Raw genomic sequence first — 144,179 nt, 5'->3', positions numbered from 1 at the left:
GTCTGGAGTTATTCTAATGGGAAAGACAGATGCATATAATTCTAATAAAATTAAGAGTAATAATAAAAAGGATTGCATAGAAGGAGTCAGTATAAGCAAATGTCCACATGTCACCACTATTCAGTCAATAGCACAGTAGCTCTCCCCTTCCATCCCTGAATACTAAGTTTAAACTACACTCATTTCTGCCTGCCACCTCATTTCCTGAGTGGCCTCTGGTCACCTCCTTGGAGAGGGCCTTAATGGCCTGCCATGCCCTGCAGAGTGCCCGTCTTTCAAAGCCCCAGGAGGAGAGTGTTTGGCCCCTTGCGCCAGACAAGGAGATGACCCTCATTAGTCCCAATGGCTGCAGACAGGGGCTTCCGGAACTCACAGCATCACAAATAACAAGACCACTTTGTCTGCGTGCCCTGCCTGGGGCCTCATTTATCAACCATGTGTACATTTCATACAAAATTCCAGTGGTGTAAAGTACTTCAGTAAAAATACTTTAAAGTACTACTTAAGTCATTTTGGGGGGGGGGGGGTAACTGTACTTTACTATTTATATCTTTGACTACTTTTACTTCACTATGTTCCTTAAGAAAATATTGTACTTTTTACTCCATACATTTCCCTTGACACCCATTAGTATTTTGAATGCTAAGCAGGACAGGAAAGTAGTCCAATTCATGCACTCATCAACTGAACATCCCTGGTCATCCATACTTCCTCTGATCTGGCGGACTAACTAAACACACTTGCTTTGTTTGTAAATTATGTCTGAATGGTGGAGTGTGCCCCTGGCTTTCTGTAAATAAAAAAAACAAGAAAAGGATGCTCTCTAGTTTTCTTAATATAAGGAATTAGAAATGATTTATAATTGTACTTTTGATACTTAAGTATGTTTTAAACCAAATACGCTTAGACTTTTACTCAATTATAGTTTCACTGGGTGACTAACTTTTACTTGAGTCATTTTCTATTAACCTCTCTGGAATATTCGGGCCGGTAGCGTCCCACCTCAACAACAGCCAGTGAAAGTGCAGGGCACCAAATTCAAAACAACAGAAATCCCATAATTGAAATTTCTCAAACATACAAGTATTTCACACCATTTTAAAGATAAACTGGTTGTAAATCCAGCCACAGTGTCCGATTTCAAAAAGGCTTTATGACGAAAGCACACCAAACGATTATGTTAGGTCAGTACCTAGTCACTGAAAAACACAGCCATTTCCAGCCAGAGAGGAGTCACAAAAAGCAGAAATAGAGATAAAATGAATCACTAACCTTTGATGATCTTCATCAGATGACAGTCATGGGATCTCATTTTACACAATACATGTATGTTTTGTTTGATAAAGTTCATATTTATATCCAAAAATCTCAGTTTACATTGGCACGTTACGTTCAGTAGTTCCAAAACATCCGGTGATTTTGCAGAGAGCCACATCAATTTACAGAAATACTCATAATAAACTAAAATATACAAGTGTTATGCATGGAATTTTAGATCCAATTCTCCTTAATGCAACTGCTGTGTCAGATTTCAAAAACGTTTTACCGAAAAAGCGCACCATGCAATAATCTGAGTACAGCGCTCAGACAACAAAACAAACCATACAGATATCTGTCATGTTGTGGAGTCAACAGAAGTCAGAAATAGCATTATAAATATTCACTTACCTTTGATGATCTTCATCAGAATGCACTCCCAGGAATCCCAGTTCCACAATAAATGTTTGATTTGTTCGATAAAGTTAATCATTTATCTCCAAATACCTCCTTTTGTTTGCGCGTTTAGTACACAATCCAAACTCACGACGCGCAGGAAAGTCCAGGTGAAAGTTCAAAAGAAAAGTCATATTACAGTTCATAGAAACATGTCAAACGAAGTATAGAATCAATCTTTAGGATATTTTTATCAAAAATCTTCAATAATGTTCCAACCGGAGAATTCCTTTGTCTGTAGAAATGCAATGGAACAGAGCTAACTCTCACGTCAGCTCATGCCACTCTGGCAGACCTCTGACTCATTCAGCTCCCATTCCCCCCTCCTTCACAGGTAGAAGCATCAAACAAAGTTCTAAAGACTGTTGACATCTAGTGGAAGCCTTAGGAAGTGCCATTTGACCCCATAAACACTGTATATTCGATAGGCAATGACTTGAAAAACTAACCTCAGATTTCCCACTTCCTGGTCGGATTTTTTTCTCAGGTTTTTGAGTTCTGTTATACTCACAGACATCATACAAACAGTTTTAGAAACTTCAGTGTTTTCTATCCAAATCTACTAATAATATGCATATATTAGCAACTCAGCCTAAGTAGCAGGCAGTTGACTCTGGGAACCTTATTCATCCAAGCTACTAGATACTGCCCCGCAGTCCCAAAGAAGTTAAGGTATCTTTACTTTCCCTCAAGTATGATAGTTAGGTACTTTTTCCACCACTGCTAAATTCCGGCACAAACTACGCAAATATTTGCTTGAGCAAAGAAATCTTGGGATTTGTCCCTAGCCACGTCCTCAGAGCATGCGCAGACCAGCTGACTGGAGTGTTCATGGATAAATACAATCTCTCCTTATCCCAGTCTGCTGTCCCCACATGCTTCAAGATGTCCACCATTGTTCCTGTACTCAAGAAAGCAAAAGTTATTTAACTAAATTAATATCGCCCCATAGCACTCACTTCTGTCATCATGAAGTGCTTTGAGAGGCTAGTTAAGGATCATATCACTTCTATCTTACCTGACACCCTAGACACACTTCAGTTTGCTTACCACCCCAATAGATCCACAGACGATGCAATTGTCATCGCACTGAACACTGCCCTATCCCATCTGGACAAGAGGAATACCTACGTCTGAATACTGTTCATTGACCATGAATGAGTGATGGTACAGAGTGGCATAGGCTAGATACAGTAGATGGTATCAAGTACAGTATATACATATGAGATGAGTATGTAAACAAAGTGGCATAGTTAAAGTGGCTAGTGATACATGTATTATATAAAGATGCAGTAGATGATATAGAGTACAGTATATACGTATACATATGAGATGAATAATGTCGGGTATGTAAACATTATATTAGGTAGCATTGTTTAAAATGGCTAGTGATATATTTTACATCATTCCCATCAATTCCCATTATTAAAGTGGCTGGAGTTGAGTCAGTGTGTTGGTAGCAGCCACTCAATGTTAGTGGTGGCTGTTTAACAGTCTGATGGCCTTGAGATAGAAGCTGTTTTTCAGTCTCTCGGTCCCAGCTTTGATGCACCTGTACTGACTTCGCCTTCTGGATGATTGCGGGGTGAACAGGCAGTGGCTCGGGTGGTTGTTGTCCTTGATGATCTTTATGGCCTTCCTGTAACATTGGGTGGTGTAGGTGTCCTGGAGGGCAGGTAGTTTGCCCCCAGTGATGCGTTGTGCAGACCTCACTACCCTCTGGAGAGGTGGTGATACAGCCTGCCAGGATGCTCTCGATTGTGCATCTGTAGAAGTTTGTGAGTGCTTTTGGTGACAAGCCAAATTTCTTCAGCCTCCTGAGGTTGAAGAGGCGCTGCTGCGCCTTCTTCACGATGCTGTCCGTGTGGGTGGACCAATTCAGTTTGTCTGTGATGTGTATGCCGAGGAACTTAAAACTTGCTACCCTCTCCACTACTGTTCCATCGATGTGGATAGGGGGGTGTTCCCTCTGCTGTTTCCTGAAGTCCTCAATCATCTCCTTAGTTTTGTTGACATTGAGTGTGAGGTTATTTTCCTGACACCACACTCCGAGGGCCCTCACCTCCTCACTGTAGGCCGTCTCGTCGTTGTTGGTAATCAAGCCTACCACTGTTGTGTCGTCCGCAAACTTGATGATTGAGTTGGAGGCGTGCATGGCCACGCAGTCGTGGGTGAACAGGGAGTACAGGAGAGGGCTCAGAACGCACCCTTGTGGGGCCCCAGTGTTGAGGATCAGCGGGGTGGAGATGTTGTTGCCTACCCTCACCACCTGGGGGCGGCCCGTCAGGAAGTCCAGTACCCAGTTGCACAGGGCGGGGTCGAGACCCAGGGTCTTGAGCTTAATGACGAGTTTGGAGGGTACTATGGTGTTAAATGCCGAGCTGTTGTCTATGAACAGCATTCTCACATAGGTATTCCCCTTGTCCAGGTGGGTTAAGGGAAGTGTGCAGTGTGGTTGAGATTGCGGTAAGCAAATTGGAGTGGGTCTAGGGTGTCAGGTAGTGTGGAGGTGATATGGTCCTTGACTAGTCTCTCAAAGCACTTCATGATGATGGAAGTGAGTGCTACGGGGCGGTAGTCGTTTAGCTCAGTTACCTTAGCTTCCTTGGGAACAGGAACAATGGTGGCCCTCTTGAAGTATGTGGGAACAGCAGACTGGGATAGGGATTGATTGAATATGTCCGTAAACACACCAGCCAGCTGGTCTGTGCATGCTCTGAGGGCGCGGCTGGGGATGCCGTCTGGGCCTGCAGCCTTGCGAGGGTTAACACGTTTAAATGTTTTACTCACCTCGGCTGCAGTGAAGGAGAGGCCGCATGTTTTGGTTGCAGGCCGTGTCAGTGGCACTGTATTGTCCTCAAAGCGGGCAAAAAAGTTATTTAGTCTGCCTGGGAGCAAGACATCCGGGTCCGTGACGGGGCTGGTTTTCTTTTTGTAATCCGTGATTGACTGTAGACCCTGCCACATACCTCTTGTGTCTGAGCCGTTGAATTGAGATTCTACTTTGTCTCTATACTGACGCTTAGCTTGTTTGATTGCCTTGCGGAGGGAATAGCTACACTGTTTTTATTCAGTCATATTTCCGGTCACCTTGCCCTGATTAAAAGCAGTGGTTCGCGCTTTCAGTTTCACGCGAATGCTGCCATCAATCCACGGTTTCTGGTTTGGGAATGTTTTAATCGTTGCTATGGGAACGACATCTTCAACGCACGTTCTAATGAACTCGCACACCGAATCAGCGTATTCGTCAATGTTGTTGTCTGATGCAATATGAAACATATCCCAGTCCACGTGATGGAAGCAGTCTTGGAGTGTGGAACCAGATTGGTCGGACCAGCGTTGAACAGACCTCAGCGTGGGAGCTTCTTGTTTTAGTTTCTGTCTGTAGGCAGGGATCAACAAAATGGAGTCGTGGTCAGCTTTTCCGAAAGGAGTGCAGGGCAGGGCCTTATATGCGTCGCGGAAGTTAGAATAGCAGTGATCCAAGATTTTGCCAGCCCTGGTTGCGCAATCGATATGCTGATACAATTTAGGGAGTCTTGTTTTCAGATTAGCCTTGTTAAAATCCCCAGCTTCAATGAATGCAGCCTCAGGATGTATGGATTCCAGTTTGCAAAGAGTCAAATAAAGTTCGTTCAGAGCCATCGATGTGTCTGCTTGGGGGGGAATATATACGGCTGTGATTATAATCGAAGAGAATTCCCTTGGTAGATAATGCGGTCGACATTTGATAGTGAGGAATGAATTCTAAATCAGGTGAACAGAAGGACTTGAGTTCCTGTATGCTTTTGTGACCACACCACGTCTCGTTAGCCATAAGGCATACACCCCCGCTCCTCTTCTTACCAGAAAGATGTTTGTTTCTGTCGGCGCGATGCGTGGAGAAACCAGCTGGCTGCATCGACTCCGATAGCGTCTCTCCAGTGAGCCATGTTTTCTGTGAAGCAAAGAACGTTACAGTCTCTGATGTCCCTCTGGAATGCTACCCTTGCTCGGATTTCATCAACCTTGTTGTCAAGAGACTGGACATTGGCGAGAAGTATACTGGGGAGTGGTGCACGATGAGCCCGTCTCCGGAGTCTGATCAGAAGACCGCTACGTTTCTCTCTTTTACGAAGTCATTTTTTTGGGTCGCCGGCTGGGATACATTCCACTGTCCTGGGTGTAAGGCAGAACACAGGATCCGCTTCGGGAAAGTCATATTCTTGGTCGTACTGAAGGTGAGTTGACGCTGCTCTTATATTCAGTAGTTCTTCTCGACTGTATGTAATGAAACCTAAGATGACCTGGGGTACTAATGTAAGAAATAACATGTAAAAAAACAAAAAAACTGCATAGTTTCCTAGGAACGCGAAGCGAGGCGGCCATCTCTGTCGGCACCGGAAGTACAAAGGAGCTGACTGTGGACTTCAGGAAACAGCAGAGGGAGCACGCCCCATCCACATCAACGGGACTGCAGTGGAGAAGGTTGATAGCTTCAAGTTCCTCGTTATACACATCACTGACAATCTGATTTGGTCCATCCACACAGACAGTGTGGTGAAGGAGGCACAATAGCGCCTCTTCAACCTCAGGAGTCTGAAGAAATTCAGATTGGCCCCTAAGACCCTCAGAAACTTTTACAGATGCAAAACTGAGAGCATCCTGTCGGGCTGTATCACTGCCTGGTACGACAACTGCACCGCCCGCAACCGCAGGGCTCTCCAGAGGATGGTACGGTCTGCCCAACACATCACAAGGGGGCATACTGCCTGCCCTCCAGGACACCTATGGCTGCTTTTGCTACACTCTGCGGTCCAACTCATCCCTATACATCTCAATTGGGTTGAGGTCAGGTGATTGTGGAGGTCAGGTAATCTGGTGCATCACTCCATCACTCTCCTTCTTGGTCAAATAGCCCTTACACAACCTGGAGGTGTGTTTGGTTATTGTACTGTTGAAAAACAAATGACAGTCCCACTAAGCGCACACCAGATGGGAAAGCGTATTGCTGCAGAATCCTGTGATAGTCATGCTGGTACCTTAAATTCTAAATAAACCACCAACAGTGTCACCAGCAAAGCACCCCCACACCATCACACCTCCTCCTCCATGCTTCACGGTGGGAACCACACTTGCGGAGATCATCCGTTATTCTACTCTGCGTCTCACAAAGACAAAGCAGTTGGAACTAAAAATCTCAAATTTGGACTCATCAGACCAAAGGAAAGATTTATACCTGTCTATTGTCCATTGTTCATCTTTCTTGGCCCAAGCAAGTCTCTTCTTATTATTGGTGTCCTTTAGTAGTGGTTTCTTTGGAGCATGAAGGTCTGATTCACACAGTCTCCTCTGAACAGTTGATGTTGAGATGTGTCTGTTAATTGCACTCTATTAAGCATTTATTTGGTCTGCAATTTCTGAGGCTGGTAACTAATGAACTCATCCTCTGCAGTAGAGGTATCTCTGGGTCTGCCTTTCCTGCGGCGGTCCTCATGAGATCCAGTTGCATCATAGCGCCTGATTGTTTTGCAACTGCAAACGTTAAAAGTTCTTGAAGATTTCCGGATTTGTCACACCCTGATCTGATTCACCTGTCTTTGTGATTGTCTCCACCCCCCTCCAGGTGTCGCCCATCTTCCACATTATCCCTTGTGTATTTATACCTGTGTTCTCTGTTTGTATCTTGCCAGTTCATCTTGTTCGTTCAAGTCAAAAGGCGTTTTGTGTCTCAGCTCCTGCTTTTTCCAGTCTTTCTTTCCACCACTCCTGGTTTTGACCCTTGCCTGTCCGGACCCCTGACCCTGAGCCTACCTGCCGACCTGTACCTTTGATCCCCTCTGGATTACCGACCTCTGCCTTACCCTGACCCTGAACCTACCTGCCGCCCGGTATCGTTGCTCCCCCTCTGGGTTACTGACTCCTGCCTGCCTTAACCTGTCTATTGCCAGCCCCTGTTGGAATATTAAACTATTGTTTATTTGATGTGGTCTGCATCTGGGTCTTACCTTCATACCTGATAGTACAAACTGTCCATGACTGACCCAGCAGACCCGGACCATCTGCGCAACGCCATCTCCTACCAAGGAGCCTCCATTGGTAGGCATTTGGAAATGCTTCGTTGGCTGATGGAGGGGGTCCAAACGTTGGCTGAGCGCCATGACCGGGTGTTGGACAATTCCGCGAGTCGTCTGGTTGGCAGCCTGCCACGGTGGTAACCCCACCGCCCGTCAGCAACTCTGCAGTTAGCAGCGGTGACCAGTGAGATATACCTGCTGGAGCGTGTGCTACGGGTGGGTGCTGCTATGGTGACCAGTGAGCTGAGATAAGGTGGGGCTTTACCTAGCGGAGACTTGTATATGACCTGGAGCCAGTGGGTTTGGCGATGAGATTGAAGCGAGGGCCAGCCAACGAGATCATACAGCTCGCAGTGGTGGGTAGGATATGGGGCTATGGTGACAAAATGGATGGCACTGTGATAGACTGCATCCATTTTGTTGAGAAGAGTTGTTGGAGGCTATTTTGTAAATGGCATCGCATAAGTCGAGGAGTGGTAGGATAGTCAGTTTTACGAGGGTATGTTTGGCAGCATGAGTGAACGATGCTTTGTGTCACGCCCTGGTCAAAGTATTTTGTGTTTATCTTCATGTATTGGGTCAGGCCAGGGTGTGGCATGGGGTTTTTGTATTGTGGTGTGTTTTGTCTTGGGGTTTTGGTGTTGGTATTGGGATTGTAGCTTAGTGGGGTATCTAGCAAAGTCTATGGCTGTCTGGAGTGGTTCTCAATCAGAGGCAGGTGTTTATCGTTGTCTCTTGTTGGGAACCATATTTAGGCGGCCATATTCTTTGAGTTTGTCGTGGGTGATTGTCCTTAGTGTCCTTGTTCCTGTCTACAAGTATAGGCTGTTTCGGTTTTCGTTACGTTTATTGTTTTTGTAGTGTTTGTATTTAGATTTGTGTTACGTTTGTTTATTAAATTATGGATCGCAATTTACACACTGCATTTTGGTCCGACTCTCCTTCACACCTAGAAAACCGTTACACTTTGTTGCAAAATAGGAAGCCAATTCAAGATTTAATTTTGGATTGGAGATGTTTGATGTAAGTCTGGAAGGAGAGTTTACAGTCTAACCAGACACCTAGGTATTTGTAGTAGTCCACATATTCTAAGTCAGAACCGTCCAGAGTAGTGATGCTGGACGGGCGGGTAGGTGCGGGCAGCGATCGGTTGAAGAGCATGCATTTAGTTTTACTTGCATTTAAGAGCAGTTGGAGGCCATGGAAGGAGAGTTGTATGGCATTGAAGCTCATCTGGAGGTTAGTTAACACAGTGTCCAACGAAGGGCCAGAGGTATACAGAATGGTGTCGTTTGCATCGAGGTGGATCAAAGAATCACCAGCAGAGAGAGCGACATCATTGATGTATACAGAGAAGAGAGTCGGCCCGAGAATTGAACCCTGTGGGACCCCCATAGAGACTGCCAGAGGTCTGGACAACAGGCCCTCCGATTTGACATACTGAACTCTATCAGAGAAGTAGTTGGTGAACCAAGTGAGGCATTCATTTGAGAAACCAAGGCTGTTGAGTCTGCCAATAAGAATGTTTTGATTGACCGAGTCGAAAGCCTTAGCCAGGGCGATGAATACGGCTGCATAGTAATGTCTCTTATCAATGGCAGTTATGATATCGTTTAGGACCTTGAGCGTGGCTCAGGTGCACCCATGACCAGCTCTGAAACCAGATTGCATAGCGGAGAAGGTACGGTGAGATTCGAAATGGTCGGTAATCTGTTTGTTAACTTGGCTTTCAAAGACCTGAGAAAGACACGGTAGGATAGATATAGGTGTGTAGCCGTTTGGGTCTAGAGTGTCTCCCCCTTTGAAGAGGGGGATGACCGCGGCAGCTTTCCAATCTATGGGAATCTCAGACGATACGAAAGAGAGTTTGAACAGGCTAGTAATAGGGGTTGCAATAATTTTGGCAGATAATTTTAATAAGAGAGGGTCCAGATTGTCTAACCCGGCTGATTTGTAGGGGTCCAGAATTTGCAGCTCTTTCAGAACATCAGATATCTGGATTTGGGTGAAGGAGAAGTGGGGGAGGTTTGGGCGAGTTGCTGTAGGGAGCGCAGGGCTGTTGACCGGGGTAGGGGTAGCCAGGTGGAAAGCATGCCCAGCCGTAGAAAAATGCTTTTTGAAATTCTCATTTATCGGTGGTGACAGTGTCTCCTAGCCTCAGTGCAGTGGCCAGCTGGGAGGGGGTGCTCTTTTTCTCCATGGACTTTACAGTGTTCCAGAACTTTTTTGAGTTTGTGCTACAGGATGCAAATTTCTGTTTGAAAAAGCTAGCCTTAGTTTTCCTAACTGCCTGTATATTGCTTCCTAACTTCCCTAAAAAGTTGCATATCACAGGGGCTATTCGATGCTAATGCAGAAACACCACAGGATGTTTCTGTGCTGGTCAAGAGCAGACAGGTCTGGAGTGAACCAAGGGCTATATCTATTCCTAGTGCTAAATTTGTTGAATGGAGCTTGTTTATTTAAGATGGTGAGGAAGGCACTTTTAAAGAATAACCAGGCATCCTCTACTGACGGATGAGGTCAATGTCATTCCAGGATACCCCGGCCAGGTCAATTAGAAAGGCCTGTTCGCAGAAGTGTTTTAGGGAGCGTTTGAAATTGATGAGGGGTAGTCGTTTGACCGCAGACCCATTATGGATGCAGGCAATGAGGCAGTGATCGCTGAGTTGTATTTGGAGAGCGAGTTAGTTAGGATGATATCTATGAGGGTGCCTGTGTTTATGGATTGGGGTTGTACCTGGTAGGTTCATTGATCATTTGTGTGAGATTGAGGGCATCAAGCTTAGATTGTAGGATGGCCGGGGTGTTAAGCATGTCCCAGTTTAGGTCAACTAGCAGCACGAGCTCAGAAGATAGATGGGGGGCAATCAATTCACATATGGTGTCCAGGGCACAGCTGGGGGCAGAGGGTGGTCTATAGCAAGAGGCAACGGTGAGAGACTTGTTTCTAGAAAGGTGCATTTTTAGAAGTAGAAGCTCGAATTGTTTTGGTACAGACCTGGATAGTTAAATAGAACTCTGCAGGCTATCTCTGCAGTAGATTGCAACACCGCCCCCTTTGGCAGTTCTATCTTGGCGGAAAATTATATATTTAGGGATGGAAATTTCAGGGTTTTTGGTGGTTTTCCTAAGCCAGGATTCAGACACGGCTAAGATATCCGGGTTGGCAGAATGTGCTGAAGCAGTGAATAACTTAGGGAGTAGGCTTCTAATGTTAACATGCATGAAACCAAGGCTTTTATTGTTACAGATGTCAACAAATGAGAGCACCTGGGGAGTGGGAGTGGAGCTAGGCACTGCAGGTCCTGGATTAACCTCTACATCACCACAGGAACAGAGGATAAGTACGATAAGGGTACGGCTAAAGGCTATAAGAACTGTCCGTCTAGCACGTTCAGAACAGAGAGTAAAGGAAGCAGGTTTCTGGGCACGATAGCATAGATTCAAGGCATAATGTCTAATGCCACGTCTGCCCTCACCTCTACCAAGGTTCCATTCACATGGTCCACAGCCGTGGACCTGGTGTTCCAGGACCTTCAACACCGCTTCACCATGGTTCCAATCCTGGTTCATCTGGACCCTTCCCGTCAGTTCATGGTGGAAGCCAATGCTTCGGATGTGGGGGCAGTTCTGCCTCAAAGTTCTGCCCTGGACCATAAGCTGCATCCCTGCGCCTTCTTCTCCGATCGCCTCACCGCCACGGAGAGGAATTATGATGTGGGGAATCGGGAGTTTCTTGCGGTGAAGAGGGCATTGGAGGAATGGAGGCACTGGCTTGAAGGGGTGGAACATCAGTTCTTTGTGTGGATGGAACAAAACCCCTCGAAAAGCGCCGGCTGGCCTCCTCCAACCTCTGCCTGTCCCTCATCGTCCCTGGTCTCACATCTCCCTGGACTTTGTCATGGGTCTCCACCCGTCTGATGGCAACATCGCCATCCTGACCATGGTGGATTGCTTTTCCAAGGCTGCCCACTTCATTCCTCTAACCCAAGTTACTCTCTGCCAAGAACACGGCCCAGCTCATGGTGCAACACGTCTTTCAGATCCATGGACTGTCCATGGACATGGTCTCCGACTACGGCCCTCAGTTCTCATCCCGGTTCTGGAAGGCGTTCTGCACCCTCATTGGGTGATCGGCCACCCTGTCCTCCGGGTTCCACCCCAAGTCTAACAGCCAGTCAGAGCGAGCCAACCAGGGCCTCGAGACCACCCTGCAATGCCTGGTTTTCGCCAACTCCACCACCTGGAGCCAGCAGCTGGTGTGGGTGGAATACACCCGCAACACCCTTCCCTGCTCTGCCACGGGCCTATCACCGTTTGAGTGTTCCCTGGGGTATCAGTCACCGCTCTTCCCTGAGCAGGAAGAGGTTTATTGTCCCATTCCCTATCTCCAAGTTTATTAGCCCCTCTGCTCTACTTTTGCCCCGTATCTTTCGTATACATCCCACCTTTCATGAGTCCAGAGTCAAACCCATGTCTCACAGCCCTTTGTCTCCCGTGTCTGTTGCCAGTTCATCTTGTTCGTTCAAGTCAACCACCGTTTTGTGTCTCAGCTCCTGCTTTTTCCAGTCTCTTTTTTCTCATCCTCCTGGTTTTGACCCTTGCCTGGCCTGGCTCAGAGCGCCCTGCTTGACCACTCTGCCTGCCCTTGACCCTGAGCCTGCCTGCCAGCCTGTACCTTTGCCCCCCTCTGGATTCCCGACCTCTGTCTTACCCTGACCCTGCCTGCCGCACCGGTACCGTCAGGGCGTGACACGTGGTCTGCATCTGGGTCTTACCTTCATACCTGATAGAATTGACTGACCTTCATGTCTTAAAGTAATGATGGACTGTAATTTCTCTTTAATTATTTGAGCTGTTCTTGCCATAATATGGACTTGGTCTTTTACCAAATAGGGCTGTCTTCTGTATACCACACCTACCTTGTCACAACACAACTGATTGGCTCAAATGCATTAAGGTGGAAAGATAATCCACAAATTAACATTTAACAAGGCACACGTGTTAATTTAAATGCATTATAGGTGACTACCTCATGAAGATGGTTGAGAGAATGCCAAGAGTGTGTCATCAAGGCGAAGGGTGGCTAAAGATGTCATCAAGGCGAAGGGTGGCTACTTTGAAGAATCTCAAATGTGAAATTGATTTGTTGAATACTTTTTTGGTTAACACATGATTCCATATGTGTTATTTCATAGTTTTAATGTCGTCACTACTATTTTACAATGTAGAAAACAGTAAAAAATAAAGAAAAACCCTTGAATGAGTAGGTGTGTCCAAACCTTTGACTGGTACTGTATATATAGATGTATTTATTTATTTGTGCCCATCTCAGTGAACTAATCCATTGTGGAGGCCTACACTAAAAGCCAATTTATGCTTGATTCAAAAGTGTGGTCGTAGGCTCCATATGGAGGGTGTGATGTAATTGCAGAGCCTCCAGAGGCATGCAGAGTCCAACTCGAGTTCTGTACCTCATCACCATGCGCCTCCCAAATCTTGTAACCATGCAGAAGGCACTGTATAGCATTGACATGATTGGTTGACTGTAGGTGGGGGTAGTACATCCTGTATAAACACAAACTCACTTCCTTGACAGCAACTCTGCACTGTTCCTAGAAGCACAAGAAGTATGAATGTCCTGACTTCTGCTGAGGCCTTTCTTGCCCTGAGGTCATTTTACCATAAATGCTGCATGGCCAATGCAGACTTCGGATTGATCCCAGATGCACATTGCACATCTCCCTCCAGAATGCGCTCTCTCCCACCAATTTGTGCGCATTCATTGTTTCATAACTTCATTGTGTGAATTGTTTGAGTTTGATTGTTAGTGTACATCAATTCTCCATTGCATGTCACCAGTAATAGATTTACTGTTAATTCCTATCATTTCTGATCTACACTGTTTGTTACTTTGGTTACGGTTATTTCTTTTAATGCATTCAATATTATTATTCCAATCTTCCTGTTCTCATTGTCAGAGTGGACACATTGTTTGCAGAGTGCCCAGCCTATGCTACACCTGTGAGAAACAAGTTTCGGTTTATTTAATTCAATTTACGAGCTCTGTCAATTTAGTCATTGTCTTTTGTTTGGAGCGATCCTGTAACTGTTGAATAAGGACTCTAGTGCATACAAGTAGGTATATAGGCTACCTGGTCTGCATGCAAATGTAGGCATAGAAATGTACCCATTTGGGGATCTGATAGTATATCTGATTGGCTTAACGCACCACCACTAATGACCTGTGGAGTAATGTTTTCTTCATCTCAAATAGCAAGCAAACAAAGTATGTTTTTACATCCAATGAGAATTACAATAGTTCCCCAATGTATTTGAAAAATCTTTCCATCTGTCTCCCTTTTGATAACCACTTAGCATTAAAGTGAAAAATGTCATGCTCTGATCCAGTGGAAACAGGATAAAATAGGCTTCTTATCAGTGCTTGATTTGGACTGAAATAGGTTCCGGTACTCATTTTGGGTGCTGGTACTGTTTATATTTAGGTGCAGGAGCTCTACAATACTTTTGAGCTAATTCTATATGACGAACAGGAGTTCAAGCAGCACAACGTTTGAGGTGCTGGTACTCGGCTCCGGTGAGCTCTTGCCCAAGAGCTGCACAGGCACTGCTTCTTATCCCTTGCACAAATAGTCTACTGCTGTGTCTGTCCCGAGCTCACCTGCATGGGAAACTCTGAGAGCCCAGAATATTTTAGACAACTTTGAAAGTTTGCTAGCGCAAGCTTCAGGCCAGCCCCAAGTTAATAGTTGGTCAATGTTTCAAGTTCGTTGCAGACAGGCCAATATGATTTATAGGATATTTATTTTCTACCTGCAATGTTTTTATTTGTTGGCTTTATGTAGGCATATTTTTTTACATAGATGGCAATAGAAGTAATGTTTTACATTTGTACCATTTTCATTGAGATTTGGATTTAAATTTGATTAAATGAGATGTTATACATTATGGCACCCTCGAGGCATCAAACCCCACGCTTAAAGCATCAGACAAGCTCAATGAATATAGTTGATTTTATTAAAACACAGGGTGTGGCTATATATACAGTTAAAGACGGGAGTTTACATACGCCTTAACAAAATACATTTAAACTCAATTTTTCACAATTCCTGACATTTAATCCTAGTAAAAATTCATTGTCTTAGGGCAGTTAGGATCACCACTTTCAGAAGTTTACATACACTCAATTAGTATTTGGTAGCATTGTCTTTAAATTGTTTTGGGTAGCCTTCCACAAGCTTCCGACAATAAGTTGGGTGAATTTTGGCCCATTCCTCCTGACAGAGCTGGTGTAACTGAATCAGGTTTGTAGGCCTCCTTGCTCGCACATGCTTTTTCACTTCTGCCCACAAATCTTCTATTGCGATGGACACTCCAATACTTTGACTTTGTTGTCCTTTAAGCTATTTTGCCACAACTTTGGAAGTATGATTGGGGTCGTTGTCCATTTGGAAGACCCTTTTGCGAGCAAGCTTTAACTTCCTGTCTGATGCCTCGAGATGTTGCTTTAATATATTCACATAATTTTCCTGCCTCATGATGCCATCTATTTTGTGAAGTGCACCAGTCCCTACTGCAGCAAAGCACCCCCACAACATGATGCTGCCACCCCCATGCTTCATGAATAGGATGGCGTTCTTCGACTTGCAAGCCTCCCCCTTTTTCCTCCAAACATAATGATGGTCATTATGGCCAAACTGTTCCACTTTTGTTTCATCAGACCAGAGGACATTTCTCCAAAAAGTACGATCTTTGTCCCCATGTGCAGTTGCAAACCGTAGTCTGGCTTATTTATGGCGGTTTTGGAACAGTGGCTTCTTCCTTGCTGAGCGGCTTTTCAGGTTAAATCGATATAGGACTTGTTTTACTGTGGATATAGATACTTTTGTACCTGTTTCCTCCAGCATCTTCACAAGGTCCTTGCTGTTGTTCTGGGATTGATTTGCACTTTTCGCACCAAAGTACATTAATCTCTAGGAGACAGAACGAGTTTCTTTCCTGAGCGGTATGAAGGCTGCGTGGTCCCATGGTGTTTATACTTGCGTACTATTGTTTGTACAGATGAATGTGGTACCTTCAAGGCGTTTGGAAATTACTCCCAAAGATGAACCAGACTTGTGGAGGTCTGCAATTTCTTTTCTGAGGTCTTTCTTGACTGATTTCTTTAGATTTTCCCAGGAAGAAAAACACTCACTTATTTTACCATGAGGAAAATGGTGATTGTAAAAAAAAAATGTAATGCTGAGATAGATAACTGAGGATGGATCAACAACATTGTAGTTACTCCACAATACTAACATAAATGACAGTAAAATGATACAAGCCTGTACAGGATAAAAAAATACTCGTAAACATGCATCCTGTTTGCAATAATTCACTAAAGTAATACTGCAAAAAAATGTGGCAAAGAAATAAACCTTTTGTCCTGAATACAAAGGATTGTGTTTGGGCCAAATCCAACACAACACATCAATGAGTATTTTCAAGCATGGTGGTGGCTGCATCATGTTATGGGTATCGACTCGGAATATGGAGTTTTTTTTAGGATACAAATAAACGGAATAGAGCAAAGCACAAGCAAAATCCTAGATGACAACTTGGTTCAGTTTGCTTTCCAACAGACACTGGGAGACAAATTCACCTTTCATCAGGACAATTGTCTAAAACACAAGGCCAAACATGCATGGGAGTGGCATACCAAAGCGACATTGAATGACCTGAGTGGCCTAGTTACAGTTTAGACTTAAATCATCTTGAAAATTGAAGAGCTTGAAGAATTTTTTAAAGAATAATAGGCAAATATTGTGCAATCCAGGTGTGCAAAGAAAGACTCACAGCTGTAATCACTTCCAAAGGTGATTATAACATGTATTGATTCAGGGGGTTGAATACTTATCCAATCATATATATACATATTGTGTAGATCGTTGACAAAAAAATGACTATGAAATTAATTTGAATCCCACATTGTAACAAAACAAAATGTGGAAAAAAGTAAAGGGGTGTGAATACTTTCTGAAGGCACTGTAACTTGTTTGAGTTACACAATACATTTTGAGATACTTTAGGATGATTTGGACAGGTAGGGCAAAAATAAAAAGAGGGGCTATACATGAACACCTCATCATACTGAGCATATTAATAGTGCGATATACAATGTAATGTTGTTCCACTATTTTATTTATTTATTTAAAATAAGATACCTAGACCTAGGCGTTTAAGAATCAATTACTCAAAAATGCCCAAATAAAATGTATACAATTAATTTGAACACACCAATCACTAATTTGGGGGGGGGGGCGTTTTTCCCCAATAGTGGGGGAAACTGCCCCTTTCTAAAGTTTCTGTTTTTATTGAATAACAAAAAATTGAATTACTTCCATTCAAAATGTGTTGGCCTAATGATAGCCAGTATGCATATATCTAAATCTTACCAAACTTTGTGTTTTCAGGTAACATTTTCTCCCCAAGTTACCCATTTCCTGCTTGCAATGCAATACTTCAACCACCAGGAATTGTGCACACGCATGGTCTAAAATTTGCGGGTAGTTTAAGCACATTCTAACATCAAGTAAAAATTTTATAAATGCCAGATTTTGCGTGAAAACTGGTGCACGCACGCTTTGGGGTATATTTTGTACGTACCTAAATCTGTCACAGATGATGGTGAGAGGAATGATTGATGGTCTCTCTTTGTCCCTGTACAAGGTTATGTTCAGTATGTGGAAAAAGTTTAGAAATGGGATAGTACTTCCTGAACTTGCATAACACTTGCATAACATATTGTCCTGGTCCTACAGAACAATATTTTTTCACAGCTGCAGAGAGAAGAGACAAAATATTTGTATATTGTCTTCCCTTGCCTTGAGAATGTCTTCAGATTGTGTTATACTGCAGCTCAGTCATTCTCAACACATATCAAATCTGTGATGTTGCACAAAAGAAACAAGACGAAAAAAATGAAAACTTGAGCATGCATCACTATTCAGGTTTCCCTCAAGAATTTCACTCTATTTAGCGCCATTCATCATTCCTTCAATTCTGTCCAGTTTCCCAGTCCCTGCCGATGAAAATGATCGGGATGGTGTTCTCGGGGCGATGAGAGGTGTTAGGTTTGCACCAGACATAGCGTTTTCCTTGATGGACAAAAAGCTACATTTTAGTCTCCTCTGACCAGAGTACCTTCTTCCATACGTTTGGGGAGTCTCCCACATGCCTTTTGGCGAACACCAAACGTGTTTGCTTATTTTTTTCTTTAAGCAATGGCTTTTTCTCTGGCCACTCTTCCATAAAGCCCAGCTCTGTGGAGTGTACGGCTTAAAGTGGTCCTATGGACAGATACTCCAATCTCCGCTGTGGAGCTTTGCAGCTCCTTTAGGGTTATCTTTGGTCTCTTTGTTGCCTCTCTGATTAATGCCCTCCTTGCCTGGTCTGTGAGTTTTGGTGGGCGGCCATCTCTTGGCAGATTTGTTGTGGTGCCATTTTCTTTCAATTTTTTTTATAATGGATTTAATGGTGCTCCGTGGGATGTTCAAAGTTTCTGATATTTTTTCATAACCCAACCCTGATCTGTACTTCTCCACAACTTTGTCCCTGATCTGTTTGGAGAGCTCCTTGGTCTTCGTGGTGCCGCTTGCTTGGTGAACCACCCGAGCTACTGCCGGTCCCCCCCGCTACCATCAAGAAGGTGAGGTCAATACAGGTGTATCAAAGCTGGGACCGAGAGACTGAAAAATGTCTTCTATCTCAAGACCATCATATTAAACAGCCATCACTAACACAGAGGCTTCTGCCTACATACAGACTTGAAATCATTGGCTACTCTAACAAATGGATCACTAGTCACTTTATGAATGCCACTTTATTAATGATGTTTACATATCTTGCATTACTCATCCCATATGTATATTCTGTATTTTACACCATCTATTGCATCTTGTCTATCCTGCTCGGTCATTGCTCATCCAGATATTTATATGTACATGTGTACATATTCTTATTCCATCCCTTTAAATATGTGTGTATAAGGTAGTTGTTGGCGAATTGTTAGATATGACTGCACTGTTGGAACTATTTGTTTGTATTAGGTAGTTGTTGTGCAATTGTTTGATTACATGTTAGATATTGCTGCACTGTCAGGAACTACAAGCACAAGCATTGCGCTACACTCACAATAACGTCTGATAACCATGTGTGTGACCAATACAATTTGATTTGATGAGCACCATGAACCTGAATTGCCTTGAATTTATCAGTCCATGTTTACTGATTATATAGCATTTGCTTCCTTTGGCATAGGCTACACCAAATTCATTAATAGACTTACCTGCAACAGGCATGGTCATCCCATCTCACATTAATACTAATAAAAATACATTTCCATCAATTGACAAGCAAGTTACATAACCTACATAGTGTGTTGCTGCCATCACCACAACCCTCCAGCCTGCTGAAAGCCCAGGATCCAGGACCGCCTACTGAGGGCACAGTGTTGGCATTTCCCTGCAGGTAGGTTAGAGCTAATTTAGATGCCAAGGGGCATGCCACGTCATGACTACACTTTGAGCAGCTAAATGTTTTATTTAGTTAGGGCTGAATGCCGTTGTCACCTGCTGGCTAATCCCATAGCAGTGTACCACGACAACCCTATAGACTGAAACAACACTGGTTGAGACAAAACAATCACTAACTGAAAGTAACTGATCAAGAGGAACTGTGTTAGTTGAGGGTATGATTTCTCTAGCCTATTGTTATCTTGTTGTATATATTTGTATTTTTTAACAAGTTATTGTATTCATATTATTGCTTTAGTTAAGTTTCTATGATGTAATATTGGTGTACAATTCAGTCTATTACTTCGAGAAACCAATAAAATATAGCCTACTACTGGAGAAATATTAATCTGTTCAATATACTTTCATCTGGATATGTCATGGACAGGTGAGAACGACTGCCCCATCTCATTAAAGCAACGGAAGTTGCAGGCATTGTTAGCAGAAAACAGGATCCCTCATTATAGTGAATGGAAAAATGTTGATCTTCGTAATCAATCTTCGTGGTAATAAAAAAAAAATCGAAGACAGTCATGGTACAAATAATTGCTGCTAATACAGCAGATGTATGTTCTTGAACTGAATCATTTTAAATCGCACACAGAAGAAGTTAAATTATTTAGTTGCTGACGGCAGCCAGCCTGCAGTACCCCGGGCAGCCTTTGACTTCAGCTACACAATGAGAGGTGTCAGCACTGATCTAGCCTGCAACGTCACCTCATGGAGTAGCTCAAACTGCACATGTTATGTCTCCATGAGATGCCATCTTGACCAACTTAATTTGGCTTCAATTCGTTATTGAGTCTTCACATAAGAATGAATGGTGTCACGTGTTCAAAGGCTTTGTCATTGGTCATGGTCTGACAACACTGGTGGAGGCAAAACAACCAACAGATGATTGGCATAAAATAAGGTCCTGTTTTAAGAGTGAATGAAGAAAACAGAACAAAACTAAAAGGCCTCTGGCAGGTAAAATGAAGGTGACCTGCATGCATTTTGATTTTCTATGGCAACACTTGCCTCCACATACGTGTATATAAGGGCATTTTTACTTTTCTTAGACAGCTCAAGGTCACCTTACATTTAATGTTTGTCAGCCTCTCCACATACAGCAACCTACTGAAAAAAAAAAACTCCCTGACTTCTTAGCCTCCTGCCCAAAAGTCTTTGTTTCCCAGACAAACATGTGACCTTCATGACCTCTGGTACAACAGTAAAAGCCTAACTGTGTGATTTGAATTCAGACCTGATGCTCCATGTTTTGCACATCCTCCAGCAGTAAAGAGCAACATGTGCCTACCAACTGGGCAAAAACTGGTTGGATCAATGTTGTTTCCATGACATTTCAACCCAAGAATTCAATGTGATGACATTGAAACAACCAACTTTGAACTTAAATCCAATAACATGGTGAAATGTTTTGTTGATTTCATGTTGAAATCATGTTAGTTGACAAGTCAACCAAATGTAAATCAAAACTAGATGTTGAACTGAAGTTTGTGCCCAGTGGGTAAGCAGTGATCAAGGCAGCTACCATTAAGTCTGGAGTGTGTGCATGTGTCACTATGTATCCGTTTGTCACCCCCACCCCACCCCATCGGTCTGTCTGTCTGCCTGCTATATGAGGGATCCCAGGTCTCCTGCCTAATATTAGGAAGTCAACAAGAGGAAGGTGCATTTCACTGTTGGGGGAATACTTTAAGCAACGGAGTTTAAGCTTTTCTCTACTCTTTAACAGTATAGCAGTAGTTTGGCAAAATTGTATAGTTATATTCACATCTTGCCCATGGCTGTTTCTTTCCTTAGATGTTTTGAGTGTCCTGCTCATTAGTACAGATAAGGCACTCACCTTGGCTTTGAACTAGTTGCCTTGGAAACATGTACATTTACATCCTCTAAAAAAAATTCAAATGTACTATTAAAATATATAATTTAACTTGACAGATCATACAGCATTCACTCATATGATATTGGTTTTAAATCAATGCAATACATTGTGTATCTCTCCATAATACGTTTTGGGATATTTAATTAACAAAACTATGAGGACTAAGATTCAATAACTACTGTGAAAACACATTTAGTGGATTTCAGAATGATATCTCTATCGATCTTCCTCCCTCGCTCTCTCCCTAGCCCTCTCTCCCTAGCCCTCTCTCCCTAGCCCTCTCTCCCTAACCCTCTCTCCCTAGCCCTCTCTCCCTAACCCTCTCTCCCTAGCCCTCTCTCCCTAGCCCTCTCTCCCTAGCCCTCTCTCCCTAACCCTCTCTCCCTAGCCCTCTCTCCCTAGCCCTCTCTCCCTAACCCTCTCTCCCTAGCCCTCTCTCCCTAGCCCTCTCTCCCTAACCCTCTCTCCCTAACCCTCTCTCCCTATCCCTCTCTCCCTAACCCTCTCTCCCTAGCCTTCTCTCCCTAGCCCTCTCTCCCTAACCCTCTCTCCCTAGCCCTCTCTCCCTAACCCTCTCTCCCTAGCCCTCTCTCCCTAACCCTCTCTCCCTAGCCCTCTCTCCCTAGCCCTCTCTCCCTAGCCCTCTCTCCCTAGCCCTCTCTTCCTAACCCTCTCTCCCTAACCCTCTCTCCCTAGCCTTCTCTCCCTAGCCCTCTCTCCCTAACCCTCTCTCCCTAGCCCTCTCTCCCTAACCCTCTCTCCCTAGCCCTCTCTCCCTAACCCTCTCTCCCTAGCCCTCTCTCCCTAGCCCTCTCTCCCTAACCCTCTCTCCTTAGCCCTCTCTCCCTAGCCCTCTCTCCCTAGCCTTCTCTCCCTAGCCCTCTCTCCCTAACCCTCTCTCCCTAGCCCTCTCTCCCTAGCCCTCTCTCCCTAACCCTCTCTCCCTAGCCCTCTCTCCCTAGCCCTCTCTCCCTAACCCGCTCTCCCTAACCCTCTCTCCCTAACCCTCTCTCCCTAGCCCTCTCTCCCTAACCCTCTCTCCCTAGCCCTCTCTCCCTAGCCCTCTCTCCCTAACCCTCTCTCCCTAGCCCTCTCTCCCTAGCCCTCTCTCCCTAAAAGGTCCCTTTGGAGGATTTTATCTGCAGGTTCCGTATGCAGCAGTGGCCTCTCTCTGGCTCCATTATCTTGTAATTTGAGGACGATTATGTTCCAGAGCACACACGGCCCAGACTGACGCTAAATAACTATTACAGCTTACAATAATTACAAATCTAATTAAAGTGAACGAGTTCAGTATCATTCCCCCTATTCTCCCTGACCATTCCTGGTTTGATGAATATGGTTTGATTAATGCATGCGGTGGAGTGGCGTGTTTTTGGTGCCTACCCTTTCTCTGAATCAAGTTCAAAGCCATCATCATGCCTATTAATGACACTTCAAGTTTATTTGTCTGTCGTGATTATAATGCAGGCGTCTCCAACCTTTTCTAGCATGAGAGCTACTTTAACAAGATGAAACGTGGCGAGCTACAAAAAAATTTCTGCCGTTCAAATAGGCACATTCTTCTCTTCACCCTTGAAACTCTTTCCCAGGTCCTTAGTGTACAAGATAAAGATAACATTTATCTGTCAATATAGCTTGTAAAATAAAGATTAATAAAAAAAACTCTAAGGGACCATGTCTTGCCAAATAATGTCCCCCTGCATCACAATGGGATTCGAGAGTCCTTTGCTAGGGCCGTTGATAGAACATGCCAAATTCTCCCCGGGCTACATAATGAAATACATACATCTCTTTATTTATCTAGCTAGCCGGTGTCTTGCCAGAATAACCCCAGAAGTAGAGCAATGCTAATTCATATTAATATTACCCATGCACCCCAATTCAGTTGCAATATACTATATCAAAGTACAAACAGCTGTGACTGTCACACCCTGCTCTGTTTCACCCCCTCCAGGTGTTGCCCATCTTCCCCATTATCCCCTGTGTATTTATAACTGTGTTCTCTGTTTGTCTGTTGCCAGTTCATCTTGTTTGTGAAGTTAACCAGTGTAAGGGATTTCTTCCATTGACGGAGAGGTGGACCAAAGCGCAGCGTGGTTATTTTGATTCATGTTTTAATAAATCACTTCACATGAACAAACTAACAAAAACAAGAAATGTGAAAACCCAAAACAGCCCTATCTGGTGCAAAACACAGAGACAGGAACAATCACCCACAAACACACAGTGACACCCAGGCTACCTAAGTATGATTCTCAATCAGAGACAACTAATGACACCTGCCTCTGATTGAGAACCATACTAGGCCGAAACATAGAAATACCCAAATCATAGAAAAACAAACATAGACTGCCCACCACAACTCACGCCCTGACCATACTAAATAATGACAAAACAAAGGAAATAAAGGTTAGAACGTGACAACCAGTGTTTTTGTATTCAGCTCGGTCGGCAGCGAAAACCCTGCCAGATGTATGCTATCCATGTTGACGTTCAGCCACAAATTGGTGAAATATAAGATAATACCGTTTTTAATGTCCCATTGGTAGGATATTCGTAGCTCGTTCATTTTGTTATCCAATGATTGTACGTTGGCTAATGCGACTGATGGTAGAGGCAGATTACCCACTCGCCGTCGGATCCTTACAAGGCACTCTGACCTACGTCCCCGAAATCTCCGTCTTTTCTTTATGTGAATGACTGGGATTTGGGCCTTGCTGGGTGTCTGAAGTAAATCCTTCACGTCCAACTCGTTACAACAAAAAAAAACGTTGTCCAGTACGAGGTGAGTAGTCACTGTCCTGATGTCCAGAATCTATTTTCGGTCATAAGAGACGGTGGCAGAAACATTACGTACAAAATATGTTACAAATAACGCGAAAACACAGACAATAGCACAATTGTTTAGGAGCCCGTAAAACGGCAGCCATCTTCTCCCTGGCACCATCATTCACTCCTTTTAAGATTAATGTATAAATTGTGACATTTTGCCTATCTTTCCCATGCAGTAGCCCTGAAAGGGAACTTACTGAGAACTATGCCTTTCAGGGCAAGCCGTTCGAATGCCTGCTTCCCATTGGCCCCTCGCCAGTTCATATTCATGGCCAGGGCATTTGTCAGGAGTTTTGTTCATATTCTCCACACAGTCTCGTTCCTTGGTGGTCATTCCTCCAGCCAGTCCAAAAGATGTGATCTGAAAGACAACAAACTGGTATGTCATGAAGATAATACTGATTAGAGTACAGCTTCAGAACAGGGTTATTCATCAGAAGGGGTAAAGTACCAAAGTAATGGTAAACCCAGGCCTTGAAATTGAGGTGGAACTGCGTTCGGGGTCAGATTGAACAGGGTTTGGTTCGGGTGAATAGCTTTTCAACACTATATTATTATTATTTTTAAATAAATGTAACCTTTTTTTAACTAGGCAAGTCAGTTAAATACAAATTATTATTTACAATTACGGTCTACCCTGGCCAAATCCAGACGATGCTGGACCAATTGTGCGCCACCCTATAGGACTCCCAATCACGGCCAGATGTGATACAGCCTGGATTTGAACCAGACACTGAGATGCAGTGCCTTAGACCGCTGCTCCATTTCCCAAGACAGGTTTTACTTGAGGTCTGGTTGCCCAGCAATCATTCCCTAGACTCTCTTCCAGTATTCCAGCGAGGGCCCCAGAAACCCAAGGTAGGTCAAGTCCGGAACCTCTGATGGTGTTGAACCACTCAACTGCAGGCTTTGCAGTTGCAGCAAAATCAGCTGTTGTTGATGCTTAAGTCTCTCTAATGATGTTAAAATCTCAGAACTGCTGCAAAAAATGAAGAATGCACATTTAACCCCAAGTTATAATATCTCCTAATTCCCCAAATGTCCAACCAGTTGTGGTTTATCCCTCACATGTCTAGTATAAAGCATGAGCCGACGCAACCACAAAAATCTTGGTAGAGGGGCTGACTAACAGAAAGTAAACTCTATAAAAGTACATTCAAAAAGTTGCACACTAAATATGCTCCTAACAATTTTGGTTGTACACATTCAATTGTTGGAAGAATATTTTGTGTGAAACTTGTATTTATTTTGACCCCTTACATGTAACACATTTACTATCACACATTGGCTGCTGCGGCAAAAGGCTGCTGTTGAATACTCTGGCTATCTAGTGGCTCAATCCTCTGGTAAAACTGGTATCTCTCTGCTACACTGTTGAGGTCTACTGACTGGTGCAGGAGGTCAACTCTGCCTCTATGTGGTCTTGGACTAGGCATTGCTTGGTGGTTTCTCAATTGGCTAACTTTCATCCTCACTGGTTATTTGCATATTAGTGCCTCTGATGTTGAAAACACATGAGGCTTATTACACTCATAAGAAATTGTAGTCAGGCAGTTGGCAAACATATCTAGCAACTAATGCAGAGAGATATTTAAGCCATAATGTTGTTTTAAGAAGGAGGAAGGAACTCCAAATTATATTTGACAATTGGTAGTTATACCTTTCTTTTCTTTTAATGTATGCTCTGTCTGAAAATCAGAATGGACCACAGCCATAGGCTACTTACTCCTTGCATCATTATATGTTTCTGTAAGAAAACATTTCATTTACACTACGGGACAAAAGTTCTTTACCACCGACTCATTCAAGTTTTCTTTTTTATTTTATTTACTATTTTCGACATTGTAGAATAATAGTGAATACATCAAAACAATGAAATAACACATATGGAATCATGTAGTAACCAAAAGAAGTGTTAAACAAATGTCACACTCTGACCATAGAGAGCCCTTGGGAGAGATGTTGGTTAGGTGTATTCTGCAGCGCATTCACCACACTCGCCCTGATGAGCGTGTTATCAGTCCTGTGCCACCTGTGCCGGCTCCACGCACCAGGCCTCCAGTGCGCCTCCCAAGCCCAGTACATCCTGTGCCGGCTCCCCGCACTCGCCCTGATGAGCGTGTTATCAGTCTGGTGCCACCTGCGCCGGCTCCACGCACCAGGCTTTCAGTGCGCCTCCCCAGCCCGGTACGTCCTGTGCCTGCTCCCCTCACTCGCCCTGAAGAGCGTGTTATCTGTCCGGTGCCACCTGTGCCGGCTCAACGCACCATGCCTCCAGTGCGCCTCCCCAGCCCAGTACATCCTGTGCCGGTTCCCCGAATTCGCCCTGAAGAGTGTGTCATCAGTCTGGTGCCACCTGTGCCTGTTCCACGCACCAGGCCTCCAGTGCACCTCCCCAGCCCGGTACGTCCTGTGCCGGCTCCCCACACTCGCCCTGAAGAGCGTCATCAGTCCAGTGCCACCTGTGCCGGCTCCAAGCACTCGCCCTGCAGAGCGTGTCATCAGTCTAGTGCCACCTGTGCCAGCTCCACGCACCAGGCCTCCAGTGCGCCTCCCTAGCCCTGGACGTCCTGTGCCGGCTCCCCGCACTCGTCCACCAGTGCGTGTACACAGTCCGGAGTCACCAGCGACGGTCTACAGCCCGGAACCTCCATGACGGTTCACGGTCCGGAGCCTCCAGCGACGGTCCACTGCCCGGAGCCTCCATAAATATGTGGAACTCTACTCACGCTGCACCTTGGTCCGCTCATAATGTATACGACGAACGTGACAACAAATCAAAATATTTTTTGGGGTGCAAGTTCTCCCACTTAAAAAGATAAGAGAGGCCTGTAAATTTCATCATAGGTACACTTCAACTATGACAGACAAAATGAGAAAAAAATATCAAAAATCACATTGTAGGATTTTTAATGAATTTATTTGCAAATTATGGTGGAAAATAAGTATTTGGTCAATAACAAAAGTTTATCTCAATACTTTGTTATATACCCTTTGTTGGCAATGACAGAGGTCAAACGTTTTCTGTAAGTCTTCACAAGGTTTTCACACACTGTTGCTGGTATTTTGGCCCATTCCTCCATGCAGATCACCGCTAGAGCAGTGATGTTTTGGGGCTGTTGCTGGGCAACAGGGACTTTCAACTCCCTCCAAAGATTTTCTATGGGGTTGAGATCTGGAGACTGGCTAGGCCACTCCAGGACCTTGAAATGCTTCTTACAAAGCCACTCCTTCGTTGCCCGGGCGGTGTGTTTGGGATCATTGTCATGCTGAAAGAACCGGCCACATTTCATCTTCAATGCCCTTGCTGATGGAAGGAGGTTTTCACTCAAAATCTCACGATACATGGCCCCTGATGTTATTTCAAAGATACTAATTCAACATATTTTTTATACAAATGTTTATCTATGTTGAAATGGGTTACAATAATCACACAATCCAGTGGTTGAATTTACACACTCAAAACAAAACAGTTTATTACTTTTATCAAATCCAATGTATTTTCCACAAAGATTCCATGTCACAATATGTTGACACATCACATTTGAACAATGATGATTCTAACCAATTTGTGCCCAAATAGTCACTTCCACAATCAGGAAATTATACAGATGATCCTTCTGTTCCAGAACACAAAATCAATCAATAATTTCCAGCCATCAACAAATCAACAATTTGGACCCTTTTTGCTCAGACATGGATAAATAAATGGGGACAGTCTTCCACACATGATAATGTGTAATTGTCAGATTTAGAGCAGACAGATAATGTAGTTCCACATTATTTCTGTAGTGTAAGCCTATTAGACTCTGTTATACAGCACACACAATGAATCATGACAATTCACACATGCAGGCAATGTATTTATGATGAGGACCATGGCCTTGAATCGCCTTGAATTCATCAGTCCATGTTTACTGATTATACAGCTTTTGCTTCCTTTGAGCATAAACCCTTGCAAAACCCATTAGACATAGGCTACAGCACATGAATTAAATAGACATGCATTTGGCCTCTCTACATTTCCATCAATTGGTAAATAACTTACCCAGTGAGTAGCTGCAATCACCACAACCCTCCAGCCAGCCCAGGATCCAGGACCGCCTACTGAGGGCACAGTGTTGGTATTTCCCTGCAGGTAGGTTAGAGCTAATTTAGATGCCAAAGGGCATGCCACATGACTACACTTTGAGCAGTTAAATGTTTTATTTAGTTAGGGCTGAATACCAGTGTTGCCTGCTGGCTAATCCCATAGCAGTGTAGCAGCACACCCTTAAAGACTGACAACACTCTTTGAGACAAAAATAAAAATCACAAACCAAAAGTAACTGATCAAGAGTTAGTTGAGGATATGATTTCTCTAGCCTATTGTTCGGGCGGTGCTGAATAAAAACATTTGTCCAAGCTACAGAGGGCTATATTGGTCCACTAATACAAGACTAGTAAAGGCCCAGTGCGCTACTTTTGTGAGAATTTGTATTTAATTTTTAATACAGTATATGTATATATATATATATATATATTTGTTGATTCTTCAGGGGGTGCTGCAGCACCCTGAGCACCTCTACTTCCCGCGGCTATGCAGAAGAAGTTAGAAGGATCACGAGGAACTTGTTCTCAACTGGCCTACCTGGTTAAATAAAGGTGAAATACAAAAAAAACATTTAGTTGCTCATGGCAGCCTGGAGTACCCCAGTCGGCCTTCAACTTGAGCTACTCAATGAGAGGGGGCAGAACAGAACTAGCTTGCAATGTCACTTCAAGGAGTACTCACTTGGCAGATGATGTTGCACTTCACAACTGCTCACTCAATAACCTTAATTGCTTAGATTGAGAACCATTTGCATTGGCTTAAACGTGCCATCAAAATCCATTGGTACAAGTGACGAGGCGACTGCCTGACTCAAGCCAAGTGAAACATACTGTACTGCCAAACACACCCAACCATACATCAAAAATAACATGCCATCTTAATCAAATTAATTTGGCTTCAAAGCGCTATTGAGTCTTCACATAGGAATGAATGGTGTCATGTGATCAATGAACAAAACTAAATGGCCTCTGGCAGGTCATATGAAGGTGACCTGCATGCATTGTGATTTTCTATGGCAACACTTGACTCCATGTACATAAGGGCATTGTTACTTTTCTTCGACAGCTCATGGTCACCTTACTGCTTACATTTAATGTTTGTCAACCTCTCCACATACAGCAGTCTACAGAAAAACAAACTCCCGGACTTAGCTTCCTGCAAAAAAAAATCTGTTTCCCAGACAACAATGTGACCTTCAAAACCTCTGGTACAACAGCAAAAGCGTAACTTTGTTATTCCAATTCAGACCTGATGTTTTGCACATCCAGCAGTAAGGAGAAACACGTGTCTACCCACTGGGCAAAAACTGTTTGAATCAACTTTTTTTCCACATAATTTTAACCTAAATTTTTTTATGAGATTTCAAGTCAATGTGGAAAACTGATTGAATTTAAAAAAGGAATCAACGTAATGGAATTTTGTATTTTTTCATCCAGCTTTTAATCTAATTCCAATGACATGGTGTAATATTTTGATGACTTTGAATTCACGTAGTTGACAACTCAACCAAAGGAACATCCAAACTAGACATTGAACTGACATCTGTGCCCAGTGGGTATGCAGCACGCTGTGATCAAGCCAGGTCCCAGTAATGTGTTCACACTGAGTCAGGTGTGTGTGTGTGTGTGTGTGTGTGTGTGTGTGTGTGTGTCTGTCTTTCCATCACTCTCTGTATGGGTTTGTCACCCCACCACATCCATATGGTCTGTTTGTCTGCTATATGAGGTTTTACAGGTCTTGTCGATCACATCAGGAAGTAAACAATAGAAATTAAACAAGAGGAAGGTGCATTTTTTTGAATAATCAAAATACATTAAGCAACTGTGTAGAAGATTTTTTCTACTCTATAACAGTATAGCAGTAACAGTAGTTTGGCAAAATGGTATACAGTAGTTGTTTGCACATCTTGCCCATGGCTGTATCTTTCCTTAGATGTTTGAGTGTCCTGCTTATTAGTACAGACATTTCACAACCCTAGGCTTTGAACTAGTTGCCTTGGGAACACAAATATTTTTTTAAAGTGACAAAGTCGGGGACTTATTCCCATTGTGGTCCCTATTTTGTACATAAATATACAATTACATAGACATATTACAGAGATAAAGACCAAAAAATGCCCAACCTCCAGATGAGTATGACCTCCAGATGAATATGAGGGGGGAGTTTAAGTCCAATTCTTACAAGCTTGTTTGGCAGGTAGCTTATTCTTTAGATGTTTGGGGCTGCTGGTAAACCATGATGTGCAGGCATAATCAAAGTGACACTGGACCAGCGCACTTGCCAGTGTCTTTAGTGTGTCTATAGCTAGGTTTCCATCCAATTAGCGACAGATTTTCCTGCAAATATTCTAAATTTTCATAAAAACAATATGCCATTTCAGAGTTTCCTTTAGGAAAACTGGTACGCTGGTAGGCTTGACGAAGCAAAACAAACTGGCAACAGACAAACAGAGAACACAGGTATAAATACACTCGGGATAAAGGGAAATATGGGCGACACCTGGAGGGGGGTGGAGACAAGCACAGAGACTTGTGAAACAGATCAGGGATAGACAGTACTAGTCAAAAGTTTGAACACACCAACTCATTCAAGCGTTTTTCTTTATTGTTACTATTTTTTACATTAAACAATACATATGGAATCATGCAGTAAACAAAAAGTCTTAAATTGAAAAATATTTTATATTTGAGATTCTTCAAAGTAACCACCCTTTACCTTGATGACAGCTTTATACACTGGCATTCTCTCAACCAGCTTCATGAGGAATGCTTTTCCAACAGTTTTGAAGGAGTTCCCACATACAGTTGAAGTCAGAAGTTTACATACACCTTTGCCAAATACATTTAAACTCAGTTTTTCACAATTCCTGACATTTAATCCTAGTAAACATTCCCTGTTTTAGGTCAGTTAGGATCACCACTTTATTTCAAGAATGTGAAATGTCAGAATTATAGTAGAGAGAATGATTTATTTCAGCTTTTATTTCTTTCATCACATTCCCAGTGGGTCAGAAGTTTACATACACTCAATTAGTATTTGGTAGCATTGCCTTTAAATTGAGTGTATGTATACTTCTGACCCACTGGGAATGTGATGAAAGAAATAAAAGCTGAAATAAATCATTCTCTCTACTATAATTCTGACATTTCACATTCTTGAAATAAAGTGGTGATCCTAACTGGGTCAAATGTTTCAGGTTGCCTTCCACAAGCTCCCCACAATAAGTTGGGTGAATGTTGGTCCAATCCTCCTGACAGAGCTGGTGTAACTAAGTCATGTTTATAGGCCTCCGTGCTCGCACACACTTTTTTAGTTCTACCCACCAATTTTCTATGGGATTGAGGTCACGGCTTTGTGATGGCCACTCCACTACCTTGACTTTGTTGTCCTTAAGCCATTTTGCCACAACTTTGGAAGTATGCTTGGGGTCATTGTCCATTTGGAAGACCCATTTGCGACCAAGCTTTAAATTCCTGACTGATGTTTTGAGATGTTGCTTCAATATATCCACATAATTTTCCTGGCTCATGACGCCATCTATTTTGTGAAGTGCACCAGTCCCTCCTGCAGCAAAACACACCCACAACATGATGCTGCCACCTCCATGCTTCATGGTTGGGATGGTGTTCTTCGGCTTGCAAGCCTCCCCCTTTTCCTCTAAACATAACGATGGTCATTATGGCCAAACAGTTCCACTTTTGTTTCATCAGACAAGAAGACATTTCTCCAAAAAGTATGATCTTTGTCCCCATGTGCAGTTGCAAACCGTAGTCTGGCTTTTCTATGGTGGTTTTGGAGCAATGACTTCTTCCTTGCTGAGCGGCCTTTCAGGGTATGTCGAAATAGGATGCATTTTACTGTGGATATAGATACTTTTGTACCGGTATCCTCCAGCATCTTCACAAGGTCCTTTGCTGTTGTTCTGGGATTGATTTGCACTTTTCGCATCAAAGTACGTTCATCTCTAGGAGAGAACGCGTCTCCTTCCTGAGCGGAATGACGGTTGCGTGATCCCATGGTGTTTATTCTTGCATACTATTGTTTGTACAGATGAACGTGGTACCTTCAGGCATTTGGAAATTGCTCCCAAGGATGAACCAGACTTGTGGAGGTCTATCATTTTTTTTCTGCGGTCTTGGCTGATTTCTTTTGACTTTCCCATGATGTCAAGACAAGAGGCACTGAATTTGAAGGTAGGTAGCCTATCAGAAGCTTCTAAAGCCATGACATCATTTTCTGGAATTTTCCAAGCTGTTTAAAGGCACAGTCAACTTAGTGTATGTACACTTCTGATCCACTGGAATTGTGATACAGTGAATTACAAGTGAAATAATCTGTCCGTAAACAATTGTTGGAAAAATTACTTGTGTCATGCAAAGTAGATGTCCTAACCGACTTGTCAAAACTAGTTTGTTAACAAGAAATTTGTGGAGTGGTTGAAAAATGACTTTTAATGACTCCAACCTAAGTGTATGTCAACTTCCGACTTCAACTGTATGCTGAGTGCTTTTCCTTCACTCTGCTGTCTGACTCATCTCAAGCCATCTCAATTGGGTTGAGGTTGGGTGATTGTGGAAGCCAGGTCATCTGATGCAGCACTCCCATCACTCTTCTTCTTGGTCAAATAGCCCTTTACACAGTCTGGAGGTGTGTTTAGGGTCAATGTCCTGTTGAAAAACAAATGATAGTCCCACTAAGCCCAAACCAGATGGGACGTCGTATCGCTGCAGAATGCTGTGGTAGCCATGCTGGTTAAGTGTGCCTTGAATTCTAAATAAATCACTGACAGTGTCACCAGCAAAGCACCCCACACCATCACACCTCCATGCTTCACGGTGGGAAGCACACATGCAGAGATCATCTGTTCACCTACTCTGCGTCTCAAAAAGAGATCTCAAATTTGGACAAATTTCCACCGGTGTAATGTCCATTGCTCGTGTTTCTTGTCCCAAGCAAGTCTCTTCTTATTAGTGTCCTTTTAGTAGTGGTTTCTTTGAAGGTCTCGTTAGTGTCCTAAGTTTTCATAACTGTGACCTTAATTGCCTACCGTCTGTAAGCTGTTAGTGTCTTAACGACCATTCCACAGGTGCATGTTCATTAATTGTTTATGGTTCATTGAACAAGCATAGGAAACCCTTTACAATGAATATGTGTGAAGTTACTTGGCTTTTTACAAATTATCTTTAAAAGACAGGGTCCTGAAAAAGGGACGTTTCTTTTTTTGCTGAGAAAGGTGTGTGTGTGTAAATATATATATATATTCATATACACACAAATAAAGGAAGAGTAACATAGGCCTAACCCCAGAGAGATATGCCGGTGGCATGCTATGACACCAATATGTAGTTCTTTATGTTATACGGCTACTGCATCTACTATACAGATATAGGATGTACAGAAGGAGGCTAATTCGTTAGCTTTCAATCAGAATATTCTTTATAAAGACGAGCATTATTTTGTTAGATTATAGGAGTAACTGTGGTAGACCTGAAACTCACTTCCTCACCTCAAGTTCGCCTGTCAGAGTAAGTTGGAGCCCCGGGGCGCACTGCCTTCATGTCATGGAAGGACGGTACCGTGCAGTACCGTAGAGCCCTTACTGCTGCTCGATCATCCTATTTTTCTAACTTAATTGAGGAAAATAAGAACAATCCGAAATTCCTTTTTAATACTGTCGCAAAGCTAACTAAAAAGCAGCATTCCCCAAGAGAGGATGACTTTCACTTTAGCAGTGATAAATTCATGAACTTCTTTGAGGAAAAGATTATGATTATTAGAAAGCAAATTACGGACTCCTCTTTAAACCTGCGTATTCCTCCAAACCTCAGTTGTCCTGAGTCTGCACAACTCTGCCAGGACCTAGGATCAAGAGAGACGCTCAAGTGTTTTAGTACTATATCTCTTGACACAATGATGAAAATAATCATGGCCTCTAAACCTTCAAGCTGCATACTGGACCCTATTTCAACTAAACTACTGAAAGAGCTGCTTCCTGTGCTTGGCCCTCCTATGTTGAACATAATAAACGGCTCTCGATCCACTGGATGTGTACCAAACTCACTAAAAGTGGCAGTAATAAAGCCTCTCTTGAAAAAGCCAAACCTTGACCCAGAAAATATAAAAAACTATCGGCCTATATCGAATCTTCCATTCCTCTCAAAAATGTTAGAGAAGGCTGTTGCGCAGCAACTCACTGCCTTCCTGAAGACAAACAATGTATACGAAATGCTTCAGTCTGGTTTTAGACCCCATCATAGCACTGAGACGACACTTGTGAAGGGGGAAAATGACATTTTAATGGCATCGGACCGAGGCTCTGCATCTGTCCTCGTGCTCCTAGACCTTAGTGCTGCTTTTGATACCATCGATCACCACATTCTTTTGGAGAGATTGGAAACCCAAATTGGTCTACACGGACATGTTCTGGCCTGGTTTAGATCTTATCTGTCGGAAAGATATCAGTTTGTCTCTGTGAATGGTTTGTCCTCTGACAAATCAACTGTAAATTTTGGTGTTCCTCAAGGTTCCGTTTTAGGACCACTATTGTTTTCACTATATATTTTACCTCTTGGGGATGTTATTCGAAAACATAATGTAAACTTTCACTGCTATGCGGATGACACACAGCTGTACATTTCAATGAAACATGGTGAAGCCCCAAAATTGCCCTCGCTAGAAGCATGTGTTTCAGACATAAGGAAGTGGATGGCTGCAAACTTTCTACTATTAAACTCGGACAAAACAGAGATGCTTGTTCTAGGTCCCAAGAAACAAAGAGATCTTCTGTTGAATCTGACAATTAATCTTAATGGTTGTACAGTCGTCTCAAATAAAACTGTGAAGGACCTCGGCGTTATTCTGGACCCTGATCTCTCTTTTGAAGAACATATCAAGACCATTTCGAGGACAGCTTTTGTCCATCTACGTAACATTGCAAAAATCAGAAACTTTCTGTCCAAAAATGATGCAGAAAAATTAATCCATGCTTTTGTCACTTCTAGGTTAGACTACTGCAATGCTCTATTTTCCGGCTACCCGGATAAAGCACTAAATAAACTTCAGTTAGTGCTAAATACGGCTGCTAGAATCCTGACTAGAACCAAAAAATTTGATCATATTACTCCAGTGCTAGCCTCTCTACACTGGCTTCCTGTCAAAGCAAGGGCTGATTTCAAGGTTTTACTGCTAACCTACAAAGCATTACATGGGCTTGCTCCTACCTATCTCTCTGATTTGGTCCTGCCGTACATACCTACATGTACGCTACGGTCACAAGACGCAGGCCTCCTAATTGTCCCTAGAATTTCTAAGCAAACAGCTGGAGGCAGGGCTTTCTCCTATAGAGCTCCATTTTTATGGAACGGTCTGCCTACCCATGTCAGAGACGCAAACTCGGTCTCAACCTTTAAGTCTTTACTGAAGACTCATCTCTTCAGTGGGTCATATGATTGAGTGTAGTCTGGCCCAGGGGTGGGAAGGTGAACGGAAAGGCTCTGGAGCAACGAACCGCCCTTGCTGTCTCTGCCTGGCCGGTTCCCCTCTTTCCACTGGGATTCTCTGCCTCTAACCCTATTACAGGGGCTGAGTCACTGGCTTGCTGGGGCTCTCTCATGCCGTCCCTGGAGGGGGTGCGTCACCTGAGTGGGTTGATTCACTGTTGTGGTCATCCTGTCTGGGTTGGCGCCCCCCCCTTGGGTTGTGCCGTGGCGGAGATCTTTGTGGGCTATACTCAGTCTCAGGATGGTAAGTTGGTGGTTGAAGATATCCCTCTAGTGGTGTGGGGGCTGTGCTTTGGCAAAGTGGGTGGGGTTATATCCTTCCTGTTTGGCCCTGTCCGGGGGTGTCCTCGGATGGGGCCACAGTGTCTCCTGACCCCTCCTGTCTCAGCCTCCAGTATTTATGCTGCAGTAGTTTGTGTCGGGGGGCTGGGGTCAGTTTGTTATATCTGGAGTACTTCTCCTGTCCTATTCGGTGTCCTGTGTGAATCTAAGTGTGCATTCTCTAATTCTCTCCTTCTCTCTTTCTTTCTCTCTCTCGGAGGACCTGAGCCCTAGGACCATGCCCCAGGACTACCTAACATGATGACTCCTTGCTGTCCCCAGTCCACCTGGCCATGCTGCTGTTCCAGTTTCAACTGACCTGAGCCCTAGGACCATGCCCCAGGACTACCTGACATGATGACTCCTTGCTGTCCCCAGTCCACCTGGCCATGCTGCTGCTCCAGTTTCAACTTCTACCTGACTGTGCTGCTGCTCCAGTTTCAACTGTTCTGCCTTATTATTATTCGACCATGCTGGTCATTTATGAACATTTGAACATCTTGGCCATGTTCTGTTATAATCTCCACCCGGCACTGCCAGAAGAGGACTTGCCACCCCACATAGCCTGGTTCCTCTCTAGGTTTCTTCCTAGGTATTGGCCTTTCTAGAGAGTTTTTCCTAGCCACCGTGCTTCTACACCTGCATTGCTTGCTGTTTGGGGTTTTAGGCTGGGTTTCTGTACAGCACTTTGAGATATCAGCTGATGTACGAAGGGCTATATAAATAAATTTGATTTGATGTCATAGGCCTGCAGTAGCTAAAGCTCAAAAATAGCCACACCATACCAAACCTTCACAAACATTTCAAAACATTATTAGGGTAATATCAAAACTAAGTCAAGCCATTGTTTATAGAGAAAATGTGAGCAGAAGTGTGTGTGTGTGGGGGGGGGACCTCCCCAAAGAAAAAAAGTTTGCCAACCCTCCACTATTCTTGACCCCCCCAACAAATTTAAATCTGTCCCTAAATTAAATATATAATTTAACTTTACATATACAGCATTCACTTGTATATTATATTGGTTTTTAAATCAGTGCGATACATTGTGTATCTCTCTATAATAATAGACACGTTTTGGAATATTTAATTTAAACAAAACTATGAGGACTGAGGTACAGTAACTACTGTTAAAACACATTTAGCGGATTTCAGAATAATATCCATCTCCATCTTTCTCCCTAAAAGGTCCCTGTAGAGGATTCTATCTGCTGGTTCCTTAAGAAATGGTGGCCTCTTTCTGGCTCCATTATCTTATCATTTAAGGAGGATTATGTTCTAGAGCACACTCGGTCCAGACTGATGTTGAAGAACTATTACAGCTTACAATAATTGCAAATCTAATTAGAGGGAAAAAAACTCAGCATCATTCTCTTTGACCAGGTCTGGTTTCATGAATATGGTTTAATTAATGCATGCGGTGGAGTGGTGTGTTTTTGATACCTTCTCTTTCTCAGAATCAAGTTCAAAGCCATCATCATGGTCTATTAATGACACTTCTAGAATACACTGAGTTTATTTGTCCGGAGTGATTCTAAATGGGGAAAACTGGCATAGAATTCAAATAAACTAAAAAAATGAACTAATGAAAAGGATTGCATAGGGAGAATGAGTATAAGCAAATGTCCACATAGGTCACCATTATTCAGTCAAAAGCAAAGAAGCTCTCTACCTTCCTCCCTCCCTGAATACTGCCTGTCACGTCATTTCCTAAGTGGCCTCTGGTCACCCCCTTGGAGCGGCCCTTAATGGTGTGCCATGCCCTGCAGTGTGCCCAACTTTCAAAGCCCCAGGAGAGAGTGTGTGGCCCCATGCGCCAGACAGGAAAATGACCCTCATTAGTTTCAATGGCTGCAGACGGGCTTCCGGGACTCACAGCATCACTACTAACGAGACTGCTCTCTGTCTGTCTGCCTTCCAGGGTCCTCATTTATCAACCTTGCATACATTTCTTACTAAATTCTGATATACATGTGGAGATTGTAGTATTTTCTTGCCAAACAAATGTATCAAACTGTTTCACGCAACATATACACATTTTCATTGATAAAATCAGAGCCACACTATATTTATGCTCTCGTGGACGAGCACTACATCCCCGGCTGGAAAACGCCCTCCATTCACCTTTTATCATAACAAAAACGCCCTAATTTGTTGTATGATTTTGAGATGTTGGAACCGGATCATGATAGAGTCTAAAAGAAAGCGCAATGGCATTTTGATCACATTTATTTCAGATGTTTTCGGAATGTGGGCAGTGCTGTCCTAGCTTCAGGAGGAAGCAGGTTACAACATTGGCGTGCCAGGATGGAGAAGAGAATTTACTGGGCTGAGCGGGAGCTGTCCTTCCGTAGGTGTGGGAGGGCAGAAAGACCAGAGGTGACAGAAGAGAGTGCTACGGTTGGAGTGTAGGGTTTGAGCATAGCCTGAAGGTAGGGAGGGGCAGTTCCTCTTGCTGCTCCATAGGCAATTACCATGGTCTTGTAGTGGATGCGAGCTTCGACTGCAAGCCATTAAAGTGTACGATCTTGGGAAGGTTGAACACTAGGAGGCCGGGCTGCAGCATCGGGGTGAGGAAGGGGTGTGAGAGGGGGATCTTTGGGATTATTCAAGATACTCTTGAACAAGTTAGGTTTCAGATGTTTTCAGATGTTTTCAGAAGATGGGGAGGGACTCTGCTGTCCTAGCTTCAGGAGGAAGCATAACCTGAAGGTTTGGAGGGGCAGTTCCAATTGCTGCTTCAAGTACCATGGTCTTGTAGTGGATGCGAGCTTCAACTGGAAGCCAGTTGAGTGTGCGGAGGAGTGGGGTGATGTGGGAGAAGTTGGGAAGACTGAACACCAGGTGGGCTGTAGCATTCTTTATGAGTTGCAGGGGTTTGATGGCACAAGCGGCGAGCCAAACCAACAGCAAGTTACAGTAGTCCAGATGAGAGAAGACAAGTGCCTGGATTAGGACATGTGCCACTTCCTGTTTGAGGTAGGGTCATACTCTATGGATGTTGTAGAGCATGAACATGCTGGAGTGAGTCACTGCCTTGATGTTTGCAGAGAATGGATGTTTGCAGAGAACCACAGGGTGTTGTCCAGGGTCACGCCAATGTTCTTTGCGTTCTGGGAGGGGGACACAGTGATGGAGAGGTCCTGGAGTGGGAAGCCTTCCACAGGAGGAAGAGCAGCGCCGTCTTGTTTCGAGGTTGAGCTTGAGGTGGTGGGCAGACATGCAAGCTGAGATATCTGCCAGGTACGCAGAGATGTGTGTCACCACCTTGGTGTCAGAAAGGGGGGGGGGAGGAGAGAAAAATAGTTGAGTGCCATCCACATAGCAATGATAGGAGAGACCATGTGAGGATATGAACAAGCCTAGTGACTTAGTGTATAGAGAGAAGATTAAAGGGCCTAGAACCGAGTCCTGGGGGACACCAGTAGTGAGAGTAAGGGGTGCAGACACAGATCCTCTCCATGTCCCCTGGTAGGAGCGGCCTGCCAGGTAGGATGCAATCCAAGACAAAGCCTGAGACACCCAGCCCTGAGAGGGTGGAGAGGAGGATCTGATGGTTCACAGTGTGAGCTTTGGAGGGGGGGGGGGGGTTAAGGGGGGGAAGAGAAGGTGGAAAAGAGTTTCCTAGGATTAGAGGCAGAAGCTTCAAATCTTGAGTGAAAGAAAGTGGCTTTAGCAGCAGATACAGAGGAAGAGAAGGTCGAGAGGAGGGACAAAGGATGTTAGGTCCTCCGGAAGTTTAATTGGAACTCAATTGTTGCTCAGCTGCCTGCAGTCCTGTTCTGTAAACTCGCAATGAGTCACTCAGTGACAGAGCAGGAGGGGAGGGCCGAGGCAGCCGGGAGGAAAGGGGACAGTGCGAGTCAATGGAAGCAGAAAGGGAAGAGAGTAGGGTCGAAGAGGCAGAATCAGGAGACCGGATGGAGAAGGATTTAGCAGAAGGGAGAGATGATAGAATAGAAGAGGAAAGAGTAGTGAGAGAGAGAGAGAGAGAGAAGATTGGGATGGCGCATGGCCATCTGGATAGGGTGCTGAGCGGGTAGGGTTAGAGGAGAGAGACAGAAAATAAAAAGTAGTGATCAGAGACCTGAAGGGGGGTTGCAGTGAGATTAATAGCCTAACAGCCTCTAGTAAAGATGGGGTCAAGAGTATTGCCGGTCTTGTGTGTGGGAGGGAACTGGAAAAGGGTGAGGTCAAACAGGCAAGGGAAAGAGTGCAAGAGAAAGAATTTAATCAAAGGCAGATGTCGGGAGGTTGAAGTTGCCAAGAAGAGCGGTGAGCCATCATCAGGAAATTAGCTTATCAAGGTGTCAAACTCATTGAAGAACTCTCTAAAAGGCACCTGGTGGGAAACCTACCACCTGGTGGGCGATGTAACTTTTTGGGCAACCGACCAAATTCACATAGAAATGTGAGTTATAGATCTGTCATTCTCATTGAAAGCTAATATAAGAAGCGGTAGCTCTGCTCTGTGTGCTCTATTTCTATGCTAATGTCTGTGTTTCATGTAGGCTTACCCTGGCGTGACATTTTGATAACCATGTAAATCTCTATCGGACAAGGCGACTTATCAATATATTTGGCTGTATTTACTCTCAGATTCGAAAATTCTAATTAGCATCAAAGTAGACATCATGCAAAACTACAAATCCCTGAAAGCTCCTGCACATCATCTCTAGCTGACACCTTTGCTATCAGTTATTGTGTCAATTTAAAACTTGCACAATACAGTTCACAGAATTGTCCATTTAAAGAAATGTTGCCAATTTATTCATTAGTACATTTAGCTAACAGATAGTTAATCCAGAGGGTCTTACCTCAGCAGGCTTGTCCAGCTCGTCATGGCATTTGTAAGTCCTTATGATAACCACATTACCAGCTAATTAGCATTTAATTTGTGTGTGGGGGGTGTAAATACAGATGAATATATTGATCAAATGTCCCATTGTCCTAGAGATTTACACAGTTATAAAAACATCATGACAAGGTAAGCATACATGCAACACAGACCTAATTTTAAGTGTTTCTAATATACTCTATGGGGAAAATGAATGGTGGCAAAACGATTGGAACCATTTCCCTGTTTGATGGCTAGGTTTTATGGGTATTATGACTCTGTGGTATTATATTATAAAACACAAAATGGGGGAGTGCCATGTCTGGCTTCCTATTCGGTCTTTGTAAATGCCAACCTTTTCGGGAAATCTTATTGGTGCACACAAGCTTTAGAGAATTGTATGTGCGTAGGCACCTTTGATAAATGAGGCCCCAGAAAAAGTGGGCAAGAGTTGGCATTGCTTTACTTTTTTTTCCTTCCAGGCAGGCTTGTGTTTTAGTGTGGAGGTAAAAATGATAGAATGACCTCACACAAATAATAACTTCCAATAATTGTTTACCTTAAAACAATCTAGGAAGCTTGGGGTTGATCTTTCATTGACGAAGTGTACATTTTGTCTAAAGCCTAATGGCCTGAACAATGAAACCACACAGGGTGGGGTTCATTGCAATAGTTCCATCTAGCGTACTATTGGAGAACAACACTTGCTCAAATGCGTGAGAGCATGTTCTATTAAATCGCTTTTCTTAATTCTCTGTGATTTTGACATTTAGATCATCTTTGTTAAAAACAAATTTGAGAAATAAACGTTTCTTACAATGACGATGAAACGCTTTAAATTGATCACGTGTGTCCACAAGTTCCAGTCCTTGTCAGCTGAGATCCAATTTCACGATATGCGCTGTCAATTGTCAACGCAACCTTTTCTATAGTGGGTGTTCTTTACTGCGAAACGAATGTAAGTTAGAATTAGAATATATGTCCTGCTCACTATTGAAATTAAGTTGATAACGAACGTTTAGAAGCAAAACAGTCTAGCGTAGCCGACCACACACTCCTCTAAAACGTGACTTTTCTGTGGGCGACTGTTGCAACCACCAAATATTGATTTCAAGCCCCGGAATATAGGCAAATTTCCCGGATATCAAAGCTGATTGATGAATGTTTTTTTAATCACCTGTTGCGCATGGAATCTAACAATAACACTTTGCCCAGGTGAGGTGAGTCGATATGAACCCAGAAGTGTATTTATTTTCATGACGTATGCTAATTAAGTCACAGCACAAATTGTAACGTTGTTGCAGATTTAGTAAGTGTCAGTCTGTAATGTCAGATAGGCTACATCAATTATTGTGCAATTTGTTGTTGTCAGGTTGGATCTGGCCTGCTACTTTGGACACAAAGATGTTGTGGAGGAGCTACTCAAGGTGAGAATACAGACTTACTTATCAATTGTTAATGTATTACACATAATTTTACTTATATAGTACTTAGTTGTATTCAAATGAACGTTTAAGCCTTGTGTATGTGTGTTAGGATGGTGCTGATGTGAAGTTGCAGAATAACTTGGGAATAAACATTTCATCATTTCATGTGCTTTTTCCAGTACTTTCACGTGTGTACAATATAATGTGTGTTCAGGTGTGCGGTATGCACAGCTACTTAGTATTGCATTTCTATGGAGAATGTAATCCTGTTTCTTTTACAGGAAGTAGTTATTTTTCTGTTACGATACCTGTGCCACTATCATCTACGGGACAGCCCAGGTCCCTAAATCTGTCTACGAGGATAATGAGACCATCGCCATGCACGAGGGTAAGTTGTGTGATTTGATGGTCTCGCTTCGTCCCTGCACTAGGTTGTGTTCAGTAGATGAAAATGTTTGAAATGGCATGGTATTTTCTGAACTTGTCCAATAAGAACACACATTTTCAGTGGGTGGAGTGAGATTTTAAACAGAATGAGATGGGGAGGTACTTCGTGAACTTGTCCAATAAGTACACATATTTTCCTTTCCGTTGCATAACATTTTACTACTGTTTGCCCTACTGAACACAACCCTGGTTTACAAACCCTATATCAATTGTGCACAGCTGCAGAGATCAGAGAGGAGAAGAGGAAGGAAGCGAAGCTTCTGGGGGTGGACAGAGAGGGAGACATCTTCAGCCTGTCTCAGCTGGTCAGCATCTGAACATCCCTGGCCCTCCACTGAACCTCTCCACCTCAAGGTGGAGTAGAGTAGAGGCCTGGCTTTCGGCTGACTGCCCAAATGGTCTTCTTGATGATTAACACTGTATATCATGTTACATTTCATCTTACATTGTCATCAGCTTGGTTACTGACTTTGCAATTGAAGAGGTCAACCTTGTCCTTCAGGATAGGATGCTACAAAAACTTGTTTGGTTTTATACAAATTTAGTTTGCACATTTATCAATTGCTTACATGCAGAGTTAACTTACATGTGTCATGCATGTTAAGTGAATGTATAGACACCATGTGCTTAATTCATTCATTCACTTTTGATGTCTTACCTTTCTCAGCTCTGCAAGATGCAGCCTCCAGACATCCACTGTAGAGACCTGCCTACAGGGGGCAGAAGCAGTGTGTGAGAAAGATGCTTAAGTCTGGAGCCAGCCCCAGCATCAAGAATGAGCAGTATGTAGCAACTGATATGTCCACTGAAGAAATTAAACACATTATTTTTTATAACTATGGTATACCTTTTTAATAAATATTAAATAGGCTTGTGACTTACATGTTTGCATGGATATTACTTTACGAAGAGCCTGGATGCAGTTTCAAATCACTTGCATTTCATAATGTATAGAACAGTCATATAGATTTTGCCTAACATTTACAAAGCAAAATCTACTTAGTTGGTGTCTATGGTTGAGTCCCAAATGACACCCTATTCCCTACATAGTGCACTGCCTTTTACCAGAGCCCTATTCTCCCTGTTAAAAAGTAGTGCACTAGAATAAGGTTCCATTTGGGACGCATATGTGTTCTATTCACTGCCTCCCTCCCTGTCAGCTAGCAGGATGTCATTGATAAATTACTGATAAATGGCTATGTTCTGTTGCAGACCAAACCGTTTTTGACCTGGCCTGCAGTGAGGAGATTAAGCAGATTCTGGTGGGCAGTCATGACAAGGTGAGATGCGAGAGGAACATTGGAGCAAAAAGCTGCTGATTCTGTGAATCTACTGAAACAAAACAAAAAATTCTTCCCCTAGAGGATACGACTTGTGTTGTGCCGAACTTTGAAGGCCTATGGAAAGTATTTGTGTGTCTTTTGTATTTATTCTAAGCAAATATTAATATATTTTGAAATATACTGTACAATCTTGAACAGAATGGAATTATTTTATAACTACTATAGAATTACTATATTTGGGAACTGATGTTTAGTGTTTCTGAAACTTTTGAAAACTGATTGTAATGTAGTGATGCTGCGTTTGACCCTTAGAGTGCCAGTTTTCTGGGATGGCATTCCTATTGGGTGGTCATTCAAACGGAGTTATATTCTGGTATCCAAGACAGTGAGTCTTTAAGCTACTTCCACCCTTACTTCCCTATCCCTCCCTCCCTATTGGATACACAGCAACCTGCTCCTCTTTTCCCCTGAAGAGCCTGAGGCAGTGCAGGGATATCTTTGTGTGTTTGTTTCCAGAATGGATACAGTGGTTGGCGTCTGGCAAGGCTCTAAGGCTCTGATAAAAGCTCACTGCAGAGTAGGTAGGCACCAGGGCACTGTGTTCTTCATGCTCTACCACACATTAAGATGTGGACGGCACAACAGACAGTTAGTTAACCTTTCACTGTTATGTACATGCCTACCCTCCTCCATTCTTGCAATGCATATCTGTCACATTATGTTGACATTAGAAAAACCTACTGTCATATCTTTTAATGTCTATTGTTTTTATGTCTGTCACTCATTTAGATTGTATGTCATTCATGTTCCTCTCCAGGTTAAAGCATGGGACTAGTGCCTCTTCAGCCGCCAGTGCTTTGATCTTTGGTCTCCATCACTTTAAGGTGTCATCCAAGATGGATCCAGAGGCTATAAGAAAAGTGACGTTCTCCTAGTATCGATTATGTGGTTTGGGACAACGTACTTCATAGTTTACAACACATAGGCCTAGTTTAGTGGAGTGTTTTTATTTGTGCTTGTATGTACATGTGTACAGAGATGCTTGGATGCCCTGGAGGAGCATGTGGCCAACAGCAGCTGTCACTACCCAGGAGCAGACAGATGAGGAGGGGGATGAAGATCGATCTTGGCGACCTCACAGACTCCCTCCAGGTCAGATGAAGTCAACACCAGCGGATCCCAAATATTTCCGTTCTGGAGACCACCAAATCACTATCAAAAGCTCTTGATCTAAAATAAATAAACACTAAAACATTTTGCAGACCATCTGCACAGCGGACCACAGGTTGAAACCACTAGTCTACACGCACACACCCAGACCGGAACTCAAACCAACACAGATTCCAACTTTTTCAGGGCTAGCCAATCACAGAGTTCCATTGTTACCTTATTTTTAATATTCTACTCCAGAAAAGTGACAGTTGGTTTCAGTTAGCCCTGCTTGTGTGAACACAAGCTAAGCTAGCCCAGGCCCATTCAGTCGTATTGATGCTTACACAATTGTTTACAAGTGGGCTGAATTCTTATTGGCTCATGCATTCATGGTGAATGGGTTATAGAAGCCCCTCCCCCTGCTGTGACTGGCCAGTAGCTGTGTGACAAGGGAGGGGTAGTAAACTGAGGGGCTGATGGCTGTGTATGTGTAGAAGGGAGGGTTTGTTTGTGTGTGTGCGCACCTGTCCTCGCGGCCGTGCCCTTGGGACATCAGTAGAACAGAGTGGTAATCACTAGCGAGCCTGTAGCAAGGACACAGCCGAGCAAGATCCGCTTTTATGCTGAGCTCTGCACTCTGCTTGCAGATCAGTGCAGGCACACACACTCACACACGCTCTTGCTTAAGGGAAACGCTAGGCATTTGGAGACGGAACTGTTGCACGTGCATATTAACACTCAAGCAGAGACACATGCTTTCACACTCGCACGCACGTACGTACGTTCACAGAGGCAGGCACAATTCTACCACCCAGCAGAGCATCCCGAGGACAGGAGGAGGAAAAGTGACAGCAGCACCCTCTATCCACTCAGGTACAGACAATTATCCTCCCTTTGTTTTTCATTGTCTTCTGAACTACTATGGGTCTATTTGTGTTAGGCTGCTCTTTATAAACTGTGCTTGTTTCATTCTGAGGCTAAGTACTTGAAGGTTGTTCAAGTGAGTGTTTCTTAAATGTATTTATTTGACCTTTTATTTAACCATTTAGACCAGGGTAGGGTCTCTTTTGAAATGTACATAGATCATTAAAAACAGGCATTTTAAATTCAGAACAAGTCATCTTGACTGCTCTGATGGTGAAGTGTGCCATTGAGTGTGCATGAAGAGGGTTTTGCATAGTGTTCAGTGCATTTACAACTCTGATCTGGTAATATGCATTTTATGACATTGGGTTTTATTGCAGTGTACTCTGTCATATTGTTAGAGCATTATAAGAGGTACCTGACGAAGAGCTGAAACTTTGTTTTGATTAAAAAATGAAGAGTTGTGAATTTGTAGAGGATTTAGCAATACATTTGACATACAGTAAGGCCATGCTGTGCTCACAGTGCTGCTGTGTTTAGTGAACTTGGACTTCAACATCTGGTGCTATGACATTTCCAGAGGGAAGGTTGTATGACAATAGAGTCCCTCTGCAATACAGAAAGAGCAAGGCTGAAGTCCTGGTTTGAATGTAGTAAGTCACTGATGATATGACTGCAATAATCAGCCAGTATTTCAGCAGCTTCATGGTAAGAAACATACACTACATGCCACCTTTCCAACAAGTCCATGTTTCACATTAGTGCCCTGCTAGAGCATCCCTGGTCAACTGTAAGTGCTGTTATTGTGAAGTGGAAACATCTAGGAGCAAAAATGGCTCAGCCGCGAAGTTGTAGGCCATACAACCTCACAGGATTGGACCGCCAAGTGCTGAAGCGCATAGTGCGTCTCCTCGGTTGCAACACTCGCTACCGAGTTCCAAACTGCCTCTGGAAGCAACGTCAGCACAAGACCTATTCGTTGAGAGCTTCATGAAATGGGTTTCCATAGCAGACCTGCCACACACAAGCCTAAGATCACCATGCGCAATGCCAAGTGTCGGCTGGAGTGGTGTAAAACTCTGCCATTGGACTCTGGAGCAGTGGAAACATGCTCTCTAGCGTGATGAATCACGCGTCAGCATCTGGCAGTCCGACGGACGAATCTGGGTTTGGCGGATGCCAGGGGAACGCTACCTGCCCCAATGCATATTGCCAACTGTAAAGTTTGGTGGATGAGGAATAATGGTCTCTGCTGTTTTTTTATGGTTTGGGCTAAGTCCCTTAGTCCCAGTGAAGGGAAATCTTAGCACTACAGCATACAATAACATTCTAGATTATTCTGTGCTTCCAAGTTTGGGGAAGGCCCTTTCCTGTTTCAGCATGCCAATGCCCCCATGCACAAAGCAAGGTCCATACAGAAATGGTTTGTCAAGATCAGTGTGGTTGACTTTGACTGGCCTGCACAGAGCCCTGATCTCAACCCCCTCGAACACCTTTGGGATGAATAGGAAATCTGGCTGCATACATGTCTAATTGGCCAACATCAGTGCCCGACCTCACTAATTGTCTTGTGGCTGAATGGAAGCAAGTACCCGCAGCAATGTTCCAACAGCTAGTGGAAAGCCATCCCAGAAGAGTGGAGGCTGTTATAGCAGCAATGTTCCAACAGCTAGTGGAAAGCCATCCCAGAAGAGTGGAGGCTGTTATAGCAGCAATGTTCCAACAGCTAGTGGAAAGCCATCCCAGAAGAGTGGAGGCTGTTATAGCAGCAATGTTCCAACAGCTAGTGGAAAGCCATCCTAGAAGAGTGGAGGCGGTGGTATAGTAGCGAAGGGGGGACCAACTCCATATAAATGCCCATGATTTTGGAATGAGCTGTTCGACAAGCATTTGGCCATGTAGTGTATGTCTGGAAAAAGTTTATTTCCTTCTCACCTTTTCTGATTTAAAAATGACCGTTTTGAGCTGGCGTTCAAATGACCCCACAGTGGTCGGATACATTGCCTTCTGCTTGCTGGTCCTGAGCTAGTGCTGTCTGATAGCGCTCAGAATATCTAGCAGCGTTCTAGAAGATTCCATCCATAGTAAGCGATGCAAAGTGAGTGTCATAAACGAGGCTCACTGGCCAGACAGTCGAAACGGGATTGGTTGCTTGGACAACGGATCACTGAGATATCTGAACAAGCACAACGATGTGTGTCGGCTCCATCTCTGAGTTGGAGGTGTGAGATCAGACTAATGGGATTAAGACACCTAGCAGAGTGTCCAGAAGGGAGAGATGGACCGTATTAACACTAATCCATTTATCTCCATCCCTCTGTTCCTACCACGGCACAGCTCTCACTACTACTGTTTCTACTGTTGCAGCTGCCGCCTAAATAGCCATTCTTTGCCTGTTGATGATGATAATAATTTGATTGGAGCTTATATTTGTCCTATTTCACACATCTACAAGTGTGTATTATATGCATGTCTGAATTGGAAATGAGACCCTCAGAGGGTGATTAATAGTGCCCTAAGTGTTTCCTGACTATATCTGACCAAGGAAAACTCAGGGCCACAGTCATGCAATACTGGTGGAGCCAGGGGGGGGGGGGGGTTCCGGACTGCTTAACTGATCAGGAAAAACTCCTGACCCCATGTCATGTTGAAATGGTATGGCCAGAAGATTTTCCTGACAAAGGAAACATTATGATCAAGATCCAAAGTTAACATTGAGCCACATGTTATTGGGTTTGTTGTGATTGTTGTTGTGTTATGGGCAGCTTTTAGTTCTCACAGATGTGTGATATGAAGATGATGTGAGTCATTTGGTGGTTTAGATGCAGTTCCATTCCCCTCTCCAGTGGGTGAATATTCCCTGACCCAGATCATTCATTATATCCAGATTTGGACTATTATCAAATAAGTCCAAATTATTTATCTCAGGCAGGGAGCGAGAGCGTGTGATTGGTCTTTGAATTGTGGATGTCTCGTTTGTCTTTGTTTTTCCTGCTTTGTTTTCCAACATAGACTTGATATCACCGTAGTGACTGTATTGTATGTAGGCGGTGCAGAAACTCCTTAAAGTGGAGTCTGATGCTCACACACACACACGTCTGTGCAACTGTCTCAGCAACATCTTTGACACCGATCTCTGCCTCACACCTAAGTCACAACAAAAACACTGGCTTCATGTTATATATATATATATATATATATATATTTTTTTTTTAATCTGTAGGAACAAGTATCAGTGGTTTTGTGTGAGACTTTTAAAGTCATTCACGTACAGTATGTCCACAAAACAGAATGACAGCCGCCTCCAACCCCTCAGGGAACAGCATCACAGACAGATGCCAGGCAGCCATAACCCCTCGTCTCCTCAATGAGTCACCCTGTCTTTCATCTCTCACCAGGGGAGATGGTGACCTGAGCCCAGGTCTGCACCCTGCTCTCCGCACTGACCTCTCTCAGCGGGCCAGCTCACTGCATGGGACCTGAAGATGAACCTAAACACTTCCTGTCATGTTTCTTTTACAGTCTGAATTTCGTCGCTGTGATCACAGCATGTAGAACCAGGCTGTATTCGGAGGTCAAATGTTCAGATATGTTGAAAATACAGTTGAAGTCGAAAGTTTACATACACTTAGGTTGGAGTCATTAAAAGTTGTTTTTCAACCACTCCACAAATTTCTTGTTAACAAACTATAGTTTGGTTATGACATCTACTTTTTGCATGACACAAGTATTTTTTCCAACAATTGTTTACAGACAGATTATTTCACTTATAATTCACTGTATCACATTTCCAGGGAGTCAGAAGGTTTACATACACTAAGTTGACTGTGCCTTTAAACAGCTTGGAAAATTCCAGAAAATGATGTCATGGCTTTAGAAGCTTCTGATAGGCTAATTGACATCATTTGAGTCAATTGGAGGTGTACCTGTGGATGTATTTCAAGGCCTACCTTCAAATTAAAAGGTGCCTCTTTGCTTGACATTATGGGAAAATCAAAAGAAATCAGCCAAGACCTCAGAAAATAAATGTAAAACTCCACAAGTCTGGTTCATCCTTGGGAGCAATTTCCAAATGTCTTAAGGTACCACGTTCATCTGTACAAACAATAGTACGCAAGTATAAACACTGGGACCACGCAACCATCATACTGCTCAGGAAGGAGACGCGTTCTGTCATCTAGAGATGAACGTACTTTTGTCCAAAAAGTGCAAATCAATCCCAGAACAACAGCAAAGGACCTTGAAGATGCTGGAGGTAACAGGTACAAAAGTATCTTTATCCACAGTAAAAGAAGTCCTATATCGACATAACCTGAAAGGTCGCTCAACAAGGAAGAAGCCACTGCTCCAAAAACACCATAGAATAGCCAGACTATGCAACTGCACATGCGGACCAAGATTGTACTTTTTGGAGAAATGTCCTCTGGAGTGATGAAACAAAAATAGAACTGTTTGGCCATAATGACCATCATTATGTTTGGAGGAAAAGGTGGACGGTGGCAAGACGAAGGACACCATCCCAACCGTGAAGCACGGGGGTGGCAGCGTCATGTTTTGGGGGTTGCTTTGCTGCAGGAGGGACTGGTGCACTTCACAAAAAAGGTGGCATTATGAGGCAGGAAATGTACGTGGATATATTGAAGCAACATCTCAAAACATCAGTCAGGAAGTTAAAGCTTGGTCGCAAATGGTTCTTCCAACTGGACAATGACCCCAAGCATACTTCCAAAGTTGTGGCGAAATGGCTTAAGGACAACAAAGTCAAGGTAGTGGAGTGGACATCACAAAGCCCTGATCTCAATCCCATAGAAAATTTGTGGGCAGAACTGAAAAAGTGTGCGAGCAAGGAGGCCTACAAACCTGACTCCGTTACATCAGCTCTGTCAGGAGGAATGGGCCAAAATTCACCCAACTTATTGTGGGAAGCTTGTGGAAGGCTACCCGAAACGTTTGACCCACGTTCAACCATTTTGAAGGCAATGCTACCAAATACTAATTGAGTGTATGTAAACATCTGACCGACTGGGAATGTGATGAAAGAAATAAAAGCTGAAATAAATCATTCTCTCTACTATTATTCTGACATTTCACATTCTTAAAATAAAGTGGTGATCCTAACTGACCTAAGACAGGGAATTTTTACTAGGATTAAATGTCAGGAATTGTGAAACTGAGTTTAAATGTATTTGGCTAAGGTGTATGTAAACTTCCGACTTCAACTGTATAATAAATAGAGATGACTTGATTAGAATGTTCAGTAACATTGCACTCTACTAAACAGGCCCCAGGACCTTTCGTTGTTGTTTCCATGTTTGGTTAATTCTACTCCATTATGTAAATATGTTTAGTTAAATGCACAATTGGGAGGGTAGTGAAGAGACAAAACCGCTTAGTGCCAAAGAACCCCATTTAGATGTCAACACTGTACAGTAGTGTATCTAGTATTCAATAGGACCCGTTTGCCCCAGAATCTCTTTCCTCTCTAGCGTGAAAACAAAGTTAAAGCTTGCAGCTTCAGGGTCCCGTGCGGCGAGACTGGGAGCTGTGATTCTCTGAGGCTTTCGAAAGAGTACAATACAGCCACAGAGCCTCAGCGGAGCTTAAAATAGCGCTGTGTGTGCTGAGGCGAGAGGCTGGAGGGATGGGATAGGGGGAGGAGAGGAGGGTAAGAGAGAAAGAAAGCACTGGGGCACGTTACACAACAAAGTATTCCCGGATGGTTCTCCAGAGCCAAGCTACTGCTTCAGATGGTCTTGTGAGCCTTGGCTCGGGCTCCTGCTGCAACGTGAGCTCAATTAGTTTCTGTAGCTACCTAGATGAGCAAGACTACCTTGTTCTGAGTAGAGTGAATTTAGTGTTTACAAGTGCTTATTTCACAGGCAGAGTGAGAATATACTATTTGTAAGGATGTTTCATCTGGTGGATATAAAAGGCAGCATATGTTATGCTAATCACAATGGCAGTTTCTCATAATTTATGTCCTAGATTTAAATCTAGAATGTTCTTCTGTTGATATTCCTTGATCTAAGTTGAAAATGGAGAGGGGTAGATGTGGGGGATAAAGCATCTTTCAGCATTAAACAACTGGCCATGGTCAATAGAGAGGCTCATTCCTAATTGAAATGTCCTTGTATCTGATATTTTCCATTATTTATGGTATATCTAAGCAAATCCCCTTCCAGAGCATACAGACTGGAACTAACCCTGACCTATTTAAGACAGCATCTGGTTTTGTTCTCCTTCTCGCTACAGTACCAACTCTCCCTAACCTCCATTGAGATCTCTAGAGGATGTCTTTTTAGCTGATGTGAATGTGTTGACAGGCCTACTGCACTGTAACTTGCATGGGAGGGGGGGGGGGGGGGAGAAGACGAAATGGACTGTTTCTGACACTATGGTGCCAGACAGCAGAATGTCAAAGGCATCTATTTATAGGATGGATATAATTCACCCGTATTTCTTAAAAGAAATTGATGTTCCACCCTTCAGAAAGTGAGTCCCAATTCTCCACCCCCAAAGTGTGGACTTACCCACTCCCAATTGGGAGAAGGATGAAAAATCAGGACTCAGCCATTCTACATTCAAACTAGACTTTTTATAAGTCTTACACAAGGAATGGGTTTGAGAAAAATGAATCCTGTTGTATTGAATTCAGGATTCAATTTTGATGTGGTTTCAGGTATTGTATATAAAACATGTTTACCTGGCCTTTTACCTTGTTTGATGTGTTGTTCCATCAAAGGATGGATGGAAAGTAATGTCACCTTTTTTGCATCCCACCTGCCAATCTGATCATGTATTGATCACAAATAGAGCCCTTTTTGAAGCAGCTCAGCACAACCTGTATTAGCATATTGATTTACAGGAGTCTTCCTCATCTCTCTGACCTCAGCCGCAGCACTGGAGCAGGCTGGGGTAATTAACATTGGGCTAGACTCCAATTAGAGCTATAGAGAACAGACAGATAATTATAATATACAGACAGTATATTATGATAATTGTCTGATCTATTGTCTGTGTTAGAAGGGATGGATAATGTTTTTGTATGAATCAGCACCTATTATTGTGAACTTACAAGGCAACTACTTTGAGTTTTCAATTTACCATCTACCTATGTAAGTGTCCTGACATTTTCAGAAACAATCTGAGGACTTCATCATTCTATCAGAGTCACTGCACTCTCCAGTGACTCTTCTGGTACTGAAGGGTTTTTGTTTATCGTCCTCTGTATTCTCTCTTGGAATTGCTATCTGGCCTCTGGGTTTAAAGTGGTTATTTTACCTCCTGGTTATGTTCAAGAGCCATGATATATAATATTCACTAATCCTTTTACGTCATCATATAGAATAGATAACAAGTACCCTCTCACTGTTTGTCCCCCTACCTCTCAGGTAGCTATGACCTAGTGGTTATTAAACACCACTGATTACAGTATGAGTTTTACGTTAGTGTTTGGCCGAGGTTGTGGTATTGTTTGTCCACATGCCCTTTTGACTGTGATGACAACAAGCTCAACAATGTGTGCATTGTACCAGAATAAGTCATACAGTAACGCACCAAGGTGAATGTCAGACAGCCACAATAGGTTGTAATAAAGGAAACAACACCTATTTTAGAAACTGCCTCTCGGTGTGTGTGTGTGTGTGTGTGTGTGTGTGTGTGTGTGTGTGTGTGTGTGTGTGTACATGATTGTGTATAGGCTACGTGGGCAGTGTAATGTGAAACAGTCCTTCAGGCAGGATAATTGAAGTTGGTTTTTTTTCTTTAGTTTTTTTTCTCATAACTTTAATTGAAGATGGTGGCCGCTATCTCAGATTTACAGCCTGGTTTACTGGCTCCAGTTTCTGATGGAGACAGCTGAGGCTGAGGCTGTTTGCTGAGGCTGTTTGCCTGTCATCCTTTCCCATGGTGACTTTGGCATCTTTTCACTCTGTGGGGACTTGACTCACTTTGTTTTTGTCTTCAGTTACTGTGCTTTTTTTACTCATGGAATTCAATCAACTTCTCCCCTCAGTAGATCAGTAGGGAAAGTATTTTAGATCAAGTATTTATTTATTTACCATAGTACTTATTTTCTCTGGAAACGCATCAAAGGAGAAACTGTAACTCGAAGTAGGTTGACTTTCTTTCCAGCGGTCTCTTGAGTGGTCAAAGCCCAGGTTCTGACTTATGATGATGCTTGGTAAGAGTTTTGTTTTGTCATAGTGCCTTTTACTGCTGTCTTCCTGTTAGTGGAGGATCCATAACAGCAGCATCAGACAAGGGGGAATGGCCAGCAACCGAGCTCAGGTTGCCCAGGAAAGACACTTGATCCTGGCCCACATTGCTCTCTGAGATGGGGGTGTTTGGTTCCGAGTGGAGGAAACTGGATCTGTAGGACGGGGTTTAGAACAATGACCTGCCTACCTGTCAGGAGCAGCTTCAACTACAAACTCTACAGAGGGAGTATCAATACCACACAAACACATCTCACTGTTTATCAGATCTATTAAAACAAATGTCAAATTAATGTTGTGTGGGATAGTGTTTGTTATGGCATTCTATGCCATGTCTTGTCTAAAGTGTGTGTGTGTGTGAAGTTGGAACAGGAAGTAGAGAAGAACAAGCTACTGTCAGAGGCTCTCCAGACGTTAGCTACAGAGCACCAGGAAGTAGAGAAGAACAAGCTACTGTCAGAGGCTCTCCAGACGTTAGCTACAGAGCACCAGGAAGTAGAGAAGAACAAGCTACTGTCAGAGGCTCTCCAGACGTTAGCTACAGAGCACCAGGAAGTAGACCAGCAGTCCCTCTGTAAAGCCACACTATACACACTCACAGAGGATGACTGCTATGATGCCCTGTCAGGTCAGTCAAATCCAACGGGTCTTCATTAAACACTTGATGCATCCCAAACGGCGTCCTATTCCCTATATAGTGCGCTACTTTTGACCAAAGCCTAATGGGTAGAGCACTAGAAGTACACTATATAGGGAATAGGGGCAGTATAAGTTCTCCAACATCTGATATTTTCATTCAGAGTATTCAGATTTTAATTGCAGGCTATCCTGTTTTTCTTTGACCTCTAACTGTTGTTGACTCTGATCATTTCTGAAAGACCTCTATAAACACCTCTATACAAAACGATCTATTAACGCTTCTGGAGTACACAGCCAGTTTATAGTTTCAACGTTTCTTTGCACCCTATACAGCAGGTGTAGAACAGTACAGTGAAATGCTTATTTACAAGCTCTTTCCCAACAATGCAGTTCTCAATATTCAGTATCAAGTAATATATATATATAAAGTAAGAAAACACACGAAGTACGAAAATAAAAAGTACCAGTACCATAATTACAATGTGCAGGGGGACCTGTATATGTAAATGGGTAAAACGGATACATATTAATGGTAATATTAATCAATATAGCAGCAGTGTAAGTGATGAGTAGGTTTGAATAAATAATGGGTTGACTATCGTGGCTCTGCAGCAATTAACTATAAAGCTGAGTTGTTCTTCTGTCTGAATTGTTCATTGAAACTATCTGGTTCCCTAACCATAGCTCGTCCCCACTCTTGTCGGAAGTGAAAAGCACTTCCCCTGTGGAGTTGTTTCTGTGTTGAAGAATAGGCTGGATCCTATATAGACGCATTGTTTATTTTTATCAGCAGCACAGACACCTTTAGGCTCCAGCAACACATATTTCTCCAGCAGACAGTAGGCTCTGGGGATGAGGGAGATTTCACTCTTTGTTTTGTCCTTTATACTGTAACTGGTTGGCAGCATTCTTTGGCAGAGAGTTAATAATTGTGTTGTGTGATTTTATGCTGACTGCCATAGCAATGGGTAGCCTATCCTTTCAGATGGTCCTCGTAAACACACATTTTCACCATCTTTGATTATGCAATATCATAAAACCTCAATTGTATATGGATTGCTCATGACCATAGGCAGTTCTATCAGATGAGAACATCATACAAAGAGCAAGTTGAAGTTAAGAGCAACTTTAGAGTATGTGTCTCGGAACATAATTCACCTCACATCCTCAAGCGCCCACAGCTAGGTCCATTGCCCCAGAAGGTCCCCAGGGCACCTCAGCCACCCCAGCCTCCCTCCACATCGTCCTGTCTAATGACCAATCCCAGTGATGCATTATACAGCTGGTTACCCAACCTGCTACACTGGCTAATTGTCTCCATGTTGGGCTCAAATAATTGCCCTTAGAACTAGTGTCACAGAGAAGTAACAACCTTAAAATGGCCTCTGCTAATGAATCCCAAGGCTGAGTCAGCTAGCAGTTGCTTTTTCTTAAGGTTGAAATATTATCCCTTATTGAAAAGATATAGAACAATTTAACACGATTATTATGTTCTACCTGGAACTTGTAAGTAATACATATGGCAACAAATACACATACAAGATTCATAGTAATATGTAATATGACTTAAATGGGTGGATGACATTTAGACATAAAAAACATACAAGAGACATGTAACCTAATCGTTCTAAGGTCTCTCATACATGGGACATACACATTTCTAGCAACTTAGATCATAGTAATAGCAAGCTGTTGCAGGAGACATTTAAGCTAAAAGCCCATTTATGCTTATTTCGAAAATGCGATTCCGAGGCTCCGGAGGGTTGCGGAGGTCAAATTGAGCTCCATACCGCATCACCATCACCTCCCAAGTGTTCTAACAATGCTGAGGGCTCAATATACTGTAGCTATGAATTGACACGATTGGTTGACAGTAGGTGGGGGCGGGAGGTCCTCTATAAACACGAACTCACTTCCTTGACAACTTACTTCACAACAGCTCTGCTCCACGAAGCGCAAGAACATACATGGGTCATGCACATTTCAAAGCACTTCAATACCACTGTCTGTCGTCATTGATTCATGCAATGTTACTTATTGAAGAAAGAAGCAAGTAGTGCCCAGCAAGGTAACCTGTCTAAATAACTATCGCCCGTAGCACTCACATCTGTAGCCATTAAATGCTTTGAAAGGCTGGCCATGGCTCACATCAACACCATCATCCCACATACTGGGCCCTGGGCCCACTCCAATTCAAATACCACCCCAACAGATTCACAGTTGACGCAATCTCTAATACACTCCACACTGCCCTCTCCCACCTGGACAAGAGGAACACCTACGTGAGAATGCTGTTCATTGACTATAGCTCAACATTCAACACCATAGTGCCCTCCAAGCTCATCACTAAGCTCGGGACCGAACACCTCCCTCTTCAACTGGATCCTGCACTTCCTGACAGGCCGCCCCCAGGTGGTGAGGATAGGCAACAACACATCCGACACACTGACCGTCATCACGGGGGCCCCTCAGGGTTGGGTGCTTACTTACCTCATGTACTCCCTGTTCACGCACGACTCCAACACCATCATTAAGTTTGCTGACAAGACGACGGTGTTTGGCCTGATCATGACGACGATGAGACAGCCTATAGATAGGAGGTCAGTGGCCTGGCAGTGTGGTTCCAGGACAACAACCTCTCCCTCAATGTCAGCAAGACAAAGGAGCTGATCGTGGACTACAGGGCATGCCTCCATCCACATCGACGGGGCTGTAGTGGAGCTTCAATTTCCTCAGGGTCCACATCACTAAGGAATTATCATGGTCCACACACACCAACACAGTTGTGACAAATGCCCAACAACTCCTCTTCCACTTCAGGAGGCTGAAAAGATTTGGCATGGGCCTTCAGATTCTCAAAGTTCTGCAGCTGCATCTTGACTGGCTGCATCACTGCTTGGTATGTCAACTGCTTGGCATCCGATCGCAAGGCGCTACAGAGGGTAATGCATATGGCCCAGTACATCACTGGGGCCGAGCTCCCTGCCATCCAGGACCAATATATCAGGCAGTGTCAGAGGAAGGCCCTAAATATTGTCAAAAACTCCAGCCACCAAAGTCATAGACTGTTCTCCACCATACGGCAATCGGTACCGATGCACTAAGTCTGGAACCAACAGGACTCTGAACAGCTTCTACCCCTAAGCCATAAGACTGCCAAATAGTTAGTTTGGGTAGGTATTGGTTAACTAATTAACTATCTGCATTGACCCCTTTTTGCACTACCCTGTTTGATTCATCACATACGCTGCTGCTACTGTTTATGATCTATCCTGTTGCCTATTCACTTTATACCTAGCTATATGTACATACTGTATCTACCTCGTACCCCTGCAAAACGAATCGGTACTGGTAGGCCGTGTATGAAACCAATATATCGTTACTCATTGTGTATTTATTCCTTGTGTTATTTTTCTATGATTTATTTATTTATTCTCTGCATTGTTGGGAAGGGTCCGTAAGTAAGCATCTCACTGTTAGACTAGACAGGTTGTTTACGAAGCATGTGTCATATACATTTGATTTTGATATAACCAGAGGAAATGGAATTGTTATCTCCAGTAATTACTCTATGCTTGGCCTTAATGTGAACTACCAATGGTTGAGTACTGAATTAGATATAGCACTCTGTAGTGGCCAGCTCCAGCACAGTGTACCGTGCATTCAGAAAGTGTTAAGATCCCGTCCCCTTTCTCCACATTGTGTTACGTTGCAGCCTTATTCTAAAATGTATTGAAATATGTTTTTTCCTTGTCAATCTTCACACGGTATGTAGCCCATTATGACGAAGCTAAAACTCTGGGGGGTTTTCTACAACAACAAAAAACAAACTTATTTACATAAGTATACAGCCTTGAGACTAGAAATTGAGCTCGGTAGCATCCTGTTTCCCACAACTAGATTTGGAAAGGCACACACCTGTCTACATAAGGTCCAACAGTTGACTGTGCATGTCAGAGCAAAAACCAAGTCATGAGGTTGAATGAATTGTCCATAGAGCTCCGAGACAGGATTGTGTCGAGGCACAGATCTGGGGAAAGGTACCAAAAAATGTCTGAACCGTTGAAGGTGCCCAAGAACACAGTGGCCGCCATCATTCTTAAACGGAAGTTTGGAACCACCAAGGCTCTTCCTAGAGCTCACCGCCTGGCCAAACTGAGCAATTGGGAGAGAAGGGCCTTGGTCAGGGAGGTGAACAAGAACATACTGGTCACGCTGACAGAGCTCCAGAGTTCCTCTGTGGAGATGGGAGAATCTTCCAGAAGGACAACCATCTACAGCACTCCACCAATCAGGCCTTTATGGTAGAGTGGCCAGACAGAAGAACTCTTCAGTAAAAGGCACATCACAGCCTGCTTGGAGTTTGCAAAAAGGCATCTCTAAAGGACTTTCAGACCATGAGAAACAATATTCTCTGGTCTGATTAAACCAAGACTGAACTCTTTGGTCTGAATGCCAAGCATCACGTCTGGAGTAAACCTGGCACCATGCCTATGGTGAATCATGGTGGTGGCACCATCATGCTGTGGGGATGTTTTTAAGCGGCAGGGACTGGGAGACAAGTCAGGTTTGAGGGAAAGATGAACGAAGCAAAGTACAGAGAGATCCTTGATGAAACCCTGCTCCAGAGCACTCAGGACCTCAGACTGGGGCCAAGGTTCACCTTCCAACAGGACAATGACCCTAAGCACACAGCCAAGACAACGCAGGAGTGGCTTTGGGACAAATCTCTGTATGTCCTTGAGTGGCCCAGCCAGAGCACGAACTTGAACCCGATCGAACATCTATGGAGTGACCTGAAAATAGCTGTGCAGCAACACTCACCATCCAACCTGACAGAGCTTGAGAGGATCTTCAGAGAAGAATGAGAAAAACTACAGCTGTGCCAAGCTTGTAGCGTCATACCTGTGACGACCCTCCCACTGTGATTAATTATTTTCTTGTTTTCCTTAATAAGATGTCGGTGGGCGGCGCTGTTAGGGTCATCAGCAATCGGGTGTGTCCCGGGGATTAACACACCTTTCCCCCATACATCAAGGAGACTCTCCACACAGACACACTGTTGTTTTTTTATTGTGGCATTTTGGGGCTTCTTTGTTTGTTTGTTTGTTTTTGGCACCACTCAACACCCCTCAATATCACCATCTATGCACGCATCCACTCACTTACACTACTGACGACACACACTATTGCTACTTGCATATTGGTTACTTATATATTATTGTTATTTCTTTATATCTGCGTTGTCACCCTCTTTGTTACGGGCTAAGAGCCGGTTTGTAACAAGTGGGGGCTCGTCCGGGATATAAGTTTGGTTCAGAGACATTTTGGCGTATAGTATTTTGTTGCATTATGATGGGTTAATGCTAATTGGGATGCGCTTTGGTTGGTATTCACTGACTAGTCTTGTTTTTTATTGAACTTTTATTTAAACAGGGAGTCACATTGAGATTAAAATCTCTTTTACCAGAGCCCTGTACACATTACAAGAAAAACAGAATATTAAAACAACGTACATGTGTATAAAACAATAAAAAAATATATATATATTAATAGACATTTAATAAAAGCAATCACATTCAACTACATAGACGCCCCCAATCTATCATTTAAACTACCTGAGAAACACCAGCACATCTAACTGCAGTGAACTTTGTTCTGCAAATTAGGGGCATAAAAACAGATTTTCCCAAATCTGTGGAGACTAGAGGGATCTCTAGTGTTATCCATTCCTGTGAACGGGATTGGTAACTTAATTAATGATGTTACATATAGAGGGGGTTTCTGTAAGATTGCTTGATAAATAAAAGAGAATGTAGCTTTCTTCTTACAGACAGAGAGGTCCATCCCACATTTTATACAGACTACAATGATGAGTCCTAAAATTGTCCCCGGTGATTAAATGTATAGCTGAATGGTAGACTGCGTGCAAGGATTTTAAAACAGGTTGCTGCTTTCTTGTCAACAATATCACCAAAATCCAATACAGGGAGAAGCTTTGTTCAAACAATCTTTCTCCTATTTTTAATACTAAGGCATCATTTTATTTCGATATAACAAAAACAATCTTGGATCTTAGCTTCTTAGTCAGATTTTTTATATGCGTTACGAAGGACAACTTGTCATCAATCCAGACACCCAGGTACTTATACTGAGAAAGAAGCTCAATTTGGGCTCCATTTATAGCGCAGAAATGCAGGTCCTCAGGGTCAACATTATGTGACCTAGAGAACAGCATCAGCTTGGTCTTACTTGTATTTAACACTAATTTAAGATCTGTAAGTGATTTCTGAATTTAATCAAAGTCATGCTGAAGTGTACAGGTGTACAAACCATTAGTGTACAAAGTGTACAGGTGCACAAACCATTAGTGTACAAAGTGTACAGGTATTTTTGGACTTCCACCGATCTAACCATGGAGCTTCCCATACTAATGGGACACACACACATTTGTGTTTGTGTTTGTGTGACTCACACACAAACACAAATGATAGGAATAGCCGAGCCCACCGTAGACCCCGGTGAAGCAGAAACCACCTTAGTCCCCGGCGATGCCACTACAAAGTAGACCAATACAGAAGGAACCTCCGACGCTCCATGAGAAGATAGAGCTGGAACATCAGGCTCCAGAGCAGCTAAGCTATTCAATGTTGGCTGCTCATTCATGAATCGCTTCACTGCAGAGGGCTCAAAGTGGAGGACACCGACCTCAACTTCCACTATCAGCGGCGACTTGTCTCCCTGTCTGGCCACCCAGGTTCAGGAGAGGATTATCCCGCGATTCAGCAACAAAGGTCCCGCCGACTCCATTCAAAATTTCAAGTCTTGGCTTTCTCAGTAGCCTGTGCAAATCAGTATCGACTTCCTCTCTGTAGCCCTCTGTGAGCAGGAAATTGTTGCACTGAAAGTCAGGGCATTCGACCCCATCCCGGAACAGGGCAAAGTATATACAATTCCTACAGCGTTGATCACCCATGAGGTGGTTGTGTGCTGCATTGGAGAGAGGAACATTGGTTAGTTTCCAGGCCCCTGCCCAGGCTGGAAACTACTCGCTGTTGGGACAACGGTGCGAGGAGGTGAGTACAATCTGCTGTGTATTTGCTACTCGGCGCTATAGCCTTTCTTTTCCCCTTTTAGGCTTAACGACATGTTCCACTTTGGACTACATTGGGCAAGGTTACTTTGTTTGCTATTTTTGTGTGGTGTCTGTGGACGGAGCAATTGTCTCCGCAAATCCGCAAATCCACACAAAGACTAGGGTTGAGTTATTGTAGGATTCGGGGAAGCTCCTTCTCTCATCTCTCTCTCCTGTGGTGCCCAGTGTGATTGACACTTCTCTTGTTGTGGTCAGGTCTAGTGTGCTCAGCAGAGGGGAAGAGCGAGATTTTATTTTGCAGTTACTTGTGACTATGGCATCTAATGTAGATGAGTTCATTTACGTTCCATCAAAGGAACTGTTAGAATTATGTAATAAAGAACAGCTGTTTAAGATCGCTGAACACTATCAGGTTGAAATTGGTGATAAATGTCAAAAAAATATTGAAGGCCAAACTGATGGAGAAGGTTATACTCGTAGTTACCACTGGGGCAGCCTCTGCCAAGGACTCACCACCTCCCCAGCTATCTCCCGGTTTTACGACATTGCTCCGACTATTGGCCCTAGTCGTCTTTCTTTTGAACCGCAGAAAGAACTGCTTCTGTTAGTTAGAGCATGATTGCATATTGTTTTACGCTAAAGCATGATCGTGTTAAGCATGAAAAGAAATTGGAATTTAAACAGGAATTGGAGAACGCTAAAATCAAGCTGCAACAAGAGCGGTTAGACTTGGTTAGGGACGGAAAGCTCTCGGGGGAGAGTTTGTTTAGGGAAGATGACCCTGATTTACCTAGGGGTCGCTCCTCTCTCGGTCGGGCCCCAGACACATTTGATATTGTTGGAAACTTACGGCTGTTGACAAAATTGTATGAGAAAGACCCTGAGACATTGTTTGAGCACGTTGCTGAAGCTAGGAGTTGGCCTGATTCTGATCGCTCTTTAATGTTGCAGTGTGTGTTGACTGGTAAAGGGCAGGAAGCATATTCAGCTCCAACAGTGTCAGTCATGCTAAGGTTAAAATGGCTGTGTTTCAGATTTACGAATTGGATCCTGAGGCTTACCGCCAACAATTTAGAACTTTAAAAAGGGCTGATAAACAGACTCGTGTTGAGTTTGTGCGAGAGTTATCTTCACAGTTTAATCGCTGGTGTTCCGCCTCTCATAACTGCACTTTCCAGGGGCTGTGTGATCTGACTATGCTAGTGCAATTTAAGGACCCAATCCCAGCTTGGATAGCCACGTACATTAACAATTGAAGACTGAAGACTCTCTGAAGCTGGTTTTTGACGGACGAGTATGTTTTGACTCACAAAAGTGGCTTTGCAGAATCCTGTATTTGGACTGAGTGAGGGCGTTTGAAGAGATTTGGACCTCGCCCATGGCGACACTGGTGTTTCTGCGTTCATCAAAACCTGTCACACCTGTCAATTAATGGGTGAACCTAATCAAGCTATTACGCTGCTACCGCTGTTTCCTATTCACGTAAGTCAGCCTAACTCTAAGAATGGTAATAGTTACCTGTTCACTGTGATGTGTCAGACCACTAGGTTTCCTGCTGCCTATCCTCTCCGGTCTATCATGACTAAGTCTGTGCTAAAAGCTTTGACTCGGTTTATCTTGCTGTTTGGAATCCCTAAGGTTATTCAGAGTGACCAAGGTTCTAATTTCACCTCTAATCTGTCTGGTTCTCCAACAACTCCATTTTAAACACAATTTTGCTAGCACTTATAGTGCACAGAGTCAAGGAGCCCTGAAACGGTTCCATCAATCACTTAAGTCTTTGTTGAGAGCTTATTGTACAGAGATAAGGATTGGGAGGAGGGGTTGCTGTGGTTACTGTTACCCACCAGGTAGGTTTCACAGGAGAGCACAGGTTTCAGTCCAAATTACCTAGTGTTCGGACATAGTGTGCATGGGTTTCTAGCAGTGCTCAAGAATGACTGGAAGTCTCCCAAGCCACCTCAGCTCCCTATTATCTTATGTCTGTGATTTCCAGCTACGCCTGTACGGCGCTGGTGAGATGCTGAAGAAAGGCTGTCAACTTCACAGGGGAGGATGAAATAAATATTTTATCGGTGAGCTGAGTCTCGTCACTTTAGTCCAGGTGACCAGGTTCTTGCTCTGCTGCCAATTGTTGGTTCTCCTTTTAATAAAACACAATATTGACGAAGTGGAAGCTGACCCCATCCGTCAGCTGTTCTATAGAGTTTGTTCAGAGAAACTGAGTTGTCTGGATGCTGAGGTCAGGTACATGCTGGAGAGTGATATTGCAGAGCCTTCTTTCTACAGCTGGCCTTTGTGTATCTTGGTCAGTAAACCGGATGGGACAAACAGATTTTGTACGGACTACCGTAAGGTAAACCGTGTCACTAAGCCAGATTAATTTCCTCTTCCTTTGGATGGAGGACTGTGTTGATCAGGTCGGAGCAGCGAAGTTTGTGAGCAAGTTTGAGCTGTTAATGGGCTATTGACAGGTGTCACTGATGCGTGGGGCATACAAAATATCTGCCTTTATTACACCCTCCACTCTGTACCGGTTATGAGTTTCAGCCTGCTTAACAGCACCTGCCACTTTTCAGTGCCTTATGAATAGGGTTGTCTCAGGTCTGGTTGGGGTGTGCTGTTTATCTGGATGACGAAGAGGTTTATGCAGATACTGGTGGACACGTTTTCTCATGTGTGTTGTTCCTGAGTGTTGTGATGTATGCATGTCATTCACGTGACCGGCCACTGTTTATTTTGTGTATTGTTGTCCTGTCATCTGTTCCCTGCTGTCCTCTTTTGATGTATTTCCTCTTCAAGGTTGCTTCCTGTCAGCAAAGGTTTCTGAGGTCTGGGGAGGACAAGGTTGGTTGGGGCAGTGGGGCAGCTTAAATACAAACATTCTGCCCTGGTGAATATATACATTTTGGGGGGATTTGTTGGTGTAGTGTTCTGGGGTCCAACAGGACAATGACACCAAGCACACAGCCAAGACAAAGCAGGAGTGGCTTCGGGACAAGTCTCTGAATGTCCTTGAGTGGCCCAGCCAGAGCCCGGACTTGAACCCGATCGAACATCTCTGGAGAGACCTGAAAATAGATGTGCAGCAACGCTCCCCATCCAACCTGACAGAATGGGAGAAACTCTCAAAATACAGGTGTGCCAAGAATGTAGCGTCATACGTGTGACGACCCTCCCACTCGGTCTGCCGAATTCTTTCTCTCTGCTCTTGTTTTCCTTAATAAGATGACGGTGTTAGGGTCGTCAGCAAAATGGGACACACCTGGGCTCGGGTGTGTCCCGGGGATAAATACCCCTTTCCCCCATACATCAAGGAGACTCTGTCCACACAGACACTGCTTTTTGTTATGGCATTTTTCAGCTTTGAGTTTATTTGTTTTGACACCTCTTAACACCCCTCATTATCACCATCTACGCACGCATCCACTCACTTACAGTTGTCGTGTCTTTGGCTATGCCGGATTAAGTGATATGACATGCTATTCTATAAAATCCTTTCTCTGTAATTAATATTACCTGATTGAGCTAATCATGTAAATGTAATTAACTAGAAGGGGCACCACAAAATAATATTTATAGAGCACTTATCTTCCGAATAAACTCTTAAAGTAATATTTGACATCAATAGCAGTCAATATTAATCGTCACCTTATTTCAGTCTCATCTGAAAGTTGTAAATTCTTGGTTATCTTCACAAACCCTCGCTAACAAGTTGAATCAGCAATACAAAATTGGGTTTAATTATTTATTTACTAAATACCTAACTAATCACACAGAATTACATATGCACAGAATGAATCATACCTTAATTACAACTTATGTCATAAAGGAAAACGTCCCTAGCGGATGGAACAGATATGGCGGCTGGTTACATAAAGAAAAGGGGGCTGGGTTTGAGTGAAAGAGCTGGAAGACTGAAGAACAAAGGGAGAAGCGATGTCTCTATCGGGCCATAGGCAGCTACTCTATCGTAAATACAGAATCTTATGCATTCTAAATTACCGCCCATTTGGAAAAGGGAAATGCAATAAATATTTACTCTGAACTGTGCTTCAATAGGTTGGTGGTAGATGGAAGGCCGTGTTGCCCAACAGAGTCCTTTGAAGAGTGGTATATAAGAACGGTATATTTTGTCGTCGTGGTGTGGTAGATGGGATACTCTGTCCGTACTTTCCTAGCCCGGGTTTACAGCGATCGCTGCTAACTCAACGGCTAGGAGGTATCACTTCTGTAGCGAATAAGAGTTCAAAGTTCATACCATTCGCAACCAAAGCTCACGCTGAGTTTGGCTTCGTTCTGTAGTTATTATCTGAATCCTTCTGACATCGGACTGTCGTCCTAATGTACCCTAAACAGAAGATTACATTTTCGTCAAGGGCTTATATAGTGGAGGGAGAAGGGTGTATATCATAATTTATAACCCATGTCTCTTCACAGGGGCGGGCCACTTATTGAGCAGAGCCCTAACCTTGTGAAAACCCAAATCTCTCATTTGGAAGCTAAAATTACATTTCATCTTTTCACAAATAATTGTATATTTAAACATTTGAATTGCACAACAATTGCATGTGAATCTGATAACTATAATGTGTAGAATTTCCCAGATACAATTTATGTCGTCCTGTCATCAGTCATAATGTCTCAGATGACAACCGAACTGACATCATATTCATTAAGTATCAACGCATATTTTCAACTGGTTCTATTATCGAAATACGGTTCATTTCCCTCCACTTGTTTGATGTTCCCAGACTCTCTATGTTTAACAAAGGCTATTCAAGAGTCCCTCTGTAGAGTCGGGAAGGGAGAAAGGTATTTATGGGGGGGGGTCTTAAACCTTACACACAGGCCAACGTCATGACACAGTACACTACTGACTACACACACCATTGTTACTTGTATATAGGTTACTTTATTTAATTTTTATTTTTTTATTTTATAAATTTGCAAACATTTCTAAAAATGTTTTTGCTTTGTCATTATTGGGTATTGTGTGTAGATTGAGGGGAAACAAAACAATGTAATCCATTTCAGAATAAGGCTGTAACGTAACAAAATGTGGAAAAAGTCAAGGGTTTGAATAATTTCCGAATGCACTATAGCTTAGAGCAGGGTTCCCCAGCTGGTGGCCCGCAGGTGATTATTTACATTTTTTTGTTGGACATAAAATACTGTAAAAACACCAGAAAATCGTCCCCAAGTGATTTTAATTTGGGGAATCTGTTCCAAAGTATTCCCGCATAATAGAGAAATGTGTGATTGTATACAAATGTAAGCAAGGTTTCAAATTGTTTTATTCAACTATGATCTGTTTGGCTACTTTCGGTCAATTTGCAGTTTACAAATTATTTGTAATTATGTTCTGGATCCCTGAACAACCACTCAAGAAAAAAATCGTCCCAAGGCTGAATTTAGTTGATCTCTGCCCTAGTGCCTTGCAGTATAGTGGTTGATATTGTATACAGGCTACAATAGGAGCGTGCTGCTGTGCTATACAGTTTGTGCCTTTTAGAGTGATCCCTGTTACTCTAGGATTGTTGCATTATTCATCCATCCACAGTTATCTACTGGTCAGAGCTCTCTCTTTCTCTCTCTTCTTATAAATATACCATGCTTACTGCATCTACAATGAGATGATGAAGATCGACCAGCATGTTATGGAGCATTATGAGACCTGTATCTTGTTTGTTTACATAATAAAGATACATCAACGCATTTTGTCCATTTCTTTGATTGAACTTTAGTTTTGGATTAAGCCACATGACCCACGTTTATAAATAGCATTACTCTATAACGAGAGATTTAAAGCTTTGTTGTTCCCATAACTGATCATGCCAGCTCAAATTTTGAATTTAAATGCTTTATTGGCATGCCAAAAAAATGCATTTGTATTGCCACTATCATTAAGTTCTTGAATATTTAGTTAGTCATGCCAGCTCCCTAACCCCAGCATCTCAGCTCCTCCTCATTGTTTAGAGATTCTGTTTCCCCTCCCCCTTTTACTGGGTGTTAATACCTGTGTTGTTCCTAGTAGCAGTAGAGTGAGTTCTAGGTTAGAGGCGGAGCCAGAGTACTGTACTTGTACTAACCACAGCAGACACAGCACCCGGAGGAAGCAGTGCATTTATGTGGCTTCTCATTGGAACACTATCCCACAGGTGGGGTTTCGCAGGCTCCAGGGAGGGAGAGGAGGAGGAAGAGAGAGTTCAGTCAGTCACTACTGGGTGGAGGAGTGTGCAGGCAGGTTGCAGGTCTAAGAACAGAGTTTTTGGACTAGGTTTCAGCTAAGCTTACCATGTTTTGGACTGAGCTCAAAGGTGACATGACCCCCTCTGTCTCTCTGGCCACTGGCATCCCACTCCTGCAGATTCCGAGAACAAGCGTTCTCTCTCTCTGAACGACTTCCTGTTTGTGTGGTCAGACACTCGTTTGAAGAGGAGGAAGAGGGGAGAGAGCCCCCTCTGTTCAGCAGCAGCCTCCATTGCCGTACCACCCTCAGGGAACGGCCACTGCCAGCGGAATGTCAGGGGAGGGTAACCATGGTAACCAGAAGGCCCAGTGCAATGGAGTAAAGAAGCACAGGTAGGATCACGATCTACTTAATGTGATGTAACGGCTTGTTTCCCACGTGGTTTCCAGCTTGGTTTTCTTGTCTCCTTTCTTCTCCAGTGTGTGTAATAGCAAGGATTGTATCCGTGTTTATTATTTTTAGTTGATCGTTATATTTCATTTCAAAAGTGTGTGACATTTTGTAGGAAATTACTTTGTAGGAAAGACTCACCAGTCACAATGTTGTTACTGTTGATGTCAATAATGTCATTATAATGTATAATATTTGATCACTTAGCATAAGTCTTTGATGACTGTTGTGGTGCTCAGAATAGACTGCCAGCAGCTCTACAGTATAGTATGTAATGTGATACCCCAGTCTGTCTGTCTTTCTGTTCCAGTGTTTTTTGTTTGAGCACCCAAGCCCCATAGACGGGTTTCTCTTGTTTTTCCATCCACAGTTATGTCATTCGGATTCAGCAGACTAGTGGCTTATTGGTGCTTCGTACACTGGGTCAGAGCAGAAAGCTTTTTGAATATTGGCCAACCTACTTCCTTTACGTGGATGAGGATGGTGGCATGCCCTTTTTCTTAATCCAACAATTGAACAGTGAATAATTTACTTGCAAGTACTTGCCAGCTTAGAGAAACAAAGACCGTGAGGAAAGGGGTGTGTGTGTGTATGTATGTGTGTGTGTGTGTGTGTGTGTGTGTGTGTGTGTGTGTGTGTGTGTGTGTGTGTGTGTGTGTGTGTGTGTGTGTGTGTGTGTGTGTGTGTGCATGCACCTTTATGTGTATTGAAAGAGATTGATGAGAAGCTTGTTTATACATTATAAATCCTGTCAGACCCTTGTTTGTGTCTCTGGCTGTGTGTGGATACAGTACATTCGGAAAGTATTCTGAGCTCTTGACTTTTTCCACATTTTGTAGCGTTACAACCTTATTCAAAAATGAATAAATATTTTTTTCCCTCATCATCCTACTCACAATACTCCATAATGACAGAGTGAAAACTGATTTTTTGCATTTATTGCAAATGTATTAAATAATTTAAAAAACATGACTTATTTACATAAGTATTCAGACCCTTTGCTATGAGACTCGATATTGAGCTCAGGTGCATCCTGTTTCCATTGATCATCCATGAGATGTTTCTACAACTTGGTTGGAGTTCACCTGTGGTAAATTCAATTGATTGGACACGATTTGGAAAGGCACACACCTGTCTATATAAGGTCCAACAGTTGACAGTGCATGTCAGAGCAAAAACCAAGCCATGAGGTGGAAGAAATTGTCCGCAGAGCTCAGAGACAACAGGATTGTGTCGAGGCACAGATCTGGGGAAGGGTACCAGAACATGTCTGCAGCATTGAAGGTCCCAAGAACACAGTGGCCTCCATCATTCTTAAACGGAAGAAGTTTGGAAGTTTGGAACCACCAAGACTCTTCCTAGAGCTGGCCGCCTGGTCAAACTGAGCAATCGGGTGCTTTGGTCAGGGAGGTGACCAAGAATCTAATGTTCACGCTGACAGAGCTCCAGAGTTCATCTGTGGAGATGGGAGACCATTCCAGATGGACAACCATCTCTGCAGCACTCCACCAATCAGGCCTTTATTGAGAGAGAGAGAGGCCAGACAGAAGCACTCCTCAGTAAAAGGGACATTACAGCCTGCTTGGAGTTTGCCAAAAGGCACCTGAAAGACTCTCAAACCATGAGAAACAAGATTCTCTGGTCTGATGAAACCAAGATTGAACTCTTTGGTCTGAATGCCAAGCGTCACGTCTGGAGTAAACCTGGCAACATGCCTATGGTTAAGCATGGTGGTGGTATCATCATGCTGGGGGGATGTTTTTAAGTGACGGGGACTGGGAGACTAGTCAGGTTTGAGGGAAAGATGAACGAAGCAAAGTACAGAGAGATCCTTGATGAAACCCTGCTCCAGAGCACTCAGGACCTCAGACTGGGGCGAAGGTTCACCTTCCAACAGGACAATGACCCTAAGCACACAGCCAAGACAACGCAGGAGTGGCTTGGGACAAATCTCTGAATGTCCTTGAGTGGCCCAGCCAGAGCACAGACTTGAACCTGATCGAACATCTCTGGAGTGACCTGAAAATAGCTGTGCAGCAACACTCCCCATCCACCCTGACAGAGCTTGAGAGGATCCTCGGAGAAGAATTGGAGAAACTCCCCAAATGCTGGTGTGCCAAGCTTGTTGCATCATACCTGTGACGACCCTCCCCCTGTGATGAATTATTTTCTTGTTTCCTTAATAAGATGTCGGTGGGCGGAGCTGTTAGGGTCATCAGCAAAATTGGACACACCTGGGCTCGGGTGTGTCCTGGGGATAAATACACCTTTCCCCCATACATTAAGGTGACTTTCTCCACGCAGACACACTGTTGTTTTTTTATTGTGGCATTTTGGGGCTTCTTCTCAAGCTCTTTTTTTGTTTGTTTGTTTTTGGCACCACTCAACACCCCTCAATATCATCATCTATGCACGCATCCACTCACTTACACTACTGACGACACACACTATTGTTACTTGCATATTGGTTACTTATACATTATTGTTATTTCTTTATATCTGCGTTGTCACCCTCTTTGTTACGGGCTAAGAGCCGGTTTGTAACAAGTGGGGGCTCGTCCGGGATATAAGTTTGGTTCAGAGACATTGTGGCGTATAGTATTTTGTTGCATTATGATGGGTTAATGCTAATTGGGATGCGCTTTGGTTGGTATTCACTGACTAGTCTTGTTTTTTATTGAACTTTTATTTAAACAGGGAGTCACATTGAGATTAAAATCTCTTTTACCAGAGCCCTGTACACATTACAAGAAAAACAGAATATTAAAACAACGTACATGTGTATAAAACAATAAAAAAATATATATTAATAGACATTTAATAAAAGCAATCACATTCAACTACATAGACGCCCCCAATCAATCATTTAAACTACCTGAGTGTAATGGTTCTCTTCATCTGAAGGAGAGGCGGACCAAAGCGCAGCGTGGTGGTTATTCATAGTCTTTAATTGATAAAGAAACTACACATGAGATAACTAACAAAAACAACAAATGTGAGAAAACCTAAAACAGTCCCATCTGGTGCAAACACAAAGACAGGAACAATCACCCACAAACACACAGTGAAACCCAGGCTACCTAAGTATGATTCTCAATCAGAGACAACTAATGACACCTGCCTCTGATTGAGAACCATACTAGGCCGAAACATAGAAATACCCAAATTATAGAAAAAACAAACATAGACTGCCCACCCAACTCACGCCCTGACCATACTAACTAAATACAAAACACAGGAAATAAAGGTCAGAACGTGACACTGAGAAACACCAGCACATCTAACTGCAGTGAACTTTGCAGATTGTTCCACAAATTAGGGGCATAAAAGCAAAAAGCTGATTTTCCCAAATCTGTGGAGACTAGAGGGATCTCTAGTGTTATCCATTCCTGTGAACGGGATTGGTAACTTAATTAATGATGTTACATATAGAGGGGGTTTCTGTAAGATTGCTTGATAAATAAAAGAGAATGCAGCTTTCTTCTTACCGACAGAGAGGTCCATCCCACATTTTATACAGACTACAATGATGAGTCCTAAAATTGTCCCCGGTGATAAAATGTATTGCTGAATGGTAGACTGCGTGCAAGGGTTTTAAAACAGGTTGTCGCTTTCTTGTCAACAATATCACCAAAATCCAATACAGGGAGAAGCTTTGTTCAAACAACCTTTCTCCTATTTTTAATACTAAGGCATCATTTTATTTCGATATAACAAAAACAATCTTGGATCTTAGCTTGTTAGTCAGATTTTTTTTATATGCGTTACAAAGAATAACTTGTCATCAATCCAGACACCCAGGTACTTATACTGAGAAAGAAGCTCAATTTGGGCTCCATTTATAGCACAGATATGCAGGTCCTCAGGGTCAACATTATGTGACCTAGAGAACAGCATCAGCTTGGTTTTACTTGTATTTAACACTAATTTAAGATCTGTAAGTGATTTCTGAATTGAATCAAAGTCATGCTGAAGTTCACGAATGCCAGCCAGAGCCCGGACATGAACCCGATCGAACATCTCTGGAGAGACCTGAAAATAGCTGTGCAGTGACGCTCCCAATCCATTCTGACAGAGCTTGAGAGGATCTGCAGAGAAGAATGGGAGAAAAAAAATCCATAAATACAGGTGTGCCAAGCTTGTGTGTCATACCCATGAAGACTCGAGGCTGTAAGCTCTGCAAAAGGTGCTTCAACAAAGTACTGAGTAAAGGGTCTGAATAATTATTTAAATGGGATATTTCATTTTTTTTTTTGCTCAGATCTTTTTTTTTTTAATAACCGTTTTTTGCGTTATCATTATTGTGTATTTTGAGTAGATGAATAAAAATGTTCTACCATACTGTAGTATGTTAAGGAGACCTAGTTTTTAATTTGATACCTCATTTTGTAATCACTTTTGTGATCTTCTGTGGCCCACAAGCGTACGATAAATCCTTGATTATGCGAAAAGGCATATTTAGGTTTGATTTGATTGGACAGGAAATGTAAAACATAGCTATGGGAAGTGAATGACGCTTTAGACTGAGTGTACGTAGTTACAGGAGGAGTCAGTTCATTCAGCCTAATATGTTATGCTGTGTTGTGTAGCCGACAGAAGTACTGCTCCGCCATGCTCCACTGGCCTGCTCATTCCGCTATTGATAAGAGAGAGGGTTAAGATGTATCCCTACGGCCCTCCTCTTTCCATCTCTCCTCAATCTCCCTCTCTCCTCCTCTCCCTCCTTCTCTCAATTGCCTGTTGCGTCTGTTTAGTTGGAGCGTCAGTATTCATTGTATGTAGCTGCTTCTCTGCTCCTCTCTGAGCAAACACACCGTCTGACTCATACATACACACATACTAGTGATGCTCGGGTTGACTCATAACCCGCAGCCCGGGGCAGGTGGGTTTAGGTCATGAAATATAGTGTGGATGAAGGGCCGGTGTGTGGCGGTCGTGTTGAATAAAGAGAAAACAATCCATGAAAAAATCCATAAATGTATCATTCTTGTGCATCTATAGGCAACATTGAGGTTTTTCTTTCATTATTTTGAGACTGGCATACTGGCATACTAATAGCCTACACACCAAACGCTTTTGGGAACGGGTAGTGAAAGTTAACATTGATCGACTGAGGCAAAAAGGACAATGTCGGAATTTAATTCAATAAAATAAAAAGCTGTGAAATGGAGAGTTGAAAATAAAGAAAAAGGAGGGCCAGAACTCATGTTTGGGAAAGATTTGGTGAAGTGGTAAAAGTGTGATGATTATGAGGTGCTATAACAATTTGACAGCCACACGACGTGGTCTTCAAATAGCCCTATGGCACGTCAAGGAAACTGTAGCATACAGTTCAGATGGGTTAAATGGAAACTGAAATCTGGACACTCACTGTAGGTCTATAACCTCTCACATAGTCTTAATATTATTTCTGCAGAATTAAGCATTTCTTGCAGTAAAATTATACATCAAATATACATTTTGACTCTTTCAGCATCTTGAGAGAATGCGAATGCGTAGTTTGGGACTGAGTGTAGAGGTGCTCTTTTTTTAGCATCATAAAAGCAGATAGTATTTCAGCCTCCTAAAATATGCATCCAAGTTGAACTGAAATCTTATCAGAAAAATGTTGTCTTGTTTTCACAGCGTTCTATTTTGAGTAATTACATCTTCTCCCCTGTCCCTAAACGTATTTGCTCTGCGAAAGAAGCGGACATGACAGAAATCTTTACTGATGTCAACTAGATTGAAGCATTCAATCTATAATTTATGACATTATTCTCATAAGCAAGGGTTTATTTAGTCTTCTATGGCAAAATATAATGACATAAGAGAAGCTGCATGTATCTAATTATAGACAAGTTGACTAACAAATAGACTACCAATATGTCGGAAATTATAAGCAGAAACATATCTAAATGAGGCAAAAAAGAAATCCTGCACCCCAAGGCAAAAAATAGTTAGGCCGTCTCTGTAGTCTACATCACATTTTCTATATTTGCGGGTTAAGGTCGGGTGTGGGCTTCAGATTTTCACATCTAGTCGGGCCATTGAAGATGGGTTATTAGCAATTGCGTGCGGGTGAACAAACAGCTGACCCGTGCACCACTAATTCATACATACACACACACACACAGGAACACACGCCCACTCTCCCATTTAATCATGGTTATTGCACGAGGCTTGACCGCAGCAGCTACAGTTAGCTCGTTAGCTGTCGGGTGTCAGGTAACTCTGTTTCCTAATGGCAAGGCAAGACGAGGCAACTCAGTTTCCAAATAGTACGTCAAGCCCTCGCTGATATTCCAGATGAGGTTAATGTAATACAGCTGTTTGCATAACTAAATGGTGACCAATTTCATTTTAGAAACATGCCAAAATGTTAAAAGTCCTGAAGACACAATGTTAAAGACCGTAGTTGTATATACTAAACATGGTTCTCCATGAACAAAGTCGAGAACATCACATAAAACCAGGGACACAAGCTTAAATGCAAATGCACATACTTAAAAAGTGGAGTCACACCTCACCAACAACAACAAGATACTGTACCACTATCTGATAAATGTGAATGCCTGGAGTGTTGCTAAAATGTAGGAGGAAGAGCCTGTGACTTATCTATACAGTAGCTACATCTAGGCCTCCTCGTGGAAGTATGCCACTGTAAGAGACTCTGGCTTAAACCCCTCATCAATTACTCTGTCACCATCGTCCTTGTTTGTATTCTCCTGACACTGTCTCCTAGCCTGGTCCCAAATCTGTTTGTGCTGTTTGGCGTGACAATGACCATAGGAGTTAACTATAGTAGTTGGTAAGACAGCACAAACAGATCTGGGACCAGGCTAAGACACAGGGTCAGGAGAATACAAACAAGGACTGTGTCTGATCCAGTGAGAGTACTACATTTAGATTTGACCGTTTCTGTTCTATCCCACAGAACGTCTTTACCAGCGCCCATGTTCTCCAGGAATGATGTCAGCATCTGGAGCATCCTGAAGAAATGCATTGGCATGGTGAGAATTCACACTCATTATTTATTTAAAGAAAACTACAGTACAGTGTTGGCACACCCCAAAAAGCACCAGAGCTGGATACAAATGTATCAGGCTGGGCAAAGAAATAAAGGGATGTTTGTTCACTGTTTCCTGTTCCCCCCAGAAAAGTTTAAATGAAACAGTGAGCGAACATGACTTTCTCTCTGCCAAGAATTCAAACACAAACAAACATGATTTCCAGGACTGAGTTTGAGAAACCCTGCTGTAAAAAACTCTGGTCTGTAGGGATCCTAATACCCTCTCTCCACTTCCTGGATGAAATTTGATTAGATCTACAGTCTACACTTCCTATATATCCACCAATTAAAAGGGTTGATTCCCACCGAATCCTGTGTTGTGTCCCAAATGGCAACACTTCCCTATGTAGTGCAATACTTTGACCTATGGGCCCTGGTAAAATGTAATGCACTTCATAGGAAATAGGGTGCCATTTGGGACACAGCTCTGGTGTAGAGGAAGATGCCACCATTGGCAATGGAGAAACTACCTTGACTATGTTTGTCCTATATATGGGGCTTAATGAGTTAGATCCATGGCACTCTATTATTTTAGCCCAGGGTTCCTGCTGAAATGTGGGCCTTTAATGACACTCCAGAGACCAGTCAGTACTGGTGTCAAACAGTGTTCCAGGCTGGGGTCTAGACTATAGCTTTTTGCTGATGTTATTTCACACCTCTCATCGAAACACCATTCTGTGTGCTTTACAGGGAATTTCATTCTGTTGCCAGTGTAGCGTAGCGGTTAGAGCGTTGGGCCAATAACTGAAGTTTGAATCCCTGAGCAAACTAGGTAAAATGTATCAATCAGCAAGGCACTTAACCCTAATTGCTCCAGAGTCGCCATCAATAATGGCACTTTCGCAGGGTGTCGCACTCCCCCTTTTGCCTTTAGAATAGCCTCAATTTGTTGGGACATGAACTCTACTGTACAAGGTAGGTGTCAAAAGCATTCCACTGGGATGCTGGGCCATGTTGACTCCAAGGGATCATAGCTTTCACCTGGATTTACCTGGTCAGTCTATGTCATGGAAAGAGCAGATGTTGCTAAAGTTTTGTACATTCAGTGTATATTTGTCTGTGTGGGCTGTGAATGAACATCATTGCTTGTGTGTTTCCTTACCCCTGTCTTTGACTCTTCGGCTCCTCTCTTCTGTCCCCAACCAGGAGCTGTCTAAGATAGCAATGCCGGTGATCTTAAACGAGCCCCTTAGTTTCCTGCAGCGGCTCACAGAGTACATGGAGCACACGTACCTCATCCACCAAGCGAACACCACCACAGATTCCATGGAGAGGATGAAGGTAGCGAGCACCCATTATCATCATCCTCTTAGATAGACACACGAGTCTTCACTCATAATTACAGCCATAGTACCTACTCTTTTTGCTGTGCTCATCTATAACCACTAACATTACACATTTCTGTTCATCTGTGATTGTTTCAGTGTGTTGCAGCATTTGCTGTGTCTGCTGTAGCTTCACAGTGGGAGAGGACGGGAAAACCCTTCAACCCACTACTGGGAGAAACCTATGAGCTCATCAGGTTTGACCTTAAGTTGACTTTTCTGTATTTGTTGTGAGTTGGTCTGGTACCACTAGTCGTACTAGTTTGTGACTCAAGACGTCTTCAAAATACCTCTCATCAAAATACATCTCAACATGTCAGATGTCTGAAGACATTTGAAGACAGAAGGTGATGGCTAAGTATGTACCATTAACCTCCTCCCTCCTGTCCCTTCAGAGAGGACCTAGGGTTCAGGTGGATGTCGGAGCAGGTTAGCCACCACCCCCCCGTCAGCGCCTTCCATGCTGAGGGCCTGCAGGAGGACTTCCTGTTCCACGGCTCCATTTACCCCAAACTCAAGTTCTGGGGCAAGAGTGTGGAGGCGGAGCCTAAAGGCATCATCAGCCTGGAGCTACCCAAGTGAGTCTGGAGCTGAGATTCCCTCCACAGTGTACATGTAGCGTTCCCTCAATGAGGGTTTGTCTTGGAGTGTTCTCGAATTGGCCTTTATCTCCCAGTAAAGCTAGTAACAAATCTATTCTGGGAGTTTTTTCTGAAGGCTAGATGAAATTAAACAATTGAAGCTTAAAGGACATTTGTAATCTCCCTGGAGTAGTTTGGTATGAGTTGGCATCTCTAAGTGGAAGTGGTTTGGTGAGAGATTATCTGCTGCTATGACATGTTCTCTGTCTCTGCAGATACAACGAAGCGTACACCTGGACAAACCCCACCTGTTGTGTCCACAACATCATCGTGGGCCAGTTGTGGATCGAGCAGTACGGCAATGTGGAGGTGATCAACCACAAGTAAGGGAGACTACCTTGCCGTGTGTGTGCAGTAGTGTGGATCCACATTTGTTTCCAGGTGATTGAGCAGTGTAACAGAACTGGGACAGATACTTGCCATTACAAAGGAGATAGACTGAGCAGCTACATGGTAGTTGTTTGAAAGCATTGTCTCACAGTGGGAAATAGTGAACGAGAATATGAAAACAAAGCCTTGTCTTTCTGTGACAGGACCGGAGAGAGATGCAGCCTGATATTCAAACCATGTGGCCTCTTTGGCAAAGAGCTGCACAAAGTGGAGGGCTACATTCTAGATAAAAGGTATTGTGGCTTTTCTTTTGTTACGAATTGAAGGTTTTTTGTATTGCATTGCTGGCCAGGTCTCCCTGGTAAAAAGGTATCCTGACCTTAAATGGGACTCCCTGGATAAATAAAGGTTAAAGCTGCAATATGTAGCTTTTTGGGTGACCCAACCAAATACACTTAGCACTGTCAGTTATAGATATGTCATTCTCATTGAAAGCAAATCTAAGAAGCACTATATCTCTTCTATGTGCTGTATTTCTATACTTCCCATTCTTAAGGTTCATTTTTGTGTCTTTTACTTTCGGTTTTGTACACCAGCTTTAGCTGAATTTTAGCAACCAGGAAATGCGATTTCTGCATATTGCACCTTTTTAAAAATAAATGTTACAACCTGATTCTTTCCGGATTGTGTTCCTCACTGATGGAACATCTAATTACCAAAGAAAAGGCTACAACACATTTTGAGGCTCCGTGTGACGCTTGTGTCTGCAGCAAAAAGAAGCTCTGTGCCATCTACGGTAAATGGACCGAGTGCTTATACACTGTGGACGCTGACACTTTTGATGCTCATAAGAAATCTGACAAGAAGAACTCAGAGGAGAAGAAAAGCAACATGCAGGTACAGTATGAAATGCACTAATCAGAAACGCACCATATCAAAAACAAGGAAGTGCCTCGAGCCCCATTGGGGTGATTATGTAACTATTATAATCTTTGAATAATTTTCCTTATCTGCTACGTGAAATAAGCTATATACTATACCTTATGTCAGTCCAGTGCTGTTCAGTACTATTCATAGATTCAGATGATAAATGGAAATAAATATTACTCAATAAGCCACTAAGGGTGACATTTTCGTGGTCCAAACACCATGGTAGCATTCCCCTGCTCAGACATTGCATGCATCAACCAATGGTTGCGTGTCACGTCATCGACTGTGCCATCGGGCACCAGATTTCAATAAAATGTGATTTAGCAGATACTTAAAATACCTTTCCATAAACCTCCTTGTAATCTGGCAGTGTGATTTCATTTCAAACTTTTATTGAACAATGTGTGTTATAGGTAGGTGAATATTTGATTAGAGTTTAGTAAACTGAGCAATACATAAATAGTAAATTCTTAATAGCGCACATTGTTGAAGAAACATTTCAAATTAAATCATGCTGCTAGATTACAATGAGGTTTATGGTAAATTTGGCACTTAACACATTGCTTTCACACCATGAAAATGTTGCCTGAAATGGATCCTTTTGCTCCATGCTCATGAATGAGTGGTATTTAAGCAACCTTTAACTAGTTTTGGAGTGAAAACCCTTGATATGACCCAATAAGTACAGTGCCTTGCGAAAGTATTCGGCCCCCTTGAACTTTGCGAACTTTTGCCACATTTCAGGCTTCAAACATAAAGATATAAAACTGTATTTTTTTGTGAAGAATCAACAACAAGTGGGACACAATCATGAAGTGGAATGACATTTATTGGATATTTCAAACTTTTTTAACAAATCAAAAACTGAAAAATTGGGCGTGCAAAATTATTCAGCCCCCTTAAGTTAATACTTTGTAGCGCCACCTTTTGCTGCGATTACAGCTGTAAGTTGCTTGGGGTATGTCTCTATCAGTTTTGCACATCGAGAGACTGAAATTTTTTCCCATTCCTCCTTGCAAAACAGCTCGAGCTCAGTAAGGTTGGATGGAGAGCATTTGTGAACAGCAGTTTTCAGTTCTTTCCACAGATTCTCGATTGGATTCAGGTCTGGACTTTGACTTGGCCGTTCTAACACCTGGATATGTTTATTTTTAAACCATTCCATTGTAGATTTTGCTTTATGTTTTGGATCATTGTCTTGTTGGAAGACAAATCTCCGTCCCAATCTCAGGTCTTTTGCAGACTCCGTCAGGTTTTCTTCCAGAATGGTCTTGTATTTGGCTCCATCCATCTTCCCATCAATTTTAACCATCTTCCCTGTCCCTGCTGAAGAAAAGCAGGCCCAAACCATGATGCTGCCACCACCATGTTTGACAGTGGGGATGGGGTGTTCAGGGTGATGAGCTGTGTTGCTTTTATGCCAAACATAACATTTTGCATTGTTGCCAAAAAGTTCAATTTTGGTTTAATCTGACCAGAGCACCTTCTTCCACATGTTTGGTGTGTCTCCCAGGTAGCCACCACTTTAAACAACACTTTTTATGGATATCTTTAAGAAATGGCTTTCTTCTTGCCACTCTTCCATAAAGGCCAGATTTGTGCAATATACGACTGATTGTTGTACTATGGACAGAGTCTCCCACCTCAGCTGTAGATCTCTGCAGTTCATCCAGAGTGATCATGGGCCTCTTGGCTGCATCTCTGATCAGTCTTCTCCTTGTATGAGCTGAAAGTTTAGAGGGACGGCCAGGTCTTGGTAGATTTGCAGTGGTCTGATACTCCTTCCATTTCAATATTATCGCTTGCACAGTGCTCCTTGGGATGTTTAAAGCTTGGGAAATCTTTTTGTATCCAAATCCGGCTTTAAACTTCTTCACAACAGTATCTCGGACCTGCCTGGTGTGTTCCTTGTTCTTCATGATGCTCTCTGCGCTTTTAACGGACCTCTGAGACTATCACAGTGCAGGTGCATTTATACGGAGACTTGATTACACACAGGTGGATTGTATTTATCATCATTAGTCATTTAGGTCAACATTGGATCATTCAGAGATCCTCACTGAACTTCTGGAGAGAGTTTGCTGCACTGAAAGTAAAGGGGCTGAATAATTTTGCACGTCCAATTTTTCAGTTTTTGAATTGTTAAAAAAGTTTGAAATATCCAATAAATGTCGTTCCACTTCATGATTGTGTCCCACTTGTTGTTGATTCTTCACAAAAAAATACAGTTTTATATCTTTATGTTTGAAGCCTGAAATGTGGCAAAAGGTCACAAAGTTCAAGGGGGCCGAATACTTTCGCAAGGCACTGTAGCTATTGTAAGCCATTCCTGTTTGAAGGTTGCGTGTGTGTCTGTCCCTCCAGACTAGTGTAGACGAGGAGCCAGAGGAGATGCCCCTGCCTGACGGAGACACGGTCCAGGTCATCCCAGGAAGTGAGCTGATCTGGAGGATAGCCCCCCGACCAGACAACTCTGCAGAGGTGAGAGGGGAGGAGTGGCAGGGGGTGAGAGATAATGGGACAAGCGCAGTTCTGGGGGATAGCTCCCCGACCAGACAACTCTGCAGAGGTGAGAGGGGAGGAGCGGCAGGGGGTGAGAGATAATGGAACAAGAGCAGTTCTGGGGGATAGCTCCCCGACCAGACAACTCTGCAGAGGTGAGAGGGGAGGAGCGGCAGGGGGTGAGAGATAATGGGACAAGAGCAGTTCTGGGGGATAGCTCCCCGACCAGACAACTGAAGGGATCACAGGCATAATAGAGTACTGTATTAGGAGGATTACTAAGAAGCAGAAATCTGGGATGTACTGATGATATTTTACCCTTCTTGACGGATTCAACTGGTTGTCAGTTTGACTCAGTTATTGATTTGTTGAATCCACTCTCTCTCTCTCTCTCTCTCTCTCTCTCTCTCTCTCTCTCTCTCTCTCTCGCAGTTCTATGCTTTCTCCACATTTGCCATGCAGCTGAATGAGCTGGAGGAAGGCATGAAGGGTGTCCTACCCCCCACAGACTGTCGACTCAGGCCTGACATCAGACACATGGAGAAAGGAGACATAGGTATGGTGGTAAAGTTATATAGGGCATTGTGTTGTTGTGAATGATCAAAGCATTGTGTCCACATCTGGTGTTCAGTCATTTATATTTTGATATGTTAAAATATTTCTCAGACTCGGCAAGTGCAGAGAAGAAGAGGGTAGAGGAGAAACAAAGACTGTCCCGGAAAAATCGCTCCAAATCAACCGAGGAATGGAAAACAAGGTGAGTGATTGGGTCCTCTTCACCTCCTGGAACCTTTGCTTCTGCTGTGCAAAAGTCTCATTGGATGTATGTTAACACTATGCTAGGCCTGCTTTGCTAATTATCCCACATTTGTGTCATAATGTGCTGTGTGTTTTGCTCTCCCCCGTGTTGTCATTGTGAAGGAACCCAGCTCTTGGCCCCAGGTTTGGCTCTGCTTGTCTGCTGTGTCTTTTGGTTGTTGTTGTGGTTCACTGTTTGAATGCTGCCCTACACTGCCTCCCTCAGGACAGCTTTAGAATGGCAGCAAATGCATTGATTGAAACACTGATCATGCATCTGCACAACCTGAATGTAGTTGACTCCTGAAAAGCCTTCAGAATGTATTCACACACCCCTTGACTTTTTCCACATTTTGTTGTTACAGCCTGAATTTAAAATGCATTAAATAAATATTTGGTGTCACTGGCCTACACACAATACCCCATAATGTCATTGGAATTACGTTTTTAGAATTTTTTACAAATTAATTAAAAATGAAAAGCTGAAATGTCTTCAGTCAAAAAATATTCAACCCCTTTGTTATTGCAAGCCTAAATAAGTTCAGGAGTAAAGAATTGCTTAACAAGCCACATAAGTTGCATGGACTCACTTTGTGTGCAATAATAGTGTTTAACATGATTTTTGAATGACTACTTCATCTCCACACATCCCCACAATTATTTTTAAGGTCCCTCAGTCGAGCAGTGAATTTCAAACCCAGATTCAACCAGAAAGACCAAGGAGGTTTTCCAATGCCGTGCAAAGGGTAAAAAAATTTTTTGAAGACATTGACTATCCCTTTGAGAATGTTGAAGTTATTAATTACACTTTAGATGGTGTATCAATAAACACAGTCACTGTCCTTCCTAACTCAGTTGCCGGAAATGAAGGAAACCACTAGGGGATTTCACCATGAGACCAATAAAATAGTTAAGAGTTTAATGGATGTGATAGGAGAAAACAGAGGATAGATCAACAACATTGTAGTTACTCCACAATACTAAGCTAAATGACAGAGTTAAAAGAAGAAAACCTGTACAGAATAAAAATATTCCAAAACATGCATCCTTTTTGCATAAAGTCAAACTGCAAAAAATCTGACAAAGTAATTAACTTTATGTCCTGAATACAAAGCGTTATGTTTGGGGAAAATCCAACATACCACTGAATTACCGTCATGTTATGGGTATGCTTGTCATCGGAAAGGACTAGGGAGTTTTTCAGGATAAAAAACAATGGAATAGAGCTAAGCACGGAGAAGAATGGAATAGAGCTAAGCACGGGCAAAAACCCAGAGGAAAACCTGCTTCAGTCTGCTATCCAACAGACACTGGAAGATAAATTCACCTTTCACCAGGACTATAACCTAAAAGACAAGGCCAAATATATACTGAGTATATCAAACATTAGGAAAACCTTCCTATTGTATCTTTCACCTGGATTCTCCTGGTCAGTCTATGTCATGGAAAAAGCAGGTGTTCTTAATGTTCTGTATACTCTGTACACTGGAGTCACTTACCATAACATTGAATGTTCCTGAGTGGCCTAGTTACAATTTTGAATTAAGTTGGCTTAAATCTGTTGCAAAACTGAAAAATGGCTGTCTAGCAATGTTCAACAACCAACTTGACAGAACTTTTAAAAAAATTAAAAGAATAATGTGCAAATATTGTACAATCCAGGTGTGCAAAGCTCTTAGAGACTTCACAGCTCTTAAAGATTCACAGCTGTAATCGCTGCCAAAGGTGATTTATTGACTATGGGCAGTGTTGTAGCACTTGACCGACCACTTATTGGATACATTTGTACTCGGTCTTGGACAGTGAGGACTCATAATTTCTTCCCGAGACCAGCGGAGTAAAAAACTCATAATTATATCAGCTTCTATTCATTCAGCCCATTAAACCGCTTCACCAGGCCAAATATATACACTCCTTTCTTGAAACATTATCTTAACAGCCTTTATACTGTATCTATTACAGACATGATTGCGCAGTGGCGAACCTATAGGCCTTCAGTGTGTGACAGATTCGTACAGTGGCGAACCTATAGGCCTTCAGTGTGTGACAGGTTAGTACAGTGGTGAACCTATAGGCCTTCAGTGTGTGACAGGTTAGTACAGTGGTGAAACTATAGGTCTTCAGTGTGTGACAGGTTATTACAGTGGTGAACCTATAGGCCTTCAGTGTGTGACAGATTCGTACAGTGGCGAACCTATAGGCCTTCAGTGTGTGACAGGTTAGTACAGTGGTGAACCTATAGGTCTTCAGTGTGTGACAGGTTATTACAGTGGTGAACCTATAGGCCTTCAGTGTGTGACAGATTCGTACAGTGGTGAACCTATAGGTCTTCAGTGTGACAGGTTATTACAGTGGTGAACCTATAGGCCTTCAGTGTGTGACAGGTTAGTACTGTGGTGAACCTATAGGCCTTCAGTGTGTGACAGGTTAGTACTGTGGTGAACCTATAGGTCTTCAGTGTGTGACACGTTAGTACAGTGGTGAACCTATAGGCCTTCAGTGTGTGACAGGTTAGTACAGTGGTGAACCTATAGGTCTTCAGTGTGTGACAGGTTATTACAGTGGTGAACCTATAGGCCTTCAGTGTGACAGGTTAGTACAGTGGTGAACCTATAGGCCTTCAGTGTGTGACAGGTTAGTACAGTGGTGAACCTATAGGCCTTCAGTGTGACAGGTTAGTACAGTGGTGAACCTATAGGCCTTCAGTGTGTGACAGGTTAGTACAGTGGTGAACCTATAGGTCTTCAGTGTGACAGGTTATTACAGTGGTGAACCTATAGGCCTTCAGTGTGACAGGTTAGTACAGTGGTGAACCTATAGGTCTTCAGTGTGTGACAGGTTAGTACAGTGGTGAACCTATAGGCCTTCAGTGTGTGACAGGTTAGTACAGTGGTGAACCTATAGGCCTTCAGTGTGTGACAGGTTAGTACAGTGGTGAACCTATAGGCCTTCAGTGTGTGACAGATTCGTACAGTGGTGAACCTATAGGCCTTCAGTGTGTGACAGGTTAGTACTGTGGTGAACCTATAGGTCTTCAGTGTGTGACAGGTTAGTACAGTGGTGAACCTATAGGCCTTCAGTGTGTGACAGGTTAGTACAGTGGTGAACCTATAGGTCTTCAGTGTGTGACAGGTTATTACAGTGGTGAACCTATAGGCCTTCAGTGTGTGACAGATTCGTACAGTGGCGAACCTATAGGCCTTCAGTGTGTGACAGGTTAGTACAGTGGTGAACCTATAGGTCTTCAGTGTGTGACAGGTTATTACAGTGGTGAACCTATAGGCCTTCAGTGTGTGACAGATTCGTACAGTGGTGAACCTATAGGTCTTCAGTGTGACAGGTTATTACAGTGGTGAACCTATAGGCCTTCAGTGTGTGACAGGTTAGTACTGTGGTGAACCTATAGGCCTTCAGTGTGTGACAGGTTAGTGCAGTGGTGAACCTATAGGCCTTCAGTGTGTGACAGGTTAGTACTGTGGTGAACCTATAGGTCTTCAGTGTGTGACAGGTTAGTGCAGTGGTGAACCTATAGGCCTTCAGTGTGTGACAGGTTAGTACAGTGGTGAACCTATAGGCCTTCAGTGTGACAGGTTAGTACAGTGGTGAACCTATAGGCCTTCAGTGTGTGACAGGTTAGTACAGTGGTGAACCTATAGGTCTTCAGTGTGACAGGTTATTACAGTGGTGAACCTATAGGCCTTCAGTGTGACAGGTTAGTACAGTGGTGAACCTATAGGTCTTCAGTGTGTGACAGGTTAGTACAGTGGTGAACCTATAGGCCTTCAGTGTGTGACAGGTTAGTACAGTGGTGAACCTATAGGCCTTCAGTGTGTGACAGGTTAGTACAGTGGTGAACCTATAGGCCTTCAGTGTGTGACAGGTTAGTACTGTGGTGAACCTATAGGTCTTCAGTGTGTGACAGGTTAGTACAGTGGTGAACCTATAGGCCTTCAGTGTGTGACAGGTTAGTACAGTGGTGAACCTATAGGCCTTCAGTGTGTGACAGGTTAGTACAGTGGTGAACCTATAGGCCTTCAGTGTGTGACAGGTTAGTACTGTGGTGAACCTATAGGTCTTCAGTGTGTGACAGGTTAGTACAGTGGTGAACCTATAGGCCTTCAGTGTGTGACAGGTTAGTACAGTGGTGAACCTATAGGTCTTCAGTGTGTGACAGGTTATTACAGTGGTGAACCTATAGGCCTTCAGTGTGACAGGTTAGTACAGTGGTGAACCTATAGGCCTTCAGTGTGTGACAGGTTAGTACAGTGGTGAACCTATAGGCCTTCAGTGTGTGACAGGTTAGTACTGTGGTGAACCTATAGGCCTTCAGTGTGTGACAGGTTAGTACTGTGGTGAACCTATAGGTCTTCAGTGTGTTACACGTTAGTACAGTGGTGAACCTATAGGCCTTCAGTGTGTGACAGGTTAGTACAGTGGTGAACCTATAGGCCTTCAGTGTGACAGGTTAGTACAGTGGTGAACCTATAGGCCTTCAGTGTGTGACAGGTTAGTACAGTGGTGAACCTATAGGTCTTCAGTGTGACAGGTTATTACAGTGGTGAACCTATAGGCCTTCAGTGTGACAGGTTAGTACAGTGGTGAACCTATAGGTCTTCAGTGTGTGACAGGTTAGTACAGTGGTGAACCTATAGGCCTTCAGTGTGTGACAGGTTAGTACAGTGGTGAACCTATAGGCCTTCAGTGTGTGACAGGTTAGTACAGTGGTGAACCTATAGGCCTTCAGTGTGTGACAGGTTAGTACAGTGGTGAACCTATAGGCCTTCAGTGTGTGACAGGTTAGTACTGTGGTGAACCTATAGGTCTTCAGTGTGTGACAGGTTAGTACAGTGGTGAACCTATAGGCCTTCAGTGTGTGACAGGTTAGTACAGTGGTGAACCTATAGGTCTTCAGTGTGTGACAGGTTATTACAGTGGTGAACCTATAGGCCTTCAGTGTGACAGGTTAGTACAGTGGTGAACCTATAGGCCTTCAGTGTGTGACAGGTTAGTACAGTGGTGAACCTATAGGCCTTCAGTGTGTGACAGGTTATTACAGTGGTGAACCTATAGGCCTTCAGTGTGACAGATTCGTACAGTGGTGAACCTATAGGCCTTCAGTGTGTGACAGGTTCGTAATTCTGAAAGGACAGCAACCGTAATACCAGCGCACTCCTGTAGGGGAGTGCACTATTTGTAGAACACGAAGGGCCAGTGGTGTCATGGTGCCTTAGTATACGTAATATCCAAACATTTTAATAATGTATGAAAACATGACCATATCTAAGTGGTCGCTTGTCATAAAAAAGTGTAATTCGTCCTGGGGGTGTATGTGAACAGATTTGAAGTAGATTTCATGTTGCTAAAATGCTGTCAATTCCACTTTAAATGCAACAACGTTTCACACACAAGCTATTTTGGAAGAGATGGCTAACAACAGAAAGTGTGCTGCTATAAAAAAAAAACATCAGATGATGATCATTTGAAACTTAACTTCTTGTTGAAAGTTATTCTTGAAAAGGGAGAAGCTAACAAATTAGCAACATCCTCTTTGATAACATCTGCTACAGCTGCTGCAAACTAGGCAACAACAATAACTAGCTACAGTAGCTAGACCTGTAGGAAAACTACTGCGCGCTATTGCATAGTGACCTATTGGCCTTCAAGAAGGCAAATGTTTCCATACATTTCTGTAAAAACAATCCCATCCATTAAGTCAAAATGTGATTACACTATCACTGTTGCCCTTATACAATTGAATGGCAGATGCCTTTATCTAGCTTTTAGTGGCTTAGCCAATGGCTGATTTTAGCTAGTGTCGGTTCACCTAGGGGTCATGAAAAGGGTTGTACCAAAATGTTTGATGCATTAGAAAAATGTATTATGCTTATGTTTTATTAATAGAAGGGGAGGGGTTATAAGACCCCCCTTTTAGACTACTGATTAACAATATATACATATATTCATTGTAGAAGTTTAGTATTGTTCTACATTTGTATTTTAGTTTTCTCTCTCTCTTTTTCTGCCTCATTATAAAGAGGCCTCTCTTAGAAATGTGTGACTTAGACAGAACTCTGCAGGGGAGTGAAGGAGATAAGACTAGGTAAACATTCCACAATAAATCAACTTTGGGGGAAGGGGACATTTACTGCTAAGTGTTTAGCTAACAATAAAGGCCCTGTTTATACAGCTTTGTAGGCATGGTTTAGGTCCCAGGAGTAGAGGATGATGACGTAGGCAGTGACATCATCAGGGCGCGACTTAGGGTTTAATAAAACCACTGGAGACCTTTTGGTGGGGGCAGAACTTACTCAGAAACATTCATGATATGTTCCTGTTTGTCAACTTCTGTCTGCAATTGTATTAATAAAGGTTTTTGAATGATTTAATTAAAGATATTGTCATAATGCTAATTTCACCAATGAGTAGCTGATTGATAAGGAAACGAGGAAACAAACCCTAACACTAGCTAGATTTACCTCCCCAAAGACAAGTGAAGAAAAATCATGATTGGATCTTTTTTCTCTTCGGTGTTAAACCTTTCCAACAAAAACCGAAGAGATTAAATCAGAACATAATTGAAAATAATATAATTATTATAATTATTATTTTATAAATGCTTCTCTGAAGGCATAGAAGGCCCATTGTTCCCCACTGTGTTTGGTTAGTAATAATTTGTAGTGGCTCTATTTTCCCGCAGCATGCATTTTTTTCACTATTCTTAATGTCTTAAGAATCAATGTGTTGTTCTGAAATATGAACACAGAAATACTGGACATTTTGAAATCTTATGGTGGTGATTTAACAAAATTACATTCATGGTCTGGAATTGTGCTTGCATTTTTTTGGTCTCGGTCTTGAGGTCTTGACTCTGTCTCTGAACCCTTCTCCCCCTCCCGGTCCTCGGTCTTGACTCGGTCTCACCCGGAAAAAAAACTCTAGACCACCTTTATTCCACACACAGTGACACATACAAAGCTCTCCCTCGCCCTCCATTTGGCGAATCTGACCATACTTCTATCCTCCTGATTCCTGCTTACAAGCAAAAACTAAAGCAGGAAGTACCAGTGACTCGCTCAATACGGAAGTGGTCATATGACGCAGATGCTATGCTACAAGACTGTTTTGCTAGCACTGACTGGAATATGTTCCGGGATTCATCCAATGGCATTGAGGAGTATACCACCTGTCACCGGCTTCATCAATAAGTGCATTGACGACGTCTCCCCCACAGTGACCGTACATACATATCCCAACCAGAAGCCATGGATTACAGGCAACATCCGCACTGAGCTAAGGGTTAGAGCTACCGCTTTCAAGGAGCGGGACACTAATCCGGACGCTTACAAGAAATCCCGCTATGCCCTCCAATGAACCATCAAACAGGCAAAGCGTCAATACAGAACTAAGATTGAATCCTACTACACTGGCTCTGATGCTCGTCGGATGTGGCAGTGCTTGAAAACTATTACGGACTACAAAGGGAAATCCAGCTAGCTAAATGCCTTTTACGCTCGCTTCGAGGCAAGCAACACTGAGAGCCCCAGCTGTTTCATACGACCGTGTGATCACGCTCTCTGTAGCCGATGTGAGCAAGACCTTTAAACAGGTAAACATTCACAAAGCCGCGGGGCCAGACGGATTACCAGGACGTGTACTTCAAGCATGTCTTCACTGACATTTTCAACTTCTCCCTGCCCGAGTCTGTAATACCTACATGTTTCAAACAGACCACCATAGTCCCTGTGCCCAAAAAGCAAAGGTAACCTGCCTAAATAATTACCACCCCGTAGCACACATGTCAGTAGCCATGAAGTGCTTTGAAAGGCTGGTCATGGCTCACATCAACACCATCATGCCGGAAACCCTAGACCCACTCCAATTCGCATACTGCCCCAACAGATCCATAGATGACTCAATCGCATTGCCCTTTCCAACCTGGACAAAACGAACAGCAATGTGAGAATGCTGTTCATTGACTACAGCTCAGTGTTCAACACCATAATACCCACAAAGCTCATCACTAAGCTAAGGACCCTGGGACTAAACACCTGCCTCTGCAGCTGGATCCTGGAGTTCCTGACGGGCCGCCCCTAGGTAGTAAGGGTAGGCAACAACACATCTACCACACTGATCCTCAACACTAGGACCCCTCAGGTGTGCATGCCTAGTTCCCTGCTGTACTCCCTGTTCATCCACGACTGGGTGGCCAAGCACGACTCCAACACCATCATTAAGTTTTCTGACAACACAACAGTGGTAGGCCTGATCACAGACAATGATGAGACAGCCTATAGGGAGGAGGTCAGACACCTGGCAGTGTGGTGCCAGGACAACAACCTCTCATTCAATATTGAGGAAGACAACAGAGCTGATCGTGGACTATAGGAAAAGGAAAGCCGAAAAGGCCCCCATTAAAATCGAAGGGGCTGAAGTGGAGTGGGTTGAGAGTTTCAAGTCCCTTGGTGTCCATATCACCAACGAACTATCATGGTTGGTCCAAACACACCAAGACAGTTGTGAAAAGGGCACGATAACACCTTTTCCCCCTCAGGAGACTGATGAAAAGATGGGGCAATGGTACCCAGATCCTCAAGAAGTTCTACAGCTGCACCATCGAGAGCATCCTGACCGGTTGCATCACCACCTGGTATAACAACTGCTCGGCATCTTACCGTAAGGCGCAACAGAGGGAAGTGTGTACAGCCCAGTACATCATTGGGGCAAAGCTTCCTGACATCCAGGACCTATATACTAGGTGGTATGAGGAAGGCCCAAAACATTTTCAAAGACTACAGTCACCCCAGTCATAGACTGTTCTCTCTCTGCTACCGCACTGCAAGCGTTACCGGAGTGCCAAGTCTAGGAACAAAAGGCTCCTTCACAGATTTTACCCCCAAGCCATAGGACGGCTGAACAATTAATCAAATGGCCACCCAGACAATTTACATTGACCCCCAACCTCCATTGTTTTTACACTGCTGCTACTCGCTGTTTATTATCTATGCATAGTCACTTTACAAATTTCCTTGGCTAACCTGTATCCCTGCACATTGACACGGTACCGGTACGCCCTGTATATAGCCTCATTATTATTATGTCATTTTCTTTTTTTTTTTACTTTTGTTTATTTAGGAAATATTATCTTAACTCTATTTCTTGAACTGCATTGTTGGTTAAGGACTTGTAAGTAAGTGTTTCACGGTAAGGTCTATTGTATTCGGCGCATGTGACAAATACGATTTGATTTGGTTTAAATCCCACCATCAGGAGTTGACTACTGCATATTACGAAGTTTGTTGGTGTGGGTTTGTATTTATAACAATCATCATGTAAAACACTCATGCATGTGCCTGGACACTCATGCCTGTGCCTGGACACTCATGTCTGTGCCTGGACACTCATGTCTGTGCCTGGACACTCATGTCTGTGCCTGGACACTCTGTTGTAGTTTCTCTGACTTGGTTCCTCTTGTTGCTCCCATATAGGTGGTTCCACCAGGGCACTAACCCCCACAACAAAGCTCAGGACTGGCTCTACTCCAACAGCTACTGGGACCGGAACTACTCCCTGCTGCCTGATATATACTGACCTACAGGACACACACCACACACACATCTCTATCTGTACACACCTCGTCTTAACTCTCTCTGCAATTTTTTATATTCTGACACTGGAGCTTTGGCATTTTTCTCAGAGGGTTCATTGAAGGGGGAGAAAGTTAATCCTAGTCAGGTCATGCGGTCAGGAAAAATGTGTTATGATATAGATGATGTCAACATAGGCAAGGTCAAGGGAGAGTTCTGGCTTTAATCATTTCAAAGCCTGCTCTGAACCTGCTATAGTCCTTTGCATGGGTAAGGATGATGCTGGGAATTGAATGACCGTAAAGTCAACAACCATTCATTAGTCCCTAAACATATCTCCTATGTCTCACTCAAAGCACAATTGTGAAGCCCTCATGAGTCAATAAGCGATGGTCATCGACCAGTGTGTATAGAATTATTATAAAACTATAGGGTGTAACCTACCAGTCATTTTAACAATGGGAGTGTTTTGAATGGAGTGGATTGAATGTGACACACCTCTTGATGTGTCTCTAGTATCTCTCACCAAAACGCTTGTGAGAATTATGTCCATTTGAATGTGTTGTGCTCAGTTCTGTTACTTACAAATGTGTGTAGCTGCAGTATCAATTTAAGGAAAATAGAGCTTTCAAATAGTGTGTGAAATAGACTTGTTCCAAGTTCCTGCAGTCCTTGCTATATGCTAACAAACTAAACTGTCATTATAACACACTGTATCACAGCTGCTCGGACCTCAGCAACTATGGCTGAGGACATAAATGTCTGTACATATTATTTGATAGAGCTCTTCTATTCTTCTGAGCTGTAATACAATGTAGTACTTGAGGAATTTAGGATACTATGAATAGAGGGGAATAGCTGTACTGTACTTAGAATTATGGCTCTTGCTTCCATAACACTTGAGAACTTAGTTTGACCACTTGGATCTATATGAATATATTTTTACGTGTGCAATTGTTTCCTCTAAAGTAAAAATGTAAATCTGAGAGGTACATGTAACTGTTTTAACTACCCCTAACACACTGAATGCAAATACAGTACAAGCACAATGTTGACTATGCAAGCATTAGCTGCACTACACCCACAGACACACAGTAAGCCTATGTCCCAAATGGCAAACTATTTCCTACATAGCGCACTACTTTTGACCTGAGCCCTATTGGGGAAAAGGGCGCAATTTGGGATACACACAGCCACTGGTTCAACTCACTCATCCACTGCATAACATTCCTCTCCTTGGTTGTGAATAGCTGCTGTTGTAACCTCGGTAAAGCGGTAGTTTAGGTTTGATTATCAGCACAGTAGAATGGACCTAGCACACCCTGTGAATGCAGTTTTAGCTAGAGGCTACTCTCACTTTGTGTTTAGCACATTACAGAATCAAGATTGTTTCTATTGTTGCTAAATAAAAGCTTCATGTTACCTTTGTTTGTGTCCTGTTTCTCTTATTTCCACCACCCTATCTGTATTTCCCTGAAGCATTACGTAAATTGTGGATTGAATTCCCCGCATAATACTAACATTCCTCCGGGCACACACTGGTTGAATCAACGTTGTTTCCACGTCAGTTCATTGACCAACATGGAATAGATGTTGAATTGATATCTGTGCCCAGGGGGGATGGTTGAAGTTAGGCCTTGTTGAGCTTGTGAATTTCCTTACTTTTTCAGCTTAGCAACTAGCCTAAAGTCTCACTTAAAACATGTGTTTATTTAATGAAGAGGGAGAACGTTTTAAATGATATGCACACATGTTTATTGATACTAGACAACAGTCCCCTACCAATTAAATGGGGCACTAGTTGGCCACCTCCCGGATTCTTCCTGGTCCTCTTTCTCTGTGGGTTCAGAGGTGACAATGTGTATGAGAGCGGGGGAGTAAACAGTGTTTCCTTCATCACTGATGACCTGCAGGAACTGGGCCTGACCGGAACCTCCGCTCACCATCTCCATTGGAATGGAGAAGGACAGGTACCCCGGGGGGTCGTCCGTCCTGACCACAGCAGATCTCGACCTGGAAAACATTGAGGCCGGAACACTACGAGCGCTCTGGCTCAGAGACACCTGGTTGCCATCGAGGAACAGGAAGTAGTTGGGGATGCTGATCTCCAGGTTGAGGATAGTCGGATGCTGGGGTGGAGGGCGGCGGGTTGAGCTCTGTGACCTGGGTGTGAAGGCCCTTCTTGGGTACATTGGGAACGGTGGTGGCTGGGGCTGTTGTCTGGGTCGGCCACACCAGGACTGGGGGTCAGACTGCTGAGGGGAAGGGGACCTCTCTGCCAGTAACACATGTCCAGACCCAAAGTTGCGAATGAAAGCACTTCCATTGAACGGAGGCTGGGAGATAGTGTTAGTGGACAGTGTGCCCTCCTCCGTCTCATTGTCCAAGTGGTATAGTGTCCAGACCTGATTGGTAAAATCCTCGAAGGCAGGCTGAGCATCAGGAGTGACACGTCCTGCTCCAATAGGAACTCTATGTGAGGGCGGGCCATGATAATCTAAAATGACAATAGAATGCAACAAAGTTCAAAATGTCAAAATCCACACATACAAAGAATTCAGAAAGTATTAATACCCCTTGATTTATTCTATTTTTTTGTGTTACAACCTGAATTCAAAATGGATTAAATATTTTTTTTTTCTCACCCATCTACACACAATACCACATAATGACAAAGTGAAAACATGTTTTCAGACATTTTTGCAAATGTATTGAAAATCAAATACAGAAATATATGTTACAATCACTTTTGGCAGCAATTACATTTGTGAGTCTTTCTGGGTATGTCTCTAAGAGCTTTGCACACCTGGATTGTACAATATTTGCACATTTAAAAAAATGATTCTTCAAGCTCTGTGTCAAGTTGGTTGTTGATCATTGCTAGACAGGCATTTTCAAGTCTTGCCATAGATTTTCAAGATGATTTAAGTCAAAACTGTAACTAGGACACTCAGGAACATTCAATGTCATATTGGTAAGTAACTCCAGTGTATAGTTGGCCTTGTCTTTTAGGTTACTGTCCTGCTGAAAAATTAAATTGTCTCCCAGTGTCTGTTGGAAAGAAGAATCAGGTTTTCCTCTAGGTTAGCTCTATTCCATTTCTTTTTATCCTAAAAAAAAGTCCCTAGTCCTTTCCGATGACAAGCATACCCATAACATGATGCAGCCACCATGCTTGAAAATATGAAGAGTGACACTCAGTGATGTGTTGATTTGCCCCAAACATAATGCTTTGTATTGAGGACATAAAGTTAATTTCTTAGCCAATTTTTTGCAGTTTTACTTTAGTGCGTTATTGCAAACAGGATGCATGTTTTGGAATATTTGTATTCTGGACAAGTTTCCTTCTTTTCACTGTCATTTAGGTTAGTAATGTGGAGTAACTACAATGTTGTTGATTAATCCTCAGTTTTCTCCTATCACAACCATTAAACTCAGTAACTGTTTACTTCCTCTCCGGCAATGGAGTAGGAAGAACGCCTGTATGTGTCGATACACTATCCAAAGTGTAATTAATAACCTCACCATGCTCAAAGTGATATTTAATGTCTGCTTTGTTTTTTTTACCCCTCTACCAATAGGTTCCCTTCTTTGCAAGGTGTTGGAAAGCCTCCTTGGTCTTTGTGCTTGAATCTGTGTTTGAAATTCACTGCTCGACTGAGGGTCTTACAGATAATTGTATGTGTGGGGTACAGTGATGAGGTAGTCATTCAGATCATGTCAAATCATGTTAAACACTATTATTGCACACAGTCCATGCAACTTATTATATGACTTGTTAAGCACATTTTTACTCCTGAGCTTATTTAGGCTTGACATAACAAAGGGGATGAATACTTACTGACTTAAGACATTTTATCTTTTCATTATTCATTAATTTGTGAAAATGTGTAAAAACATAATTCAACTTTGACATTATGGGGTATTGTGTGTAGGCCAGTTACAAACAAAGCTGTAACACAACAAAATGTGGAAAATGTTGAGGGGTGTGAATACCTTGGCAGTGGAGGGGAAAAACCTAAATGTCTTCAAAACAATTATTAAAGTTGAATTCTGAGGGAAAATGTACCTGGTCCAGTCTGTACACTCTGTGACTGTGTGTTTTGAGGCCCAACCATATTGGCTAGAGAAACTCCTAGAGAAACTCCAAGTTGCAGGGTCCCCTGCTGCACTTCGGTAGGGTGGGCAGTCACCTCTTCATGAAGGCGGACTGAAGTTCCTGAAACTTGTGTACTGTTGTCCAATAATCCTATGAGATTGGGAAGAGAAATCTTCAGAAAATATTTTTGTTTTCATTGCTAATATTTCAGTAATGTATTAATCTTGATACTTGCCTGATGCAAAATATGTTTGTGTTTCTGCTGCTCTTCTTGCACTCTCCTTTCTACTGGGTATCCTGACTGTATCCTGAGCTGTTTCCATTGCTTCAGTGTGAGAGGGAGCTATGGCACTCATTGGTGTTTTCACCTGGTCAGACTCCATGTCCAAGACCTCAAGACAAAGGCCTTCAGCAATGGATGGTCTGTACAAAACTGCCACATCAGAAAGGACTCTTGTCTTAGATGTTGCCAAAGGAGCTGTGAAAGACACGTGTTGAGTTGTGTGACTCTCTGTTGTTTCTGCTGTTCTCTCCACACTCTCTTCTCTGTGTACTGTTTTAATTGTTGCCTTTTCAGAGGAAGCACTTTTTAACAAACTACTTCTTGAAGATCTTGAAACTGCAGGTGAAATTCTTTCAACAGAAGCAGTTAGACACATCAGTAGCTCCTCTATTGACGCTGTAGATGGAATCCCGGGCAGACTGGATTGTGGTGCAATGTCTGTACCAGACAGAGATTCACCAACTTGAGCTGTGGATGAAGATACACATAATAAAATGTCATTTAGCAGACGCTTTTATCCAAAGAGACTTACAGTCATGCGTGCATACATTTGTCACATACTGTAAACATTTCAGCCAAACAATTTGTAGACAATTCTACAAATTGTACCTGATAGAAGAGATGTTTGTGGAGAAAATCTTGGAGAAACTCTTGCAGAAGTTATAGGAGAAACTCTGGGAGATGTGTGTCTCTCTGGTTTCTCTGGTGTTCTCCCCACACTCTCCTCTCTACTGGGTATCCTGACTGAGGACACTCTCTGTGCAGCATCAACTAGTTCTGTTTCAGAGAAAGCTCTTCCTGATAAATCACTTTCAAAATATTGTATGACTGTTTCAGAAGGAGCTGTTTCTGAAGATGTTCTTGAAACGACTGGTGAAATTATACCAACAGAAGCAGATGGAGACAACAGTAGCTCCTCCATTGACGGTGCAGAGGGATGCCTGGCGGGACTGGATTGTGAAGAAACTCTTTGAGAAACTTTGGGAAATGTGTGTCTGTCTATTGATGTTTCAGAGGGAATCCTAGGCAAACTGGATTGTGGAGAAATGTCTGTACCAGACAGAGATTCACCAACGTGAGCTGTGGATGCAGATACAAAAGTAGGCACATACTGTAAAAATGTTGCCTTACAATGCCTTAAAATTCCTCAAAATGTCTTATTAGTAGCTTATTAGTAGAGCATTCCTCAGAAATATGGATGACAATTGTACCCGATGTATGAGAGGTTTGTGGAAAAACTCTTGGAGAAGCTCTTGGTGATACTCTGGGAGATGTGTGTCTCTCTGGTGTCTCTGCTGTTCTCCCCACACTCTGCTCTCTACTGGGTATCCTGACGGAGGAGGCCGAACCCTGATTCTCTAAAATGACAATATAATGCAACATCAAAGTTGAAACTTTTAATTTTACATATATTGAAAAAAAATGAATATATAGAAATTGATTTAACACAATAAATCAAGACATTGGCACAATGTAACATGTATTAAATTATTAAAGCTGAATTCCTGTACCCTAATGGAATATTTACCTGGTGTTTTAGTCGGCATAATCTGTGACACATCTTTGAAACACACTGGCCCAACCACATTAGCTGCAGAAATTCCGAGAGACATTACTAGAGAAACTCCACTCCTGGCTGGAGATACTCTGCCAACAGCAGCAGATTGAGACACCAGTGGCTCCTCCATTGATGGTGCAGATTGAATCCTGGCCAGACTGGATTGTGGAGAATCTCTGGGAGAAATTCTAGGAGAAACTCTGGGAGATGTGCATGTCTCTGGTGTTCTCCCCAAACTCTCCTCTCTACTGGGTATCGTGACTGGGGACACTCTCTGTGCTGCATCGACTAGTTCTGTTTTAGAGAGAGCTCTTCCTGATAAAATACTTTCAGAATACCCTATGACTGTTTCAGAAGGAGCTGTTTCTGACAAACTACTTCTTAAAGATTGTCTTGAAACTGCTGTAGAAACTCTACCAACAGAAGCAGAGGGAGACAACAGTAGCTCCTCCATTGATGGTGCAGAGGGAATCCTGGCCAGACTGGATTGTGGAGAAACTCTTTGAGAAACTCTGGGAGATGTGTATCTGTCTATTGATGGTGCAGAGGGAATCCTAGGCAGACTGGATTGTTGAGAAATGTCTGTACCAGACAGAGATTTAACAACATGAGCTGTGGATGCAGATACAAAATCAGGCATGTAGTGTATACATTATGTCTTACAAGTTTAGCTCCTTTTACCTAAGAAATGCTGTATTTGTAGCTTATTATTGGAGCATTCTTTAGTGTATGGATGACAATTGTACCTGATACAAGAGAGGTTTGTGGAGAAACTCTTGGAGAAGCTCCAGGAGATGTGTGTCTCTCTGGTGTCTCTGCTGTTCTCCCCACACTCTCCTCTCTACTGGGTATCCTGACTGAGGACACTCTTTCAGAACCGGCTGGTGACATTGCCCACTGAGAGTACAATGGAGACGCCAGTAGCTCCTCCATTGACAGTGCTTTGTCTATCTGAGCTGGTACTTTTGCACCATCACTGAGAGACACAGAGGGAACCCTGGCCAAACTGGACTTAGATGCCAAGCCTGTAGCTGTTGGAGTAATATCAACATGGGTTTTGAAAAGACAGTCCAGATTACATTATATGAGTATGCTGTGGTATTCTAAAATTAATTTCACCCAGACTACTAACATGACAACCAACCTTATATTTCATTCAAGATATTTGAAAACTGTACCTAAGCTCCAGGATGTTTGTGGAGGAACTTTAGGAGGTACTCTGGAAGATGTGTGACTGCCTACTGCTGTTTCTGAGGGAGCTTTTTCTGCCATGTCACTTTGTGAACATCTATCAGACACTGCTGGTGAAATGCCTCCAACAGCAGCTGGAGACCCTGGTAGGTCTGCCATTGATGGTGGTTTATATGTCTCACCCATATACAACAGTTCTCTAGAAGCTGATTCTGCTGCTCTTTCACCAGTAGAGGCAGAAATGCCATCCCCAGCAGGAGTTGGTGGAACAATCTCCCCCATAGATGGTGTTGTATAAGTCTCCTCCATATTAAAGATGACTTCCAAAGATCCTGACTCTGTTAGAGAATCACTCAGAGGGGGCTCTGGCTTAGATGACAAGCCTGTAGCTGTTGGAGCAACGTCAGCATGAGTTGAAGAAATACTGTTTTTTTTGTATGTTGTGATGCTATCCTGACAGTTTCTTAAACATTTTACCCAAATTAGTGACATGGACCTTATTAGTAGTATATCGCAGAGTTGGATGAATACTGTACCTGACTCTGAAAATGTCTGTGGAGAAACTCTGGGAGATGTGTGTCTCTCTGGTGTCTCTGCTGTTATCCCCACACTCTCCTCTCTACTGGGTATCCTGACTGAGGACACACTTTGTGCTGCATCAACTAGTTCTGTTTCAGAGAAAGCGCTCCCTGATAAACCACTTTCAGAATATCTTACCCCCTCCACTGCTGTTTCTGAGGGAGCTCTTTTTGACAAAGTACCTCTTGAAGATCTTGCAGACACTGCTGGTGAAAACCCATCAACAGAAGTTGGTAAAACCAGTAGCTCATCCATTGATGGTGTAGAGTGGATCACTCTGGGCGCTGAGTCCATTACTGCTGTTTCAGAGGAAGCTCTTTCTGGCAAGTCACTAGCAGGACATATTGCAGACACTGCTGGTGACACACCTTCACTGATATATCCAGAGGGAATCCTGGCCAGGCTGGATTGAGGCGACAAGTTTGTAGCATTCATCAATCCATCAGAATAATCTGTGGAGAGAGACACAATAAAACAAACCTAAATAAAGTAGGGTACTGTTCCTTTTACATCAATATCATCAAGTAGCATGTGCTTGTACTGTACACAGTAAGTAAACCTTTAGATAAGAAGTGAAGCATACCTGACACAAATGATGTTTGTGGAGGTACTTTTGGAGTTGTGTGTCTCTCTAGTAGCTCTGCTCCCACTCCTGCAGTTTCAGAGGGAGCTCTTTCTAATACATCATTGGCAGACACTGTTGGTGAAGCCTCACCCACAAAGGCAAGTGCAGTTGGTGACTCTGATAGCTCCTCCAATGATGGTACTGCTGCTCCCAAAACTACTTTTACAAAGGGAACTCTTTCTGATACATTACTGGCAGAACACCTTGCAGACACTGCTGGTGTAATCTCCCTAACAGAGATTGCTTCTCCCTCTACTGCTGTTTCAGAGGGAGCTCTTTCAGAGATGTCACCTTCTGAGCGTCTTGCTGAGGCAGTAGAGAATTCCTCCACAGCTGAAAGCGAGTGAGAGAGATCCTTATAAGAGAGAGTGTTAAGAGACTGAGACACAACCACAGGGTTGGATGAGGCCAATTCAGATATTTCTATCCCTAAGCATTGTAATTTTTGGTTCACAATCTCGAAAGCCTTGAGGGCTACTTTATCCACGTCGGATGCTGAAGTCTGCAGAAGCTCCTCCCAGGCCAGGTCTATGCTGGGTGAAGTAGTAGGAGAGATATTTTCTGAGTGGGCCAATTTGACTGATTTCTTCACTGAAGCAGAGTGAGTGGTGATTACACAACAGTCCTCTTCTTCAAACATCACTGGAGAGTCTATAAAACACAGACATTACTTTTCAAATCAACAGAGAATACAGAACATCTATAATGCATTTTGTTTTTTTCCTTTTTCAGAACTGTGATATAGACATGTTCGTTACCTGACACAAAATATGCTTCTGGAGATACACCAGAGAGATGCACATCTCCCAGAGTATCTGGTGTTCTCCCCACACCCTCCTGTCTGCTGGTTATCCTGACTAAGGACCCTCTGTGTGCTGCACCAACTATTTCTGGTTCAGAGAAAGCTCTTCCTGATAAAACACTTTTGGAAAATATTGCAGACACCTCTGGTGAAATTCTACCAACTGAAGCAGTTGAAGACACCAGTAGGTCCTCTGTTGATGGTAATGTGTAAGTCTCTTCCACATTAGAGAAGACTTCTTTGCAGGCTGGTTCTGCTGCTCTCTCACCAGTAGAGACAGAGGAAACCCTGGCCAGACTGGATTTAGGTGAAATAGTTGCTGCTGCCTCTCTCTCACCACAAGGTGCAGAGGAAACCCTGGCAAGGCTGGGGGTGGATGGCTTGTATGTAGCCTTCAGATATTCAGCAGAATAAGCTGTGAGGATAGAGAGAATGCAATTGCAAAGGATTTAAGCTTTACTATACATCTTGTAATACATTGTCCCTAAAAAGTTTGTACCAAACTGTCAATTCATTTTTTAGTATAGATTAATATTATACCTGACAGAAGAGATATTTGTGGAGATGTGTATCTCTTTGGTGTCTCTGTTGTTCTCCCCACACTCTCCTCTCTACTGGGTATCCTGACTGAGGACACTCTCCGTGCTGCGCCGACTCCCACTATCTCTGAGGAGGATACTTTCTCTGTGTTTGCCTGCTGCAAAGCTGCAGCTGAAGCCACCAACTTAATGGACGGCGAGCCAGACACCACATTCTCCAGTAAGAATTCTCTGCTTCTCATCAACTGATCCACTGTTTCCTCAACAGCTAAAGAGGTATTACTCAAGGCAGACGGCGTGCAGGGCAGGTTCTCCACTGAGGGCACTTGGTGGAACACCACCACATCAGACATCACCTCGGTTGTGTCATTCACCCCGATCTTAACAACCTCACCAACCGAAGGAATCCTAGTCAAACTACCTCGGGGAGATACATCTGAATATGGACGACTGTTGCTTCGGAAGACAATGGTCTCCTGAAGGTTCGCAGAGTGGGCGACGATGACGTCATCGGTTGGAGCGCTGATCAAGACTTGAGAGTGGTTGGCCTCGAGTAGACTGTCCAATGATGGAGCTCTCTGGAACATGACTGACTGCACAGCAGAGCCTGGCCGGGCCTGGGCCTCCTCTTCCACATCTGGGCTGGGTTGACCTCCAAGGTCGGTTGGGCTGGACTGAGGTCCATCTCCAGGGTGGGTTCTATGGTGAGTTTCTCCAGGGAGACTGCTCAGAGTCTGAACCTGCTTATCTGGCTCACCCATGGGCTTGCTGGAGGGGACCTTGAACGACCTTGGATTGGTCCTCTGGCTGACTGACAGGGTCTCCTCAGTCAGGCAGCAGTCTATGGCAGCTTGTGGCACTGGGCATACTATCCAGTCTTTGACGTAATTTGCCTCTATTGAAAGAATAATAATTCCGTAAATTGTGAGCCATGTCTGTGAAACATTCAACTGTATTTATTTGAAAGCATTTTATATGCAGGTTGATTTTAAATATGGGGTTTTAATGAAATTGTTAAATGCAATGAATGTGCAATGATAATGCAAAGGTAACATTGCGCACTATGATTGCTGAATATTCCTTACCCCGTATCTCCTGGTACAGATGTGTAACATCCTTGGTATCCATCAAAGGATTGCCTGAAGCAAAAGAAAATAGAGTTAATTGCCTGTTCCACTTTAAAGAGATAGCCTTTAACATGTTAGAATGAGCTTGGAGACTATAGGCCTAGCCTACATTAATTCAAAATGTAGCTAGAATACGCAGTTGAAACAATAACAAAGTGGTTGCCCCGCCTCTGTTTTGCTAAAAGGCTGAAGGATGGTCCTGGAAAAAAATATAACCACTCTCAAAAATTCATAGACAGGGCTATGGATGCAAGGTCTGACCATCCATGATATTACAATGATAGTTTTAAGCATGTTTTGAGGCTATCCAGTGTTTGTTCACATTTACACTGTGTACAAACATTGGAGTAAAACACGCTTATATTTGGTGTTCTGATGGGGTATGACAGCTTAACTAAGCTCATGAGGCATTTATGGTCTTCAAAAATCAATGGGTAGACCTATATATCATTAATTTATAAATCCAAAAATGATGGTGCAACTAAGGATTCTAGCTTTAAATGTTATTAGGGTCTACTAAAAAAACGGCTCAGCTACATCAAATAATTTGTGTGTTGGTAAACATCAACTACTTTTGGGGTTTTTGCAAACACTGTATATGACTGCATCTACATCAGTCCACACCACTCACGTTCTCTAAATTCCAGCAGCTCAACGCAATAGGCGGCAATAAATTCCGGTATCTGCCTTGGTCCCTCAATGAATATGGCTCTGCAAAGACATTCTAGCCAACTCTTCAGCCCGTATGGGATGATGATGGTCAACGGGGGCTTGAAGTGTGGCGTACTCCTGGAAGCCATCTGGAAAAAAAAATCGTTGATGGTTTAGCTGCAGTGTTTGTTAACCTGATAATCAGACAGGCTATCCTGCTCAGCCTAGTGTACACTGTCTGTACAATCAAATGGATGCAACCAATTTAATTGGTTAAGACTTTTTTCTAGGTAGCTAGATATCAAGTCAGATTATTCGAAATGGATTCATATTTTTTAGATTAGTGAAAACATACCTTTGCAGATAGGTGTAACTCCTCTTGAGCCACATCGAGGACGACAATATTGGATTGATTCAAATCCATGATATAAAATTCCGCGGCTGCGTGACGTCACAATGGTACTAACCTCATAAAAATGTATTGGACAAATTGAAAAGAAATGCAACATTTGCGTATTTTGTGCAGCCTAGATTTAAATAATATTATAATCAATTTCAGCTAAATTAAATATTCAACATGCCACGACATATCAGCAGTAGAAAATGGTTACGTAATTACGCATAATAAATCACAGTCGTTCTCACTGACACTTTTAAGCATACAACACTTATTTTCAGTTCTACAATAATGATCATTAAAAACGAATCTGCAAAATACTTTATTGATCATAAAAAACGATGATAAAGTTGTAGGACTTTGCGTTCAATCTGTCTGGGCATTCTGTAAAGAGAAAAATAACAGCAGTTTAGTCACCTGATAAATCTTTATTCTGATTAACAATATTCTGTGTCTACAAATTCATATGTCCATGACGAAAACTTTCCACTAGTTTAATTATACTACCAATTAACAAAAGATTCAAGGCAAAATTGTATCAAACTGAAGACTTAATAAGATTCAATTCAATCAAAAAAATTGCAGCTATCCATTCACAGAATAAATCTAGTTCCAAACCTGTCCCTTATGAGGATGGGAACGGGCTATTCTGGTTCTGCGTGGTCAATGGAACAACCCTCCTAGTCGGGGCGCTGCATGGTCGCTGAGCCGGGGCATCCCTTCTCTGCAGTCCAATGGGGTACGGCACAGGGGCATACAGGGACCTTAGTGCACCTGCAGGGACTGGTCCATGGATGACGTCACCCCCACACTGTCCTCGATGTCCACCATGATAGGAGGCCTGGGTGGCGGGCTCTGGCCCATAGCTAGAGCTGTCACTCACGTTGCAGGAAGTGCAGTTGAGACGTCTGGATGTGGGTAGGCACTCGCTCCTGCAGCCAGGCACACCTGTGGCCATCCTGGGTCTCTGCTTGGGCCTGTAGTAAAGGGAGCCAAAGTGGTTGGAGAGGACAGGCACAGGGATGCACCGTGAGAAAGGGCTCTGCACTCCATAGGGGCAGGAGGGCTCCATGGTTGGAGCCACTTGAATGCAGCTTGCAGAAGGGCTGAGGTGCTGGTGAGTGCACTGCGGCACTGGCAGTGGAGCGGCATGGTGGCACTGGGGCAGCACTGGCTGACCAGGGGGACGATATACCACTCTGCCATATCGCTGGCATTTGCAGGACGGCTGGACATATTGGCCAGACATGAGGTCCAAATAATAAGGATGAAAGCCTGGGAGGTAGGGTGGTGGTGGAGGGTATGTCGGGTAATTCTGGGGAAATCTGGGGTAGCAGGGTATCTCTGTGGGCATGGCACAGGCATACCCCCCCTCCTGGCTGGTGGGTGTGTAATGCTGGGGAATACAGGCCTGTCCTGAAATACTGGCCTCGCACCTGCTGCTGGCCAATATCTCTGCTGAGCCAGGTTTAACTTGTGAAGCAACTGTGGGGAAAACAGGGGGAGGGAGAGGAACACATTAGATCCCTAGTGCAAAGCAAATGTGATTTTACCATACATAGTTGGGCCTCAGAATCTTAGAGCACACATACCTTCACCAGTCTTGTTCTCAGTGGATGCCAGACCTGCTACTGCCTGGGAGGATGACTGTGCCACATGTTGGGTATTGGCGTTATTGTTGGTTGGTTGAAAAGGGCTTGATGATGTTGTGGGGACAATGTTGCCAACCAGTGCCCCTAGCTCCATGGCTGCAGCCCCCAGGGTTTGGTTCACCTGCTGGTCCATGGCGGATGGAGCTGTAATATTGTTCACTTGTTCTCCACATGGGCTAGTGGTGGTTGAGTACCGTCTGTTGATCTGTCTCTCACTACTGCCTAGTATTTGCAGGTCCTGAGAGGTGATCTCCAGGGCATTAAAAGTCACATCCTCCTTGGAGGTCACTTTGTATCCATACTTCAACAGTTCCTCTTCATAGGCATTGTCACAGAGTCTCTTGGCTGGGGGGAGAAATGTTTGGGAATGTGACTGCAAAAGTATGTGTTTTGTTTGCAACATCGACTATAGAAATACAGGGTGCATCATCTCTGGACTTACCTCTATGTTTATGAAATTCTTTCACCAGCTTGTTTGGTGAACAGGTCTGTATTTCTGCATTACAAAACCAAATGAAATCTTGATCAGATTTATTTCTACAGAACGCTTAACACATAATAAATGCACTCTACACTACATAATCACTCATATTTTTGTCTTTGTGGGACCATGGTGAGCTAATATACCATCTCTGTATTTCCGCAGTTCCATACAATAGTACATGGCAAATAGTCCTAGATCAGTTGGCCTCTTCCTTAGGTATGCTCGACTGAAGCCTGACAGAATGGTTATCAGGCCGTTTGGGATGAGAGGTTTGACGTGTTTAGACATGACCGTGTGTGGCAGACTGTAACAAGAAGAAACGCAAAGTAAATGCAACATCGCATTAAAGTAGCAACGGATTAGCCTGGGTACAAATCTGTTTAGCTAACATTACACTCCTTGTACTCCGTATCATGACAGTTTAGCATATGAGTGGAATGATAGCTAGCTAAACACACTTGTACTGTGGTACCCAGACTAGCAATTGATCGCCCATGAGGCAGATTCATTCAACTGATCATGGCTCTGTAGCAAAATATACCAATCGATGAAAACTTACCTTGAATTTGCAAATTGTAAATTTGTCTGTCGATCTATGAGAGTAGGATCAGTTTACAGGTTATTGGTCATAGCGGCTCATTTTGAGTTGTCTGAGTTGTCGATTTTCGTTGCTATCGCGGACCTAACAATGTTCTGAAGTAACTAAGTCATAATGGTTGGAATGGAATGGCCTTTGGCTACATTAGAATTCATATGACAAGAAGCTCTGAAGTTCTCAAAAGTTATAACTTATGGATAAACAAATATATATATATATTTTTAAACATCATAAATCCACTAAATAATTAATCAAATAGCCAGGCAATCAATTACATTTATGAAATCAGTTATGAACCGTTGAGACATTTTGTTTCAGTGGCGGATGAAAAACAAAAAGCACTGGCAGAAATCGTCACTAGACAGCTGCCAAAAAATCGTCCTAGCACATCACTCTACGAGCTAAATAGGCGCTGTCCCTGGTGCTGATTTCTCCTCAAGTACCATAACACCACCGCTTTTTCCCAAGGTTGTCAATCATTAATACTTTGTTTTTTGACAAATGATCTAAACCTAGATTGGTAATTTAGGTTTATAACAAAATTATTTAGTCTTTTACAGTCAAACTTGCAAATGTAAAGCATAAAAAAGCCTACTTGAGAAAAGTGTTATTTTCACAACTGAATAGAGGGGAAACAAATCTGGAAATGTTTAATTTATGCAAATTTAAGTTGTCATGTTACTGTTTACAAATAAATACACCCAATTCATTGAAAAACAAACAGAAAAGTTAAGTCTTCAGATGAATTGCATTTATTACAAGAGTTCAATGTGGATGGAAAAACTGAAATTTGATCTATCACTTTTCTTGGTTAACTTCATCATCCCCCACACTCTGTCCTGTGTTGGAAGAAAAATTATAAATAAAGTTACCATGACGACAATAATACTGTAATCAATGCACTCAACAAAATAGTATTCACGTAGATCTTCTTTTGCACGAGGACAGCATAGCATTACACTTCTTTACCTTTTATGCTGATTTTAAAAGACCATTCCATGTGGGCAGGTGAAGTTGTCGGGCGTGTGTCGGTACTCTCCGCGACCTCATCTGCACCAGGTCTGCATGGGTTGATAGCCTGTATGAACGCAGGGGAATAGACTACGTCTCCATCGTCGGTTGTGATCTGCAGGAACTGCGGTCGACAGCCCCACTCTGCTCCGCAGAAACTGTCAATTGGCACAGAGAAGGACAGGAAACCAGTACAGCGTCCCCTGCTGACCACACAACTATCTTGATCTGCTGGCTTTCTCTCTTGGGAAGAAGCTGTGTCCGAGGTTCCGGATGAACGTTCCACAAGGAGATAGTTGGGGATTTTGATTTGCTGAGTGTCGGGAGTGTCTAATTTACGGACAGTCTGGGCGGTCTGGCCTGAATGTTCCTGTGTCGGTCCACCTGTGAGTTGACGAGAGTGTATGATAGAACAATCAAAATAACATATTTTACATAATAGGTGCATTCGTAAATTCCCTCTGGCTTTCGTCTTGTGTGCTAGAGCGTAGGGGGGGGGGGGGGGGGGGGTCTGTAAAAAAAGTTTTGCCCGCGCTGCAGATGGCTACAATGTTCCGCTAATACAGGACTATTAATGGCCCAGTGCACTACTTTTGTGAGATGTATATATACACAGTACCGGTCAAGTTTGAACACACCTACTCATTCAAGGGTTTTTCTTTATTTTTACTATGTTCTACATTGTAGAATAATAGTGAAGACATCAACACTATGAAATATTACATCTGGAATCGTGTAGTAACCAAAAAAGTGATGAACAAATCTAAATATATTGCATATTTTTCTATTCTTCAAATGACAACTTTGCACGCTCTTGGCATTCTCTCTAGCTTCATAAGGAATGCTTTTCAACAGTCTTGAAGGAGTTCCCACATATGCTGAGCACTTGTTGGCCTCCCACTCCTCTTTCTATTCTGGTTAGAGCCAGTTTGCACTGTTCTGTGAAGGTAGTTGTACATAGCGTTGTACAAGATCTTCAGTTTCTTGGCAATTTCTCACATGGAATATTCTTAATTTTTCAGAACAAGAATAGACTGATGAGTTTCAGAAAAAAAGTTATTTGTCTCTGGCCATTTTGAGCCTGTAATCAAACCCACAAATGCTGATGCTCCAGATACTCAACTAGCCTAAAGAAGGTCAGTTTTATTGCTTCTTTAATCAGCACAACAGTTTACAGCTGTGCTAACATACTTGCAAAAGTGTTTTCTAATGATCAATTAGCCTTTTAAAATGATAAACTTGGATTAGCTAACACAACGTGCCATTGGAACACAGGAGTGGTGGTTGCTGATAATGGGCCTCTGTGCGCATATGTAGATATTCCATCAATAAATCTGCCGTTTCCAGCTACAATTGTCATTTACAACAGTAACAATGTCTACAATGTATTTCTGGTCAATTTGATGTTATTTTAAATGGACAAAAAATAACATTTCTAAGTGACCCCAAATGTTTGAATGGTAGTGTACGTATATACTGTATATATATTAGCATGGGTAATGAAAGACACCAGAGGGTGGATATAAAAAAAAAGAGCACTAATATAAGAAGTGGACGGTACATGTTTTGTTTTTGGGCTGAATGTATACCTTATGATTTACCTCTGAACTGTATGTGAACCCCTCTGCAATCTACTGGCACTAACCATTAAAAACTAGGACTTCACCCAGGCTGTCCCTTTGCTATTTGCTCTCTTTCTCTCTTAAACTGCTAGCACAAAGCCTAAGTTCAAATTTGGTTTTTCACAAAAGATCATGAAAAAAAAATGACTGGCCCAAATCAGCACTACATAATTCAGCAGGGAGGTGTGCAACTACCACACACTATACCAGTGGATAAACTACATCACCTACATAGGTATTATCATATCCCTTTCAATTCACATTCCTTGCAGAAAGAAGTATTTGCAAACCTTTTAAAACATCCAAAGACAGTGGTCTTAGAAGGGTATTTATACATTCAAATACATGTTTTATGTGTATGGATGTGGATGAAAGAATTTGGCCAGTGTTTTAATGTCCTAGTTTCATCTTGTTTTCTTTACCTTCAACTCTATATATCCAAGTGATCCTATGAGGACCTTGGGGATCAGTTTTACCATTATGCCCATTGATCAAACGTATAACAGACAGGCACTGTTCAAAAGGAGTTGTTTGTGATATCTACACTCAGTTGCCACTTTATTAGGTTCTCCATCCTATTCACGAAAATAAATTGCTCCTACATACACCAAGTCCCGTGGTCTTGGCTTGCTAGACACTAAAGCATGAAGAGAAGTATTCAGGTATTTGTTTGAACTTTAGAATGTGCAAAATGACAGCACAGTCTGTGATGGACTTTTGTAACTCAGAAAAGTTACAAAACTTGTATTGACTGTAATAAACTCCAACTGGACTTAAACAGTCTATCTCCTTTCCCAGTTTCATCAACAGTTTTGAATTCATGCTGTTCCAGATGCAAATGGGGTTGTACCTAATAAAGTGACCACTGAATCTGTTGACTTTCCAGAATGTGTTCTGAGAATACCCGGGCTATTAAACATTTGGCTGTAAGTGTTGAACAGTTTAATCTATTACCTCAGGAGATGGTACCATTCAGCTTGTCTGGGGATGACAAAGAAGGACTTCAACAAAGCCAAAATAGAAAATGATTGGAAGAGACCTCTTTGCTGTTAAATTAGAGGTGTATAAATAAATGACTGTTGTGCCTTGGAACTACTTTAAAATGTTGAACTGTTGCACAAAAAAATGCAAACATTGATTTGGCATACAATTTAAGATTGTAAACGTTGTACAACTTTATGTGAACATTGTCTAACTTCATATAGAACAAATTGCACTTTAAATTATTTGTTGCAAATAAATGCATATTTTCCCTTTTTTTCTGTGATAATCACTAAATTAGTTATTGATTTCTTCATCTTTAAATGCAATATTGGATATTTTATGTATTTCTACTTTATGTATTTCTACTCAAAGCAAAGATTGTAAATCTATACTAGACATTTATAGAAAAATCATACCTAGTTTGATGATTCTGTAATAATCAGTGAAAACGTTATTGCTTTATATAGCTTTAAATGGCATTTAATAGATTTTATGTATTTCGATCAAATCAAAACTGGGATTTCTATTCAAAACAAAAGGTTGTGAAAGTATGCTATCATTTATAGAATAAATCATAACTAGTTTGATGATTCTGTGACAAACAGTGAATTAGTTATGGATTTTAAAATTTTGAAATGGCTTTTGGCAAATGTCTGTTGAATGTCTGTTGAATGTCCAAATGTGTGAATATAATACCAACTTTACCTCGGTACGTAAAATAGGCAACAGCGTTAAGAACGCGCGGGGGGTTGGAAAGGAGAAGTCCATATTTCCCTATAGTAGCAGGCATATCTTAACAAAATACACCATATGAGTGGCTTGCTAATGTACCTTTCTGGACTTTCTAAACTGTCGAGAATAGACACAAATGGATCCAAATAGTTGCATAATCAGGCCTAGGCTGTAGGCCATGCAGTTATTTCGGCATGAAACAAAAGAGGAGTTTGACTACCAAGGTAAAATGTGTTATATATTGGATATTCGGTGGATATATTTGGTTTGTATTTTTGGTATTTATTATTATTTTTGCTTTCAATCTTCAATTGCTCTAAGACAAAGTGTGCCATGATTATGAAAATTATATATTCTGAATCACCAGAGGATGCACAAAAATCCACAGCTTTTAAAAAATGTACATTTCATTGTTTTTGATTTATAATTGTCAAAGTGTAAGATCTATTGAAGATTGAAAGCAAAACAAAAGAAGACATTTCCCCCAAAAATAAAAGCAGTGGATTTTATCCAATATAAAACACATTTTACCTAGGTAACTTGGGAGGTTATTCAAAATTAGCCTACATCACTGCAGTTTACAGCCTATGGACAACAATTGTGTACGCACTTGATAACAATAATAAATTCCTCATTGCACTGTGTTGTTGTAGCACAGATAGGCTATAATAATTTTATTCTCTAAAACCGTAGACCTAGGCCTAATTATAAATAGTGGAGCTTTGCCTGCCCAGGGACCACAGAGTGCAGGCTGGATCTGCCAATCATAACTGTTCACTTTTTTTTCTTGCACTTTGACAGGTACATATTTAGCCTACATCCCTAAAACAGTATTTACACTGAACAGAAATATAAACTCAACATGCAACAATTTCAAAGACTTTACCGAATTACAGTTCATATAAGGAAATCAGTCAATTGAAATAAATGCTTCGGTTGGACAAACCCACAGTTCCATTAGTTGTCCTGGTGGCTGGTCTCAGTGAAGAAGCCGAATGTTGAGGTCCTGGGCTGGTGTGGTTACATGGGGGTGGTTGTGAGGCTGTTGGACGTACTGCCAAATTCTCTAAAACGACGTTGGAGGCAGCTTATGTTAGAGAAATTAACATTAAATTATCTGGCAACAGCTCTGGTGGACATTCCTGAAATCAGCATGCCAATTGCAAGCTCCCTCAAAACTTGAGACATCTGTGGCACTGTGTTGTGTGACAAAACTGCGTGGCCTTTTATTGTCTCCAGCACAAGGTGCACCTGTGTAATGATCATGCTGTTTAATCAGATTCTTGATATGCCACACCTGTCAGGTGGATGGATTATATTGGCAAAGAAGAAATGTTCACTCACAAGGATGTAAAAAGTGTGCACAAAATTTGAGATAAATACGCTTTTTGTGCAATGGAACATTTCGGAGATCTTTTATTTCAGCTCATGAAACATGGGACCAATTTTTTAAATGTATGCTTATATTTTTGTTCAGTGTATTTCATTTGACCAATTTCCTTATATGAACTAACTCAGTCAATTATTTTAAATTGTTGCATGTTGCATATATATTTTTGTTCAGTGTAGTTATAGTTATATTTATTGGCTTACCTCTGACACAACACAACTAAAGTTATTATCACAACAGAGCTAGCTAACGTTAGTGAACTTGAATTCCATAAATATAAAATTATACTCAAATAATTCAAATAATTTACTCTCGCAATCTTGCGACCAGTACGCTGCTGTAGGGAAGTAAAGCAGAAGTCAAATCACTTCTGTTGTTTGGCTGTGCCCATAGCAACGTTCGAAAATGAGGTGGATAGAAAATACATGTTTCAGAGGTGTCAATCCCGTACAAATCAGCTGGGCTTGACAATCTGGACCCTCTATTTCTGAAACTATCTGCCACCATTGTCGCAACCCCTATTACCAGCCTGTTCAACCTCTCTTTCATCTCGTCTGAGATCCCCAAGGATTGGAAAGCTGCCGCAGTCATCCCCCTCTTCAAAGGGGGAGACACCCTGGACCCAAACTGTTACAGACCTATATCCATCCTGCCCTGCCTATCTAAGGTCTTCGAAAGCCAAGTCAACAAACAGGTCACTGACCATCTCGAATCCCACCGTACCTTCTCCGCTGTGCAATCTGGTTTCCGAGCCGGTCATGGGTGCACCTCAGCCACACTCAAGGTACTAAACGACATCATAACCGCCATCGATAAAAGACAGTAATGCAGGCGTCTTCATCGACCTCGCCAAGGCTTTCGACTCTGTCAATCACCATATTCTTATCGGCAGACTCAGTAGCCTCGGTTTTTCGGATGACTGCCTTGCCTGGTTCACCAATTACTTTGCAGACAGAGTTCAGTGTGTCAAATCGGAGGGCATGCTGTCCGGTCCTCTGGCAGTCTCTATGGGGGTGCCACAGGGTTCAATTCTCGGGCCGACTCTTTTCTCTGTGTATATCAATGATGTTGCTCTTGCTGCGGGCGATTCCCTGATCCACCTCTACGCAGACGACACCATTCTATATACTTTCGGCCCGTCTTTGGACACTGTGCTATCTAACCTCCAAACAAGCTTCAATGCCATACAACACTCCTTCCGTGGCCTCCAACTGCTCTTAAACGCTAGTAAGACCAAATGCATGCTTTTCAACCGGTCGCTGCCTGCACCTGCATGCCCGACTAGCATCACCACCCTGGATGGTTCCGACCTAGAATATGTGGACGTCTATAAGTACCTAGGTGTCTGGCTAGACTGCAAACTCTCCTTCCAGACTCATATCAAACATCTCCAATCGAAAATCAAATCAAGAGTCGGCTTTCTATTCCGCAACAAAGCCTCCTTCACACTCAAGCCGCCAAGCTTACCCTAGTAAAACTGACTATCCTACCGATCCTCGACTTCGGCGATGTCATCTACAAAATGGCTTCCAACACTCTACTCAGCAAACTGGATGCAGTCTATCACAGTGCCATCCGTTTTGTCACTAAAGCACCTTATACTACCCACCACTGCGACTTGTATGCTCTAGTCGGCTGGCCCTCGCTACATATTCGTCGCCAGACCCACTGGCTCCAGGTCATCTACAAGTCTATGCTAGGTAAAGCTCCGCCTTATCTCAGCTCACTGGTCACGATGGCAACACCCATCCGTAGCACGCGCTCCAGCAGGTGTATCTCACTGATCATCCCTAAAGCCAACACCTCATTTGGCCGCCTTTCGTTCCAGTACTCTGCTGCCTGTGACTGGAACGAATTGCAAAAATCGCTGAAGTTGGAGACTTTTATCTCCCTCACCAACTTCAAACATCAGCTATCTGAGCAGCTAACCGATCGCTGCAGCTGTACATAGTCTATTGGTAAATAGCCCACCCTTTTCACCTACCTCATCCCCGTACTGTTTCTATTTATTTACTTTTCTGCTCTTCTGCACACCAATATCTCTACCTGTACATGACCATCTGATCTTTTATCACTCCAGTGTTAATCTGCAAAATTGTAATTATTTGCCTACCTCCTCATGCCTTTTGCACACATTGTATATAGACCCCCCCTTCGTTTTCTACTGTGTTATTGACTTGTTAATTGTTTACTCCATGTGTAACTCTTTGTTGTATGCTCACACTGCTATGCTTTATCTTGGCCAGGTCGCAGTTGCAAATGAGAACTTGTTCTCAACTAGCCTACCTGGTTAAATAAAGGTGAAAAAAAAAAAAAAAAAAAAAAAAAAAAAAATATCAATGATACTAGGAAATATCATTCAGTGAGTTTTTAAGGTGTCATGACGGTGGCCTGGGGATAGATTTATGACAGTCATAAATACCTCTTCCCCCCTTTTTCCTCTCTCTACCCTACTGATGTGAAATTTGAAAACCCCTTGGTTAACATAGAGATTCTGGGAACATCAGAAGGTGGGGGAAATTAACTATATTCTGGTAATCCGACCAATTGAACATACGCGGTGGTACTTAATGAATATGATGTCAGTTCGGTTGTCATCTGAGACATTCTCCTCAATGATAGGATGACATACACTCTACAGTGGAAAGTCTACACATCAGAGTTATCGGATTCACATGGAATTGTTGTTCAATTTAAATGTTTGAATATAAAATTATTGGTGGAGAGATTAAATGTAATTTTAGCTTCCAAATCAGTGGCCCGCCCCTGTGAAGAGACATGGGTTATAAAACTTTTCAGACACACCCTTCTCGCTCCACTATATAAAGCCTTGACGGAAATGTAACCTCCCTGTTCCAAGTACGTGAGGTCTGCAGCCTCTGCGTTAAAAGGACTAACATGTCAACTACAGAACTAAGCCAACCTCAGCGTGAGCTTTGGTTGCGAATGGTATGAACTTTGAACTTTTATTCACTACAGAAGTGGTACCTCCTAGCCGTTGAGTTAGCAACAGCAGCTGCAAACGCCGGCTAGGAAAGAACAGACAGAGTATCCCGTCTACCACACAACGACATTACTACAACGTATCCAATTGACCACCAGAGACATTCTTCAAAGGACTCGGTTAGGCAACACGGCCTTCCATCTACCACCAACCTACCGAAGCGCAGCTCAGAGTAAATATTTATTGCATTTTCCTTTTCCAAATGGGCGGTAATTTAGAATGCATATGATACTGTATTTACGATAGCACAGCTTCTTCCTTTGTCCCTCAGTCTTCCCGCTCTTTCACTCAAACCCAACCCCTTTTCTTTTGTGTAACCAGCTGTCATATCTGATCCGTCCGCTAGGGACGTTTTCCTTTATGACGTAATTTGTAATCAAGGTATAATTCATTCTGTGTATATGTAATTCTGTGTGATTAGTTAGGTATTTAATAAATAAATAATTAAACCCAATTTTGTATTGCTGATTCAACTTGTTAGCCAGGGTTCGTGAAGATAACCAAGAATTTACAACATTCAGATGAGTGAATTAAGGTGACGATTAATATTGACTGCTATTGATGTAAAATATTACTAGGTCTTTAAGAGTTTATTCAGAAGATAACAGGTCTATAAATATTATTTTGTGGTGCCCCGGCTCTCTAGTTAATTACATTTACATGATTAGCTCAATCAGGTAATATTAATTATGGAGAAAGGATTTTATAGAATAGCATGTCATATCACTTAATCCGGCATAGCCAAAGATACGACAAGGGCCAGTAATCTTTTATCTTATCAGATATATAATAACCTGTTAGGCTCAACATTCGTTTGAGGTTGGGCTGTGGGGCTGTCTGGGACCTTTGCTTCATCAACTTGTTGGCGTAGGACACTTCTCTCACTCCGGTAGCAGACTTAGACCCATCTGAAATAGACAACATGCAGAGGCTATTAATGTATCACCTCAACATAGTTTACCATGCCCTCACCAAACACAAAGTACTGTTCCTTGCAATGTGAACTGCGGGCCTTACCCAATCTGTTCTTCAGTGGGTCTGACTTGGCAAGTCTCTTGATCAGGTGGTTCCTCTCAGCGACAGCCATCTTGATCAGGTTAGCAGGTTTGGTTCGGTTCTGCTGACAGGACTCTGCAGTATGAACTGGCAAGAGGAACTGAGGTGTGGGGACTCTTGGGAAAGACTCCTCTGGTGTCTTGGTGGTTAGTTCATCCTGGACAGACTCCTCCTCTGGTGTCTGGGTGGTTAGTTCCTCCTGGACAGAGTCCTCCTCTGGTGTCTGGTTGGTTAGTTCCTCCTGGACAGACTCCTCCTCTGGTGTCTGGGTGACTGATTCTTCCTGGATCATCTGTGGTGTCTCTGGCCCAGGACAGGGTGGAGCATTGGTAGTGTCTTCAGGCTGGGGTTTGGAAGTTACCTCCACATTTGATGTTTCGACATTCTCTTCTGTTTCAACACTCTCTTGAGGATTTTCAAATGTTAATGCCTCTTCATGTGGTGGACAAGCCAATCTTGATGTTGGTGCATTCTCTACATGTTGAGGACTGACCAAGTCGGATGATTTGCTGGTCTCTATGTTGTCTGGTTTGACCCACTCTGCTACTTCAGTAACATCCTCAGCAGGTGAAGGTCCCAATCCCAGTTCTTCTGCTGGATTCTGATGCTCCATGGCAGCACCGCCTGGTATTGAGAAAAACATACCACGTTTTAGTATTCTGATGTTCCATGGCAGCACCGCCTTGTAGTGAGAAAACATAATACATTTTAGGAATCATACATAGAAAAACTAGACTCATGTATATGCAACACATAATCTATAAAATGAAGTCGCACTCTCCATATATAAACTCACAGTAATTTATTGGGTAAATCGGCAACGTTTCGGCATCAAAGTGCCTTCTTCAGTAATGCTGAAACATTGGTGATTTACCCAATAATTTACTGGGAGTTTATATATGGAATGTGCAACTCTTTTTTTAAATATATTGTGTGGTACATATACATGAGTCTAGTTTTTCTGTGTATAATTCCTAAAATGTATTATGTTTTCTCACTATAAGGCGGTGCTGCCATGGAACATCAGAATCCTAAAACATGTTATGTTCGCCGTTAGTCAGCACCTCCACATAAAATTATTTCCTCTGGGTGTGCGCCAGCTCATGTCTTTTATATGTATATGTATCCCAACAGATAAATGGGATTTGATCATATCAGATTATAATACAAAGAATAGAATAGATAACGAGCTGAGCTAATTTTCCATATCCAAAATTACCAGGCAGAGGAGAGGCTGAGGGTAATGTTCGGGAGGACGCTGGTCCCTCTTCAGTTTGTGTAGTTCCATGCAATGCTAGTCTTTCATCAGTTTGTGCAGGTCCATTGAATGCTGAAACTTCAGTTTGTGTAGTTCTGTGGGTTGCTGGTCTCTTCTCAGTTTGTGTAGTTCTATGCAATGCTGAAAGTTCAGTTTGTGTAGTTCCATGTGACGCTGGTCTCTCATCAGTTTGTGTGATTCCATGGGCCAAGTTGTGAAAGGAAATGCATGCTTATAACAATAATATCAATTGTATGGCTTAAGCCATGGTTCATTCCAATATCTATAAACACACTATAATATCAACATAGACCCCATCAAATCAATCAATGTATGAGTTGATTAAAGTACATAATCTCACCAAATTTGAAATCTTCTGAATGCAGAGTTGAGGTTGTCAGTAATCTTTCAGATGTCTCCGGATTAGTCACCTGATCATCAATCATCGCAGAAGATGCTTGTGGAGATACTCTGGGAGATGTGTGTTTTTCTCGTGTCTCTGCTGTTCTCCCTACTACTGTTTCAGAAGGAGCTCTTTCTGACAAACTACTTCTTGAAGATCTTGGAACTGCTGGTGAAATTCTACCAACAGAAGCAGATGGACACACCAGTAGCTCCTCCATTGATGGAGCAGGGGGAATCCTGGACTGACTGGATTGTGGAGAAACTCTTTGAGAAACTGGGTGTCTGTCCATTGATGGTGCAGAGGGAATCCTAGGCAGACTGGATTCACCAACATGAGCTGTGGATGCAGATACAAATTTTGGCACATACTGTATACATTTCACCTTAGAAGTTTTGCCAATTTTTTCCTAAAACATTTCTTATTAGTAGCTTATTAGTCGCTCATTCTTCAGAGTATGGATGACAGTTGTACCTGATACCAGAGAAGTTTGTGGAGAAGCTCTTGGTGATACTCTGGGAGATGTGTATCTCTCTGGTGTCTCTGCTGTTCTCCCCACACTCTCCTCTCTACTGGGTATCCTGACTGAGGGCACGCTCTGTGCTGCATCAGCTAGTTCTGTTTCAGATGGAGCTTTTGCAGTAATATCACTTCCCGAACATTCAGGGGAAACAACTGAAGTTTGCTTTATAGGTGATGTTGAATGAGGCAGCTCTTTATAGGAAGAGGCCTTCTGAGGTATGATCACATCAGATATTTTGTCCACAGCCAGATCCTCAAAGCTGCTTGTTGAATTTCTCATCTGACCAGATGATTCTACCTCAGAGGCTGCTGAGAAAAAGACCTGAACAGATTGAGTGCCAGACATTTTCTCCTGCGAGGGAAATGTGTCACTGCTTGAGGATATATCCTCATCAGTCACAGTCTCCACAACAGCAACAGAGGGGAGTTCCCCCATGGACGGTGGGTGAGGAAGGTCCTCAAACAAGGGAACCTTATAAAACATGACCACACTAGACACTCCCTCTGGTTCCTCCCATTCCTTATCACCAGGGACAGGACTAGGAGCAGGGGACAGGTCACATGTTGTGTGGGATCCGTTGGATGAAGGCAAGGCTTTGCTGTGGAAGATGAGTGTCTCAGGGAGACACTCAGAGTGAACTATAATCACATGCTCGGACGGAGCCCTGGAAGTGCGGATCAGCACAGTGTTCTCAACGTCGACCACACCGCAGACTGAAGGATCTTTCTGGTACACGGCACAATGGACCCCTGAACTGCTGACCGCATTATCCTCCATGGCCTGGTGGCCAGGCTCCTCACAGTGTACATGGCTTGATGATGTATCAGATGCAGACAGACCTAGTGCTGCGTTGTCTCGTTCCTCAGATATTTTGTGAGAGCATTCACTCAAAACAGATTCCGCCAGACCAGTGAAGGAGATGGTTCCCTGGTAGTCCTTAGTGTGACGTCCTTCCAAACACAACCCCAGACCCACCAGAGAGATGGGAGTTAGAAAACACATCTCATTACATGACCAATCTATTGCATCTTTTCAGTGGAAATATATTATGGAAAGTGTAGGGTATACATTTAGGTATTTTGGACTTGTGGAACAAGGAAGGACTTACCCCTTAAATCTCTGAAGATGTATGAGAGTTCTTGAATATCAAGATTTGGATGTTCTGCACAATAAACCATAACTAATTACATGTAATTCAACTGCACAGATAAATGTTTATGTAGCTTAGAGTTCATATGAATATACTAAACATTGTTTGGGGAATTTTTAATGAAGTGTGAATTAATTTTCTATAAGCACTGCACCTTTCTTCAATTGCAGAAGCTGGCCGCTGTAAGACGCTATGAACTCCATGACATTTGGAGGCTCCTCCAGTAGAACCGCGCGACTGACGGCAACTAGCCAGCTCTTCAACCCCCAAGGTAGGATAAGCGTCGGCGGGTGGTTCATTTTCGCAACCAGGGACACTTGTGTGAAAGTCAATGCAATCGTGATGCACCTGCTATTGCTAATCTCTATTATGGTCAGATGAAGAGAAGAGCGGACAGCTAAATATTTCACGTTTGATTCCATTCCGCACACAGCCTAGATGCATTTAGACTAGCGTAGGTCATATTATAGACTTATAAATTACTCGTTTCACACTTACCTCATCACTGTGTTTACAGGACGGTTCTCAAAACATGGCAAACATGCCGTATTTTGTTGTTGGTTATATACAGTCCGTTTGCGCGTACAAGTTGACATCGGTGTCACAATTGGGGGGGTTACATACAGTGCGTGGGCTACGTCATAATAATGCTTGATTTGACATACAGTAGATAAAACATCGATATCTGACAGATGTGTTAGGTTATCGGTTTCCATTGGCTTTATCAGCATTGTGATTGATATTAAATGAGATTCAAACACATTTATAACACACCCTGTTGTTTTGGAAATATTTTCACCCTCTATCTAAATCTATAAAACCCTCTGGATTTATTGACTTATTCATCCAAAGATTTTCTCTGACCTCTTAGCGAATAACAGTAGTTATTTATTTAAAGATTTACAGTGTCAGTTGATGCCTAAGTTATAAGACACAGCAAGAAAAGCAGCAGCTGTATGTTTGCAAGGAGTGGTTTTATTTGCAATTGAAGATCCACCAAAGGGTCAAGTAAAGTTTAGCTGTCTGCCTGTGAAAACAGACCAGGGGTCATTACTGAATGCAGATCCTTGTTTATCCAAAACATCAATCCATCTCATTAAAACAGTGAATTACTGTATGATACCTAATTTACAAAGCAGTTAATGGACAATATACTGGTAGTCAAAAAGGAGAGGGGCATTTTTCCCAGGGTAGCTGCAGTGGAGGAGGCTACTAAAATGAATTATTTGCTTTCATGAAGTATTCTTAGTGGTGCCACAACAGAGGGGTATATAGTTTTTTTAAATAACAAGTTAAGGTGGAGTACCTCTGCAACATAGGTAGGGATGGTTGGGGTTCACAGTTGGCCAGGCATACTGGTAAGGGGCCCTTACCATCACAACCCCAGGAGGAGGACACTGTGGCCCCATAAATACAGGCATGTGGGCCTGAGGCCTGGCCACCACAAGCACACTGTAATTGGCTCCACTGGAATACTGAAGCCCCCCCCCCCCTCCCTTTATGCCCTCATAAAAGCCTCAATTCGTCAGGACATGGATTACAAGGTGTCAAATGTTCCAAAGGTATGCTGGCCCATGTTGACTCCAATGCTTCCCACAGTTGTGTCAAGTTGGCTGGATGTCCTTTGGGTGGCGGACCATTCTTGATACACACAGGACACTGTTGAGGGTGAACATCACAGTGGCATTGCAGTCCTTGAAACAAACCAGTGTGCCTGGCACCTACTACCATACCCTGTTCAAAGGCACTTAAATATTTTGTCCTGCCCATTCACCCTTTGAATGGCGCACATACACAATCCATGTCTCAATTGTCTCAAGGCTTAAAAAATCTTGGATTTTACAAGTGAGAGATTATAGCTTTCACTTGGATTCCCCTGGTCAGTCTATGTAATGGAAAGACCAGGTGTTGTTCATGTTTTGTGTACTCAGTGTATATAGTTAGTGTGTGTAGTAAAGGGATAGCAGAATAGATGATGTTAGTGCTGGTAACACTGTATGGACCCTAGCTGGCAATACTTGTAAAACATCCAGTCTGCTAACATAGAATGAATATACAATATGTTTTTCACCAAGTTGACTGTTTCCCTTTTGAATACCTTGCTGCATCTTTGCTGTACCATTCCCACAGGGACAGGGTTGACCACTGTGACCTTGACCCCAGGTGGATGGCTGAAGGGTAACATCCCTACCACGTCTGATCTATGGCCTGCAAAGGGGGGGCTGGAGAATTGGGCGGGCTGGCTGACCTTCTGCAATACCACTATCCCTGCACTGGGGTTGTCCAGCTTTATCTTGATGGTACAGTGGCTGGTGCAGCCCGACACACTCTCAGGGATTGGAGGTAGGGACCCTGTCATTGGGGGAGGACTGGAGGCCTTGATGAGTGCCCCTGGAGTAGCAGGAAGAGCAGCAGCTGGATGTGAAACTACTTGTGTCACAGGTTGTGATCCATACCCAGGGATGGCATTGAAACGGACGGGTACAGAAGAAGGGATATCTCCTGGTTCTAACTGACCCGCCAGGCGAACCAGGGCACTCTGCCTGTTGCTGGGCAGAATTGTGAGCTCAGGATTCTCTGATCCTTGGCGGATCAGAATGTTCTTCATTTTCTCTGACATTCTGTTTGGGGGAGATTTGACCTTCACCTTTGGTTCTGAACCAGCTGTTGTCCCAGTTAGATTGGGGGGACTGTACGTTGGCTCAGTGGGGGAAGCAGGTCCGACTGTGGAGTTGAAATCCCCCTTCATTGGACTGGCAATGGGCACTGATGTTGACAGAGTTGTTTGTTGTTGGTGGTGGTAACTGGCAGTGGGCACTGGCATGGAGAGTTTTGCTTGTTGTTGCTGGTGGCAACCGACAGGCATGGGCCATATGGTTGAGATTCCATTACTTGGCTCATCCACCACTACATAGCCAAAATAAAATGTTAGTGTAGCTATCACTTTCTAGTCTAACGTTACTGTATCGTTGTGCTTTTCTCTAAATACATATGTTCTAACTTATTCTCATTAGATGTGGATAATAAAATGTGTTGCGCTTCAATAGCAGGAAAACAAACAAATAGCTACTTGTAGGCTAATCTAGCTTTTTAAAATGCATTGCTTACCCCATGCAAAATATGGATCTGCATCATAACAGCCTGGCAAACAGGTCATTTTGAGTTCGGACAAGTAACTGAGCAGATGTTAAAAGGTTCAAATTGCCTTCGGCTCAGTCACTTCAGCATCTGTTGATCTCAAGCAAGACAGATTTGAAAGGTAATGGTGATTGTTTTGTTTATTAAACCCACATTGACACCCATGGAATCTGTTACTAAGCAATGTGGATGTGACATTCTATGACTCATTTTGTGAGTGTTCCAATGGTTCTAATCATAGATTGAGTGGACAACACTGTGTGCATTCCCCAATACTGAAGCTTCACATTATCAGTCTTTTGTATCAATGTGGAAGTTTACCCTCCATCTACAGCATTTATATAGCTGCAATTACCTTAAATATAGAATTTTTGTAGTAATTGATTGCGTGATTGTACAATATCAAAATTGAGGCAGATAACAGATATACAGATAATTCATGCAATGCAGGAATTAAATATCTTTATTGAGTATTACCATCTTGGCAACTACAAAAAGTAGGTCCTTCTCATGTAAAGACAGGATTGGTTGCTCTGGGGATTGTAGTTCCTAACAGCCTGTGGCAAGAAAAAAAAAGAGTCCATATATAACAACATCATAACACAGCTTCTTCAACCACTTCTAATACCATAAGTTTATGTTCCTACATACGTGGTAGTCATGGATGAAATTCATCAATATATAAACAAAAAATAACAACCATACATTTCATAGCGGCAACACATTTATCTATCTTGATTGTTGTTGGAGTGTGTGGCTGATCCTTTGTTGTGAAGCGATTCACATCTGCGGATGCTGTCCTTCTGCTGTAACCCTCCCTGGTTCGGTCCCACGTTGGTGACAGGGACCCAGCGTGAGGAGCCCACCCTTTGAGTTCCTCCTGGTGCCCACATAAGAGCAGGGAGCTGTGGCGCTGCTGCAGCCCCTGGGTCTGCTGCCTCACCTGGAAGGGGATTTCCCCCAGGCGGTACTGCTGGGGGAGGTGGAAGACTGGGTCAGAGTAGCACGATTGGGGCTGAGGTGCCCAGTTTGTGAGCAGGGCAATGGGGCTCAGCCATGTGGTCGGTTTGCAGGCTGCCGTGGGACAAGGAGTGGGATGGCAGCAGATGCCAGAGTACTGGCCACAGTCCTAGTACATGGGGATGTTCTGCCCCAGGGAGTTATAGTGCATCATGGTCTTGGAGGTCTGGTAGGGGCAGATCATGCCACCCATCCTGCACTGGGACTCAGACCCAGTCAGGTGGAAGAGGTGCCAGTGGCTGCTGGTCCCACTGAGGCTGCTACACATGCCTGAGGAGATAGACAGGGAAAGAGAGAAACCATAAGACATGATGGAAGTCTCACAAATATCCCCCAGTATATCATGTCTGAAATATTAAGGTAAAACCTATAGATGAATCACGTGTACAGATATGAACCAACAAATGTATAGCTCAGATTTCTTTTACAATATACTTTACAACTAAAATCTACTGACAGTGCAATGATTTGAACATTAAATGAACGCACTGAAATGTCTCACTGGGCCTGTGAAAACACTGGGGCATGAAGTTAGTCTGCAGTCCATGGTTGGGCAGAGCCATGTCCTGTGTCTCTGCAGCAGCAGGCTGTCATTACCCTGGGGAGTGGGTACTGTGGCCAATCCCAGGCGCTCCCTGGGGATACAGGGAGAAGGGACGGCACACCAAACAGGGGCCCTTAATAAGGCTCCTGCTCGGTGACTCCTGGACTCCAGCGGTATTAGCAACATAGCTGGGGGCCATCAGTGGCTCCTGGGCTAGCACCTGAGCTCCAGCTGCTACATAACTCGTTGCTCTGGGGATATCTGTCACTCCAGGGAGGTTGGTCACAAAACATGGGGTCCTTGGTATCTCTGAAACAGCAGCCGAAGCCGCAGTCTGAGCTGGAGCCGGGCTGGAAGCTACAAGACTTGGGGCCCTGGGAATGTCGGCTGAGGTCATAGGGACAGACAGGAAAGGGAGGCTCTTTCCCTCTGGTCCCAGGCACAGTTGGCACACCAGACTGGGGGTGTTGGCCAGCTCTGGAGCAGGCAGTGAAAGGTAGACTAGGAAGGAGGTTCTGGTGTCTCCTGTGGGCGTGAAGGTGGGTAGGCATGGTGGAGCAGACTGGGACTGAGTTTCCTCTGTTAAGGCAGTAGCGGGCTGTGGGAGCTGCACACTGGGGATGCTTGTCTCCTCTAGTGACACAACAGGAAGGCACACAAAAACATGGGCCATGATGTCATCAGTCACTGCAGTAGGGAGATAGCATATTGGCCAATTCGGTTTCCACTGTGACCACAGAAGGACAAATCAGATTGGAGGATTGTGTCTCCACAGTTGCAACAGTAGGGGGACAAGCCAGCATGGAAGATTGGATTTCCACTCTCATTGCAGAAGGAGAGGGACAAATCAGATTAACAGGGACTGTGTTCTCAGCCAATTGGGGATCAGCCTGGAACACAACTGTACTTCGTTTTTACAGCCTTATTCTTGTTCATGTAGACTGGAAAGGGGATACCTTGTCAGATGCACAACTGAATGCATTCAACCAAAATGTGTCTCCCACATTTAACCCATCCCCAGGGGCAGCATTAAAAGCAGATTATGATTTACAAGATGAAACTAAAAGGAACTGATTTTGCTTGGGACACATACCCTGCATGCCAGTTTGGAAATCCAACCGTGATATAATTATAATTGATTGACCCGTTTTGATAAACAATAACACCACCAACAACAACAAGCAGCATGACAGCTGATGAGAAAAAGTTACTTAGAATTCAGGGCCCCAAAGGCTCTCATTGTTTCAAAAGATCATCAATAGGCATGCTTGGTTTCTCTGTGAAACAATGCAAAGTGATTAGGTCAATAATCATATGTTTCGAAGTGTTACATGCATCAGACTACTGTGGTCTACTAGAATTCAAGCACAGAATAGCCTACCGTCTCTGAAGAAGACCGCTGTGAAGGCAGGAATAGTTTCTGGTTGCAACTTGACCACAGCCTTGCTCATTCCCTCAATCAAATCCTTGAATCCCGTCTGAATATTCAACACTCTCCGCGGATGAGGCATTTAACTGCTAATGAGTTACCAGTTGTTTTAAACGAGGCATATCAGATATAGGTTACCTGCCAAGTTATCATATCAAATAATATGGACAGTTCTATCACTTTTGGCAAGGGTTGATTTAACTTTCAACGCTAAAGCACCTGAAGGCCTGCCTGAACACCAGTCAATCATTATTTCATAACTAATTAAAATGTATTGCTTCTATTCTTTTAAAGCCTCTTAGTGATAAAAAAATATATTTAAAAAAAATCACTAACTGCCAAAGAACTAAGCTACAGATGAAAACTAGCCAAATCTGCCATTTACAGAAATGTTAATTGAGATGTAGTCCCTAACAAATAAATCAATCATGAGACTACATGCATCTTAAAACACATTATGGAAATAAAATGGCCATAGATTTAAGAGATGTATTGTTTTAACACATGATCTTATACATAAAAAACACAGCAACAAAGGAAAACCAGTCTCCAGCAAATACAAGTACACATAAGTGAGTGCCAAAAGGACAATGTCATTTAGCTAGTACCATATCTATAGTATTAAAGTATATTTACAGTGATATGAATAGGGGTTTTCCCTTTCAATGTCAATAGACCTGTTATTAAAACCAGTAAAAACATTTTTTTTTTTTAAGTAACAACGTTGTAACATGTTTGAGGAAATCTGCTTATATTACCATCTTTAATGGATTCACAATGTCTATAACCTAAGGTCAATTTACAGTGACAATGGCCAGGTGATGAGTAGTAGCACAGGGATTGTGCATTCAGATTGTTTACTACTGTAAGGGCAACAGGACTTTGAGGTCATCTGGCAGAAACCTAGACAGTAGGGTTTCTATGGCACAAGTTCACTGCTTTATAATGAAGTGGCATACAGAGTTTTCAATCAGAACCCTTTCATATCTTTTGGGAGAAAGATATTATTGTACTATTCACATTTTAGCCATTTAGCAGACGCTCGTATCCAATGCGACGTACAGGAGCAATTGGGTTAAAGCCTTGCTCAAGGGCATGTCGACAGATGTTTCACATAGTCGGCACAGGGATTTGAACCAGAAACCTTTCAGTTACTGGCCCAACACTCTTAACCATTAGACTACCTGCTGTCTCACTGACAGATTTTCCCCCAATATATTTTTCCTTGGTAAAAAGAGTTACATTTGCCTCCCAGCAGCAACTACTGTACATATTTGATCTGGTTGAAACACACATGATTACACTCCAGTAGTCTGCACTATCCCTCCAGGAGATTTACTGTAAACTACGCATTACAAACTTGATGGCACATTCATTATACAAACATAAGTCAACTGAAACAAACACATTGCAGTGAACCATCACAGTGAAGATCAAGATGGCATCTGGAGTTGTTTCCAGATCCTTCTACCCTCAACGCAGAGCTAGGGTGGATGTATGGTGGAGGAATGGGGCAGTAGTCAAGGTGGGGCCACCTCCTTCCTCATGGAAGCCAGAGCTGAGTGGATGCGTACATGGAGCCTGTTCTCAAAGTCATAGCCAGCAAAGTCATCCTGTAGAAACAAACACAGATTACTACATCACATATAACATCCTCAAAAGGGCACATACTGGTAAGGAAATATTCCAAATCAACGTTTATTTGTCCCGTGCGCCGAATACAACAGGTGTAGACCTTAGAGTGAAATGCTGACTTACAGGCTCTAACCAATAGTGCAAAAAAGGTATTAGGTGAATAATAGGTAAGTAAAAAAATAAAAAACTACAGTAAAAAGACAGGCTACATACAGTAGCGAGGCTATATACAGTAGCAAGGCTATAACAGTAGAGAGGCTATAACAGTAGCGAGGCTATATACAGTAGCGAGGCTATAAACAGTAGCGAGGCTACATACAGACAGCGGTTAGTCAGGCTGATTGAGGTAGTATGTACATGTAGATATGGTTTAAGTGACTATGCATATATGATGGACAGAGAGTAGCAGTAGCGTAAAAGGGGTTTGGTGGGTGGCGGGACGCAATGCAAATTGCCCGGTTAGCCAATGTGTGGGAGCACTGGTTGGTCGGCCCAATTGAGGTAGTATGTACATGAGTGTATAGTTAAAGTGACTATGCTAATATGATAGAGTAGCAGCAGTGTAAAAATAGTTTTTTTGCAAATAGTCCGGGTAGCTATTTGATTACCTGTTCAGGAGTCTTACGGCTTGGGGGTAAAAACTGTTGAGAAGCCTTTTTGACTTGGCACTCCGGTACCGCTTGCCGTGCGGTAGTTGAGAGAACAGTCGGTGGCTGGGGTCTTTGACAATTTTTAGGGCCTTCCCCCGACACCGCCTGTTGTAGAGGTCCTGGATGGCAGGCAGCTTAGCCTCAGTGACGTACTGGGCCGTACGCACTACCCTCTGTAGTGCCTTGCGGTCAGAGGCCGAGGATTTGCCGTACCAGGCACTGATGCTCTCGATGTTGAGGCTGTAGAACCTTCTCAGGATCTCAGGACCCATGCCAAATCTTTTTAGTTTTCTGAGGGGGAGTAGGCTTTGTCGTGCCCTCTTCATGACTGTCTTGGTGTGTTTGGACCATTCTAGTTTGTTGTTGATATGGACACCGAGGAACTTGGAAGCTCTCAACCTGCTCCACTACAGCCCCGTCGATGAGAAATGGGGGAGTGCTTGGTCCTCCTTTTCCTGTAGTCCACAATCATCTCCTTAGTCTTGGCTACGTTGAGGGATAGGTTGTTATTCTGGCACCACACGGCCAGGTCTCTGACCTCTTCCCCATAGGCTGTCTCGTCGTTGTCTGTGATCACTGTTGTGTCGTCTGCAAACTTAATGGTGTTGGAGTCGTGCCTGGCCATGCAGTCATGGGTGAACAGGGAGTACAGGAGGGGACTGAGCACGCACTCCTGTGGAGCTCCAGTGTTGAGGATCTGCATGGCAGTTGTGTTGCTACCTACCATCACCACCTGGAGGCGGCCCATCAGAAAGTCCAGGATCCAGTTGCAGAGGGAGGTGTTTAGTCCCAGGAGACTTAGCTTAGTGATGAGCTTTGAGGGTACTATGGTGTTGAACGCTGAGCTGTAGTCATTGAATAGCATTCTCACATAAGTGTTCCTTTTGTCCAGATGGGAAAGGGCAGTGTGGAGTGCAATAGAGATTGCATCATCTGTGGATCTGTTTGGGCGGTATGCAAATTGGAGTGGGTCTAGGGTTTCTGGGATAATGGTGTTGATGTGAGCCATTACTTTCAAAGCACTTCATGGCTATGGACGTGAGTGCTATGGGTCTGTAGTCATTTAGGCAGGTTGCCTTTGTGTTCTTGGGCACAGGGACTATGGTGCTCTGCTTGAAACATGTTGGTATTACAGACTCAGACATGTTGAGCATGTCAGTGAAGACACCTGCCAGTTGGTCAGCACATACCCGGAGCACACGTCCTGGTAATCCGTCTGGCCCCGCAGCCTTGTGTATGCTGACCTGTTTAACGGTCTTACTCACGTCGGCTACGTAAATCATTTCAAATGCATATCATGAATGCCAGTCCCACATCATTCCAGATACTATAACTGACAACTACAAGTTCCAAAAATACACTATAGGTAGAAGAAAGTTCTACTGTACCTTGGCCTGAAGCATCAGATCTCTGCCCTTCGCTTCAGACTGAGCAGAGAAGAAAACCACAATCAGATATCAATCAACTACTGTATTTAACATACACTTTCTCTCCTCCGGGTTGACACATTGCACAATACAATATAGCAACACACTGTATACACTGAGCTCACCTCAGGGCTGTCCAGTAAAACACAGCCCAACTCGTAGCAGGAGTAGGGCTGCACATAGGAGTTGTTCTGACGACCCACCTCATCTCTGGCAGCCAGATGGAAGCACTGCAATGTTCAATGAAACATAAATGAAGAGTAGAAAACATTCACTATTCTCATTACACTAATATTTGCAGATACATATGATGTGTGTACTTTGTTTTCAATACATATCAATGGGGTGGTGAGACAGAACCTCAATGGCGTCTTTTATGTTGCCGAGACATCTGTGTATGTCACCAAGAAGCAGGTTTTTCAGGCCAGCAATTGAGACGTCATCTAGTTCCTGCAGAACTAAGGAGACAGACAACCCACTGAGTTTCCTTCCACATTCACAGGAATGCACTTTTATGGCACCACAACAACAACTCACACAAATTGTTGTGTGTGTGTGCGGTCCTTCACAACCAAAAGAGAACAGTCTATAATTGATTTGTGTTGCAAACATGGTAGTTGGGACTGGGAGTTTGATCATGTGTAGTTTGTCGATGTATGTTCTCACACTGTGTACCTTGGCTCATGATCTGTAGCTTAGAGGTGCAGCAGTTCGGCAGAGCCTTCCACAGGTAAAGTACCTCGATCACAGCCAGGACACACAGCTCTCTGGATGGGGAGTGTTTCCTTAGTCTCTCTGCCTGCACACACACACTACCATCTCAGTCAAGAAGCAAAATTCTGCCTACCACATAATCAACTGCCAATTTTCCTCCATACAATGACTTCAGATCACCTTGAAACTGTACAACAATGAAAAAGATTCATTCTCATTAGAAGTAATAATTCACATACACCACCATTCAAAAGTTTGGGGTCACTTAGAAATGTCCTTGTTTTTGAAAGAAAAGCACTTTTTTGTCCATTAAAATAACGTAAATTGATCAGAAATAAAGTGTAGACATTGTTAATGTTGTAAATGACTATTATAGCTGGAAACAGCTGATTCTTTATGCAATATCTACATAGGTGTACAGAGGCCCATTATCATCAACCATCCCCCCTGTGTTCCAATGGCACGTTGTGTTAGCTAATCCAAGTTTATAATTAAAAAAATTGATCATTAGAAAACCCTTTTGCAATTATGTTATCCCATCTGAAAACTGTTGTGCGGATTAAAGAAGCAATACAACTGGCCTTCTTTAGACTAGTTGAGTATCTGGAGCATCAGCATTTGTGGGTTTGATTGCAGGCTCATTTTCTCACATGAAAAGCCTTCATTTCTCAGAACAAGAATAGACTGACGAGTTTCAGAAGAAGGTTCTTTGCTTCTGGCCATTTTGAGCTTGTAATCAAACCCACAAATGCTGATGCTCCAGATACTCAACTAGTCTAAAGAAGGCCAGTTGTATTGCTTCTTTAAATGAGCGCAACAGTTTTCAGCTGTGCTAACATAATTGCAAAAGGGTTTTCTAATGATCAATTAGCCTTTTAAAATGATAAACTTGGATCAGCTAACACAACATTGGAACACAGGAATGATGGTTGCTGATATCTATGTAGATATTCCATCAAAAAATCTGCTGTTTCAAGCTACAGAAGTCATTTACAACATTAACCATTTCTACACTGTATTTCTGATCAATTTGATGTTCTTTTAAAATGGACAAAAAAATGAGCTTTTCTTTAAAAAACAAGGACATTTCTAAGTGACCCCAAACTTTTGAACAGTAGTATAGATCTATAGAAATGTGCTGTTGCCAGTCCCACATTCACCCTCTTCATAGAGAACTGTTCTATCTGATTGTTCTTCCGTTTCAGAAGCGTATGCACATCCTTGAAGACAACGGCAGCCCCCTCCAGATCTCCTGATGCTCCTTGGGACACTATAGTGGACCACAGAGACAAGGTCCAGGGGTTAGAATCTGCAGGGTACCTCAACGCCAACATATTACCGTTATCAGGGGATGTATGCCATTATCGCTAATAGGCTCAGAAGCTTTTCATTCAGCTGAATTAGCATTCCCAGTACTTATTTTACCTTTGAAAAGAATGAAAACAAGAGGATGTTCTAACCTCAACACCAATTGAGTGACCTCTAACCTTTGCCCTCTCACCTCCAGTTAGGTAGGCGTAGTAGCACTGGGACCAGCGTGACTCAGTTGCCAGACGCTGAAAGGCCCTGTAGGCGTCACTGTACCTCAGCTCGATCATACTGCACCACCCTGAGAAGAGCAGAGAGAATGGACTGTCACTCAGAAACAACAAGGCAATGGAGAGCATTAGTTAGAGATGATGTTGAAGTGAAGAGGGATAAAAGCGTGTACCTATTTCATACAAACACACATGCTGGATCTCCCTCTGGTCTGTAGCCAGCTCCAAGGCATTTTGGAAGGACATCAAGGCACTGTTGATCTGGCACTGGAAGTGGAGAGGAGAGAGGGGGAAGAAGACCAACACACTACAGCCACAGTCCTAGACACAGGTTACCTTGTGTTGTTATTTATACTCATTTCTTGGCAGGGTACACTATAGCACAAAAATAACTTAGAGGCGTTCAGGTTGTACCTCGTTTAACCCATTTTAAAATGTTTTCCCTCTACTGAACATGACCCAGGTCATTACCTCCAGGCGCTGCACCCTGCCCTTGAAGAACAAGAAGAGGGAGGAGTTAGGGTATACAGGCTCCTTCCTCTGGAGGATAGCCTTAGCCTCCATCAGGCCGGCCTGTGTGTCTGAGCCGTCCAGGGCAAAAAAGGGTTGCACTACCGTATAGTACCACAAGAGGGCCAACCTGCCACAGGGGGACAGAAATCCTCGTTATTGGGAAAGGGAAAGGACGATTCCTAGTTGAACAACTGAATGCCTTCAACTGAAATGTGTCTTACGCATTTAACCCAACCCCTCAGCTTGGGGATTTGATCCAGCAACCTTTCGGTTACTGGCCCAACATGACAACAGTGACCACGTTTACATGCGCACAGTATTCTGGATAGTACCTCATATCCCACTTAAGGGATAGTTCGGGGATAAGCTGTTTCCAGGCACCTTTGATATCCCGCTCACAAGTGTCCATGAATAAACAGAATATTTCTCATTTAAGTTCATATGGGTTAAATGGAATGTACCCGAAAGATGGACACTGACTGTAGGACTATAACATCTCACATGTAGAGTAATATAATATTAACTCCTGCAGAAGTATGCATTTCTTGGAGTAAAATTATACAAATGTTTAAAAAAAGAATCTTAGGAACAGGAGTGGAGAAATTTGATTTCTTTCAGCATCTCTTGAGAAAATGCAAATGTATTGTGTTAATGTTATGCAAGCAGATAGTATTTCAACCACATAACATATGCAACCAAGACAAACTGAAGTCTTATCAGAAATGTTTAATAGTTTTCTCAGCTATTCATTTCCTTAAAACCGGTCAAGCTGATGACATTTGGACATTTTGCACAGGACCAACCTTCCACTGTGTTGAAGTTACTGCATGTTCTACCCAAACCAGAAAATAAACATAGTAATCTAGTTAACATGGTAAAGTACTAATGCATTCATTCTTTCTATCAAATGCTAGAAATTCTGGTGAGCACTACTTTATTTAGTCTTCTCGGGCAACAAGTTATGACAAGAGAAGCTGCATGTCAGCTCGAACTGCAAGTAGAACGTTGTCTAAATTAGGGGTGAATGTAGCCAGTAGTCTGTACGGTCCAGTACGGCGTATCAGCAAATAAATGATTATGGAATTATTGAACTGCGCAGGTAGCCTACTTTTTGAAGGGATTTGTTTGACAATCAGATGAAAACACACAAACGTATCCCGTCTAAGATCAGGATATCCCAGCCATCTTATCTGGGTTTCTCATAACCGCTATAAACTTTTTGGGTTATTGTAAACGGGATGTGATATTTATATGCTCCAACTCAAAAACAGAATACTTGAGTATCCAACATAATAATTGGATATTGGTGTGCATGTAAATGTGTTCATGAGAGTTTTACTGGTGAATATCAGCATTCAGAGGGTCAGTCAAGAAACCAAGACATATCACATCTGTCGGTAAACATACGACTGATTTCAAGTTTGGTAGCAAGCTGAAAAGCTTGCTACCAAACTCAGCAGATTAGTCTGCAGAATCAACCGTTACATGCAGCTTAGACGTGAAAGCAACAGCACTTGAATATCCAAACAAATTTTCCTTCAGGCAAAATAAAGTGAATCTTATCTTAAAATGTTGAACATGTGTACTCAATTTTTTTAATTTTATTTAACTAGGCAAGTCAGATAAGAACAAATTCTTATTTACAATGACGGCCTACCCCGGCCAAACCCTAACCCGGATGACGCTGGGCCAATTGTGCGCCGCCCTATGGGACTCCCAATCACGACCGATTGTGATACAGCCTAGAATTGAACCAGGGTCTGTAGTGACGCCTCTAGCACTGAGATGCACCAATTGGGAGCCCCTCCTCCTAAAATAATCTTTGTTTTCTGCCAAGGCATTGATGGGAGGCATCAGTTTAACCAGGGGCTAGGGTCAGCTCCTCTCGATTATTAAAGCAGTTTACATTTTAGTCATTTTGCAGACGCTCTTATCCAGAGCAAATTACGGTTCAGTGCCTTGCTCAAGGGCACAGACAGATGTTTCACCTAGTCAACTCAGAGATTTGAAGCAGCAACTTTTCAGTTACTGACCCAACGCTCTTAACCACTAGGCTACCTGCCGCCCTTCATCTTGGCCTGACTAATGGGTTTCAGGCATGTTAAAGGCTGTAGTTGCCTACCAAATGGCACCCAATTCCCTGCATAGTACACTATTGATGTAAAAAAAAATAGTGCACTATATAGGGAATAGGATGCCATTTGGGAGGCAGAATGTGTGTTCTGGCGTCTGCTGTGGATGTGTCGGCAGAATCAAACAGTCACCAGTCAGAAAAAGTCGAAATAAACCAAGACACAAAGAAAATGCATTTTGACACCCAATGTCCCTGTTGTCAGCAGTGGTACCCCTACTCACGTAGCTAGGGGGGCCTTCATGTCCTTACTTTCACTGGCATACGTAAGGGCGGACAGCCCCTGGTGGCGGTCGCCAGGGAAACCCAGAAGGTTGACGATCTTCAGCAGGTGTGGCGGTACCATGGAGATGCACAGGTGGAACAGGCCGTAGCCAAAACTGACCGAGCCCTTGAGCCTCTCCAGGGCCTCCGGGCTCACCCCATTGGTCATCTGGGTTGGGGGCGTGGCGTGGTTGCAGTTGGCCTGTTCAGTGGATGGAGAGGGAGACCCTTGCTGGTCGGAGGACCTCCTCTTGCTGCAATCCTGCAGCTGGCTGATGTCGCTATAACACTTGTTGTACATCTTCCAGGCTTTGCGGAGGATCCAGCCTCCTCTGATGTATGCTGGGTGGGTTTGGGAGAGGGGAAGTCCATGAGAAATAACACACATAAACCAGGACGTTTGAGTCCTGAGAGACATGGTCTACATACCAATGTGCATTATAGAATACAACTTATTGGACATGCATTATAAATCAGTATGCAAGAGCGGATATTGAAACAACACAGTGCAGCCAATCAGTCAAATACATATGGTTCATCAGTCAGCTATAAGCCTACATGTAGGTCAAGGTAGAAGTGATGAGGTCTCACATGAGAGTTCCTGTTTGATGAAAGAGAGGACAGCGAGGTACACCTGGCAGTCTGCCACAATGATCTGTCTCTGGAGACGGTCTACTATTGCCACCCCTGACCTCTGGGAGTCCTGGAGGAAGGTAAAACACACAGTGAGCACAGTGACAGCTATAGATGTAAACATTCAAGTTTTAGAGCAAGGCCAAATACGCATGTCAGTAAACATTGTCAATGTTATATACAGTTGAAGTCAGAGTTTACATACACATTAGGTTGGAGTCATTAAAACTTGTTTTTTAACCACTCTACAAATGTCTTGTTAACAAACTATAGTTTTGGCAAGTCGGTTAGGACATCTACTTTTTGCATGACACAAGTAATTTTTCCAACAATTGTTTACAGAGATTATTTCTGACCCACTGTATCACAATTCCAGTGGGTCAGAAGTTTACATCAACTTAGTCTATGCCTTTAAACAGCTTGGAAAATTCCAGAAAATGACGTAATGGTTCATCCTTGGGAGCAATTTCCAAATGCCTGAAGGTACCACGGTCATCTGTACAAACAATAGTACGCAAGTACAAACACCATGGGACCACGCAGCTGTCATACTGCTCAGGAAGGAGACGCGTTCTGTCTCCTAGAGATGAACGTACTTTGATGCAAAAAGTGAAAATCAATCCCAGAACAGCAGCAAAGGACAATGTGAAGATGCTGGAGGAAACACAAAAATATCTATATCCACAGTAAATGAGTCCTATATCAACAGCAAGGAAGAAGCCACTGCCTCAAAACCTCCATAAAAAAGACAGACTATGGTTTGCAACTGCACATGGGGACAAAGATCGTACTTTTTGGAGAAATGTCCTCTGGTCAGATGAAAACATGAACATCGTTATGTTTGGAGGAAAAAGGGAAAGGCTTGCAAGCCGATGAACACCATCCCAACCATGAAGCACGGGGTGGCAGCATCATCTTGTGGGGGTGCTTTGCTGCAGTAGGGACTGGTGCACTTCACAAAATAGATGGCTTCATGAGGAAGGAAGCAACATCTCAAAACAATCGTCAGGAAGTTAAAGCTTGGTCGCAAATAGGTCTTCCAAATGGACAATGAACCCAAGCATACTTCCAAAGTTGTGGCAAAATGGCTTAAGTCAAGGTATTGGACTGGCCATCACAAAGCCCTGACCTCAATCCCATAAAACATTTGTGGGCAGAACTGAAAAAGCATTTGCGAGCAAGGAGGCCTACACCAGCTCTGTCAGGAGGAATGGGCCAAAATTCATCCAACTTACTGTGGGAAGCTTGTGGAAGGCTACCCGAAACATTTGACCCACTTTCAACAATTTTGAAGGAAATGCTACCAAATACTAATTGAGTATATGTAAACTTCTGACCCACCGGGAATGTGATGAAAGAAATAAAAGCTGAAATAAATCATTCTCTCTATTATTCTGACATTTCACATTCTAAAAATAAAGTGGTGATCCTAACTGACCTGAGACAGGGGATTTTACGAGGATTAAATATCAGGAATTGTGAAAAACTGAGTTTAAATGTATTTGGCTAAGGTGTATGTAAACTTCTGACTTCAACTGTGTGTGTGTGTGTGTGTGTGTGTGGGCGCATATACACTGCTCAAAAAAATAAAGGGAACACTATAATAACACATCATAGATCTGAATGAATGAAATATTGATATTAAATAGTTTTTTCTTTACATAGTTGAATGTGCTGACAACAAAATCACACAAAAATTATCAATGGAAATCAAATTTATCAACCCATGGATGTCTGGATTTGGAGTCACTCAAAATTCAAGTGGGAAACCACACTACAGGCTGATCCAACTTTGATGTAATGTCCTTAAAACAAGTCAAAATGAGGCTCAGTAGTGTGTGTGGCCTCCACGTGCCTGTATGACCTCCCTACAACGCCTGGGCATGCTCCTGATGAGGTGGTGGATGGTCTCCTGAGGGTTCTCCCCCGAGACCTGGACTAAAGCATCCGCCCAACTCCTGGACAGTCTGTGGTGCAACGTGGCGTTGGTGGATGGAGCGAGACATGATGTCCCAGATGTGCTCAATTGGATTCAGGTCTGGGGAACGGGCGGGCCAGTCCATAGCATCAATGCCTTCCTCTTGCAGGAACTGCTGACACACTCCAGCCACATGAGGCCTAGCATTGTCTTGCATTAGGAGGAACCCAGGGCCAACCGCACATGGTCTCACAAGGGGTCTGACGATCTCATCTCGGTACCTAATGGCAGTCAGGCTACCTCTGGCGAGCACTCAGGGCTGTGCGGCCCCCCAAAGAAATGCTACCCCACACCATGACTGACCCACCGCCAAACCGGTCATGCTGGAGGATGTTGCAGGCAGCAGAACGTTCTCCACGGCGTCTCCAAACTGTCATGTCTGTTACATGTGCTCAGTGTGAACCTGTTTTCATCTGTGAAGAGCACAGGGCGCCAGTGGCAAATTTGCCAATCTTGGTGTTCTCTGGCAAATGCCAAACATCCTGCACAGTGTTTGTATGAGGGCCCACCTGTGGACGTTGGGCCCTCATACCACCCTCATGGAGTCTGTTTCTGACCGTTTGAGCAGACACATGCACATTTGTAGCCTGCTGGAGGTCATTTTGCAGGGCTCTGGCACTGCTCCTCCTGCTCCTCCTTGCACAAAGGCGGAGGTAGCGGTCCTGATGCTGGGTTGTTGCCCTCCTACGGCCTCCTCCACGTCTCCTGATGTACTGGCCTGTCTCCTGGTAGCGCCTCCATGCTCTGGACACTACGCTGACAGACACAGCAATCCTTCTTGCCACAGCTCGCATTGATGTGCCATCCTGGATGAGCTGCACTACCTGAGCCACTTGTGTGGGTTGTAGACTCCGTCTCATGCTACCACTAGAGTGAAAGCACCGCCTGCTTTCAAAAGTGACCAAAACATCAGCCAGGAAGCATAGGAACTGAGAAGTGGTCTGTGGTTATCACCTGCAGAACCACTTCTTTATTGGGGGTGTCTTGCTAATTGCCTATAATTTCCACCTGTTGTCTATTCCATTTGCACAACAGCATGTGAAATTTATTGTCAATCAGTGTTGCTTCCTAAGTGGACAGTTTGATTTCACAGAAGTGTGATTGACTTGGAGTTACATTGTGTTGTTTAAGTGTTCCCTTTATTTTTTGAGCAGTGTATATATATATATATTTTTTTTTAAACACACACACACACACATTCCTGGAAATAGTTAGCAAGCTAGCTTGGGTGCTTGACTGCCGTTGTGAGGTCAGAACACTCAGATCAACCCTACTCCTCGGCCAGTGTGTACTCTGAACACAGAAACACTCAGTTTACGAACAAACAATCTGACAACCCTCTAGTGTGAATTTAGATGGGCTGCGTGAGATGCTATTCAGTCAATAGGTATGAGCTCCTTGGAGGTTCATTAGGTGTGTATGTGTGTGTATTGCACTTCACCCACACTCCTCCTGATCTTTTTTTTGATGGTCTCTATGACCCCAGTGTTGTCGCTCTCACACAGTCTCTCAGTGGCTCGGAGGTCATCAAAGGCCATCTGCATCTTCTCCTCCTCAAACGTCATCATGGCATTCTACACACACAGCCACAATCACAGTACCAGTCAGTACTCAGCCTTTCTCTGAGAGTAATACACAAAGCATAGCGGTCATCTCATTCGTCATGATATCATCCTGTAGCAGTCATATTGTTTGGATAGAAACAGATCCTATCAGCAGCTACATAAAACAATACAAAGCACAGCTAGACAACCAACTATATGAGTCATGGATTTCCCTGAGTAATATTTCATTCAAATATTTTCAGAGATGTGCACAAAATCATTTTTTTCCCAGTCAGTTCTCTAGCCGACAGTGAGCCAGTTATATCAGGTTGATGAATCATTGATGATTCAGTATGTGGTCCAGCAGCAGGGGATGCACAGCAGGACTACTGATCAGGATATCCCTAGTGTGCTATTATCTGTGTGACCTTCTGATGTACAGATTGGCTGAATAAATAGATGCTTTATGACTAGGTCTATGTTTGAGATAGAGATGTACTGTCAAAAGCCAACGACTGAACACGTTGGCCTATGTTTGAGATAGAGATGTACTGTCAAAAGCCAATGACTGAACACATTGGTCTACGTTTGAGATAGAGATGTACTGTCAAAAGCCAACAACTGAACACGTTGGTCTACGTTTGAGATAGAGATGTACTGTCAAAAGTCAACAACTGAACACGTTGGTCTACGTTTGAGATAGAGATGTACTGTCAAAAGCCAACGACTGAACACGTTGGTCTACGTTTGAGATAGAGATGTACTGTCAAAAGCCAACGACTGAACACGTTGGTCTACGTTTGAGATAGAGATGTACTGTCAAAAGCCAACGACTGAACACGTTGGTCTACGTTTGAGATAGAGATGTACTGTCAAAAGTCAACAACTGAACACATTGGTCTACGTTTGAGATAGAGATGTACTGTCAAAAGCCAACAACTGAACACGTTGGTCTACGTTTGAGATAGAGATGTACTGTCAAAAGCCAACAACTGAACACGTTGGCATGCAATAAAAAACATACAATACAGACTCCATAATACATATATATATCTCTTCCTGTTTCCTAAATCCAATGGTCTGCATTGCAGAAGTATCAAATGAGAATAGCAGTGATACAGTAAATCAGTACGAGATGTTGACCTCCTCTGTCCTCTCCACTACTACTCACCAGAAAGCTGACAAAACTGGCTCCGAAACTCATCAGTGGACTGTGGGTCCTGGAAGAGAGATGGAGAAACAGAGATGGTTGAGGAAAGAGCCTTGTCAAATGTCAATAGACTAAGATAGACGTTTGGCTTGCAAAGCACAGCTGAAACAGATCCAGCTCTTAAGAAAAGACAGCTAGGACAGGTAAAGTGTGGTGAGGGCTAGAGTTAAACTAAATCAAACTCCGATGGTATGGCTGGAGGATATCCGAGTTACTTTATTGCGCTGAATCATATTTTTTCACTTAAAAATGTATGCCCAACAAAAAAAAAACATTGATTTCAAAGGATTACCAAACAACTCTATGAACAAGGATTACTTATAACAATTTACAAAAAGATATCTACTAGAACTGTGCAGATGCAAAGCTTGGTAAGAGAATTTCAGGTAAAATCTCAGATTTTTTTATGTCCATGTTTTCCAAAAACATAAATATCTGCTCTACATTGCAAAAAAAAATACTGAAGACATCAAAACTATTAAATTACACATACGGAATCATGTAGTAACCAAAAAAGTGCTAAAACAATTCAAAATATATTTTAGATTCTTCAAAGTTGCCACCGTTTGCCTTGATTACAGCTTTGCACACTCTTGGCATTCTCTCAAACAGCTTCACCTGGAATGCTTTTCCTTCACAATTCTAAATAAAATCACAGACAGTGTCACCAGCAAAGCACCCCTACACCACCTCCTCCATGCTTCACGGTGGGTGGGAACCACATGTGGAGATTTGTTCACCTACTCTGCATCTCAAAAAGACAGAGGTTGGGACCACAAATCTCAAATTTGGACTCATCAGACCAAAGGACAGATTCCCACTGGTCTAATGTCCATTGCTCGTGTTTCTTGGCCCAAGCAGGTTTCTTCTTTTTTCAAATCAAATCAAATTTTATTTGTCACATACACATGGTTAGCAGATGTTAATGTGAGTGTAGCGAAATGCTTGTGCTTCTAGTTCCGACAATGCAGTAATAACCAACAAGTAATCTAACTAACAATTCCAAAACTACTGTCTTATACACAGTGTAAGGGGATAAAGAATATGTACATAAGGATATATGAATGAGTGATGGTACAGAGCAGCATAGGCAAGATACAGTAGATGGTATCGAGTACAGTATATACATATGAGATGAGTATGTAAACAAAGTGGCATAGTTAAAGTGGCTAGTGATACATGTATTACATAAGGATGCAGTCGATGATATAGAGTACAGTATATACGTATGCATATGAGATGAATAATGTAGGGTAAGTAACATTATATAAGGTAGCATTGTTTAAAGTGGCTAGTGATATATTAACATCATTTCCCATCAATTCCCATTATTAAAGTGGCTGGAGTTGAGTCAATGTTAGTGGTGGCTGTTTAACAGTCTGATGGCCTTGAGATAGAAGCTGTTTTTCAGTCTCTCGGTCCCAGCTTTGATGCACCTGTACTGACCTCGCCTTCTGGATGATTGCGGGGTGAACAGGCAGTGGCTCGGGTGGTTGATGTCCTTGATGATCTTTATTTATCTTTGATCTTTATTCCTGTAACATCGGGTGGTGTAGGTGTCCTGGAGGGCAGGTAGTTTGCCCCGGTGATGCGTTGTGCAGACCTCACTACCCTCTGGAGAGCCTTACGGTTGTGGGCGGAGCAGTTGCCGTACCAGGCGGTGATACAGCCCGCCAGGATGCTCTCGATTGTGCATCTCTAGAAGTTTGTGAGTGCTTTTGGTGACAAGCCGAATTTCTTCAGCCTCCTGAGGTTGAAGAGGCGCTGCTGCGCCTTCTTCACGATGCTGTCTGTGTGAGTGGACCAATTCAGTTTGTCTGTGATGTGTATGCCGAGGAACTTAAAACTTGCTACCCTCTCCACTACTGTTCCATCGATGTGGATAGGGGGGTGTTCCCTCTGCTGTTTCCTGAAGTCCACAATCATCTCCTTAGTTTTTTTGACGTTGAGTGTGAGGTTATTTTCCTGACACCACACTCCGAGGGCCCTCACCTCCTCCCTGTAGGCCGTCTCGTCGTTGTTGGTAATCAAGCCTACCACTGTTGTGTCGTCCGCAAACTTGATGATTGAGTTGGAGGCGTGCGTGGCCACGCAGTCGTGGGTGAACAGGAAGTACAGGAGAGGGCTCAGAACGCACCCTTGTGGGGCCCCAGTGTTGAGGATCAGCGGGGTGGAGATGTTGTTGCCTACCCTCACCACCTGGGGGCGGCCCGTCAGGAAGTCCAGTACCCAGTTGCACAGGGCGGGGTCGAGACCCAGGGTCTCGAGCTTGATGACGAGCTTGGAGGGTACTATGGTGTTGAATGCCGAGCTGTAGTCGATGAACAGCATTCAGGAGGAGACTTTCTTATTATTGATGTCCTTTAGTAGTGGTTTCTTTTCAGCAATTTGACCATGAAGGCCTGATTCACACAGTCTCCTCTGAACAGTTAATGTTGAGATGTGTCTGTTACTTGAACTCTGTGAAGAATTTATTTGGGCTGTAATTTCTGAGGCTGGTAGTGTTGAAAAGCTTGCCACCAGTGGAGTCTGGAGCAGTGGAAACACATTCTCTGGAGTGACAAATCATGCTTCACCATCTGGCAGTTCGACGGACGAATCTGGGTTTAGCGGATGCCAGGAGACCGCTACCTGCCCCAATGCATAGTGCCAACTGTAAAGTTTGGTGGAGGAGGAATAATGGTCTGGGTCTGTTTTTCATGGTTTGGGCCCTTAGTTCCAGTGAAGGGACATTTTTTATATTTTAGTATAGTGTATTTTTTCATTCCTGCCCCCCATGAGGGAGGATAATGAAAGTTCACAGAAGTAACAAGTAAAACTTTTGTTTATGAATTATTAAGTGATTACATTTTAGTCATTTAGCAGGCATTTGGCTCTTATCCAGAGCGACTTACAGTTAGTGCATTCATCTTAAGATATCTAGTTGGGAAAACCAAATCACAGTCATAGTAAGTACATTGATTCAGTACACACTCCAGAGTGCAATAGCGGGGAGTTTTACACCACTCCAGCTGATGCTTGGCATTGCGCATGGTGATCTTAGGCTTGTGAGCGGCTGCTCGGCCATGGAAACACATTTCCTGAAGCTCCAGACAAGCAGTTGTTGTGCTGACATTGATCCAGAGGCAGTTTGGAACTCTGTAGTGAATGTTGCATCCGAGGACAGACGATTTTTAAGCGCTGTGCGATTCAGCGGTCCCGTTCTGTGAGCTTGTGTGACCTACCACTTCGCGGATTAGGCGTTGTTCCTAGATATTTCTACTTCACAATAACAGCACTTAAAATGACTGGGGCAGCTCCAGCAGGCCAGCAATTTGACAAACTGACTTATTGGAAAGGTAGCATCCTATGACCGTGCCACATTGAAAGTCACTGAGCTCTTCAGTAAGGCCATTCTGCTGCCAATCTTTGTCTATGGAGATTGCATGGCTGTGTGCTCAATTTTATACACCTGTCAGCAACGAGTGTGGCTGAAATAGCTGAATCCCTCATTTGAAGGGGTGTCCACACACACACACATTGTTGAAATGGGTCTGTGTCAAAATTTTCTTTTGATGCATTTCTAATACCTTTAAAGACTTTCTGGTAGATGTTTTTTAAGACCCATTTTCTACATGTTCGACCAGAAATCAAAGCCATTGCTTATTCCTAATTTTTAGGATGGAAAAATGGTTGAAAAATGTATTTATGCCTCAATTTCTCAAACACATATAATCTTAGCTTTTCATTTGACCGCCGACATACTCCTATGAACTTCATGTTGGTGCTCATAGATCCTTTTACATGCAAATGACCAGGAGACTTTAAAAGGCGCGAGTCACGCAAAAGCAAGTACTTAAGAAATGTGATTTGTACTCCAGGATAACATGTCATAGTAGTTGCATTCATTTCTCAAAGTCTGGAAGGTTATTATTTCCAAGAATGTAGTTGGCTAGATTCTATCCATATTATGTTTTCATTTTGAAGCCTGCAGAATAGAAATATGGGATGAGGGAGGTGAACAGAAGTTTGATCAGCCTGGATTTTGTCTACAGCGGTCTACTTTCAGTTCCCTCCATCTCTTATGACGTACAGTTCACAGTGTGTCGTTCTCTCTGGAGCTCTGAGCTCAATGTAATTAGTGAGAGAGGTGACATTTAAGAAATCAGCAGGAGACAAGGATGTGTGTGTGTGTCTAACTAAGCCTGCTGTGTGTAATCTGTAATCACTGACTTTCACTGATTGGTACTTCACCTGCTGCCTGTGTAGCCTAGTTACAGTACATTGCCTAATACTATTGCCTATCAAGTTTTAGAACAATGCTATATTTAATATACAGTTGAGCTCTAATACATTGGCACCCTTCAACAT

The 144,179-nt window shown here is 43.0% G+C and overlaps 5 protein-coding genes and 2 long non-coding RNA genes across 9 annotated transcripts in view; 2 read left to right on the top strand and 5 right to left on the bottom strand.

The window, feature by feature from the left end:
• Positions 1 to 38,189: 38,189 nt before the first annotated feature.
• Positions 38,190 to 41,892, bottom strand: LOC116358648 (uncharacterized). The gene is made up of 2 exons (XR_004206420.1): positions 41,633 to 41,892; positions 38,190 to 39,245 (listed from the first exon to the last, which is right to left on the bottom strand). It is a non-coding gene; the product is annotated as an uncharacterized LOC116358648 (long non-coding RNA).
• A 28-nt stretch (positions 41,893 to 41,920) lies between these two features.
• Positions 41,921 to 44,082, top strand: LOC116358649 (uncharacterized). Its single transcript, XR_004206421.1, has 6 exons — positions 41,921 to 42,035; positions 42,188 to 42,242; positions 42,524 to 42,630; positions 42,909 to 43,043; positions 43,357 to 43,471; positions 43,902 to 44,082. It is a non-coding gene; the product is annotated as an uncharacterized LOC116358649 (long non-coding RNA).
• A 692-nt stretch (positions 44,083 to 44,774) lies between these two features.
• Positions 44,775 to 93,171, top strand: LOC109875018 (oxysterol-binding protein-related protein 1-like). 2 transcript variants are annotated; one of them, XM_031810778.1, is made up of 14 exons: positions 44,775 to 44,892; positions 45,009 to 45,997; positions 68,310 to 68,524; positions 75,499 to 75,574; positions 76,780 to 76,914; positions 77,058 to 77,155; positions 77,354 to 77,536; positions 77,815 to 77,922; positions 78,133 to 78,222; positions 78,700 to 78,826; positions 81,224 to 81,340; positions 81,794 to 81,917; positions 82,028 to 82,118; positions 91,645 to 93,171. In XM_031810778.1, the coding sequence occupies exons 3-14, from the start codon at positions 68,463 to 68,465 to the stop codon at positions 91,745 to 91,747; spliced, it is 1,314 nt and encodes a 437-aa protein (XP_031666638.1). In that variant the 5' UTR covers positions 44,775 to 44,892; positions 45,009 to 45,997; positions 68,310 to 68,462; the 3' UTR covers positions 91,748 to 93,171. The 2 variants fall into 2 exon arrangements, with proteins under 2 accessions (XP_031666638.1, XP_020322732.1); XM_020467143.2 differs by lacking the exons at positions 44,775 to 44,892; positions 45,009 to 45,997 and having other exon boundaries at positions 67,986 to 68,524.
• Positions 93,172 to 93,436: 265 nt separating this feature from the next.
• LOC116358554 (uncharacterized) lies at positions 93,437 to 95,988 on the bottom strand. The gene is made up of 2 exons (XM_031809704.1): positions 95,813 to 95,988; positions 93,437 to 94,240 (listed from the first exon to the last, which is right to left on the bottom strand). The coding sequence occupies exons 1-2, from the start codon at positions 95,859 to 95,861 to the stop codon at positions 93,522 to 93,524; spliced, it is 768 nt and encodes a 255-aa protein (XP_031665564.1). The 5' UTR covers positions 95,862 to 95,988; the 3' UTR covers positions 93,437 to 93,521.
• Positions 95,989 to 96,060: 72 nt separating this feature from the next.
• On the bottom strand, positions 96,061 to 101,282 carry LOC116358552 (mucin-12-like). Its single transcript, XM_031809696.1, has 9 exons — positions 100,837 to 101,282; positions 100,037 to 100,729; positions 99,411 to 99,905; positions 98,862 to 99,263; positions 98,430 to 98,714; positions 97,654 to 98,295; positions 97,337 to 97,483; positions 96,735 to 97,205; positions 96,061 to 96,593 (listed from the first exon to the last, which is right to left on the bottom strand). Exons 2-9 carry the CDS (start codon positions 100,716 to 100,718, stop codon positions 96,061 to 96,063), a joined length of 3,657 nt encoding a protein of 1,218 aa, XP_031665556.1. The 5' UTR covers positions 100,719 to 100,729; positions 100,837 to 101,282.
• A 109-nt stretch (positions 101,283 to 101,391) lies between these two features.
• On the bottom strand, positions 101,392 to 103,346 carry LOC116358551 (calcium-binding tyrosine phosphorylation-regulated protein-like). The gene is made up of 3 exons (XM_031809695.1): positions 103,178 to 103,346; positions 102,505 to 102,558; positions 101,392 to 102,314 (listed from the first exon to the last, which is right to left on the bottom strand). The coding sequence occupies exons 1-3, from the start codon at positions 103,344 to 103,346 to the stop codon at positions 101,392 to 101,394; spliced, it is 1,146 nt and encodes a 381-aa protein (XP_031665555.1).
• Positions 103,347 to 123,026: 19,680 nt separating this feature from the next.
• Positions 123,027 to 144,179, bottom strand: part of LOC109875219 (tetratricopeptide repeat protein 39C) — a 37,253-nt gene continuing 16,100 nt past the window's right edge. Inside the window, exons 2-15 of one of the 2 annotated variants that reach the window (XR_004206389.1) lie at positions 139,791 to 139,839; positions 138,521 to 138,649; positions 135,056 to 135,167; positions 134,425 to 134,806; positions 132,028 to 132,196; positions 131,730 to 131,823; positions 131,520 to 131,627; positions 131,179 to 131,288; positions 129,980 to 130,103; positions 129,665 to 129,762; positions 129,430 to 129,534; positions 129,266 to 129,304; positions 124,109 to 127,205; positions 123,027 to 123,889 (exon numbers count right to left, since the gene is read on the bottom strand). Coding sequence is in view for 1 of the 2 variants with exons in the window: in XM_020467478.2 (XP_020323067.1) it covers positions 127,113 to 127,205; positions 129,266 to 129,304; positions 129,430 to 129,534; positions 129,665 to 129,762; positions 129,980 to 130,103; positions 131,179 to 131,288; positions 131,520 to 131,627; positions 131,730 to 131,823; positions 132,028 to 132,196; positions 134,425 to 134,806; positions 135,056 to 135,167; positions 138,521 to 138,649; positions 139,791 to 139,839 (1,612 nt within the window). In the remaining variant the exon portion in view is untranslated. Of the gene's footprint in view, positions 127,206 to 129,265; positions 129,305 to 129,429; positions 129,535 to 129,664; positions 129,763 to 129,979; positions 130,104 to 131,178; positions 131,289 to 131,519; positions 131,628 to 131,729; positions 131,824 to 132,027; positions 132,197 to 134,424; positions 134,807 to 135,055; positions 135,168 to 138,520; positions 138,650 to 139,790; positions 139,840 to 144,179 lie in introns of both variants that reach the window. The other variant, XM_020467478.2, reaches the window with a different exon arrangement.

This window comes from Oncorhynchus kisutch, linkage group LG30 (assembly GCF_002021735.2).
Source record: "Oncorhynchus kisutch isolate 150728-3 linkage group LG30, Okis_V2, whole genome shotgun sequence".
Taxonomy (NCBI): domain Eukaryota; kingdom Metazoa; phylum Chordata; class Actinopteri; order Salmoniformes; family Salmonidae; genus Oncorhynchus; species Oncorhynchus kisutch.
This window is presented reverse-complemented; position numbering and strand designations above follow the sequence as displayed.

Excerpts from the sequence above, each read along its gene's own strand:
- LOC109875018 (XM_031810778.1), top strand. The coding sequence starts at position 68,463 with ATGTCAGGGGAGGGTAACCATGGTAACCAGAAGGCCCAGTGCAATGGA. Across the intron at positions 75,575-76,779 it reads TGAAGAAATGCATTGGCATG|GAGCTGTCTAAGATAGCAAT; the intron begins GTGAGAATTCAC and ends GTCCCCAACCAG. Across the intron at positions 81,918-82,027 it reads CATGGAGAAAGGAGACATAG|ACTCGGCAAGTGCAGAGAAG; the intron begins GTATGGTGGTAA and ends AATATTTCTCAG.
- LOC116358554 (XM_031809704.1), bottom strand. The coding sequence starts at position 95,861 with ATGGTTGGGCCTCAAAACACACAGTCACAGAGTGTACAGACTGGACCA. Across the intron at positions 94,241-95,812 it reads GAGTGTACAGACTGGACCAG|ATTATCATGGCCCGCCCTCA; the intron begins GTACATTTTCCC and ends TTGTCATTTTAG.
- LOC116358551 (XM_031809695.1), bottom strand. The coding sequence starts at position 103,346 with ATGGCTTCCAGGAGTACGCCACACTTCAAGCCCCCGTTGACCATCATC. Across the intron at positions 102,559-103,177 it reads GCTGCTGGAATTTAGAGAAC|GCAATCCTTTGATGGATACC; the intron begins GTGAGTGGTGTG and ends CTTTTGCTTCAG. Across the intron at positions 102,315-102,504 it reads TCTGTACCAGGAGATACGGG|AGGCAAATTACGTCAAAGAC; the intron begins GTAAGGAATATT and ends TTCTTTCAATAG.
- LOC116358552 (XM_031809696.1), bottom strand. The coding sequence starts at position 100,718 with ATGTTTGAAGAAGAGGACTGTTGTGTAATCACCACTCACTCTGCTTCA. Across the intron at positions 99,906-100,036 it reads ACAAACATCATTTGTGTCAG|ATTATTCTGATGGATTGATG; the intron begins GTATGCTTCACT and ends CTCTCTCCACAG. Across the intron at positions 98,296-98,429 it reads ACAAACCTCTCTTGTATCAG|CTCATGTTGTTAAATCTCTG; the intron begins GTACAATTGTCA and ends CTGCATCCACAG.